We start from the raw sequence: 144,179 nt of genomic DNA on the forward strand, positions 1-144,179 counted from the left end.
GTAGAGTTTTTGGGGTAACTTATGTATACTATCATATCATCTGCAAATAGTGATAATTTGACTTTTTCCTTTCCAATTTGTATCCCCTTTATCTCCTTCACCTGTCTTATTTCTCTAGCAAGGACTTCCAGAACTATGTAGAAGAGATATGGAGAGAGGGGGCAGCCCTATCTTGTCCCTGATTTCAGTGGAATTGCTTTAAGATTCTCTCCTTTCAGTTTGATGTTGGCTATAGACTTGCTGTATATGGCCTTTACTATGTTTAGATAAGTGCCTTGTATCCCTGATCTCTCCAATACTTTAAACATGAATGGATGTTAGATTTTGTCAAATGCTTTTTCTGCATCTAGGGAGATTATCATGTGGAAACTCAAGTGACAACACATGCTGGAGAGTATGTGGAGAAAGGGAAAACCTCCTCCACTGCTGGTGGGGATGTAAACATGTACAACTACTCTGGAAATCAATCTGGCGCTTTCTCAGACAACTAGGAATAGTGCTTCCTATTCAGCCATACCACTCCTAGGCATATATCCAAAAGAGGCTCAAGTACACAAAAAGGACATTTGCTCAACCATGTTTGTACACCTTTATTTGTAATAGCCAGAAGCTGGAAACAGCCCAGATGCCCCTCAACTGAAGAATTTGAGTTTTTTTTTTTTTTTCATCTTGGCCATTCTGATGGTTGTAATGTGAAATCTCAACGTCGTTTTCATTTGCATTTCTCTTATGGCGAATGACACTGAGCATTTCTTTAAGTGTTTCTCTGCCATTCTATATTCCTCTACAGAGAATTATCTGTTTAGCTCTGTTCCCATTTTTTAATTGGATTACTTGGTTTGCTGCTTTTCAGCTTCTTTAGTTTTTTATTTATACTGGATATTAGCCCTCTGTCAGATAAAGGGTTGGTGAAAATCCTTTCCCAGTCTGTAGGCAGTCGTTTTGTTTTGATGACGGTGTCCTTTGTTTTACAGAAGCTTTTCAGTTTCATGAGGTCCCATTTATTGATTGTTGCTCTTAGAGACTGTGCTGTTGGTGTTCTGTTCAGTAAGTTGTCTCCTGTGCCAATGAGTTCAAGCCTCCTCCCCACTTTTTCTTCTAACCGATTTAATGTGTCTGGTTTTAAGTTGAGGTCTTTGATCCACTTCGACTTTAGTTTCGTGTAGGGTGATGAGTATGGTTCTATTTGGATTTTAAAACCCTTTTGTTCTACATTCTGTGTTGTTTTCTAAGTACTTAACAGCCACTTGTTTTTTATGCTTGGTCTAGTGCAAGTCTGTGTTAACTCCCATTTATTATACAAAAATCTTCTCTAAGAGCAACAATGAATAAATTGGACCACATAAAACTGAAAAGCTTCTATGAAGAAAAGGACACTGTCATCAGAATGAAACAAAAGCCTACATACTGGGAAAGGATCTTCACCAGCCCTGTGTCTGACAGAGGCGTGATATCCAGAATATATAAAGAACTCAAGAAGTTAAAAAGCAACAAATCAAGTAACCTAATTAAAAAATGGGATACAGAGCTAAACAGAAAATTCTTCTTAGAGAATATCAAATGGCAGTGAAACACTTAAAGAAATGCTCAATGTCCTTAGTCATCAGGAAAATGCAAATCAAAACAACCCTGAGATTTCTTCACCTTACCATCATCTTAGCCATCAGAGTGGCTAAGATCAATATTTCAAGTGACAATACATGCTGGAGAGGATGTGGAGAAGGGGGAACTTTCCTCCATTGCTGGTGGGAATGTAAACTTGTACAACCACTTTGGAACTTAATCTTGTGCTTTCTCAGATAGTTAGATATAACACTCTCTCAAGATCCAGCTATTAAAAACAAGGAAATCAATTAAATTTGCAGGCAAATGGTGGGAACTAGAAAAGATCATTCTAAGTGAGGTATCTCAGATGCAGAAAGACACACAGGATATATACTCACTCGTAAGTAGATATTAGACATATAATATAGGATAAACATACTAAAATATATACATCTAAAGAAGCTAAGCAACAACAAAGACCCTGAGTAAGAGTCTCAGTCTTCACTCAGAAAGGCAAACAGAACAAACAAAGGGAGAAAACAGGGAACAGGACATGAGCCTACCACAGAGGGCCTCTGAAAGACTCTACCCAGCAAGGTATCAAAGCAGATGCTGAGACTCATAGCTAAACTTTAGGCAGAGTGCAGGGAAACTTATGAAAGAAGTGGGAGATAGAAAGACCTAGAAGGGACAGGATCTCCACAAGGAGAACAACAGAACCAAAAAATCTGGACAAAATGTTCTTTTCTGAGACTGATACTCCAACCAAGGTGCATGCATGCAGATAATCTAGAACCCCTGCACAGATGTAGTCCATGGCAGCTCGTTGTCCAAGTGGGTTACCCTAGTAATGGGAACAGGAGCTGTCTCTGACATGAACTCAGTGGCTGGCTCTTTGATTAGCTCCCCCTGAGAGGGAGCAGACTTACCAGGACACAGAGAAGATAATGCTGCCACTCCTGATAAGACCTGACAGGCTAGGGTCAGAGGGAAGGGGAAGAGGACCTCCCCTATCAGTAGACTTGAGGGGGGGCATAGGAGGAGGGAGGAAGAAATTGGGAAGGGATGTGGGAAGGAGCTACAGCTGGGATACAAAGTGAGTAAACTCTAACCAATAAAAGAAATAGAGAACAAGAACACAAACACACTATCACTTGCGACTTCACAAGGAAAGGAACCAACATTCATTGGTCACTATTATCTATGAACATCAGTGGACTCAACTTTCCAATACCAAGAAACAGACTAACAGAATGGTTGCAGAAACAGGATCCAACATTCTGCTGCATTCAAGAAACACACCTCTGAAACAAACATAGACACTACCTCAGAATTAAGGGCTGGAAAAAAGTTTTCTAAACAAATGGACCCGGGAAACAGACTGTATTAGCCATTTTATCATAAACTATCTAACAATATAGACTTTCAAGCAAATTTTATCAAAAGAGATAAGGAGGGACACTTCATTCTCATCAAAGAAAAAAATCACCATGAGGACATCACAATTCTCAACATCTATGCCCCTAATACAAGGGCACTTGTATTCATAAATGAAAGATCATTAAAGCTTACATCACACATTGATCCCAACACATTAATAGTGGGACACTTCAATACCCTAGTCTCTCTCACCAAGGGACAGATCATTGAGACAGAATCTAAATAAAGAAATAATGTCGGAGGTCTTAAATCATAAATGTACCTACAGAACTTTTCACCAAATACAAAATAATATACCTTCTCAGCACCCCATGGAACTTTTCCAAAAATGACCATATTTCAATTTAATTTTGAGATAGAGTTCACTCATAGTCCAGTTTGGTCTCAAAATCACCACCCTGTAGTTGCTCCCTGAGTGTTGCGGTAACAGATGTGTCACCTTGTACAGCTTTCAAGGGTGTTTTTGTTTATCTTCTAAGCTTAAGTGCTGCTCTATTGAAAGCCTCAGTTGGAGGAGTCTAAGTTCAAAGCTAGTCATGTCACAGGTGCTGATCAAGTGCTTTATTATCCAACCCAATTAGCATTCCAAACAACTTCACTTCACTTGTCACTCCTCAAAACATTGTAATTTTTCTAGATCACTACTCAACAGCTGTCATTTTGCAAAGAGAATTTCAAAGACTCTAAAAAGCCATTGATATTAGCCACTCAAGTTCTGTTCCATTTAGTGATCTCTACCACTGTTTTCAAGTCCACCACAGTTATTTGTATTTCCAATGTAATAACTTTAGCTTCTCTACCTGTTTTCTGTTTTTGTTTTTTCTTTTAAAGACAGCTTCTATTAACTTGCTTCTTTGCCCAGAACATTTTAACAGCTTCCTTCTGCTATACAATATATTTTCTTGCAATGTTAAGCATACATATCCATGAGCTCTTACTGCTTCACACATGTACATGACACATAGAAATGTTTCTGCTATGTATACTTGCTGCTCATACATACAGGTATTACTGTTACATATAGTACACAAACATGACTATGGCACTCACACACAGAGATGTTACTACTCTGAATGCATGCAGAAACTCTCTTGCTTCACATATTTGGAGGGATGCTTGTGCTGCACATGCTTGCAGCAAAGTTACTGGTATGCATATGTAAGTGTGGGGGTAGACTAGTGTAGAACACAGTAGCAGGAAGCCTACTGCTATGATGGTATGCGTACATACAGAAATGCTACTGCTATGCATAGATACAAAAACGCAAATATTTCACACCCATGAAAAAGCATGACTGATGTACGTATATGTGAGGACCTGACTATTCTGAATGTAGTCAGGGATGTGCCTGCATTCATGCATGACCTTTACTGTATACACATGTAGAAGCACTATTGTGAGTAGCTACAAACAATTTTAATTAATCATGGGTTCAAGAATACTCTATTCTTGAGTTCAGGCAGACACTGCAATTCTGTACATAAAGGCAGGAACAGACTACTGTGCACACATGCAGAAACTCCTATGCCAGCCTCAAAATTTGTTTCCACAATGAAGGATATTATTTAACATTGTTTTGATATGTTCAAATGCTTGAAAGCTATCAAGTATAATTTTAGAGACTGTAAGAAATGGTGAGTGGCTGTAGAAATTCATCTCTAAAATACTAGAGTAAACTGAGAAAATTAAAAGGCAATAAACTTTTTCATCTTCTCATTTAGGGAGAATGCTTCTGCACAAGTTAGGTGTGCTCTGCAAGCACTAAGAGTTTTTAGAAAATCAGGAAACTTGCCAAAGCACCAGTACTGTGTAACTGTGGGCCATGTTTCTTTATTAATGCTGTTTTTATTTTGGTCAATTTTCTAGTACAGTTGGCTGGTATGTGTGCATGTCTGTGTGTGTGTAAGTTTAATACATTGTATACATTTCACCTTCATGTTCTGAGAGGAACCCAAAAGCCATACCAGTAGCCAATTCCAATGTATTCCCCTGATTACTAAAATGAAATTTGATATCCCATGCAACCCACTGTTTCTTTGTTTTGTTTTGTTTTACAGGTTTGGAGAGAGCATTGTCATGATATGTGGCATAAAAATATTTAAACTATGTTAGGTGTTTTTGCATATAAACACACACGTATGTAAAATATATCATTTTATACAAATATGATATGATCCCCTAAGGTTTTTTTCCAAACCTTCTTAGTTTTGTTTGTCTCTCCTTCTTACTTCTCCCTCTGTATGTTCCTCTTTCTCACTTCTCAGTTAAAGACACCAGCAAGCCTGCCTCCTTTTTTCTGTAATCCAGACTGACCGCTAACATTGAAAGGTAAAAAAGAGGTCATGACAGGACAGGGAGAACTCTAGAGAGAACAATCTCAAGATACAAGTGCTGTAAAGGTGCAGATAAGATTTTGGAATTGTTTTTCTGGTTCCTCCTTGTGTCGCCTTGGTAACAAATGTAATGTCTCTTCCTTGCCACCCCAGCAATGAGCTCTTCTTTACTTTCCTTAGGATTGTAAACAAATTTACAAATTACATTTAGTTTTCCAGATTTATTATTGACATTTACATTTTTATTTCCAGTTTTTTTTTGTTTTTTTTTTTTTTTTTTTTTTTCAATGCAGTTTATTCAGGAACATTGAACAATCCTCGGACCCCGGGGAAAGCCAGCCCACAGCTTAAATAGCCACTGGGTAGCCAACCCAGGCGTGCCACGTGGGCAATGCAGATAGGTCCACATACATAGAAGCAAGCCAGATCCTCGGCCTCAGCCAAATGTGGAGTTGTTCGTGACAGAGAGCACTCACCATCGGGAAGGTGGAAGGCGGAAACTAGCTCCATCTTTAAGGCATAGCATTCCGCAGCTCTCTACAGTTCCCCCTTTTTGTTTTAGATGCATCAGGCAAGAGTAGAGGTCTGATCTCTGATATTAGAAATAAATTGGGACTTTGTACAGATGTTCATTTAGGTGTCATCCACCCAAAGAGCATCAGACCCGTCCGATACCTTTTTCTCAGAGGCGGGACCTGGGGCATCAACCCGCATGCAATCAGACATGCTCTTCTCTGGGTCCAAAGCGGCTGACCCTGAGTGCAGTGCTTAGCCTCGCATCCTGAGCGTATCATTTTAGCTTTTTATGGTATCCAACCATGCTTGGGGAGAATGTCCTGCTTCAATGGCTGTAAAGGCCTGAATGATCATGGCTGCATCACACTGTTGTGAGACTCTAATCTTGCATATATACCACAGGCAAACCAAGGAGACCAACACCAGAAGGCCTGCTAACACTCCCATGCCCACCCATTCCTTCAGATGATTCATGGCTGCAGCAATCCATGTTGATAATCCTGTGGCTAGTCCTGCGTCCACTCCGGTAGAATTTACTGTGACAATGGCCACTCTCAGCTGCTCCATCGTAGTATCGAATTCTCCAGTCCAATTACCTAAAATATAGCTCAACAATTGTTTAGACAGATTTGCAGCGCAGGAGAAATTCTCATGTTGTATGCTAGTGACACAAAGTCCAGCATACTTTCATTGACAGCCAGGTTGAGCGATTTGCCATAGGGTATCAATTTGCTCCTGCAAGAGGTCAATCCTCTGATTGAACACCATCAAGCTTCCTTTTAGTTGAGCATTAATTCCTTTATGTACAACTAAGGCATGAGCTACATTGGCTAAATGATTATTCAGGGTCTGAGCCGTCTGCCCAGTATGACTCATGGCTAATGCCCTGGTGTTAGCTCCAACAGCCGTCAATGAGATGGTAGTAACAATGGTGGCTGTAGTTTCAAGATCCCTTTTCTGTCTGAAGATAGTCATAGCGTGAGGGGCATCAATGGGCATAGGCACCCAGTGAGGCATGCGAGTAACCAGGGCATACCTAACTTTACTAGCATTCCAGCATTGGGCAAAAAAGCAAGTATCATCACCACAATTACTTGGCTCTATCTGGCTAATAATGAATAAAAATGGGAGATATAGACAAACAGGTGTGGGCTTATAGGAAATATTATGAGAAGCCTTAACCCCTCGTTGGAACATCCTGCGTCAGTTCTAGAACTAGCAGTGGTGGTGTCCGAGGTCTGAGTAGGTTCAGGAGACCATTGCCCCCAGGGGCGAGACGTGCTCCATGCCAATTGACTAACTCCATGTTTTCCTCCAATTTTGAAAGTCATTTAAGGTTCTTAAATTATTTTTTTCCCTTTTTTCTTAAATTTTTCATCAATTACACTTTATTCATTCTGCATCCCCCCATAAGCCCCTCCCTCCTCCCCTCCCAATCCCACCCTCCCTCCTCCCTCTGCTTACATGCCACTCCCCAAGTCCACTAATAGGGGAGGTTCTCCTCTCCTTTCTGATCTTAGTCTGTCAGTTCACATCAAAAGTGGCTGTATTGTCCTCTACTGTGGCCTGGTAAGGCTGCTCCCCCCCCCCAGAGGGAGGTGATCAAAGAGCAGGCCAATCAGAGTATGTCAGAGGCAGTCCCTCTTCACATTACTATGTAACCCAATTGGACTCTGAACTGCCCTGGGCTACATCTGTGCAGGGGTTTTAGGTTATCTCCATGAATAGTCCATGGTTGGAGTATGAGTCTCTGGGAAGTTCCCTATGTTCAAATTTTCTTGTTCTGTTGCTCTCCTTGTGGAGACCCTGTCCTCTCCAGCTCTTACTATTTCCCAGTTCTTACCTAAAATTCCGTTCACTCTGCCCAACAGTTGCCCATCAGGCTCAGCATCTGCTTTGATAGTCTGAAGGGCAGAGGCTTTCAGAGGCCCTCTGTGGTAGGTTCCTAGGTTGTTTCCTGTTTTCTTCTTCTTCTGATGTCCATCCTCTTTGCCTTTCTGGATGGGGATTGGACGTTTTAGTTAGGGTCCTCTCTCTTGCTTAGTTTCTTTAGATGCACAGGTTTTAGTGGGTTTGTCCTATATTGTATGTCTATATGAGTGAGTATATACCATGTGTGTCTTTTTACTTCTGAGACAACTCACTCAGGATGATCCTTTCCAGATCCCACCATTTACCTGCAAATTTCATGATTTCCTTATTTTTCATTGCTGAGTAATATTCCATTGTGTAGATGTACCACAATTTCTGCATCCATTCTTCAATTGAGGGGCATCTGGGTTGTTTCCAGCTTCTGGCTATTACAAATAAAGCTGCTACAAACATGGTTGAGCAAATGTCCTTTTTGTGTACTTGAGCCTCTTTTGGATATATGCCCAGTAGTGGTATGGCTGGATCTTGAGGAAGCGCTATTCCTAGTTGTCTGAGAAAGCGCCAGATTGATTTCCAGAGTGGTTGTACAATTTTACATTCCCACCAGCAGTGGAGAAGGGTTCCCCTTTCTCCACAACCTCTCCAGCATGTATTGTTACTTGAGTTTTTGATCTTGGCCATTCTCATGGGTGTAAGGTGAAATCTCAGGGTTGTTTTGATTTGCATTTCCCTAATGGCTAATGAGGTTGAGCATTTCTTTAAGTGCTTCTCGGCCATTCGGTATTCCTCTACAGAGAATTCTCTGTTTAGCTCTGTTCCCCATTTTTTAAGTGGATTACTTGGTTTGCTGCTTTTCAGCTTCTTTAGTTCTTTATATATACTGGATATGAGTCCTCTGTCAGATAAAGGGTTGGTGAAGATTCTTTCCCAATCTGTAGGTGGTCGCTTTGTTTTGATGACGGTGTCCTTTGCTTTACAGAAGCTTTTCAGTTTCATGAGGTCCCATTTATTGGTTGTTGCTCTTAGAGCCTGTGCTGTTGGTGTCTGTTCAGGAAGTTTCCCCCTGTACCAATGAGTTCTAGGGTATTTCCCACTTTTTTTTCAAGCCGATTTAATGTGTCTGGTTTTATGTTGAGGTCTTTGATCCACTTGGACTTCAGTTTTGTGCAGGGTGACAAGTATGGATCTATTTTCATTTTTCTACATGTAGACATCCAGTTAGACCAGCACCATTTGTTGAAGATGCTATCTTTTTTCCATTGTATGGTTTTGGCGTCTTTGTCAAAGATCAGGTGTCCATAAGTGTGTGGGTTTATTTCTGGGTCCTCTGTTCGGTTCCATTGATCCACCATTCTGTTTCTATGCCAGTACCATGCAGTTTTTAAAACTGTTGCTCTATAGTACAACTTAAGATCAGGGATGGAGATACCTCCAGAAGATCTTTTATTGTAGAGGATTGTTTTAGCAATTCTGGGTTTCTTGTTATTCCATATGAAGTTGAGAATTTTCCTTTCCAGTTCTGTAAAGAATTGTGTTGGTAATTTGATGGGCATTGCATTGAATCTGTAGATTGCTTTTGGTAAGATGGCCATTTTTACTATGTTAATCCTACCAAGCCATGAGCATGGGAGATCTTTCCATCTTCTCATATCTTCTTCTAATTCTTTCTTCAGAGATTTGAAATTTTTTTCATACAAGTCTTTGACTTCCTTGGTTAGGGTTACTCCGAGGTACCTTATGTCATTTGTGGCTATTGTGAAGGGTGTTGTTTCCTTAATTTCTTTCTCAGCCCTTTTGTCTTTTGTATACAGGAGGGCTACTGATTTTTTTGAGTTAATTTTGTATCCTGCCACTTTGCTGAAGGTGTTTATCAGCTGTAGGAGTTCCCTGGTAGAGTTTTTGGGGTCACTCACGTATACTATCATATCATCTGCAAATAGTGATAATTTGACTTCTTCCTTTCCAATTTGTATCCCCTTGATCTCCTTCAACTGTCTTATTGCTCTAGCAAGGACTTCCAACACTATGTTGAAGAGATATGGAGAGAGTGGGCAGCCTTGTCTTGTCCCTGATTTCAGTGGGATTGCTTTAAGTTTCTCTCCATTCAGTTTGATGTTGGCTATAGGCTTGCTGTATATCGTCTTTACTATGTTTAGATATGTGCCTTGTATCCCTGATCTCTCCAATACTTTGAACATGAATGGATGTTGGATTTTGTCAAAGGCTTTTTCAGCATCTAGGGAGATTATCATGTGGTTTTTTTCTTTCAGTTTGTTAATATGGTGGATCACATTTATGGATTTCCGTATATTGAAGCACCCCTGCATACCTGGGATGAAGCCTACTTGGTCATAGTGGATAATATCTTTGATGTGTTCTTGGATTCGGTTTGCAAGTATTTTATTAAGTATTTTTGCATCAATGTTCATAAGGGAGATTGGCCGGAAATTCTCTTTCTTTGTTGAGTCTTTGTGAGGTTTAGGTACCAAGGTGACTGTGGCTTCATAGAATGAATTTGGTAATATTCCTTCTGTTTCTATTTTGTGGAATAGTTTGAAGAGAATTGGTGTTAGCTCTTCTTTGAAGGTCTGGTAGAATTCTGCGCTGAAGCCATCTGGTCCTGGGCTTTTTTTGGATGGGAGACTTTTGATGACCGCTTCTATTTCTTTGGGGGATATAGGTCTATTTAGTTGATTTACCTGGTCCTGGTTCAGCTTTGGTAAGTCAAATCGATCAAGAAAATTGTCCATTTCATTTAGATTTTCAAATTTTGTGGCATATAGACTTTTGAAGTAAGTCCTAATGATTGTTTGGATTTCCTCAGTGTCTGTAGTTATATCCCCCTTTTCATTTCTGATTTTGTTGATTTGGGTGGTGTCTCTCTGCCTTTTAGTTAGCCTGGCTAAGGGTTTGTCGATCTTGTTGGTTTTCTCAAAGAACCAGCTCTTGGTTTCATTGATTCTTTGAATTGTTTTATTTGTTTCCAATTGATTGATTTCAGCCCTGAGTTTGATTATTTCCAGCCGTCTACTCCTTCTTGGTGTGTCTGCTTCTTCTTTTTCTAGGGTTTTTAAGTGAGCCATTAGGGTGCTTGAATGAGCTGTCTCGAATTTCTTCTTGAAGGCACTTAGTGCTATGAACTTTCCTCTTAGCACTGCTTTCATTGTGTCCCACAAGTTCGGGTATGTTGTGTCTTCATTTTCATTGATTTCTAGAAAGACTTTAATTTCTTTCTTTATTTCTTCCCTGACCCAGCTGTCATTTAGTAACAAGTTGTTCAGTTTCCATGTGTGTGTAGGCTTTTTGTTATTTCTGTTATTGTTGAGGTCCAGCTTTATTCCATGGTGATCAGACAAGATACATGGGATTATTTCAATCTTCTTGTATCTGTTGAGGCTCGCTTTGTGACCCACTATGTGGTCTATTTTGGAGAAGGTTCCATGAGGTGCTGAGAAGAAGGTAAATTCTTTTGTGTTTGGGTGTAAAGTTCTGTAAATGTCTGTTAGGTCCATTTGATTCATGACCTCTGTCAGAGACATTGTTTCTTTGTTTAATTTCTGTTTGGTTGACCTGTCCTTTGTTGAGAGTGGGGTGTTGAGGTCTCCCACTATTAATGTGTGTGGATCTATATGTGCTTTAAATTTTATCAATGTTTCTTTCACAAATGTGGGTGTCCTTGTATTTGGTGCATAGATGTTCAGGATTGTGATGTCTTCCTGGTGGAATTTTCCCTTGATGAGTATGAAGTGTCCTTCCCCATCTCTTTTGATTAATTTTGGTTGAAAGTCTATTTTATCAGATATTAGAATGGCTACTCCTGCTTGCTTCTTGGGTCCGTTTGCTTGGAAAGTCGTCTTCCAACCCTTTACCCTCAGGTAATGTCTATCTTTGTGTCTTAGGTGTGTTTCTTGTATGCAACAGATTGCTGGGTTTTGTTTACGTATCCATTCTGTTAATCTGTGTCTTTTTATTGGAGAGTTGAGTCCATTGATGTTGAGAGAGATTAATGACCAGTGGTTGTTAGATCTCTTGATTTTGATGTTGGCTGTGCTCATCAGGTTGTGTGCTTGGTTGCTTTTTGTTTTACTGAAGTGAGGTTATTTATTTCCTGTGTTTTCTTGAATGTAGCTAGCTTTCTTGGGTTGTATTTTCCCTTCCAGTGTCTTCTGTAATGCTGGATTTGTTTGTAGGTATTGTTGAAATTTGTTTTTGTCATTGAATATCTTGTTTTCTCCATCTATGAGGACTGAGAGTTTTGCTGGGTATAGTAGCCTGGGCTGACATCTGTGTTCTCTTAGGGTCTGCATGATATCTGTCCAGGCCCTTCTGGCTTTCATAGTCTCTGTTGAAAAGTCAGGTGTGATTCTAATGGGTTTGCCATTATATGTTACTTGGCCTTTTTCCCTTGCAGCTTTTAGTATTTTTTCTTTGTTCTGTATACTTACTGTTTTGATTATTATGTGGCGGGAGGATTTTCTTTTCTGGTCAAATTTGCTGGGTGTTCTGTAGGCCTCATGTATTCTAATTGGCCTCTCCTTTAGCTTGGGGAAATTTTCTTCAATGATTTTGTTGAAAATATTTTCTGGGCCTTGGAGAAGGGAGTCTTCTTTTTCCTCTATACCTATTATTCTTAGGTTTTGTCTTTTCATATTGTCTTGCATTTCTTGGACGGTCTGTGTCAGGAATTTTTCAGATTTAACATTTTCTTTGACAGATACATCGATTTTTTCCATTGTATCTTCTACACCTGAGATTCTTTCTTCTATCTCTTGCAGTCTGTTGGTTATGCTTACCTCTGTAGTTCCTGTTTTCTTCCCTAGATTCTTCCTTTCCATTATTTCTTCCATTTGTGTTTTCTTTAATTTTTCCAATTCTATCTTCAGGTCTTGAGTTGTTTTGTTTACTTCCTTCACCTGTCTGATTGTACTTTCCTGTTTTTCTTTTAGTTCCTTCAACTCTGTTTCTTTCATTTCATTCAGTGTTTTAAGCATTTCCTTTCTAAAGGCCATAAACTGTTTGGCTGCAGCTTCCTCTATTTCTTTACGGATGGCAATATTCTGTTTGAGTTTATCTTCCTCTATGTCTTTACGAATCTTATTTGTTTCCTCTGTTATCATCTTCATGAGCATACTTGTTAGGTCATCTTCTTGGATTTCAGTTATGGTGGGGTGTCCAGGGCTACTTGCCCCTGGGTAACTGGGTTCTGGAGATGCCATATTGCTCTGTCTTTTGTTGCTTGAGCTTTTACGCTGGCCTCTACCCATTGTGTTATCTTAGGAGTTTGGGGTTATTTTCTGGTGGTTCCTGGGGATCCTGTGGTGGAGAGAATCCCCTTTGCAGAAAGCTGGATTTTCCTGAAGGATGTCTTCTCAGCTTTTTGGGTATAGTCCCTGGATGGCTGGTGTTTTTTCAGGAGTTGCTCACCTCAGGGATATAGACCTGAGTGGTAACTGTGGTCTTTGTTAGTCAAGAGGGTTCTCCTCTCACCCAGGGAAGTCCTGGGGGCAGCTGCCCTGTTTCTGGGTTTCTTGTTGCAAATTTAATGATCAGCTGCTGTGACCCAGTTGGACATCTGGCGCGCCTCAACTGTTTGTGCTTGTGTCTGGAGCACAGCTAAGTGCTGGCGCCTCTGCCCCACTAGACTGCTAGACTTTTTCTAGGGAAGGATTGGGTGATTTAGATCAGTACAGTTTCCTTCCTTCCCCGTGGATTCTCTGGAGACACCGACTCCTAGTGTCTTTTTTTGCCCTGGTGCACACTGCTCAGTGTCCGCCAGCTGGCTGGCCACAGAAATTTGCCTGTGCCTGGAGCACAGCTGTGTGATGGCGGCTCAGTCTCTGCCAGCTGTCTGGTGCGCAGAAACTGCCTGTGTCTGCCTTTGTGGCTTTTGGGAGTCTGAGTGGCTCCCTAAGCTGGGTAATTTTCCGGGGACCTTTTCAGGTTGGGGGTGAGCTGAGTGCTCTGAGATCAGACCCGCCGTTTCTATCTCTGACTGCGAATCAGGAGCGCAGGCAGGCAGGGCTCTGTGCCGGAACCTGGGTCCCCGGCTCTGGCTCCGGGCTGGCTCCTGGGGTGCCCGTGGAACCCGCCCGAGTCTTTTCCAGGGGATGTCTGGGTGACCTAAGGCCGGTCCCAATCGTTTCCTGTACCCTGGGGTTATCTCTCCACTGAAAATTCCAGTCTCTGATAGTGTGGTGCCCAAGGTTCCGTCTGGGACCGTGACCAGAGACACTGGCTTGTGGCTCTGGGCTGGGGCTGGGGCTGGCGGCCAGCAGCCAAGCGTCTGGCGGAACCGGGATCTCTTCCGCGGTTTAGCAGGGTGAGTTAAAAGCTGATTGAATCCCCCACCGTGGGGTATCCTCTCACCTGGGAAACACAATGACTGTGTTTTATGGCCGAGAGTTCTGATTGCTGTTCACTGTGCTGATCCTGCTGTGCTGCTGCTCAGAATGAGAGTCCTCCCGGCGCCGCCATCTTGCCCCTCCTATTTCCAGTTTTAATAATTAAAAATTTTAAGGTTAAAATCTTTACTGTTTCAGAGTATGTAAAAGGTATGTAAAAGGTACACATTTGGGATCTGGCTGAGGACAACAATCTTGATTCCTATAAAGATATGCTTTAAGTTTGCTATACTTCACACATCCTATATGTCTATACATTTTTTTAATCACTGTATTGACAATTATTTTCCCAAAATGTTGAAATCATATTTGCTACCTTGTAACCTACTCATATTAAATTTATTTATACTTTAATTTCATTGTGCATTTATATATTTTCTTCTTTACATCTTCTTTGGTTATTTAATTTTGGGCCAATTTATCTTAAATTGCTTCAATATATTTAAACAAGTGTCTACTTTGGATGTGCATTACATTAACCATGTTTTTAACATACTCATTAATTAAGCAGTTAATTGTGAAGATGTACCATGATGTAGGAGGCACATGCTGAGCAAAAGCAGTGCATAATGTGAATGAAGTTGTTGAGTCTGCAGTCTCATTTACTTGAGCTTGAGATATGAAAACAAGATAAAGAAGCCACTAATAATTATTAGTATGCTTATAAATAATATGAATATTTATAGCATTCTTCATAATTTCAGAAATAATCATAACAAATTATTAGGCTATATACATTTCACTTCATATGCAAATTTTCTGTTCACTTTATTTCAGTTGACTCATTTGTAGGCATCTATGTTTCTTATTTTATACTTGAATCATTTAATGTTATAAAAATATACTTAGCACTAAGCTAATTGTCTAGCACAAGGAGTGTTTTCAGTAGGCTTGGGTTGTTGTTACTAAATAGATTTTGTTCTGCTAATGTTGAAGACCTCTGCCAAATGCTTAAAAACTCTCCTATTTAATTAATGATCCTATGACATAGACATTATTATTTTCATAGTTAATAAAAAAGTGTGAGGACTAGAAAAAATACACCACATGCTGAAGCCATGCTACTCAGCATTCACTGGTACAAGGAAAAGAAAGACTTGTCTTATTTGGGACCTGGAGTCTTAAACACATCATATAGTCACCGACTGTACCTTCATTTTTGCAGAAGTATTGACCATAATTGTGCAAATGGCCAATAGTTTCTAGTAAATCTGGTGACATAAATGACAAAGGAAAAGGAGAAAGTACACTATAAAAAAATTCTCATTACTCATCTCTGTCATTTTCCTTGGCATGCTTTAAAGATTAGATGAATTAAAATTAAAATTAAAGATAAGATGAACTCCCTGGTAACTAAACCCCAAGTATATCTGTTTCTGAAATTTAGAGGAGGTCTAGAGACCTGAAGTATAATTACTCTCATTTATGTATTGAAAACCTTAAATCATATTATGCTTAAAATTTTTGACTTGGGTGTTGTAGGAGTTATGATTTTTACTATTGTTTTATCTTCTTGTAACCCTTGCTGTTAATCCTCAGCAGCTGTATAACCAAATCACCACACAGAGACTGGGTTTTTAGTTAACCTAGAACACAATGCTGGGCAATATTTACTCCCTCCTAAACCTCCATGCCCTCAGTTTCCTAACATTTAGATTTCCCACATTATACTTGCTTTTCGTGAAATCTTAGGTCTCGGTCATGCTCCATGACCTCCAAGATCTCCTCCAGCTCTCTCTCCTCGTGCACTCATCTCCTGGTGCTCTCCTCTCCTTGAGCTCCTCCTCCTTCTCGCCCCTTCCTGTTCTCTAGCTCCTCCCCTCTTTCCTGTTCTCTGGCTCCTCCCATTGCACAACATTGTATCTAGTTGCTTTATTTGTGTCCTGTTTACACAAGAGTTGAGACAGGATGCTTATAGTGAGTATCACAATGTAATATCCAGATTGAAATCAGAGAGTTGGGGGTGGGGAAATCAGCATTTGAATTAACAAGGGTAAGGCATATACATTTTAAAAGAGCATTATACCAACATTTCCCCCTTTAAGTCCAATAAAAGGCTCCTATTCTTTCAATCCAACAATAATTATGAAATTATGAAAACTGTTAGGTAAGATCTACATGTGCAATGTCTAGTCCATGTGTATTTAGCACATGGAGAGGGTATCTTAGGAGAAAGTGTCTGATTATCCTATCTTGGTAAGTTTAACGTTCTATACCTAAATTAACTTTTATCCTTATTGGTATTACTTATATAAAATGATTTCTTAATTTCTAAACAACTTAATCTTAAATGTGATACTGTAACTACTTGGTCTTCAACCCCATCAGAGACTTGAGAAGGAATAAAATTAGTTATGGGAGTAATAGGAAGTGCATGTTAGCAGCTTCCAAAAAATAAAAAAATTGACAGAGACAGTTTGCTGCTGAACAGTTAGTCACCCATAATTCTCTATAACGTTGGAGCATCATCTTTAGCCTTCTGGCTCAGAATATTTTGACAGACAGATACATGAAGCAGGAACTATTTAGGACTTGCTTACCCTGTCTTAGCAGAGTTCGGCAGTCGACTTGTCCTGCGTTTAAGCTTGCCCATTTTAGGCAGAATTTGTCTGTTGTGAAGCGAGGGTATTTTCTTTACCCGAGTGGCTTGTTTGTCACATTTGATACCATCTCCATATGGAGGTTCTTTTATGCTCATTATCTTCTTTCAGGTAGGCAGGGTGCTGCCAGGAAATGACTTGTCTCATTGTCAAAGAATCTTTAAAATAATAAGAACATTTTAAATGCCATATTCTGTAGGTCACTGAAGTTTTTGAAGACTACCTATCTTTATGTAATCGCTTTGTATAAAAAAATCATATCTATCTGTCAAACCTACGAGATATACTCCTGTGATAAATTAGACTAGTGTCTGAAATGACTATGAGTTGAATAAGTAATAATTAACTTGCATACCTAATATCCTAACCACCTTTTAATAATAGTTTAAAAGTATTGGAAGTAACCTTGACTTTCTATCAATATAGTAAAGCTTATACCAATGTATTAAAAAATACGTATTTTTTGCATCAATATGCAAAATCCTATACCAGAGTTAAAATTAACCTTATTTGTGAATAACAAACAAAACCTTAAGTTGAGTAGATTCAATAATCTACCCTTTTTCTATTTCTATAAAATATCCCTGTATATTCCTTGTTTCACTTTGAATGAGACCATTAATAATAAACATCTCCCAATGACAATAAAATTTTGTAGCCATATCAAAACAACCAAAAACATACCCAATCCCCTTTAAAGGAAATTGGACACCTTTCTCATGAAGTTCTTCTAGCTGACATTGTGGACATGTAGAAATCCTATAGGGGGCCCAAATAAAAAGGGTTAATTAAGCAAGTAATAACATTTGTGGTCCAATAACATTTGAATGTTGAGAAATTTCGGGCTTAATAAAAGTCCTTTTTGGAACAGTTCAAATGCTGGACCAGTTAAAATTAGTAGCTTTCTTCAAAGTTCTTTTGGGAGCAGGCTTTGATGTGAAACGGCAGTTGAAGAAGTTGAGGCAGGTACAAGCAGAATGCTGGAACATGCTAGATGCTGGAACAGATGTGTCAATGTCTCAGCATGCTGAAGAATGATTCTGTTAGGTTTGATCCAGCATCTCTGGTGTCCAGTTCTTTTGTTCTGCAAACATATAATTTCTCACAAGCATTATAGAGTTCTAAAATTATAAATATATGAGATGTACAGGATGAAACTAAACTGTAAGCCATTTTTAATCTATATCAATTAAAAGGTTACCATAATGCATTTTGAGGATATTCTAGCCAAGGATTTATTGGCCAAGTATTGTTGAAGTTCTGGCTAGAGACATTTTGTTTTTAATCTCTCAGTCAGTTTCAGAGTTGTTCCCATGTAAAGGGATCAGCAATATAAGATACCATATTATTGAACATACAATCATTATCATGTTGAAATCAAAACAAGGTTGAATAGATCAAAATATCTTTCGGGCTCTTGCGTGCCTGTTGTATTAGGCCAACCTGCTACCTATTTCCCTAGAGAAGCCTCCCAATAGAGAGACAGGCTGGTTGCCTTGAGCAATACAAAACACATGTTTTAAGGAAACTTTATGTAAACTCCTTTTTAATTTAGAATATAAGCATACCGTAGGTATCCTGTACCTGTTTTTAGGTTTAGCCCTAGATTTTTATATATGTTGTAGCTATTTGTCCTATCCTTGTTTATATAGAATGGCAGTTATGCTTTTATAGCCAAACTTTATTTAAACTCCCTCTTACCTTTAGCATATAAGCATACCCTAGGCATCTTGTACCTGGGTTTTACAATGTTTGTGGCTATTTTTTGGCTTGTCCCTTATTTATATAGGATGGGCAGTTATGCCTTCATAGCCAAACTTTATATAAACTCTCTTAGCATTAGCATATAAATTCTCTTACCCTTAGCGTTAAGTATATCCTAGGCATCTTGTACCTGGACTTTACATTGATAGTACCTATTTTTTGGCTTGCCCCTTATTTATACAGACAGGACAGTTATGTCTTTATAGTCGAACTTTATATATAAACTCTCTTAGTATTAGCATATAAACTCTCTTAACCTTAGCATTAAGTATATCCTAGGCATCTTGTACCTGGACTTTACAGTGATAGTGGCTAATCTTTGGCTTGCCCTCTTTTTAATACGGGATGGACAGTTTTGTTTTTTAAACATATGAATATAATTTTTGAGTTTTTAGGACTAAACTAGGTTGGCATGTACTTAAGCCTCTTGTGTCTTTTTTACATTAAGCATGACCAACATTTTTCCTCCGTGAAAATGTTTCACGTTTAAAAGGATAAGGTAGTTTCCAGAGCAGTGTGACATTATCTCTCTTTATATAAACGTAAAAATGATGTGAATCCAATCTTTAGACCAATAAGGATATAACATTATTAAGAAAAAAAGTTTACATGGTAACCTTTAGGAAAATTTTGTCATTTTGAATCTTAGAGTGTCTCTGCAAATGGCTAAACAGCAGGAATTAACACCCTAGCTATTATGTAAATAAGCTTGATCCAGAACTCAGAGATCTGCCTGTTTCTTTTTACTTTGTGTTGGGAAGAAAGGCATGTGCCTTCACCAACTTGTTCAGATATATATAGTTTCAAATCAGTATATTTGTAACTCAACGCCTTTATATGATAATCCAGCAAAGATAAAAGAAAATTTTAAGTTTGGGGTCAGTTGTGCCAATTTATGGTGTAACAAACAAAGCCCAGTTGGTTATTTTAGTTGGTGTTTCAATAAATTGGCGGAACCTTACCAGAAAGAGCTGACAAATACCTTGCAGCCAGAGAGCTTTGAATTTTAGCCGTTATTAACCTAATTATTTGGATTTGTACTATTGTCTGTAACTTAGTACCCCAATCCTTAGCTTTTTCCCCATTTTCTCCTTGAACTTTCTTGGAGAAGGCATGGAGAAGAACCAACACCATTAAACATATTGCAACCAGATCCATGACTATGACAGCCAAAACAAAGCCACAAGGGATTAAAGCACCCTCTGCCATGGCAATTTTTTATTTTATATGCAGTTTAGGCCAAACTCTGTCTAGAGGTCTGTCTGCCTCCAGTTTCTTTCTTTCCTGCCATGGCTGTGGAGCTGAGCCAGCCACAGTAAAAAAGAGGCATGCTTGTTTACCCCTCAGTTAAACTACAGCAGCCAGTTTTGTTAATAACCAGTTTTGTTAATAACCAGTTTTGTTATGGAAGTCTCAGGTCTGCCCACCTTAGGCTGTCTTTTGCTCCTGAGCTGGTTTAAGAGCCTCTCTTAAAGAGACAGTAACTGACCTGGGAGTTTTTATATTTTAAGTTTGGTTTGCATCACTGGGAGCTTATTCCCCCCACAAAATTATGAATTATGATAAAGTAAGATTTAAAAGGTGTGGATTCTTGGATTAGTTGGGCGCCATTTGTTGTAGAAGTTATGATATTTACTATTGTTTTATCTTCTTGTAACCCAACCAAATCACCACACAGAGACTGGGTTTTTAGTTAACCTAGGACACAATGCTGGGCAATATTTACTCCCTCCTAAACCTCCATGCCCTCAGTTTCCTAACATTTATATTTCCCATATTACTTGGGACTGTAAAGCTTTAAGCAGTTAACTTTTCATCACTCTCACAGATATCTTAGTTATGTTAATTTATGAAGAGTAAAGGTTTATTTAATTCATTGTTTCTGAGTAAACGGTTTATGTTTGCTGTCCTCTTAGCTTTGAGCCTGTGATGGATGACACATCCAGTCAAGGTAGACATATGCAGTGGGTTTCATGTCCAGAAAGCAAAATTGGGAGAGGAACAAGTCAGGGTAGCATTATTCCTTTGACAAGATATACTCTGAGACCTAAAGCCCATACATCAGGGCTGCATATATATATATATATATATATATATATATATATATATATATATATATATATTGGACTGAGTCTCAAACCCAGAACTCAGCTGCACTAGACAAGTACTCTACCTCTAAAAACATGGATCTTTCAGGAAGTTTTTAAAATCTAAACTAAAGAACTTACTTTTGCACTGGAAACAAAGCATAACTAAAGAAAACTAAGTTTGGAGAAACAAAGGTTATTTGTAAGATAATTCCAGCATGATTTATCAATTAATAAGAAAAGCCATACCAAAAGGACAGAACTGTCCTATGAAGTTAGTGATGTAATATCAATTCAACGTTCAATACTTAGAGGAGTACTGTTTGCAAAAGGTCTTTAAAATCTTGAGTTTTTTATTATTCTTTAAAAATATCTCCTATTTGAGGTGGATCAGCAGTTAAGAGCACTAGCTCTCTGACAGAGTATCTGTGCTCAGTTCCTAGCATGCACTGGGTATCATACAACACATTGAAACTCCAGTTGCAGGGAACCTAATGCTCTCTTTTTAAATATCTTATGTAGGGTACACCCATACATGTAAAAAACATTCATACACATAAAATAAAAATAATTAAACTATTTTAAAAATACTTCATTCCTTATTTTGGTAGAAATATACATGAATTAAACTGTCATTTCTCTAAGTTCTTAGATAGAAATTTCAATATATATTAAAGCTCTTGGTTTTGCTTGGACTTTTGTCATTTTGTGCCCATTTTAAACAGAATGGATAGTTTGCTATTGTTATTTCTGTTTTCTGGAGGAAGATTCTGAGGTTCAGAACAATGAGTAGTTTCAATATCATCAGGTTATTGCTCCACCCTACTGCTGGTCATTTTGTGAGTATATTTCTTTTTTTCTTTTTCTTTGAAAAGATCAGTTGAACTTCAGAGACTATAAAGCAAATTGTAGTGCGGTTACTACTCTCGTCCCACAGAGACACATAAGAAATGGATGCGGAATGTCCAGTTTGAGTGTCTTTGACTTTAGAACTTATATTGGAGATAAAGACATTTTAGAAGATCAGGTACAGACTTGTTTCCTTTGCTTATCCTGTCATCCTACTATTTTAAAGCCAGGCATAGTGGAAAGAACAACATGGCTCTTATGGTGAGCAGAAATGAAATTTGTTAATTAAACCTGTGTGTGTGTGTGTGTATACAGTTTTGATGATTAAATAATAAAAGGCTTAAATTGAACCATTCACACAAAGACGAATTCAATTGAAATTTAAGTTAGATTCTAGGTTATTTTTCCCCCAGCTCTTTTGTAAAAATTCTTGATGACTTACTATCAAACACACATTTATTCTGTATTAATTTATCTGATTAACATTAAAAACAAAAAAACTTTCTTTTTTTATTAAAATGACTAAAAGTAATCAATTACAAATCCCCAAATGTTTAGAATTCTTTCTAAAACAAATTAAATTTTACTAGATTGTTTTTATTAACTAATTCAATTTACTTCTGAGTCATAGGCACCTCCCTCTTCTCCCAGTCCCACACTCCCTGCTCCTTCCCTAGTCAGACTCCCCAGCTCATCTATTCACATAAAGAATGACTTTGCTATTCTCCACTGTGGCCTGGTAGGGAAGTTCCATCAGGCAGAAGCGATCAAAAAACAGTTCTATTTTTTCCCTCTGTGGACACCCCTTTAACAATAAAATCTTACAGAATTCTGGATTTAAGATGTTGGAACACAGACAAATCTGAGTTTCTGGACCGCAGTGTCTGGTAGGCCCTTAAGTCACAGATCAGCAGCCTTCTGAGGCACCAGATCTTCTCCTGCTGCTACCTGATGTGGATGCCAATCCTTCTTCCAGACCCCACAGCTGCAAACTGAGGCAGTGGATCTCCCCTAATCAAGATACCTGCTCCTTGCTCTGAGGTAACCCTGCCCATGCCCCTGCCTGCCCAGGCACCTGTGTCCATGTGCCCCTGCCTTTCAAGACACCTGCACCCATCCAATGCCTTCTAAAACACACACCCTAGCTCAGTTGTATTCAAAATGCAAGCACCCATTCCTATTCTCCTGGACCTCATCCTGAAGATTATACCATACTCCAAACACCAGAGACACATGAATCCGTATTCTGTGCACCTTCCAGGATAATCATCCAAGGCTATGGACAACAAGATGGCTAAACACCAGTGTAAGAACACAATCAACAAAAACCAGGGCATCTTGATTCCACCAGAAAACCCCTCCAAAATGTATATTCTAATGTAGCTGAAACACACAAAAGTGAGCTTAAATCTGTGCTTATGCCATTATTAGAGGCATATAAAGAGAAAACAAATAAATCTTTCAATGAAATTCAGGAAAATACAACCAAATAAATAAAGGCCATCAGTGACAGACATGAAACCACAATCAAACAGGTGAAGGAAATGAATAAAACTTTCCAAGACCTGAAAACAGGATTAAAATCAAGAAAGAAAAAAACAAACTGAGAAACCCTGGAGATAGAGAACTTAGAGAAGAGATCAGTAACAAAGGGTATGTATCACCAACAGAATATAAGAGATGGAGGAGAGAATTCAAGAGTTGAAGATACAATTGAATAAATCAATTCATCTCTCAAAAAATATTTAAATGGAAAAATTCCTGACACAAAACATCCAAGAAATTATGGACACCATGAAAAGATGAAACCTAAGAATACTAGGAATAGATGAAAAAGAAGATTCCAGGCTCCAAAGTCCAGAAAATGTTTTCAAGAAAATCATAGAAGAAAATTTCCCCAACCTATAGAAAGAGATGGCCTTAAACATATTCGAGGCTTACAGAACACCAAATAGACTAGACCAGAAAAGAAATTCCTCCCACAAAATAATCACAACAATAAATCTACAAAGGAAAATAGAAAAAATGGCAATCCAAAATGCCAAGTAACATATAAAGGTAGACCTATTAGAATCACATCTAACTTCTAAACAGAGACTATGAAAACCAGAATGGCCTGGGCAGATGTCATGCAGACACTAAGAGACTAAAGTTGCCAACCCAGACTAATATACCCAGCAAAACTTTCTATCACCATAAATGGAGAAAACAAGATATTACATAACAAAACCTAAGTTAAAAAAGATCTATGTACCAATCAAGCCCTACAGAGATACTAGAAGGAAAACTTCAACCCAATGAATTCAATTACACCCAAAAAATATAGGATATATGTAAACAGGATATAGATATAGAGGGAGATAATCAAAGAGCAGAAAATAGAGTCCATGTCAGTGACAGCCCCTACACCCCTAACTAGGCAAGCCACATAAAGACTGGGCTGCCTATCTGCGACATCTGAGCAAGTAGTGTAGGGCCTCTTCATGCATGGTTCTCAGGTGGAACATCAGTTTCAACAGGCTCCTGTGGACCCAGAATTGTTGGCTTTGTTGGTTTTCTTATGGAGTTACTGTCTGCTCTAGGTCCTACTATTCCCCTACTCTTTCCAATAGCACCATACTCTCTGCCCCAAAGTATGGCTGTGAGTCATAGCAGCTGCTTCAATCAACTGTTGGGTAGAGGCTTTCTGAGAGCATTAATGGTAGGCTCTCATCCTCTTCCCTCTTTTTAACCAATTCCTGTGTCTATTCTATTTGTCCTTCTGAATGAGAAATAGGTGTCCTCCCTAGGGTCTTCCTTGATATTTAGTCTATTTTGTCTGTGGGTTATAGTGTGGTTATCTCGTATTATATGGCTAATATCTGCTTATAAGTGAGTATATATGATGTGTGTTTTTCTGGTTCTGTGTTACCTTACTCAGGATGATATTTTCTAGTTCTATCCATTTGCCTGCAAATTTAAGAATTTCCTTGTTTTTAATTGCTGAGTAGTATTCCATTGTGTAAATGTACCACAATTTCCATATTCATTCTTCTGTTGAGGGGCATCGAGGCTGTCTCCAGATTCTGGTTATTATAATAAAGCTTCTATGAACATAGTTGAGCAAATGTCCTTGTTGTATTTGTAGAACAACTTTTGGGTATATGCCCAGGAGTAGCATAGCTGGATCTTGAGGTAACACTATTTCCAGTTTTCTGAGAAAGCATCAAACTGATTTCCAAAGAAGCTGTACAAGTTTGCACTCTAAGCAATGCAGGAGTGTTCACATTGTTCTACACCCTGGCCAGAATGTGCTGTCACTTGAGTTTTTATCTTAGCCATTCTGACAGGTATAAATGGAATCTCAGAGTGGTTTTGATTTGCATTTCCCTGATGACTAAAGGTGTTGAACATTTCTTTAAATGTTTCTCCATCATTTGATATTCCTCTGTTGAGAATTCTCTGTTTTTTTTTAACTTCAGACTAATCTCTCTTATGAATATCGACACAAAAAATATGCAATAAAATGCTCACAAATGGAATCCAAGAACACATCAAAGATATCATCTACCATGACCAAGGATACAACAAGGATACAAGGCACATACCTAAACACAATAAAAGCAATAAACGGCAAGCCTATAGCCAACATCAAACTAAATGGAGAGAAACTTAAATGAATTCTGCTGAAATCGGGATGTCTGTCCAGTCTCTCTGCATTGTTTAAATATAATTCTTGAGGTCCTATCCAGAGCAATAACACAACTAAAGGAGATCAAGGGGATACAAATTGAAAAGGAAGAAGTCAAAGTATTACTCTTCTCAGATGATATGATAATATCCATAAATTACCCCAAAAAGTCTACCAGGGAAATCCTACAACTGATAAACATCTTCAGGTAAGTGTCTGGAGAAAAGGTAATTCAAAAGAAAAAAATCAGCATCCCTCCTGTATACAAAAGACAAAGGGCTGAGAAGGAAATCAGGGAAACAAAACCCTTAACAATAGCCACAGCAAACAAACAATCTAACTAACTTAAAGTATCTTGTTGTTACCCTAACCAAGCAAGTGAAAGACTTGTATGAAAACAAAACAAAACAAAAAAAGCTTTCAGGTCTCTGAAGAAAGTAATTGAAGAAGAAATAAGAATATGTAAAGATCACCCATGATCATGGATCAGTAGTAAAAATGACAATCTTACCAAAAGCAATCTACAGATTCAGGGCATCACCATCAACATACCAATACAATTCTTTAGAGACATTGAAAGAACAATTCTAAACTTCATATGGAAAAACAAAACAAAAACAAACAGACAAACAAAAACCTAACAAACTAAAAAATCAGAATAGTTAAAACAATCCCGTCTAATAAAAGATCTTCAGGAGGTATCTCTATCCCTGATCTAAAGCTGTACTACATAGCAACGGTAATAAAAACTGCATGGTACTGGCTTCGAAACAGACTGGTGGATCAATAGAATTGAATCAAAGAACCAGAAATGATCCCATATATCTAGGGTCACTTGTTTTTTTCTGCAAAGGAGCCAAAACCAAACAATGGAAAAAAGATGACACTAAGTCTGTTAGAAAAAAAGTGGGGAAGACCCTTGATCTCAATTACACCTGAGCTAACTTCCTAAACAAACAACTGACAGCTCAGGTTCTAAGATCAACAATTAATGAATGGGACCTCTAGCAGAATAGTGTGTCTGGTTTTATGTTGGGGTCTTTGATCCACTTGAACTTTAGTTTTGTGCAGGGTGATAAATATGGATTTATTTGCATTTTTAACATGTAGACATCCAGGTAGACCAGCACCATATGTTGAAGATGCTATCATTTTTCATTGTATAGTTTTGGCATCTTTGTCAAAAATGAAATATCCATTGGAATTTAAACAACAATAAATCAAGTAATCCAATTTTAGAAAGGGGTATAGAACTAAAGAGAGAATTCTCAACAGCGGAATATCGAATGGCAGAGAAATCCTTAAAGAAATGCTCAACTTCCTTAGTCATCAGGAAAATGCAAATCAAAACAACCCTGAGATTTCACCTTACAATCATCAGAATGGCTAAGATCAAAAACTCAAGTGATAATACATACTGGACAGAATGTGGAGAAAGGAGAACCCTCCTCTATTGCTGGTGGGAATTTAAATTTGCATAACCACTCTGGAAATCAATCTGATGCTTTCTCAGACAATTAGGAATAGTGCTACCTCAAGATCTAGCTATACCACTCCTAGACATATATCAAAAAGGTGCTCAAGTATACAACAAGAACATTTGCTCAACTGTGTTCATACCGGTTTTATTCATAATAGCCAGATGGAACCTGGAAACAACCCAGATGTTTGTCAACTGAGGAATGGATACAGAAATTGTGGTACATTTACACAATGGAATACTACTCAGCAATTAAAAACAAGAAAATTATGAAATTTTCATGCAAAATGGTGGGAACTAGAAAATATTATTCTGAGTGAGGGATCCCAGAAGCAGAAAGACACACATGGTATATACTCACTCATAAAAGGATATTAGACATATAATATAGTATAAACATACTAAATCAGTACACCTAAAGAGGATAAGCAAGAAGGAAGACCCTGGGTCATATGATCAATCTTCATTCAGAAAGAGAAACAGGATGGAAATCAAAAGATGGAGAAAACAGGGAACAGGACATGTGCATACCACAGACTGCCTCTGAAAGACTTTACGTAGTAGGGTATCAAAATAGATGCAGAGACTCATAACCAAATGTATTGCAGAGTACAAGGAATATTATGAAAGAAAAGGGGGGAAGACCTGGGGAGGACAGGAAGGAGAACAACAGAACCAAAATCTCTGGGTACAGTGGTCTTTTCTGATAGTGAAACTCCAACCAAGGACTATTCGTGGATAGAATCTAGAACCCCTGCTCAGATATAGCCCATGGCAACTCAGTATCCAAGTGGGTACCCTAGTAAGGGGAACAGGAGCTGTCTCTGACATGAACTCAATGGCTGGCTCTTTGATCACCTTCCCCTGAAGGGGAGGGGGCAGCCTTGCCTGGCCACAGAGGTGGACAATGCAGCCAGTCCTGATGAGACCTGATAAAATAGGATCAGATGGAAAGGGAGAAGGACCTTCCCTATCAGTGGATTTGGAGAGGGGCATGGGAGGAGATAAAGGAGAAAGGGTGGGATTAGGAGGGAATGAGGGAGGGGGTGAGATACAAAGTGAATAAACTGTAATTAATATAAAAAATGAATATTAAAAAGAATACTTGTACAAGAAATACTTGAAGCAACAGACATGCTATGGAAGAAGGAAATCAATGGGGGCTTCTATATTAGGAACTCCAAGCAACGAAGTGAAGCTGAGAGTGGGTGAGGAAGCACGCTTCACTAAATGATACCCAGTTTTTCTGTGACAGGTCCCAAACTACTTTCTTTTTTTTTTGTTTTTTGTTTTTTTTTGTTGTTGTTGTTTGTTTTTTTGTTTTGTTTTGTTTTCTGTTTGCCCACTCTGCGTGCTTTTATTTTTTTTTATTTTTTTATTTTTTATTTTTATTTTTTTAATTTTATTTTTTTCTTATCAGTTACATTTTATTAACTCTGTATCCCAGCCGTGTCCCAATCCCTCATTCCCTCCCAGTCCCTCCCTCCCTCCCTCATCTCCACCGTACCCCTTTCCAAGTCCACTGATAGGGGGGACCTCCTCCCCATTCATCTGATCCTGTTTTATCAGGTATCTTCAGGACTGTCTGCAAAGCCCTCCTTTGTGGCCTAACAGGACTGCTCCTCCCTTGGGGGGTGGGGAGGCCAAAGAGCCAGTCATTGAGTTCCTGTTAGAAATAGTCCTTGTTCCCCTCACTTTGGGAAACCAATTGGTTACTGAGCTACCACAGGCTACATCTGAGCAGAGGTTCTAGGTTATATCCATACATGGTCCTTGGTTGAATGTCAGTCTCAGAAAAGACTCTGTGCCCAGATATATTTGGTCCTTGTGGAGCTCCTATCCTTTCCGTATCAGACTAACTCCCCTTCTTTCTTATGATTCCCTGTACTCTGCCAAAGGCTTGGTCATGAGTCTTTGCTTTGAAAACACTGCTAGTTAGAGTCTTTCAGATGCGCTCAGTAGACTCCTGTCATACGTTCAATGCACATCCCATCTGTCTTTCTAAACGAGGATTGATCATCTTACCCCATGTCCTCTCTCTTGATTATCTTTTTTAGGTGTATAGATTTCATTATGTTTATAAAATATTATAGGTCTATATAAGTGAGTATATACCATGTTTGTCTTTCTCCTTCTGGGATATTTCACTCAGAATGATCTTTTCTAGATCCCACCATTTGCCTGCAAATTTCATGATTTCCTCCTTTTTGATTGCTGAGTAGTATTCCATTGTGTAAAAATACCACAATTTCTGTACCCATTCCTCCGTTGATGGACATCTGGCTTGTTTCCAGGTTCTGGCTACTACAAATAAAGCTACTATAAACATGGTTGAGCAAGTATCCCTTTTGTGTACTTGAGCAAACTTTGGGTATATACCTAGCAGTGGTATAGCTGGGTCTTGAGGAAGCACTATTCCTAATTGTCTTAGAAAGTGCCAGATAGCTTTCCAGAGTGGTTGTACCAGTTTACATTCCCACCAGCAGTGGAGGAGGGTTCCCCTTTCTCCGCAACCTCTCCAGCATGTGTTATCACTTGAGTTTTTCCTCTTGGCCATTCTGATGGGTGTTAGGTGATATCTCAGGGTCATTTTGATTTGCATTTCTCTGATGGCTAATGAGGATGAGCATTTCTTTAAGTGTTTCTCTGCCATTTGATATTCCTCTGTCGAGAATTCTCTGTTTAGCTCTGTTCCCCATTTTTTAATTGGATTACTTGGTTTGCTGCTTTTCAGCTTCTTTAGTTCTTTGTATATACTGGATATTAGTCCTCTGTCAGATAAAGGGTTAGTGAAGATTCTTTCCCAATCTGTAGGCAGTCGTTTTGTTTTGATGATGGTGTCCTTTGCTTTACAGAAGCTTTTCAGTTTCATGAGGTCCCATTTATTGATTTTTACTCTTAGAGCCTGTGCTGTTGGTGTTCTGTTCAGGAAGTTGTCTCCTGTGCCAATGAGTTCTAGGCTGTTCCCACTTTTTTTTCCAATTGATTTAGAGTCTCTGGTTTTATGTTGAGTTCCTTGATCCACTTTGACTTTAGTTTTGTGCAGGGTGATAAATATGGATCTATTTTCATTTTTCTGCATGTAGACATCCAGTTGGTCTAGCACCATTTGTTGAAGATGCTGTCTTTTTTCCATTGAATGGATTTGGCTTCTTTGTCAAATATCAAGTATTCATAGGTGTGTGGGTTTATTTCTGGGTCTTCTATGCGGTTCCATTGATCCTCCTTTCTGTTTCTATGCCAATACCATGCAGTTTTTATTACTGTTGCCCTGTAGTACAGCTTGAGATCAGGGATGGAGATACCTCCAGATGATCTGTTGTTGTACAGGACCATTTTGGAGATTCTGGGTTTTTTGTTTCTCCATATGAAGCTGAGAATCTTTTTTTCAAGGTCTGTAAAGAATTGAGTTGGTATTTTGATGGGAATTGCATTGAATCTGTAGATTGCTTTTGGCAGTATGGCCATTTTCACAATGATAATCCTACCAATCCATGAGCACAGGAGATCTTTCCATCTTCTGATATCTTCTTTGATTTCTTTCTTCAGAGACTTGAAGTCCTAGCCAGAGCAATAAGACAACTAAAGGAGATCAAGGGTATGTAAATTGGAAAGGAAGTGTTGCTATTTGCAGATGATATGATAGTATACATGAGCGACCCCAAAAATTCATCCAGAGAACTCCTTCAGCTGATAAACACCTTCAGCAAAGTGGCAGGATATAAAATCAACTTAAAAATATCAGAAGCCCTCCTGTATACCAAAGACAAAAAGGCTGAGAAAGAAATTAGGGAAACAACACCCTTCACAATAGCCACTAATAACATAAAGTACCTTGGTGTGTCTCTAACCAAGCAAGTGAAAGACCTGTTTGAGAAAAACCCCAACCTACTTTCTAAACTTGCATTTCACACTTTCTCAGAAGCTTTGTTAAACTACAACGAAGTACAACAGTTTCTTCATAGATATACCTTGCATTTGTCTCACATCTGAAGATTTATTTCTGTTGGAAGCCCCACATCATAAAGCCCATCTCTCAAAAAAAAAAAAAAAAAAACAATCCAAACAACAAACAAACAAAAAACTTTTTCATCTTAAAGATCTGGGTCAAGTTTAAATGCTCAAGTATTGCCTGTACTTTCGCAGAGTATAGAATGAAGGGTTCTTTCTGTCCTCTGGTTTCATAGAATTACTTATCCACTGAGGTAGCACTGTTGACAAAACTACCACAGAAATTTGAATCAAAGTGTTATTTACTTTTTTAGTGAAAATAATTGTTCGATTATAATAATCGTCAGTAATATCTAGTGGTGTTTATTATTTTCTACCTTGATATATATTAATTGTTCAACAGTAATGTTAAGGAAAAGTTGTATTGAGTGCTGCTGCTTAAACCAATGGCAAATGATCACCATGCTTGCTGGTGAAAGTCATGCATTTGTATTTGTTCTTCAGGAAACACCAGGAAATAGACACTGTTATAAGCAAGTGTCTTCAAGGAGCCTATGTTTTTGTACTACACCCCATTGCTGTTTCTCATATTATCAATCAAGAAACTACAACCCATTGCATAAATCTATTCCTTGGCTTGCTTTTTCTGTTGGAATTTATACAGAACCCTAAATACTATCATGTATAGATTAAAAATGGGTGACTTTCCAACAGGGACTATATATTACCTGAAACCACTACAATGCCTTTTATAGAAAACATTTATCTACCTGCCTTAGATTCCTAAGCCAATCTAAGGCACAATTATTATAATTATATAACTAACTAAATTTTAATTATAATTTATAATTTGCTAACTAAATTGTCATGACTAATTTGTAATTCTGTTCTTTAAAAAAGGAAAAATAAAGTATTTTGTTTTATTTTAATTTATATAGGATAAATATCAAGGAAGGAATGTAGCCCGGCAACTTCCATCAGTTAACTTGCCTTTTATCTGACAGAGGCCCACAGATTGAATCTCTTTTTTTTTCTATTTCTAATTGAAGGCACTCTTGTCTATGGTTGTGTTCAAATGGTATTTTATTGGCTCCAGATAAACACATGTATTGGTCTTTTATCTTTAGCTGATGACATTAATTTGGATATAAATATTAACCCAGTATCTTGAAATTAAATATTAGTGGAGTGACATTAACGGTGGCCCTTTGATTCATTTAAAATATTTACTTGAAAGAAGAAACTTATTAAACCTGATTTGTTTAGAGATGAGAGAATAAAGCCTGGCATTTTAGAGACATATTACTCTTGAGAAAAGAAACTTTCTTAAGTGGAACATCACTAATGTTCTTCTAAAAGGTCAACAATTTATCACCTTATAGCAGGTGTATCAGAGCCACTTGATCTGTACTAATCAATTTATTTTTCTTCCAATTTCTTTGTTATTAAAATCACTGCATGGAAACATGGTCATATAGAAATATAGGGAGGTGGCATGTGGGAATGAAAGCATAGAAATTTGTTGTTCTCTCCTCTTGTTGAGAAAGGATTGATGTGTGGATTAAGGGGAGAATAAGCTGAGTAGTTGAGATGGAACAGAATTTGATGTGTTTAGTGCACATTCATCTTTTTTTTTCTGTTGAGTTCTTTTGCTTTGATTAGGATTAACTGAGAATGAAACTTCTTTACATGTGCATGGAAGAGCAGAATTTTGGCAAGGAAGAAGTTAGTCTAGAAAAGTTTTACTATGTATTGTCACATAATCTAAGAAATGTCTATGGGTACATTTGCAATCACTTATATTTAGGGAGCGTTTGAATGACAAAGTAACTAGGGTTGCTTTCCAGAGGTAGAAGGTAAGTTCCTATTATTTAGGACACCATGCATTTCAGAAATAGGACCCAGACTCACCTGAGATTGAGCTGAGCTGAATATTCTTACCCTAAAGATAGATACAATCACTATTTGACCAAACTGTGATACCTATAAATTCCATAAATGGAAAGAATTACACAATTAACACTAACGGTGCATAAATGGTACATGTAACTTAGCAGTAACCAGAAAGTCCTAAACAACTTTATAATTGGACCTAAGACCCTCTCAACAGAGATAAACCATGCATGATAATGGAAACGGAACTACATACTCAGTGTTAGTGAAGTCATAGTTATTGAAGGATAATTTACAACAACTAATTCACTAAAGCTACATAATCCCTAACAACAACCTATAAACAATTGTCCTTATACCCACAAATAAATATAGTCATCAGACCTCATCAAGGAATCTTCTCTTTGCAACAGATGGAGACCACTTTCTAAAACCACAACAATGCAGAGTACTTGAGACTTGTCCCAATGTATATATCTATAAAACTCTCCTAAGGCTCAATCAAAATAAATGAAGAGTATATGCAGAGAATGTAAGAGCCAGAAAAAGAGTTAGCTGGAAGATTATGTCTCCTATTAAAATCAGAAGCTACATACATACAATGTCACGTACGTGAGTGCTCAAATCTGAGCTGAACAGTGTGAGATGAATGAGGACAACATCAGTGTGGATGGGGTAAAGCCCGTGAGTCCTAATCCTACCCAAGGAACTATGGGCAACTGAGGGAAGTTCAGAGCATTAAGTGCCTTCAAAAGGAAATTAGAGAGATTCCATATTAAGAACTTAACAGCTTACCTGAGAGCTCTAGAAAAAAAAAAGATGTAAACACTCTTAAAAGGAATAGAGGCAGGAAATCATCAAACTCAGGTCTGAAATCAATAAATTAGAAACACAGAAAAATACAAAGAATCAACAAAATCATGAGCTGGTTCTTTAAGAAAATCAATAAGACAAACAAACCTTTAGCAAAAATAACTAAAAGGGTGAAAGACACTAAATAACAAAATCAAAAAAGCAAAGGGGGACATAACAATAGAAATTGATGAAATCCAAAGAATCATTAGGAGTTATTTCAAAAGCCTGTACTCTACAAAATTGGGTAATCTAAATGAAATGGACAATTTTCTTGAACAGACTCCACTTACTAAAGTAAAATAATGATCACAGAAGCAAGATAAATAATCATATAACCCCTAAGGAAATAGGAGTAGTCATTAAAAGTCTCTCATCAAAAACAAATGAACAAAAAAAAAAAGGTAGATGGTTTTAGCACAAAATTCTTCCAGACTTTCAAAAAAGAGCTAATACCAATATTCCTTAAACTCTTCCCCAAAACAGAAAGAGAAGGAAGAGAGATTGCAGAAATCATTGTTTGAGGGTACAGTCACCCTGATACCTAAACTACAGGAAGACCCAACAAAGAAAGAATTTCTGACCAATTTCCCTTATGAACATTGATGAAATATACTCAATAAAATACTTGGAAACATAATTCAAGCACATAACAAAAATATTATTCACCATGATCAAGTAGGCCCTATCCCAGCCATGAAGAGTTGGTTCAATATACAAAAATCCATCAATGTAATCCACAATAAGAACAAACTGAAAGGAAAATCCCATATAATTATCTCATTAAATTAAAAAACATTTCACAAAATCCAATACGCTTACATGATAAAAGTCTTAGAAACATCAGATATACAAGGCCCATACTTTAACATAATAAAGTCAATATATAGAAAGCCCATTGTGGATATAAAATTAAATAGAAGGAAACTTAAAGCAGTTCCACTGAAATCAGGAAAAATGCAAGGCTGCCCACTGTCTCCATATCTCTTCAGCATAGTACTTGAACTGCTAGGCAGAGCAATAAGACAACTAAAAGAGTTCAAGCGGATACAAATTGGAAATGAAGAAGTCCAAGTATTGCTATTTGCGGACACTATGATAGTATACCTAAGTGACCCCCAAACTTCTATCAGAGAACCCTTACAGTCTATAAACACCTTCACCAAAGTGCCTGGATATAAAATTAATCCAAAGAAAGCAGTAGCCCTCCTGTATACAAATGACAAATGTGACTGAGAAAAAAATAGGAAAACAATACCCTTCTCAATAGCCAGAAAGTTTCTTTGTATAACTTTAACCAAGCAAGTTAAATACCTGTATGACAAAAACTTCAAGTCTCTGAAGAAAGAAACTGAAGAAGGTATCTGAAGATGGAAAGCTCTCCCATGTTCATATATCAGTAGGACCGACATAGTAAAAAATGGCCATCTCCCCAAAGCAATCAGATTCAAAGCAATTCCATTCAAAATTTCAACCCAATTCTTCATAGACTTTGAAAAAACAATTTTAAACTTCATATGGAAAAGCAAAAAAAAAAACAAAAACAAAAAACAAAAAACAGGATAGTGAAAACAACCCTGTACAACAAAAGAATTTCTGGAGGTATTTCCATCCCTAACTTCAAGCTGTAATACAGATAAACAGTAATAAAGACTGCATGATACTGGCATTGAAATATGATCAATGCAATGAAATCAAAGACCCATAGATGAACCCACACATGTATGAACCTTGATTTTTGACAAAGAACCCAAAGCCATACAATGAAAAAGAGACAACATCTTCAACAAACGGTGCTGGTCCAACTGCATGTCTACATGTAGAAAAATACCAGTAGATCCTTATTTATCACTCCGCACAAAACTCAAGTACAAGTAGATCTAAGACTTCAACATAAAACCAGATCAACTAAATCTATTAGAAGAGAAAGTGAGGAAGAGCCTTGAACTCATTGGCACAGAAGACAACTTCCGGAACAGAATACCAATAGCTCAGATTCTAAAATCAACAATTAATAAATGTGACTTCATGAAATTTGAAAGTTTTTGTAAGACAAAGGACACTGTCAGGAGAATGAAATGGCAGGCTACAGACTGGAAAAAGATCTTTACCAACCCTACAGCTGACAAAGGGCCAATCTCCAAAATAAAGAGCTCAAGAAATTAAATACCAAGAAACCAAATAATCCAATTAAAATTGGGATATAGAGCTAAACAGAATTCTCATCAGAGGATTGTCTAATTGCCAAGAAACACTTAAAGAAATGCTAAAAGTCATTAATCATCATGAAAATGCAAATTAAAACTCTGAGATTTCATTTAGACCCATCAGAATATCTAAGATCAAAAACTCAAGTGACAGCACATGCTGAGGAGAATGTGAGGAAAAAGGGAAACTTCTTCATGGTTGGTGGGAGTGCAAATGTGTACAACCATTTTGAAAATCAGTCTTGCACTTTCTCAGAAAATTTGAAATAGCTTTACCTCAAGACTCAGCTGTGCCATTCCTGGGTATATACCGAAAAGATGTGCTAACGTATAACAAGGACACTTGCTCAGCTATGTTCATAACAGCTTTATTTGTAGCAGCAAGAATCTGGAACCAACCCAGATGTCCTTCAACTGAATAACGAAATTATGGTACATTTACACAGTGAAATACTACACAGCTTTAAAAATAAAGAAATCCTGAAATTTGTGGGTAAATTGATAGACCTAGATAAGACCATCCCGAGTGAAGTATCCCAGGCCCAGAAAGACACTCATAGTTTGTATTCACTTATAAGCAGATTTTAGCTATATATTATAGGATAGATATACTGCAATACATAGACCCATACAAGATAAGTAACAAGGAGAACTCAAAGGAGGTTGCTTCAATTTCACTAGAAGGTGAAATAGAATACGCAAGGGAAGTGGATATAAAGCAGAACAAGATAGGAGAGGGAACATGGAAAGAAATGACGGAGGAGACCAGACCTGTGGTGAGCAGGGTTGAGAGGACAAAGGGCCTCCAGGCAAAAGAGAAACCATGGGCAGGGGCATCTCTATGACAAGCTGGAGACCTAAGACAGGGTAGACTTCTGGGTGGATATGGGAGTGACTCTACCTGAGACACCTAGCAGAGATCAAGGTAATGCCAACCAATGCCTGGCCGAACCTGAGATCTATCCCACAGGACCCAACCCTTGATACTATTAATGATATTATGTTATGCTCACAGATGGGAGCCTAGCACAGCTGTCTTCTGAGAGGCTCCACCTAGCAGGAGACAGAAACAGATGCTGAGACACACAGCCACAACATAAGAGTCCTGTGCCCTAACGAGGCTGATCCTCCCTCAGGGGGAGGGGAAGCTCATGAGTTCATGTCAGAAAGAGTTCCTGTCCCCCTTACTAGGGAACCCACTTGGATACTGAGCTACCATGGGCTATGTCTGAGCAAGGATTGTAGGTTATATCCATGCATGGTCCTTGGTTGGATAAACAGTCTCATAGAAGACCACTGTGCTCAGATATATTTGGACCTTGTGGGGCTCCTTGTCCCCTCTAAGATATACTAATTCCTCCTTCCTTCATATGATTCCCACAGATAAGGACATTGCAACCACCCTGAAGGTACCTAATAGGCTAGGGCCAGACAGAAGGAGAGGAGGACACCCTCTCTCAGTGAACTCAGAAGGGGCCAGGGAGGAGATGAGGGAGGGAGGGGAGGATTGGGAGGGGAAAAGGGAATGGGCTACAGCTCAGATACAAGTGAATGTATAAAATTATTTAAAAATAAAAAATATTAATTTAAAAAATAAATAAACAATTAAAGTACAAGAAAAAAATAGAGTTCTGTGGAAAAGTGGGGGGATGGATAAAAGGACCTAGAGATCATAGTAGCTCCACAAAAACACCTACAGAGCCAACTAACCAGGGCCCAGAGGTGCTTAGGGAGACTGTAGCACCAACCAATTCCATTCATAGACCAGACCTCGGCCCTCTCCACAGATGTAGAAGCTGAGCAGCTGAGGGTTCATGTGGGTTTTCCTAATAAGAGGACCCAGGATTGACTTTGACATGGACTCTGTTGCTTGCTATTTGATCACTCCCTCCGCCACCCCTTTGGCAGGGTTGCCTCACCAGAATTCAGTCCTGATATGACTTGACAAACTGGGGTATGTGGATAGTGGAGGGCTCCAGTTTTCTGAGAAATGAGAGAAAGGAAGATGGGAGAACAGGGCAGGAGGTTGGGATCAGAAGGAGAGGAGGAAAGGGGCTACAAGAAGGATGTAAAGTGAATAAATAAAAAGCAAAAATTTTAAAAAGAATGGATTTGTTAACTAGTCTTAGAAAATGCAAAAAACAATCATCAATATACAGAAAAAATTACATGGTTGGTTTATAATTCATTTTTATATGTTTTCTCAAAATTAAATTAGGAAAAATATATTTACAAAAGGAATCCAGTGTCTAAAAGAAAGCTTTAAAGTCATTAATGATGCAATAAGCATAGTATTCTAAATACACATGCCTTTAGAATGTTGCTGCTGCAGTTATTCAACCCTTATTTAATTAGCTTCTGCCATTTCGTTTATTTATTTTTTAATTAAATTTTTATTTTTTATATTAGTTACAGTTTATTTACTTTGTATCCCAGGTGTAGCCCCCTCCTTCATTCCTTCCAATCCCATAGTCCCTCCCTTATCTCCTCCCTGCCCCTCTATAAGTCCACTGATAGGGAAGGTCCTCCTCCCCTTTCATCTCATCTTAGCTTATCATGTCTCTTCAGGACTGGCTACAATGCCCTCCTCTGTGGCCTAGCAAGGCTGCTCCTACCTTGGGGGGGGGGGTGTCAAACAGCTAGCCACTGAGTTCATATCAGAGACAGTCCCTCTTCCCCTTACTAGGGAAACCCTCTTGGATGCTGAGCTACAATGGGCTACATCCGAGTAGGGGTTCTAGGTTATATCCACGCATGATCCTTGGTTGGAGAAACAGTCTCAGAAAAGACCGCTGTACTCAGATACATTTGGTCCTTGCTGTCCTCTCCAGGTCAAACTAACTCTCTCTTCTTTCATATGATTCCCTGCACTCTTCCCAAGGTTTGGTTATGAGTCTCAGCATCTGCTTTGATTCACTGCTAGGTAGAGTCTTTCAGAGACCCTCGGTCCTGTACTTGTGTTCTCCTACTTCCAACCTCCCTCCCATTTGTCTAAGTGAGAACTGATTATCTTATCCCCAGTTCTCATTCTTGTTTAGCTTCTTTAGGCATACGGATTTTAGTAGGTTTATCCTCTTATAGGGCTGATATCTTATAAGTGAGTATATACCATGTGTGTTTTTCTGTTTCTGGGATACCTCACTCAGGATGATCTTTTCAAGATCCCACGATTTGCCTGCAAATTTCATGATTTCCTTGTTTTTAATTGCTGAGTAGTATTCCATTGTCTAAATGTACCACAATTTCTACATCCATTTCTCAGTTAAGGGACATCTGGGTTATTTCCAGGTTCTGGCTATTACGAATAAAGCTGCTATGAACATGGTTGAACAAAAGTCCTTGTTGTGTACTTGAGCATATTTTGGATATATGCCTAGGAGTGGTATAGTTGGATCTTGAGGAAGCAGTATTCCTAATTGTCTGAGAAAGTGCCAGATTGATTTCCAAAATGGTTGTATAAGTTTGCACTCCCACCAGCAATTAAGGTTTTCCCCTTTTTCCACATCTTCTCCAGCATGTGGAGCCACTTGAGTTTTTAATCTTAGCCATTCTGATGGGTGTAAGGTAAAATCTCAGGGTTGTTTCGATTTGCATTTCCCTGATGACTAAGGACGTTGAGCATTTATTTAAGTGTTTCTCTGCCATTCTATATTCCTCTACAGAGAATTCTTTGTTTAGGTCTGTACCCCATTTTTTAATTGGATTGCTTGCCTTGTTGCTTTTTAACTTCTTGAGTTCTTTATTTATTCTGGATATCAGCCCTCTGTCACATACAGGGTTAGTGAAGATCCTTTCTCTGTGGGCTGTTGTTTTGCTCTGAGGACAGTGTCTTTTGCATTACAGAAGCTTTTCAGTTTCATGAGGTCCCATTTATCGATTGTTGCTCTTAGAGCCTGTGCTGTTGTTTTGTTCAGGAAGTTGTCTCCTGTGACAATGAGTTCTAGGCTTTTCCCCACTTTTTCTTCTAACCGATTTAGTGTGTCTAGTTTTATGTTGAGGTCTTTGATCCACTTGAACTTTAGTTTTGTGCAGGGTGACAAATATGGATCTATTTTCATTTTTCTGCATTTAGACATCCTGTTGGACCAGCACCATTTGTTGGAGATCATTTTATTTATTTTTAAGCTTATCAAATTTGTGTTTATAAGACTGAACTTGAATAAGAGCACTTGTGACCTGATTGTAAGGAATGCCTATATGGTTACCCTAAGTTTATTTTATTTACAGCCAGAAGTTTCTTTTTCTAATTTTCTGAAGATGAATGAAGCAGGTTGTTGGACACACACACACATGCACACACACAGTATTGATTACAGTGTGACTTAAATATACATTATGAGTCCCTACATGAATCTAAAGGGTGGGATGCATTTTATAGACTCCACTATAGTGGCATTTTTTATGTGTCCATGTGGCTAAAGAGATGTTTAACATTTACTGTCTCATGATGTGAGAATGACCTTAAACTCTATAAACAGCTCTATGCCTTGGCAGTATGCATTAGCAAACCAGACCCCAACATGCCCCAATACTTTAAAAGGTGTTATAAGGCTGTGAGCTAGTTCACAGGAAGCATTGCAGCGGTTAGGGTTGTAATTCAACTCTTTCCTTCAGTTTTGCCAGATTACGTGATTTGAAATCATTGATCAGTCCCTGTTCAGTGGCAAATATTAGAAAGCTGTCCTGTGTCACAGGCATTCTAAGTCCTGGTCCTGTCCTTATCCACACAGTTTAGTGTGAGACACATGCTTCTGTGGTGAAGGAGAGACTTTATTGAGCCTTCTTATAGAGCATCCCATAACACTGTTTAGAAATGCTAAACCAGGAGATAGAATTGGGGTAGAAGGACCCTTATGTTCCTGAGCCTTGACAACAGGGGTTTGGTGAAAACACCACATTTAGGACTGGGTTTTACAAAATCTCTCACTGTTTCACAGGAGCAAACAACAAAGAAAAAAAAAAACCTGGAATTTTCAGAAACAGCAAAAGAGATCTAAGCTGTGGAGGATGTACTAACTGGGGAGTTGTCCTGTAAAGATCAATCTCTGTGAAATTTGTGAAAGGAGAGTAGATAGATAATGTTCAATTTATATTTGTGAAGATGTAGGAGAGGACAGTTCTTAAATGAACCACAACCTCAGTGTAAATAAGTTGTTCCTACCCTGTATATTACCTTCAGTTAATATGTAACACAGAAATAACAATAGGAATAAAAAAATAAACAAAAGCACTTTCTAAGAACTTCTACATCTCTTCTCATTGTAGTAATAGCTGTGCTGCATTACATTCTTTCTAACAATGTGCCAGTAGCCTTTCTTTCCCTTATCTTAACCAACGGTTGTTGTCTTTGATCTTTCTGGTAATGGCCATTCTCACTAGAATGATTTCATTGTGGTATTAATTTGCATTTCCCTGATAGTTCCTGATAACTATGTATTTTGTTTCATGTACCTACTGCACATTTGTAAGTTTTTATTTGAAAAAAAAATAGAATAAGTCTATAGCTATGCATTTTAAAATATGATTATTTTGCATTTTTACTGTTGAGTTTTGTGATAACATGATCTGTGTATTAGGCCTTGGTCAGTTATGAGTTTTGCTAGTCATTCTCCTAGCCCACAGTTTCTTGTTTTATTCCCAGTAGGTTTCCTTTGGTGTGTAAATTCTTTTAAGCTGAACCTAATTCAATTTGTCTGTCTTTGCAATGCCTAAGTCCTGTGCCTCTGGGATCTTATCAAAACATCTTTCTCTCACTGTCCTGAAGTACTCCTCCTCATACAGCCATTGTTTCAAATCTTACATTTAAATCTTTAATAAATTTTGCACTGAGTTTTGTAAATAGTGAGAGATAGAGGCTGTCACCATAAGAAAAACAAAACAGGAATAGAAAGACAGTCCTGAGTGACTTCAGTCATATGTGAAAACTAAATCACTCAATTTAGAAATTGAAAGTATGGTGACCAGAGGCAGAGAGATTAGAGGAAAGTGATATGCAAATTACAGTGATATCAGAGCAAGAATTTGTGATGAACTTTACAGTGGGGTGACTATAGGTAACCATAACATACCATACATTCTAAAGGACTACAAGATGAGAGTTTGAATTAAAACAATAACAAATGTTGGCATGATGTTTTAGTTACTTTTCTTCTTGCTTTGACCAATACAAAACAAACAAACAAACAAACAAAAAAACCAAACCATTAAGGATATGAGTTCATACCCCCCCCCCGGCAACCACAATAGTGTCAAGCATGGCCTCACAGGCTTGTTACTCTAGTTTGGGGTGTAAAGAAAGGATAATCAGCCATTAATCAGACATCTTTTTTTTTAATTCTTTATTAATTACACTTTATTTAATCTGTATCCCCCCTGTGGTTCCCTCTCTCCTCTCATTGCAATCCCTCCCTTCCTCCACCCTCTGCATGCATGCCCCTCCCCAAGTCCACTGATAGGGAAGGTCTTCCTTTCCTTCCTTCTGATCCTAGTCAATTAGGTCTCATCAGGAGTGGCTGCATTGTCTTCTTCTGTGGCCTGGTAATGCTACTTCCCCTCAGGGAGAGGTAATTAAAGAGCAGGCCAATCAGTTCATGTCAGAGACAGTCCCTTTTCCTATTACAATGGAACCCACTTGGATACTGAACTGCCATGGGCTACATCTGTGCAGGGGTCTTAGGTTATCTCCATGCATAGTCCTTGGTTGGAGTATCAGTCTCAGGAAAGACCCCTGTGATCAGATTTTTTGGTTCTGTTGCTCTTTTTGTGGAATTATTGTCCTCTCCAGATCTTACTGTTTCCCACTTCTTTCCTGAGATTCCTTGCACTCTGCCCAAAGTTTGCCCATAAGTCTCAGCATCTGCATTGATAGTGTGAAGGGCAGAGCCTTTCAGAGGTCCTCTGTGTCAGGCTCCTGACTTGTTCTCTCTTTTCTCCTTCTTCTGATGTCCATCCTCTTTGACTTTCTGGATAGGAATTGGGCATTTAACAAGAGTCACCCCTCTTCATTAGTTTCTTTAGGTGTACAGATTTTAGTAGGTTTATCCTATATTATATGTCTATATGAGTGAGTATATACCGTGTGCATTTTTCTGTTTCAGGGATCGCTCACTCAGGATGATCTTTTCCAGATCCCACTATTCAATGAAAACTTAAATCATTCCCACTGAAATCAGGGACAAGACAAGGCTGTCTACTCTCTCCATATCTCTTCAACATCTTTCTTGAAGTCCTTGGTAGAGCAATAAGACAATTGAAGCAGACCAAGGAGATACAAATTAGAAAGGAAGAAGTCAAAGTATCACTGTTTGCAGATGATATGATAGTATACCTGAGTGACCCCAAAAATTCTACCAGGGAACTCCTACAGCTGATTAACACCTTAAGTAAAGTGGCTGGATACAAAATTAACTTAAAAAAATCAATAGCCCTCCTGTATACAAAAGACAAAAGGACTGAGAAAGAAATTAGGGAAACAACACCCTTCACAATAGCCACAAAGGACATAAAGTACCTTGGTGTGAACCTAAACAAGCAAGTCAAAGACTTGTATGAAAAAAATTTCACTTCTCTGAAGAAAGAATTAGAAGAAGATATGAGAAGATGGAAAGCTCTCCCATGCTCATGGCTTGGCAGGATTAACATAGTAAAAATGACCATCTTACCAAAAACAATCTACAGATTCAATGCCATTCCCCTCAAATTACCAACAGAATTTTTTACAGACCTGGAAAGAAAAATTGTCACCTTCATATGGAATAACAAGCAACCTAGAATTGCTAAAACAATCCTCTACAGTAAAAGATCTTCAGGAGGTATCTCCATCCCTGATCTCAAGCTGTACTATAAAGCAACAATATTAAAAACTGTATGGTACTGGCATAGAAACAGACTGGTGGATCAAAGGAATTGATCAGACATCTTAGCTGTAGGAATGGTCAGCTCTAAATTCAGTATCAAGGCAGATACTCAGAAGGAACAGAGTGATAGATTTCAACCAATTCTTTCCTCTGGTTATGCATTATGTACCTACAAACATGTATAAAGCAAGCATGGAACACACACACATGAAAGAGAAGTAAAAAGAAAAAAGGAAGAAGGAAAGAAGGAAAGAAGGAAAAAGAATGAAACAAAGAAAAGAAAGCAAGCTCAAAGTAAGAGGATTTTTTATGTGCTCATGTGTTGTGGGATTCAAGCCATCATGGTAGACAAGACATGGCAACAAGGAGTGGCCATTATTGTGGCAGCAGAAATATGAGGTGGCTTGCTCATATCTGTGCAGGTAAGGAAAAAGACGAAGAAAAAAAGCAGGGCTGGCTTAAAATACTTTAGACCCCTCCTCCATGATTCCCTTCTTCCAGTGAGGTACATCCTCCTAAAGGTTTTACAACTTCCCCAAAGAAGGAATTTTGAAACACACAAAGCTGAGGGGGACCCTGCATAAGCTGTAGCAAGAGAATAGATTCAATTAACTTGATTTAAACATTTCATGAGGGAGGGAGGGTGGGATTGGGAGAAAAATGAGTGAGCAGAATACAGCTGGGATACAAAGTTAATAAACTGTAACTAATGTTAAAAACATAAAAAATTTAATTAAAAAATAAAATAAAATGATACACATCTAACAAATGAACAACTAAATAAAGTTGAAAGTTTAAAAAATAAAAATAAACATTTCACATTATATGCATTATTGAAATAGCAAAGCCCTCCACACTATGCACAGTTTTTTTTCAATTGAGGTAGTTTATGTTTTGATAAGAAACCAATAACAAAGTGTAACTCAAGGCAAAGTGCTTTAGGGTGGTTGAAAGACAAAAAAGGATGTTATCTGATCAGTTGTCCACTCTCACCTGGAATGTGTATCTTGCTGCCACTGGGCTTCTCCTAATTTTGAAATATTTCTTCTTTGATAAATCCTGTTAGAAAGTGAAATGTAGAGCTAGAGGTCAGCAAGACCCCCAGAGTACACCTCTAACCACCCACAGTTGGGACTGTGTGAGATATAGAGTCTCATGCACAGTGAAGTGCTCTCAAGAGATTCTCCCAGTTTTTCATAGTATGGCTGTCTCCCACAATGTTTCTACTTTTATAATCTCAGGGACCGAGCCCTTCAATGACGCTGAAGGCCAAGAGGGCAGTAGCCTTTCTTCACAAACAAAGTTTAGTTTGTGGAAGATACATGATGCCCAGCACATTACAACCTGTCTTCTGTTTGGACCAGATGTGAAAAAGTCATGAGTGAACTATATTGCTTATTCTGTCTGTGCCAGAAATGGAAGGACAGATGAAGCTATCTCCTGTCAATCCGGCCTAGATGCTGCCTTGGTATAGTGTGAGAACAGCTGCCACTATCAGTCAGGATGGATAACATGGCTTGTCTTGTAATATTTCCAAAGTGAAATATGAAGAGAACCAAAACAGATGGGTGTTTCCTTTAGCAGAGGCTTGAACTCAGGAAATGTTCTTGGGATCCTTCTAAGGTGCTGAGCCTCAGATGATTCCTTTTTTTCTGAGACAGTTGCCACATTTACATATTTGTTCACCTGTTGAGCAGTACTTAAGACTTTCGCTGTCTTGCTTGATTGTACATACAGGCTACAAAAACATTCATGAACAGGTTTTTTTCATGAATATTTGTTTTTAATTAATCTGAAACAAGTACCCAGGAGCTGTATGATTGTAAGGCAATTCTAGATTTTACAAGAACCTGCACAGTATTCCAAATATAACGCGTAATTTTATGTTTCATCAATAATGGATAGATCTTTAATTGCTGAACATCATTGTGAGTATTTACCATTGTTGGTGTTTTATTTCAAATTCAACCATTTCACTAATGTTCCAGAAATCACATCATGATTTCAATTGCACTTCTCTAACGGCTCATGACATCAAATACTTTAAGGATAACCATGGATTTGTCCTGGAGTCATGTCCCTATCCTGCGTTCCAGGCCAGGGACAGGGCACTGTGACTGACAGGCTCAGCTGAACTGAGATGGACAATTAGATCTAGTAAAGGTATTTCAAAATAGCTGGGCAGAGGAAATTATATTTTGACCATATTATCCTCACGCAGGTTCTGTCTATGATAGACTAGGGAAAGTTCTTGACTAGAAGATGGAGTTTGAAATCCCTACTGATTTATTTCAGTTTTAGACACATAAGGGCTAGTGTAAAAAATATCTGTAATAAAATACCAGCACATTGTCTTGTGTTTCTCAAAAGGTATAATATTTTAACTCCCTGAATTGAAAATGTCTGTATCATTTTAGACATTCACTGAAATATTTTAATGTTACTTTTTATTTTAATCATTTTCTTTTCAAAATAAATAATCATTAGTTTTTTATTATTTATTTGAAAAATTACTCTAAAAGTTTTAAGGTAAAGCATAGTAGAGCTTAATTAAAAGAAAGTACTCATGTTGTCTATGTTTTCTACTTGAATGAATTCTATAAACAATAAACTTGAAGAATACCTCTTAGTATTTATTACACAAAATGATCTTTTTTTAATTTAATTTAATTTTATTAATTACACTTTATTGACTTTATATCCCCCCATAAACCCCTCCCTTCTCTCCACCCAATCCCACCCTCCCTCCCCTGTCTTCACACATGCCCATCCCCAAGTCCACTGATAAGAGAGGTCCTCCTCTCCTTCCCTCTGATCTTAGTCTATCAGATCCCATCAGGAGTAGCTGCACTGTCATCTTCTGTGGCCTGGTAAGGCTGCTCCCCACTCAGAGGTAGCAGATCAAAGAGCAGGCCAATCAGATTATGTCAGAGGCAATCCCTCTTCCCATTAATATTTAACCCACTTGGACACTAAACTGCCATGGACTACATCTGTGCAGGGATTCTAGGTTATCTCCATAAATAGTCCTTGGTTGGAGTATGAGTCTCAGGAAAGACCCCTGTGTTCAAATTTTCTTGTTCTGTTGCTCTCCTTGTGGAGTTCCTGTCCTCTCCAAATCTTACTATTTCCCACTTCTTACATAAGATTCCATGCACTCTGCCCAACAGTGGGCCATAGTCTCAGCATCTGCTTTGATAGTCTGCAGGGCAGAGGCTTTCAGAAAGCATCTGTGGCAGGTTTCTAGATTTTTGTTGTTGTTGTTGTTTTCTTCTTTTTCTGATGTCCATCCTCTTTGCCTTTTGAGATGGGGATTAAGCATTTTAGTCAGGATCTTCTCTCTTAATTAGTTTCTTTAGATGTACAGATTTTAATAGGTTTATCCTATGTTGTATATCTATATGAGTGAGTATATACCGTGTGTGTCTTTCTGCTTCTGGACAGCTTACTCAGGACGATCCTTTCCAGGTCTCACCATGTACCTGCAAATTTCATGATTTCCTTATTTTTCATTGCAGAGTAACACTCCATTGTGTAGATATACCACAATTTCTGCATCCATTCTTCATTTGAGGGGCATCTGGGCTGTTTCCAGCTTCTGGCTGTTACAAATAAAGCTGCTACAAACAAGGTTGAGCAAATGTCCTTATTGTGTACTTGAATCTCTTTTGGATATATGCTTAGAAGGGGTATGGCAGGATCTCGAGGAAACACTATTCCTAGTTGTCTGAGAAAGTGCCATATTGATTTCCAGGGTGGTTGTACGAGTTTGCATTCCCATCAGCAGTGGAGGAAGGTTCCCTTTTCTCCACAAACTCTAGAGCATGTGTTGTCACTTGAGTTTTTCATCTTGGCCATTCTGATGGGTGTAGGTGAAATCTCAGGGTTGTTTTGATTTGCATTTTCTTAATGGCGAATGAGGTTGAGCATTTCTTTTCCTGTTTCTCTGCCATTCCATATTCCTCCACAGAGAGTTCTCTGTTTAGCTCTGTTCTCCATTTTTTTAATTGGATTACTTGGCTTGCTGTTTTTCAGCTTCTTTAGCTCTTTATATATACTGGATATTAGTCCTCTGTCAGATAAAGGGTTGGTGAAGATTCTTTTTTCATCTGTAGGCAGTCGTTTTGTTTTGATGATGGTGTCCTTTGCTTTACAGAGGCTCTTCAGTTTCACGAAGTCTCATTTATTGATTGTTGCTCTTAGAGCCTGTGCTGTTGATGTTCTATTCAGGAAGTTGTGTCCTGTGCCAATGAGTTCAAGGGTATTCCCCACTTTTTTTTTTCTAACCGATTTAATGTGTGTTGTTTTATGTTGAGGTCTTTGATCCACTTGGACTTCAGTTTTGTGTGGGGTGATAAGTATGGATCTATTTTCATTTTTCTACATGTAGACAGCCAGTTAGGCCAACACCATTTGTTGAAGATGCTATCTTTTCTCCATTATATGGTTTGGCATCGTTGTCAAAGATCAGGTGTCCATAAGTTTGTGGGTGTATTTTTGTGTCCTCTGTACGGTTCCATTGATCCACTATTCTGTTTCTATGCCAGTACCATGCAGTTTTTATAACTGTTGCTCTATAGTACAACTTAAAATCAGGGATGGAGATTACTCCAGAAGATCTTTTATTGTAGAGGATTGTTTTAGCAATTCTGGGTTTCTTGTTATTCCATATGAAGTTGAGAATTTTCTTTACAGGTTTGTAAAGAGTTGTGTTGGCAATTTGATGGGAATTGCATTGAATCTGTAGATGGCCATTTTTACTCTGTTAATCCTGCCAAGCCATGAGCATGGGAGATCTTTCCATCTTCTGATATCTTCTCCTAATTCTTTCTTCAGAGACTTGAAATTTTTTTCATACAAGTCTTTGACTTGCTTGGTTAGGGTTACTCCAAGGAACTTTATGTCATTTGTGGCTATTATGAAGGGTGTTGTTTCCCTAATTTCATTCTTGGCCCTTTTGTCCTTTGTATACAGGAGGGCTACTGATTTTTTTGAGTTATTTTGTATCCAGCCACTTTGCTGAAGGTGTTTATCAGCTGTTGGAGTTCTCTGGTAGAGTGTTTGGGTTCACTCATGTATAATATCATATCATCTGCAAATAGTGATAATTTGACTTCTTCCTTTCCAATATGTATCCCCTTGATCTGCTTCAACTGTCTTATTGCTTTTGCCAGGACTTCTAAAACTATTTTGAAGAGATATAGAGAGAGTGGACAGCCTTGTCCCTGATTTCAGTGGGATTGCTTTAAGTTTCTCTCCTTTTAGTTTGATGTTGGCTATGTGGTTGCTGTGTATTGCCTTTACCATCTTTAGATATGTGCCTTTATCCCTGATCTCTCCCATACTTTAAACACGAATAGATGTTGGATTTTGTCAAGTAATTTTTCAGCATCTATGGATATTATCATGTGTTTTTTTTTCTTTCAGTTTGTTAATATGGTGGATAACATTGATGGATTTCTTTATATTTTACCAACCATGCATACCTGGGATGAAGCTTACTTGGTCATAGTAGATGATATCTTTGATGTGTTCTCGTATTTGGTTTGCAAGTATTTTGTTGAGTGTTTTTGCGTCAATGTTCATAAGGGAGATTGGCCTGAAATTCTCTTTCTTTGTTGGGTGTTTGTGTGGTTTAGGTACCAAGGTGACTGTGGCTTCATAGAATGAGTTTGGTTAGATTCCTTCTGTTTCTATTTTGTGGAATAGTTTGAAGAGAGCTGGTGTTAGCTCTTCTTTGAAGGTCTGGTAGAATTCTGCACTGAAACCATCTCGTCCTGGGCTTTTTTTTGGATGGGAGACTTTCAATGACCACTTCTACTTCCTTGGGGGATATAGACTTATTTAATTGATTTACCTGGTCCTGATTCAGCTTTGGCAAGTCAAATCAATCAAGAAAATTGTCCATTTCATTTAGATTTTCAAATTTTGTGGCATACAGTTTTTTGAAGTCAGTCCTAATAATTGTTTGGATTTCCTCAGTGTCTGTAGTTATGTCCCCATTTTCATTCTGATTTTGTTGATTTGGATGGTGTCTCTCTGCCTTTTAGTTAGCTTGGCTAAGGGTTTGTCTATCTTATTGATTTTTCTCAAAGAATCAGCTCTTGGATTCATTGATTCTTTGAATTGTTTTATTTGTTTCTAATTGATTCATTTCAGCCCTGAGTTTGATTATTTTCAGCCTATTATACTCCTTTTTGTTGTGTCTGCTTTTTCATTTTCTAGGGTTTTTCAGGTGAGCCATTAAGTTGCTTGAATGAGCTCTGTTGAATTTCTTCTTGAAGGCACTTAGTGCTATCAACTTTCTTCTTAGCACTGCTTTCATGTGTCCCACAATTTTGTGTATGCTGTGTCTTTATTTTCATTGAGTTCTAGGAATACTTCAATTTTTTTCTTTAATTCTTCCCTGACCCAGCTGTCATTTAGTAGCAAGTTGTTCAGTTTTTATAAGTGTGTAGGCTCTTTGTCATTTCTGTTGTTGTTGAGGGTCAGCTTTATTCCATGGTGATCAGACAGGATACAATGGATTATTTCAATCTTCTTGTATCTGTTGAGGCTAGCTTTGTTACCAACTATATGGTCTATTTTGAAGAAGGTTCTTTGAGGTGCTGAGGAGAAAGTAAATTCTTTTGTGTTTGGGTTTAAAGTTTTGTAAATGTCTGTTAGGTCCATTTCATTCATGACCTCTGTCAGAGACATTGTTTCTTTGTTTAATTTCTGTTTTGTTGACCTGTCCTTTGTTGAGAGTGGGGTGTTGAGGTCTCCCACTATTAATGTGTGGGAATCTATGTGTGGTTTAAATTTTATCAATGTTTCTTTAACAAATGTGGGTGCCCTTGTATTTGGGGCATAGATGTTCAGGATTGTGTTGTCTTCCTGGTGGAATTTTCCCTTGATGAGTATGCAGTGTCCTTCCCCATCTCTTTTTAATAATTTTGGTTGACAGTCTATTTTATCAGATATTAGAATGGCTATACCTTCTTGCTTCTTGGGTCCATTTGCTTAGAAAGCAGACTTCCAACCCTTTTCCCTCAGGTAATATCTATCTTTGTGACTTAGGTGTGTTTCTTGTATGCAACAGATTGCTGGGTCTTGTTTATGCATCCATTTTGTTAGTCTGTGTCTTTTTATTTGGGAATTGAGTCCATTGATGTTGAGAGAGATTAATGTCCAGTGGCTGTTAGATCCTTTGATTTTGATGTTGGCTTTGGTCATAAGGTTGTGTGCTTGGTTGCTTTTTGTTTTACTGTAGTGAGGTTATTTCCTGTGTTTCCTTGAAAGTAGCTAGGTTTTTGGGTTGTATTTTCCCTTTTAGTGTCTTCTGTAACACTTGATTTGTGTGTAGGTATTGTTGAAATTTGTTTTTGTCATTGAATATCTTGTTTTCTCCATCTATGAGGACTGAGATTTTTGCTGGGTATAGTAGCTTGGGCTCCCGTCTGTGTTCTCTTAGGGTCTACATGATATTTGACCAGGCCCTTCTGGCTTTCATAGTCTGTGTTGAAAACAGGTTTGATTCTAATGGGTTTGCCATTATACGTTCCTTGGACTTTTTCCCTTGCAGATTTTTTTATTTTTTTTCTTTGGCCTGTATACTTACTGTTTTAATTCTTATGTGGTAGGAGAATTTTCTTTTCTGGTCTAATTTACTGGGTTCTCTGTAGGTCTCTTGTATTCTTATTGGCCTCTCCTTTAAGTTGGGGAAATTTTCTTCAATGATTTTGTTGAAAATATTTTCTGGGTCTTGGGGTAGGGAATCTTCTTTTTCCTCTATTCCTATTATTCTTAGGTTTTGTCTTTTTATGTTGTCTTGAATTTCTTGGACAGTCTGAGTCAGAAATTTTTTAGATTTAATATTTTCTTTGACAGATACATCTATTTCTTCCATTGTATCTTCCACACCTGAGATTCTTTCTTCCATCTCTTGTAGTCTATTGGTTATGCTAACCTTTGTAGTTCCTGTTTTCTTCCCTAAGTTCTTTCTCCACAATTTCCTCCATATTTGTTTTCTTTAATTTTTTCAATTCTATTTTCAGATCTTGAGCCATTTTGTTGATTTCCTTCACCTGTCTGACTGTAGTTTCCTGTTTTTCCATCAATTCTTTTAGCTGTTTGTTTGAACAATCCTGTTTCTTTTATTTCTTTCAGTGATTTAAGCATTTCCTCTCCAAAGACCACAAACAGTTTGGCTATTCCTCTATTTCTTTAAGGATGTCCATAATCTGTTTGAGTTTATCTTCCTCTAGGTCTTTACAGATTTTATTTGTTTCCTCTGTTATCCTCTTCAAGAGCATAGATGTTAGGTCATCTTCTTGAATTTCAATTATGCTGGGGTGTCCAGGGCTACTTGCCCCTGGATAACTGGGTTCTGGAGATGCCATATTGCTCTGTCTTTTGTTGGTTGAGCTTTTATGCTGGCTTCTACCCATTGCGCTATCTTAGGTGTTTGTAGTTAGTTTCTGGTGGTTCCTGGAATCCTGTGGTGGAAAGAATCCCCTTGGCAGGAAGATGACTTTTCTTGAAGGAAGTTTTCTCAGCTTTTTGGGTATAGTCACTGGATCACCGGTGTTTTTAAGGAGTTGCTGCTGCTCACCTCAGGGATAGAGACCTGAGTGTTAACTGTAGTCCTTGTTAGTTGAGAGGGCTCTCCTCTTACCTGGAGAAGTCCTGAAGACAGCTGCCCTGCTTTTGGGTTTCTTGCTGTGAATTTAGTGAGCTGTTGCTGTAAACTGTGTGTCCTGTGGTTTGGTCAGTTTTGTTAGGGGTAACTGGTTGCCCCTTGGAGCAGTATCTGGGGGTCGATTTCAGGGATTCCAAGCTTCTGTAGGTCTGAGGTTGGGGTTCTGTGCCCCAGTATCCAAGCGTTAATCTGTGGTGGGTGGGTACTGCTCTCCTGGTAACAGCAGGTTATCTGGCGCACAGCCCATCCCTGCATTGGGCAGGTCTGCGGGTCCTTTTCCAGGGATATACTGGGTGGCCTAAGTCAGTCCTCTTTGCTTTGTTCCTTGTGAGGAATTCTCCTGATAATGACTCCCAGTCTCTGGTGTCCTGGGGTGCACAGCTCTGCCTGTGCCTAAGAGCTGGGCACACAGCAACTGTCTGTGCTATCAGCTGGAGCCCAGTTCAGTGATTGTGGCTCATACCTGCTGGTCTGCGAGACTTTTTCCCGGGAAAGACAAGGTGACCCAAGTCAATATGGTTTCCTTCCTTCCCTGTGTGGTTTTCTCCTAACAGCGACTCCCAGTCTCTCTTGCCCTGGGACACACAGCTCTTTCTGTGTGGAAGAGCTGGGTGCACAGCAACTGTCTGTGCCTGCGGCTAGAGCCCAGTTCAGTGATGGCGGCTCATACCCGCTGGTCTGTGAGACATTTTCCAGGGAAAGACTGGGTGACCGAAGTCAGTACCGTTTCCTTCCTTCCTTGTGGGGTTTTCTTGCTACTGAGACTCCCAGTCTCTGGCGGTTTTTGTGCCCAATGATCACCCTGGGAAGACATGCAGGCATGTGGCTCTGGTCTGGCGACCTAGTGCCTGTACAACCTGGGATCTCTTCCGGGTTGTGGCTGGGTAACCTGAGTGTGGACCCGACTGATTCCCACATGCACAGCGTGAGGGTTTCCTCTCACCTGGGAAAAACGATCGCTCTTGTTTTAGGGCCCAGAGTTCAGTCTCTTGGTTGCAATACGGGAAATGTTGTCCTGCTCCTCAGATGCAGTGTTCTCCTGATGCTGACTTCTTGTCTCGACCCACAAAATGGTCTTAACATGTCAGCAATAACCCTACATGTATGCAATTAATTATACCAATACTAATTAAATAACCTAAAAAATAATGTCTCAAGGAACTCATTGTGTAAAAAATTGTAATACTGCATTGAACATAACTCACTGTTAAATCAACAAGTAAAATAATTACTGTCAATTTCTTTAAGGTCAGATATATCTCATTGTCTTAGGGTGATACTACTTTGAAGAGACACCATGAACACCACAATTCTTGTAAAAAATATTTAATTGAGGGAAACTTGCAGGTTCAAAGGTTTAGTCCATTATCATGGCAGGAAGCATGGTGGCACACAGGCAGACTTGGTGCTGGATAAGGAGCTGAGAGATCTACATCTGAATCAGCAGGCAGCAGGAAGAGTCTCTGGGCTTTTGAAATCTGGGCACAGGAGTCTTTTCTGAGACTGACTCTCCACGAAGAACCATGTATGGACATAACCCAGAACCTTTGCTCAGATGTAGCCTGTGGTAGCTCAGTAACCAATTAGTTTCCCATAGTAAGGGGAACAGGGACTATTTCTGACAGGAACCCAATGGCAGGCTCTTTGACCTCCCCATCCCCCAAGGGAGGAGGAGTCCTGCTAGGCTACAGAGGAGGACTTTGCAGCCAATCCTGAAGATACCTGATTAAACAGGGTCAGATGAAAGGGGAGGAGGTCCTCCCCAATCAGTGGACTTGGAAAGGCTCAGGGAGGAGATGAGGGAGGGAGGGAGGGACTGGGAGGGAATGAGGGAGTGGGATACAGCTGGGATACAGAGTTAATAAAATGTAACTAATAATAAAAAAATTAAAAAAAAGAAATGTAGAAGTAGACTATGAACTTTATAAACATTTGACATTAAGCTAAAAAGAAACATGACCAGTATAAAATAACCATGAAATAAATACTAAATGATGATGAAAAAAAAAAAAAAAAGAAATCTCAAAGCTCAAGGCCAGTGACACACTTTCTCCAAGAAGGCCACATCTACAGCACAAAGCTATATCCTCAATAATGCCACTCCCTGTGAGTCTATGGGGACCGTTCTTACTCAAACCATAAATGGACAGTATGGAAGATTAAATCTAAGGAAGGAAAGTTTATATTTTGAGGAAGATTTCAAAATTTTAAAAATTCACAAGCCCTTCTTTATGAATTGCCACCATGAAGGTTTTTATTCTCTTTCTCTCTCTCTCTGTGAGTATGTGTGTTTGAGTGTATGTGCGCACACATGCATCTGTGTATTTATGTGCATCTGTGAGACTCTTGTTCTCAGAAAGTGAGTTGCCTACATGTCACAGACATTTATGAGCTGCTAAGATGAGTAATCTAGGACAGAATAACAAATTTATGTGGAAAGCATCTTAATTTATAAACTAACTTGTAAGACTATAAAGCCATCTAGAACAGAATAACAAAAGTTGATGTGGAATATTCTGTTTAAAGGCTTGTATTTTTATGGAGAAATACTAGAGAAGTACAAGATGATCCACAGAGGTTAGTTTTGCTCAATATCTACTTTTACTTCAGTACTATATTATTTCAGAAGATTCTAGAGAATTTGTCATATATCACTTAAAATAGGATTTTTGTAATAATCCTGCAATTAGGACTTATGATCTTACTAATTGCTTTATACACATGTGGCTCCTCACCATATGGTGAGTGGCCTCGGCAAATCCCTTTACACAATGTATTTCCAAAAACTACTTCTAGCTAACCTATAAAGAATTTCTAGCTCCCCTAATCAAATTAAGTTTACTAACATATTAATTTAAAAGAAATGAAGAAAAGAATTATTCAAAAACATGTTTATAACAGCTTTTAAATAGAGCCATCATCAGGGTTCAAATCATAAGCAATAAAAATACACTAGCACATACATACCCAGTCATGGTACCTGTGCCTAGAGAGAATATCAATTTTCACCCCAGACTTCCATTTTTTATAGGTTTTGTTTTCAACTTTGACTGCCTTTGAATATTATTAATATATTTGCCCATAAGTAATTGTTTTAGAAATTGCTTCTCAGCAGCAATTTAGAATCTCAAACTGTGATGGCAACACTTAGAAAGAATATTGCTTTTATTGCTTCATTACACCCACTGGGCCACTTTTATTGTTGAATTTAATTGGTAAGTGTTCATTTTTCAAATAATGCAAATATATCTGGGCAAATTTGTGTTACTATTAGTGAAAAATAACAGATGGCAGAAGAGAGTGGGCATGAACGTAGCTCTGTATGCAGACTACAGACTCTAAATATCTCTTAGAAGGCAGTACCTGTACTTGATTTAAAAAAAAAAGACACTTGATATTGGATCTAAGGCAGACAAAAATATCTCTTTGGCCTTGTATTTGTTTCTGGTAACTGCTTGTGTAGATTGTCAAGCAGAATAGCATTGATCTGGCTCTTTTAAAATGAGCTAAAGAGACCTATACAAAACAAGTTGCCAGATGTAAGACTTCTGATGATAACCAAGAGCAGAAACCCCTGTATTATTACATTATGCTTCCCTAGAAAAGGAGTCAGTCACTGAACTTTTCACTGTTGTCACCATTATAGATTATTTTTGGGTTCTACAAATTTGCAAAATAATATAACTTTCCCTAATATATTTTAACTCTCTTTCTTTCCCTTCCTAATTTTAGTTCCCCTATTTTTTTTTGTTAAAATGATATATCCATTATCATTTTTACCACCAGAAAGAAGTTCCAACACAGTTCTCTGAATTAGAATAGATTTTAAATTAGTGATTTTATAAGATCTCAGATATTGATGGAGTAAAAGCTGCCCCAAGGCCTTTCCAGTTGGGCTGGAGTATGAGTATGGTCTTGTCTTAGATTATTTTTTCTGGGCATTTTCATCTGAATCAGAGGTTTAAGAATGGTTCTAGTGGCAGTAGGTTTAGCTACCCCAACTCTGGTTCACACCCAGATACCATTTTGAATGTATGAGGTAGGTCAACTCACTATATATTGTTTCTACCCATAGGATATTAGAAGTCTGACAGATCCTCTTTCCAAATCCCATATTGTCTTAATTATGGATTATATTGCTTTAATAAAAACAGAATGAATAAAGCAACATGGGGAGTAAAGTTTTCATTTCAGATTGCAACTCTCTGGTCACACTCTGTTTCTGAGAGAAGTCAAGAAAAGAACGGAAGCAGGGCTGGAAACTGGACAAAAAATAAGGCAGAGGCCATCAAGAGTGCTGCTTACTGTCTTGCTCCTGATGGCTCATTTGATTTGCTGGGGTATGGGCTCCAGTGATACTTAATCTACATATAACAAAACAGCCCTATCATAAAAGGGAAAAGCAGTACTTAATTATCCTATGGGTGGAGGAGAATCTCAAGGTACAATTAAAGAGCATTGATTGAAAGCCAAATAACCAAGACATCATGCTAGCATTGAGTATCTTTAAGAATTCCCAGGTGCAAACTAATCAAGAAGGAGGACTCTGGCTAAAGTGCTCAATCTCCATTCAGAAAGGCAAAGAGGATGGACATCAGAAGAAGGAGAAAACAGGGAACAAGTCAGGAGCCTTCCACAGAGGGCGTCTGAAAGGCTCTACCCTGCAGGGTATCAGAGCAGATTCTGAGGCTCATAGCCAAACTTTAGGCAGAGTTCAGGGAAATTTATGAAAGAAGTGGGAGAAAGAAAGATCTGGAGAGGACAAGAACAACACAAGGAGATCAACAAAACCAAAATATCTGGGCAAAGGAGTCTTTTCTGAGACTGATACTCCAACCAAGGACCATTCATGGAGATAACCTAGAACCCCTGCACAGATGTAGCCTATGGCAGTTCAGTGTCCAAGTAGGTTCCATGGTAATGGGAACACGGACTGTCTCTAACATGAACTAGTTGGCCTGCTCTTTGATCACCTCCCCCTGAGGGGGGAGCAGCCTTACCAGGCCACAGAGGAAGACAATGCAGCCACTCCTGATGCAGCCACTCCTGATGAGACCTGATAGACTAGGATCAGAAGGAAGGAGAGGAAGACCTCCTATATCAGTGGACTTGGGGAGGAGCATGCATGGAGAAGGAAGAGAGAGAGTGGGGTTGGGAGGGGAGAGAGGGTGGGGTTGGGAGAAAAGGAGGGAAGGGGCTATGGGGAGATACAAAGTGAATAAAGTGTAATTAATAAAAATTAAAATAAAAAATATAAAAACAATAAAAAAAATCCCCAAGTGCTTGCTAAATAGGTTTCTTATCAGGAAAGGGTCAGGCCTGTAATCTTTCTTTAGGGCTATCTGACTCCACTTAGGGGACCTGGGGTTCCCCAGATCATGAAAAGAGGGAACCCTGCTGAGAAAGGGAGTTTGTCACCTGTACTGAGCTCAAAGGCCCTCCAGAAATGCCAGATTTTGTTAAAGCAGAGTCTCTTGTCCTCCATGACTAGGAGTCTCAACTAGGGTCATCCTCAGATTCCTGGGAGTTTCCCTTGCCCTAGGTTTCTAGCTCTTCCTGAGATTCCCCAGATTCAAGTTGTCTGTTCTAGTATTCACCCCCCTGTATCTTCCCCCAACCTGATTCCTCCTTTTTCCATCTCCACCCACTCCAAGTCTACCCATGATATCTCTTGTATTTCCTCTCTGCAGGGAAATTTATATGTCCCCCCACCCTTGATTCCTTCTTTTTCTTTAGCCTCTCTGGTTGTAGAATGATTATCTTTACTTTATAGCTAATATCCATTTATAAATGAGTACATACCATGTTCGTCTTTCTGGGTCTGGGTTACTTAACTCCGCATGATTATTTTTTTCTAGTTCTGTCCATTTGCCTGGGAATTTCATAATGTTAGGTTTCTAACAGCTGGTTAATATCCATTGTGTAAATATATCATGTTTTCTTTATCCATTTTTTTTTTTTGGTTGAAGGACATCGAGGTTGTTTTAACTATCTAGAAATTAAGAATAGACTTGCTATGAATATAGTTGAGCAAGTGTCCTCGTGGTAAAATAGAGCATTCTTTGGGTATATTCCCAGGAGTGATGCAGCTGGGTCTTAGCATAGGTTGATTTCCAGTTTTCAGAAAACCATCATATTGATTTCCAAAGGGGCTGTACAAGTTTGTCCTCCCACCAGCATTGGAGGAGTATTCCCCTTGATCTATATAATTCCAGTATGAGCTTTCATATGTATTATAGTTTTCAGCCATTTTAACAGGTATAAAATGAAATCTCAGTGCCATTTTGACTTGCATTTAAATGAGAGCTAAAAATGATGAACATTTCTTTACACGCTTGGCCATTTGAGATTTCTCTCTTGAGAATTCTCTGTGTAGCTCTGTACCCAATTTTTTTTTTCAATGCAGTTTATTCAGAAACCTTGAACAATCCTCAGACCCTGGGGAAAGCCAGCCCACAGCTTAAATAGCCTCTGGGTAGCCAACCCAGGCGTGCCACGTGGGCAATGCAGATAGGTCAACATACATGGAAGCAAGCCAGATCCTCAGCCTTAGCCAAATGTGGAATTGTTTGTGACAGAGAGCACTCACCATCGGGAAGGTGGAAGGCAGAAACCAGCTCCATCTTTAAGGCATAGCATTCTGCAGCTCTCTACAGTTCCCCCTTTTTGTTTTAGACGCATCAGGCAAGAGTAGAGGTCTGATCTCTGATATTAGAAATAAATTGGGACTTTGTACCGATGTTCATTTAGGTGTCATCCACCCAAAGAGCATCAGACCCGTCCAATACCTTTTACTCAGAGGCGGGACCTGGGGCATCAACCCGCATGCAACCAGACATGCTCTTCTCTGGGTCCAAAGCGGCTGACCCTGAGTGCAGTGCTTAGCCTTGCATCCTGAGCGTAACATTTTAGCTTTTTATGGTATCCAACCATGCTTGGGGAGAATGTCCTGTAAAGGCCTGAATGATCAAGGCTGCATCACACTGTTGTGAGACTCTAATCTTGCACATATACCACAGGCAAACCAAGGAGACCAACACCAGAAGGCCTGCTAACACTCCCATGCCCGCCCATTCCTTCAGATGATTCATGGCTGCAGCAATCCATGAGGATAATCCTGTGGCTAGTCCTGCGTCCACTCTGGTAGAATTTACTGTGACAATGGCCACTCTCAGCTGCTCCATCGTAGTATCGAATTCTCCAGTCCAATTACCTAAAATATAGCTAGACAATTGTTTAGACAGATTTGCAGCACAGGAAAATTCTCATGTTATATGCTAGTGACTCAAAGTCCAGCATATTTTCATTGACAGCCAAGTTGAGCGATTTGCCATAGGGTATCAATTTGCTCCTGCACGAGGTCAATCCTCTGATTGAACACCATCAAGCTTCCTTTTAGTTGAGCATTAATTCCTTTATGTACAACTAAGGCATGAGCTACATTGGCTAAATGATTATTCAGGGTCTGAGCAGTCTGCCCAGTATGACTCATGGCTAGTGCCCCGGTGGTAGCTCCAACAGCCGCCAATGAGATGGTAGTAACAATGGCAGCTGTAGTTCCAAGATCCCTTTTCTGTCTGAAGAGAGTCATAGCGTGAGGGGCATCAACGGGCACAGACACTCAGTGAGGCATTCGAGTAACCAGGACATACCTAAATTTACTAGCATTCCACCATTGGGCAAAAAAGCAAGTATCATCACCACAATTACTTGGCTCTATCTGGCTAATAATGAATAAAAATGGGGGATATAGACAAACAGGTGTGGGCTTATAGGAAATATTATGAGAAGCCTTAACCCCCTCGTTGGAACATCCTGCATCAGTTCTAGAACTAGCAGTGGTGGTGTCCGAGGTCTGAGTAGGTTCAGGAGACCATTGCCCCCAGGGGCGAGACGTACTCCATGCCAATTGACTAACTCCATGTTTTCCTCCACTTTTGAAAGTCATTTAAGGTTCTTAAATTATTTTTTCCCTTTTTTTAAAATTTTTCATCAATTACACTTTATTCATTCTGCATCCCCCCATAAGCCCCTCCCTCCTCCCCTCCCAATCCCACCCTCCCTCCTACTTCTGCTTGCATGCCACTCCCCAAGTCCACTAATAGGGGAGGTTCTCCTCTCCTTTCTGATCTTAGTCTGTCAGTTCACATCAAAAGTGGCTGCATTGTCCTCTACTATGGCCTGGTAAGGCTGCTCCCCCCCAGAGGGAGGTGATCAAAGAGCAGGCCAATCAGATTATGTCAGAGGCAGTCCCTCTTCACATTACTATGTAACCCAATTGGACTCTGAACTGCCCTGGGCTACATCTGTGCAGGGGTTCTGGGTTATCTCCATGAATAGTCCTAGGTTAGAGTATGAGTCTCTGGGAAGTTCCCTGTGTTCAAATTTTCCTGTTCTGTTGCTCTCCTTGTGGAGACTCTGTCCTCTCCAGCTCTTACTATTTCCCAGTTCTTACCTAAAATTCCATTCACTCTGCCCAACACTTGCCCATCAGGCTCAGCATCTGCTTTGATAGTCTGAAGGGCAGAGGATTTCAGAGGCCCTCTGTGGTAGGTTCCTAGGTTGTTTCCTGTTTTCTTCTTCTTCTGATGTCCATCCTCTTTGCCTTTCCGGATGGGGATTGGACATTTTAGTTAGGGTCCTCTCTCTTGCTTAGTTTCTTTAGATGCACAGGTTTTAGTGGGTTTGTCCTATGTTGTATGTCTATATGAGTGAGTATATACCATGTGTGTCTTTTTGCTTCTGGGACAACTCACTCAGGATGATCCTTTCCAGATCCCACCATTGACCTGCGAATTTCATGATTTCCTTATTTTTCATTGCTGAGTAATATTCCATTGTGTAGATGTACCACAATTTCTGCATCCATTCTTCAGTTGAGGGGCATCTGGGTTGTTTCCAGCTTCTGGCTATTACAAATAAAGCTGCTACAAACATGGTTGAGCAAATGTCCTTTTTGTGTACTTGAGCCTGTTTTGGATATATGCCCAGTAGTGGTATGGCTGGATCTTGAGGAAGCGCTATTCCTAGTTGTCTGAGAAAGCGCCAGATTGATTTCCAGAGAGATTGTACAAGTTTACATTCCCACCAGCAGTGGAGAAGGGTTCACCTTTCACCACAACCTCTTCACAACCTCTCCAGCATGTGTTTGCTGCTTTTCAGCTTCTTTAGTTCTTTATATATACTGGATATGAGTCCTCTGTCAGATAAAGGGTTGGTGAAGATTCTTTCCCAATCTGTAGGTGGTCGCTTTGTTTTGATGACGGTGTCCTTTGCTTTGCAGAAGCTTTTCAGTTTCATGAGGTCCCATTTATTGACTGTTGCTCTTAGAGCCTGTGCTGTTGGTGTTCTGTTCAGGAAGTTTTCCCCTGTACCAATGAGTTCTAGGGTATTTCCCACTTTTTTTTCAAGCCGATTTAATGTGTCTGGTTTTATGTTGAGGTCTTTGATCCACTTGGACTTCAGTTTTGTGCAGGGTGATAAGTATGGATCTGTTTGCATTTTTCTACATGTAGACATCCAGTTAGACCAGCACCATTTGTTGAAGATGCTATCTTTTTTCCATTGTATGGTTTTGGCGTCTTTGTCAAAGATCAGGTGTCCATAAGTGTGTGGGTTTATTTCTGGGTCCTCTGTTCGGTTCCATTGATCCACCATTCTGTTTCTATGCCAGTACCATGCAGTTTTTATAACTGTTGCTCTATAGTATAACTTAAGATCAGGGATGGAGATACCTCCGGAGGATCTTTTATTGTAGAGGATTGTTTTAGCAATTCTGGGTTTCTTGTTATTCCAGATGAAGGTGACAATTTTTCTTTCCAGGTCTGTAAAGAATTGTGTTGGTAATTTGATGGGCATTGCATTGAATCTGTAGATTGCTTTTGGTAAGATGGCCATTTTTACTATGTTAATCTTGCCAAGCCATGAGCATGGGAGATCTTTCCATCTTCTCATATCTTCTTCTAATTCTTTCTTCAGAGATTTGAAATTTTTTTCATACAAGTCTTTGACTTCCTTGGTTAGGGTTACTCTGAGGTACCTTATGTCATTTGTGGCTATTGTGAAGGGTGTTGTTTCCCTAATTTCTTTCTCAGCCCTTTTGTCTTTTGTATACACGAGGGCTACTGATTTTTTTTGAGTTAATTTTGTATCCGGCCACTTTACTGAAGGTGTTTATCAGCTGTAGGAGTTCCCTGGTAGAGTTTTTGGGGTCACTCACGTATACTATCATATCATCTGCAAAAAGTGATAATTTGACTTCTTCCTTCTCCAAGGCCCAGAAAATATTTTCAACAAAATCATTGAAGAAAATTTCCCCAAGCTAAAGGAGAGCCCAATTAGAATACATGAGGCCTACAGAACACCCAACAAATTTGACCAGAAAAGAAAATCCTCCCGCCACATAATAATCAAAACAGTAAGTATACAGAACAAAGAAAAAATACTAAAAGCTGCAAGGGAAAAAGGCCAAGTAACATATAATGGCAAACCCATTAGAATCACACCTGACTTTTCAACAGAGACTATGAAAGCCAGAAGGGCCTGGACGGATATCATGCAGACCCTAAGAGAACACAGATGTCAGCCAAGGCTACTATACCCCGCAAAACTCTCAGTCCTCATAGATGGAGAAAACAAGATATTCAATGACAAAAACAAATTTCAACAATACCTACATACAAATCCAGCATTACAGAAGACACTGGAAGGGAAAATACAACCCAAGAAAGCTAGCTACATTCAAGAAAACACAGGAAATAAATAACCTCACTTCAGTAAAACAAAAAGCAACCAAGCACACAACCTGATGACCACAGCCAACATCAAAATCAAGAGATCTAACAGCCACTGGTCATTAATCTCTCTCAACATCAATGGACTCAACTCTCCAATAAAAAGACACAGATTAACAGAATGGATACGTAAACTAAACCCAGCAATCTGTTGCATACAAGAAACACACCTAAGACACAAAGATAGACATTACCTGAGGGTAAAGGGTTGGAAGACAACTTTCCAAGCAAACGGACCCAAGAAGCAAGCTGGAGTAGCCATTCTAATATCTGATAAAATAGACTTTCAACCAAAATTAATCAAAAGAGATGGGGAAGGACACTTCATACTCATCAAGGGAAAATTCCACCAGGAAGACATCACAATCCTGAACATCTATGCCCCAAATACAAGGGCACCCACATTTGTGAAAGAAACATTGATAAAATTTAAAGCACATATAGATCCCCACACATTGATAGTGGGAGACTTCAACACCCAACTCTCAACAAAGGACAGGTCAACCAAACAGAAATTAAACAAAGAAACAATGTCTCTGACAGAGGTCATGAATCAAATGGACCTAACAGACATTTACAGAACTTTACACCCAAACACAAAAGAATTTACCTTCTTCTCAGCACCTCAAGGAACCTTCTCCAAAATAGACCATATAGTGGGTCACAAAGCAAGCCTCAACAGATACAAGAAGATTGAAATAATCCCATGTATCTTGTCTGATCACCATGGAATAAAGCTGGACCTCAACAATAACAGAAATAACAAAAAGCCTACACACACATGGAAACTGAACAACTTGTTACTAAATGACAGCTGGGTCAGGGAAGAAATAAAGAAAGAAATTAAAGTCTTTCTAGAAATCAATGAAAATGAAGACACAACATACCCGAACTTGTGGGACACAATGAAAGCAGTGCTAAGAGGAAAGTTCATAGCACTAAGTGCCTTCAAGAAGAAATTCGAGACAGCTCATTCAAGCACCCTAATGGCTCACTTAAAAACCCTAGAAAAAGAAGAAGCAGACACACCAAGAAGGAGTAGACGGCTGGAAATAATCAAACTCAGGGCTGAAATCAATCAATTGGAAACAAATAAAACAATTCAAAGAATCAATGAAACCAAGAGCTGGTTCTTTGAGAAAATCAACAAGATCAACAAACCCTTAACCAGGCTAACTAAAAGGCAGAGAGACACCACCCAAATCAACAAAATCAGAAATGAAAAGGGGGATATCACTACAGACACTGAGGAAATCCAAACAATCATTAGGACTTACTTCAAAAGTCTATACGCAACAAAATTTGAAAATCTAAATGAAATGGAAAATTTTCTTGATTGATTGACTTACCAAAGCTGAATCAGGACCAGGTAAATCAACTAAATAGTCCTATATCCCCCAAAGAAATAGAAGCGGTCATCAAAAGTCTCCTATCCAAAAAAAGCCCAGGACCAGATGACTTCAGCGCAGAATTCTACCAGACCTTCAAAGAAGAGCTAACACCAATTCTCTTCAAACTATTCCACAAAATAGAAACAGAAGGAATACTACCAAATTCATTCTATGAAGCCACAGTCACCTTGGTACCTAAACCTCACAAAGACTCAACAAAGAAAGAGAATTTCCGGCCAATCTCCCTTATGAACATTGATGCAAAAATACTTAATAAAATACTTGCAAACCGAATACAAGAACACATCAAAGATCTTATCCACTATGACCAAGTAGGCTTCATCCCAGGTATGCAGGGGTGGTTCAATATACGGAAATTCATCAATGTGATCCACCATATTAACAAACTGAAAGAAAAAAACCACATGATAATCTCCCTAGATGCTGAAAAAGCCTTTGACAAAATCCAACATTCATTCATGCTCAAAGTATTGGAGAGATCAGGGATACAAGGCACATATCTAAACATAGTAAAGGCGATATACAGCAAGCCTATAGCCAACATCAAACTGAACGGAGAAAAACTTAAAGCAATCCCACTGAAATCAGGGACAAGACAAGGATGCCCACTCTCTCCATATCTCTTCAACATAGTACTGGAAGTCCTTGGTAGAGCAATAAGACAGTTGAAGGAGATCAAGGGGATACAAATTGTACCCAATTTTTTTAATTGGATTATTTGGTTTGTTGACAACTAGTTTTTTGAGTTCTTTACATATTGTGGAAAATGAGCCCTATGTCAAATGTGGAGTTGGTGAAAATCTTTTTCCATTCTGTAGGCAGTACAATTTATAGTGTCTTTTGCCTTAAAGAAATATTTTAATTTCATGAGATCCTATTTATTATTTGTCAATCTTAGTGACCACACTAAGGAAGTTTTCTTTTGTCCCTATGCACTCAATACTATTACCCACATTTTCTTCCTACAGGTTCAGTGTATCTGATTTTATATTGAAGTGTTTAGCTCATTTATACTTGAGTTTGGGCAGGGTGGTATATATGGTTATATTTACATTCTTCCTCATTCATAAATTTAAGTAGACCAGCACTCTTTGTTGAAGTTGCTGTCCTTTTTCCACTGTGTACTTCTGATTTCTTTGTCAAAAACCAGGTGTTCATAGGTGTGTGGGTCTTCAACTTAATTCCATTGATTAATCTCTCTGTTTTTATTCCAATACTCTGTGGTTTTTATTAGTGTAACCATGGTATATATTGAAATCAGGGATGGTTATGCTTCCAGAAGTTCTTTTATTATACAGGATTGCTTTAGCTATCTTTGGCTTTATGTTTTTCTATATGAAGATGAATATTGTTCTTTCATAATCTGTAAACAGTTGTGTTGGAATTGTGATGGGTATTTCATTGAATCTATAGATTACTTTTACTTAGGTGGTCATTTTTACTATGATAATCCTATTGATTCATCACCATGGAAGATATGTCCATCTTCCGATATCCTTCAATTTCTTTCTTCTAAGACTTGAAGCTCTTGTTATAAAGGTCTGTTACATGCTTGGTTAGAGTTACAGCAGGATATTTTACATTACTTTTGGCTATTGCGAAGGTTGTTGTTTCCCTGATTTATTTTACTGCCCATGTACTTTTTGTATATAGGAAGGCTACTAATTTTTTTGAGTTAATCTTGTATCTAGCCATTTAACTGAAGGTGGTTATCATCTGTCGGAGTTCCCCAGTAGAATTTGGGGGTCACTTATGTATACTATAATATATCTGGAAATAAAGATACTTTGCTTTCTTCCTTTCTAGTTTGTATTCTCTTCATATCCTTCAGTTGTCTTATTGCTCTAGATATAAGTTTGAATGCTGTATTTAATAGATATAGATAATAGGCATCCTTGTCTTGTTGCTGATTTTAGTGGAATTGCTTTGAGTTTCTCTCTATGTAATGTGATACTAGCTATAGGCTTGATGTAAATTGTCTTTATTATGTTTAAATATGTTCCTTGTGTCCTTAATTTCTCTGAGACTTTTATCATAAAGAGATGTTGTATTTTGTCAAAGGCTATTTCAGCACCTAATGAGATAATTATGTTTTTTTTCAGTTTGTTTATATGGTAAACTCTATTGACATATATTCATATGTTGACACTCTCAGGATCTCTGGGATGAAAACTACTTGATCATGGTGTATAATCTTTCTGAGGTGGTCTTGGATTTGGTTAGCATGTATCTTATTGCATACTTTTGCTTCAATATGTATGAGAAAAATTAGCCTGTAATTCTTTTCCTTTGTGGAGTCTTTGTGTAGCTTGGGTATTGGGGTGACTGTGGCCTCATAAAAAAATTTGACAACAAGGTCAAATTTGTTCATAACAGCTTTACTTTACTTTGCTTGACTTTGTTCATAATAACTTTACTCACAATAGCCAGAATCTGGAAACAACCTAGATGTCCATCAATGAACTGTGGCACATTTAAGCAATGGAATACTACTTAGCAATTAAAAGCAAGGAAATAATGAAATTTTCATGCAAATGGTGGGACCTAGAAAGGAACATCCTGAGTGAAGCAACACAGACTTAGAATGATACACACAGTATTTATTCACTTATAAGTGGATTTTAGCCATATAGTGCAGGATAAGCATATTATGAGACACAGAGCCAAAGAAGATAAGTAACATGCAGGATCCAAGGTAGGATGTATTGTTTTCCATCAGAATGGGCAATAGAATAGACAGAGGTAGAGACTGAAGAAAAGGAACAAAGTAGGAGAGGGGATACAGAGAGTTAAGAGGATGGAGAACAGACCTGAGGAGAGAAAGGAAGAGAGAACATAAGTGCTGCAGAGAAATGAGAAACTGAGGTTGGGGTTATATCTGGGACAAGCTGGAGAACTAAGTCAGGATAGACTCCTGGGAGGATATGAGGGGTACTCATGAAGAGACTCCTAATAACAGAGGCTGTAGAGACTGAAGAGGACACCCTCTAACTAGACTAGTCTCTTAGCAAAGGGTGACTAACACGAACATACCCACAAAAACTTTTACCCAAAATTTACCCTGCCTACAAGATATGCAGGGGAAAAGAGCAGATAGGGCAGAGACTGAGGAATGCTCAACCAGTGCCTGGCTGGACCAAAGACCCACATTATTGGAGAGTGATACTATGAATGATGCTCTGCTAAGCTTGCAGACAGGAGTCAGACCGAGTTGTCCTCTGAGAGGTGCTACCCAGCAGTACCTCAAAATAGATACTGAGACTCATATAAAGACAAATATTTTATCATTTACATCTCAAAAGATAACAATGGATACAAAAGTATTTGTGATTGTTTTCTGGGAGTGGAAATTTTAAATTATGTTCATGTACATAAAATTCAGTAGAATATATTTAACCCAGTTTAGTAGTAAGCTGTTTTGTTTGTTTGGTTGGTTGGTTTTTTTGTTTGTTTGTTTGTTTGGTTTGGTTTGGTTTTTGGCATTTCCTTTTCTAGCTTGGCAATACAAGGCATTGATTTTAAACTCAGCACATCACCTATCCAATGGCAGCAATTCTCATCAGTCTGTTATTGCTATTGATCCTAAAAGCTTCTATCAGTATAACAAGACTGCCTATATGTTCCACATTAAGTTGTGTGAAGGCAACAGTGGTTTACATATCTCCATATAGACCAGTGACTGAAGCCTGGCCTTTCCCTTGATAATGCAATAGGGAACACCCATCTTGTGATACAGGACATGTATCTGTGATTTTTTTAGATGCCATGAGAAAAGCTTAAAAGAGAGATGAAAGACCTGTGAGAGAAATAGTTTTTAAAATATTTAGAAACCTTTCTCATTTAAAAGTTATTGGTAAAACATCACTTTCTAATTCCAATATACATTAAGGCAACTTACTTAAGCCATCAGAATGAGAACCCACATTGAATTGAGACATTTTAGATTGTGAATGCTGAGAAGAGTCCTAGTCATCCTCACTCAATTTGAACACCTAATAAAAATTGTTAATAGATATGTTAAAATCGACCTGCATGATTTTCCTACAATTCTGTTCTTTGATGTCACTATATGCTTTTATTTTGTATTTATGAAAATAAGAGAATTATCAGGTAAACACATAATTAAATTGAGAAAATAATCATCATCAAGTTCTCTTTCTCCAAGACAATATAGGATAAATTATAAATAGCTGTATCCTGCAAGAGTGATTCTTTCATACAGGATAAGAAAAAAAGAACAATTATCACTGGGCTATTGTTTACATGAACTCATAGTTGCTGTAGCTGCCTGCATTCTTAAGATCTGAACTAGACCAAACCAGTCAAAATATCCAAATTCATAGAGGAAGGGCTAAGGAAATCCTACCCCTAGCTGAGGAGCTACTGGAAATTGTTCACTGTTCCAGAAGAACAAACATTTTTCTGGAATGTATTTTCTGGTAGTTTGCCCATGACCCACTGAGTGGGTCTGTACCTATGCATATATAGGTAACACTTTGACTGAGTGGGTTAGAAAACAAGTTTCTATATTTGGGAAGGAAATATGGAGGAATGCTACTAGTAGGAACTAGAGAGTAGGGAATGAGGAATTGGTTGATCAAAATATATTATATAAATAAATAAAGAAAAAATATATTTAGAAGAACACATATTGGTATATTCACAGCATGTGCTTTGTTTTAAACAAAACTGTGTTTGGTTTAAAAAACACATTGATATGCCCATAATTTCTGTACATGGAAATAGATAAATAATGGATACAGAAACACGTGTTCATGAACAGCATCATTTTCTCAAATAGGATCTGGGCTTTGAATCTGAACTTTTTGTTGCTTCTGTCTTCTTTAGCTCAGATGTTCTCTTCTTTGCCATTTCTGTCATAGATGATTGTGGGCCTATAAATTGTTTCCTGAACAGTTCATGGACTTCCCATTTTCAGCAGTAGCATTTGGGAACAGATAAAGTAGAGAGAGCACAGATGTGGTAGGTTGATGACAGATGATGTGACAAATATTCAGTATTTATTAGGTTCCCTGTTGATTTCATCATTTCTGAAATATTTCTTAAAGAATGTGCATTTTTTAAACATGCTTCAACTCTAATATTAAATCATAATGGACAAAAAGATGATTTGATGCAATATTTTTATTTTGCTATTTCATAGATTATATTTTGATTATATTCCTTCTAATTCCCATGTCCAAAGTATCCTATATTCTTCCAGATGTCTTTCTCCCCATTTCATTTCTTTTTTTCATCTCCCTCTCCTCCTTCTACTTCTCCCTCTCTGTTTTTGTCTCCCTCTCTGTCTCTCTCTTAAATAACACACTGACTCTAATAAATGCTACCAGTATATTCAATAGATGTGCAGCCATCCACTGGAGCATGATGGACCAACCAGGTATCATATTCTTAAAAAAAAAAGAAGAAGAAGACTCTTCCAAAATCTGCCAACTGTGCTCCACCATACGTATTTAAATTTTGGATATAGGAAACAACAAATCTGTAAAACTTAGATATTAAGTATTTCCCCTCATTCGATGTTCAGACAGACCTATACTATCAAGTCATTGTTCAAGTAATTTCTTTCTGAGGTGTCTGTCAAACACAACCTTATCTTCAGTATCCAAAGTCTGCAGTTGCCAAAGTCTTGAAATCCACTGTGATTGAGGGAAATTTAAATGAAAAGGGTGTTGAAAAAATATATATGAACCTAAAATTAAAAAATAATAATCAGATTTATATACTACTGTAAAGATAAACCCTATCTTTCACTGAGGCCAATAAAGAACTGAAGCTGATCGTATTCAGAGGAAGCTACTGTTAGCCATCCTGGTTTTAAACATGGAGGAACAAAATGGGGATGAAGGTTTTGCTAGAGACCTCACAGTTATTTAAATATGTTAAGATCAACACTTTGAAGAGACTTGCTTCTATAAATTATAATCATGGTGAATTCATGATCATAACTGCTTAAACTGATCTTCTAATTTAGTAGAACATCAGACCTGATAAAAAGCCCACATACTGGCAGGATATGTCTAAATGTGCAAAATTGAGCTTAAAAATAAAATAATTTTTTTAGATTGTTAAAGTATTAAGAAAAACATAAAAATATTTAGTGTTGAAAATCAAAATATCAAGCTGAAAAAAAGATGAAAATGTAGTAAAGTTTCTAAGGCTTACTATTTGCTAAATTCATTTCAATTAATACACAACATTCACAGAGAGTTATACAGTTTTGCTTATTAAATCTACATTGAATTTTTCTTTATTCGGTATTCATTATTAGACACTCAATAAACATATTCTATACACAAAATTATGGACTTTTTTCATTCCTGAGTTTAATATTTAAATTTTTGAGTTGTGAAACATATAATACAGTAATACATATAGGATCATAAATATAGTCATTTGATATTAAAGAAACAAAATAATTATCTTTGTGTTCTCATGTTTTCATTTTTCTTAACATTTATTCATTTTATTATGTCCATGAGTAACCATACAATATCATTATTGCTTTGGTTTTGGTTTTATTCTTAATATTAAATATATGTTTCATGCAACTGTGCTTACAGTAATTGGAATTTCTGAATTTAATGTACAGCTTTAGCAGTGGGATTTATAACTTCCCATGTTTTCTTCTTTCTTATTGATGTCCTATTTTTTAGTTTGAAGAACCTACTTTATCATCTCTTGTAAAACTGATCTGGTGAAGTTTATATCTTCAGTTGTGTTTTCCTGAAAAATTGTTGTTTTCTTCTCTAAAGCATAGCTTTTTTGATGGATGCAGTATGCTTTATCTCTACTTCAGTTCCTTTAGTCCCATGCAAGTCTCTATTGGCCTATGACTTTTCTTCTGAGAAGAATGCAATGGGAAAACTGGGACCCATGTGCTTTCTTAGTTATTTTCCTCTTGTATTGGAATATGCCCTTTACTCTGAAAATCTTTTTTATGTCTAAGGATGTCTGGTGTCTAGAGGCCAGAACATGCCACCAGTTCCCCTGGACCTATAGCTCTGGGTGGTTGTAAGGCAATATCTAGGTTCTGTGAATCAAACTAGCACCCTCTGCAAGAGCAGCAAGTGCTCTTGACAACTGAGCTATCTCTCTAACACAAGAATCTTCTCTTACCATTAACCTGTGAGGGCTTAACTGCAAGGTGGGTTCCACTTGAACTGTATGAATTTTTTTGAAGACCTTTGATCTAAATATTTGGCTCCATACTTGGGAATCCTTGTATAATAATTTGAGTAAGTTTCAGCCCCTTTGAGCTTCTCAAGCCATCATTGAATTCCTGTTACTTTATTATCATTTCTATGTTTTATGAGCTTCCTTCATTCCATTATATTTTTTCTCTTACTATTTTGAGCTTTAAAACAGGCTTTCTTAGTGCTCACTGATTCTTTCTTCTGTTTTATCTGTCCTGTTGCTCTAGTTTCCTTCTGCTGTTTTGACAAACTCCAAGAATGAAAGTAACTTAGAGAAAGAAAGAATTATTCCGCTATGTTTCCAGGTCCAGATCCATGAGGCGAAGTCAGGAAAGGAAATCAAAGCAAAACCATGGAGGAATGTTGGTGGCTGGCTCACTCCCCTGCCCTCTCACTGGTCATGTTTAGCTTTTTTATGTAGGCCAGTAGTACCAGCATAGGAATGGTGCTGCTCATAGTAGCATCATTAATTATTTATTATTTATAATAATTAATAATTAATTACCAACTGTATTGATTAATAATCCAGATGATCCACATAAATTTAGCCGCAGGCTAGTCTGATCTAGGTAATTTCTCTAGGCAGTTCTTCTAGATAATTCTAGGCTTCCCTGTCATGTGGCTCTAGGCTGTCAAGGTGACAATTAAAGCTAACTAGAACATAAGGGTGCTTTTATGTCATTCAAACTCTATGTAATTTTCTTTCTCCTTTTCTCTCTCTTCCTCTGTAAAGGGTTCTAATTGGACACTTCATCCAGGATTCCAAGAGGCTTATTCTCTCCCTTCTCCTCTCTCTCTCTCTCTCTCTCTCTCTCTCTCTCTCTCTCTCTCTCTCTCTCATACAGGGTTTCAGCAGAGAGAGAAAGAAAGTGTTCAGGTGCAGGTACCTAGGTAGGCAGGAAACCTGAACCTCAGGAATTCAGGATCTGAGCTTATCCCCCTTCTTAGAGACACCAAGTTTAATCTCCATGGATCTCATTCCACAGTGTGGTAATTGAGGATTCTTTATCTCTCATCCCAGATGTTGGGCCACTTCTCAGAGGATCTGCAGGGCCATAAAGATACAGAAGTACTGGGCCAGGATGTGAGCCCTGGAGTGGATGCAGGTATTCAGCTTACCCAGATAAGTCACAGTGTATACCACATGGCCAGTGAGGGTGGTGCAGAAATGTATTCAAGAAAACAAAGTCCCAGAGATGAGTAGACAAAGCCCAGGAAGAAGAATGGGTTGATAGTTATATTTTCCATGTCCTTATAGTGGGATCTGAGGCAATAATCCACATCTGGATCACTGCTGAGACTTCTGTGTCCTTAGGGTTGGCAAAAGCCCTTCCTCTGCAGCCTAGTGCAGCTTGTGATGACAGCCACTGCATATACCTGGAATACTAATTTTAAGCTATGGAATCTGCCTGGCAGATTTGGCCTTTTTTCCTTCTACCCTGCATAGGTATGTCCATCATCCAGCCTGAGCTCAAAGGCAGAGTTACCATGGGTGCAACATCTCTTAGCTCCTATGTCATAGCTATGACCACAAAAGTCATGACATTATGTCACAAACTGAACCTATTTCTAAAGTTGGGTCAGTGCTCAAGACTCCCAGACACAGGGAAGCTAGTTGAAGCAGAATTCTAATGAATCAGAACTATCAGTCTCCCTTGTCACTAGAGCTGTCTTAAGATTCCACTTGCAGGTAGGATGAGGGTTGTTACATTTGCCTAATAGTAAGTTTTATCAGCCTAGTTCAAAGCTCCATGGTAGTCTTATTCTTACTATCTCATCTTAAACTCAGCAAATGAGGGCTCACATACAGGCTATACCATACAAGTTTGAAGTCTATTGATGAAGGATGACTTCTGCCCATCGGGTTGACATTAACCTGGCTCATGCCTTGATGACTGAAACACAAGTTGGTTCTGGGACATATATTCCAGATTGATTATCTGTCTTCCCAAATTTGTTAGCTCATCTGTTCGTGCACAACTTCAACTCAGTGTGTATATGAGGAGAAATCAGGGCAGAATCTTACTCAACTTGCGTTTTGCACCATTCCTCACTCTGTATACTTTGGGACTGATATGGGTGATCAGGAGCTTCCTTTCTCACCAAGACAGTACTTTAATTGATTTTCTGGGAGTTTTATATAATGCATCCAATCACACTTTATTCTCATTCCTCTCAAGTCCACCCTCGCACCTTGTGCTTCCCACTTCCACTTGTGCTTGAATGCACCAAGTTCAATTTGTGTCGCTGATATACTCTTCAGAGCACTTTCAAGCTTCCAAGGCTGGTCCCTTAAAGGTAACCGAGTCCATCCCCACCCCATCACAACCAAAAGACATCAACTGTAAAACAGTACATTTTATCATCTTTACCATAATTTATAAGGACTCTCTTCAATGTCTTCAGGTCTAGACAATTTTTATTTACTTGGGGTGGGAGAGTTGTCACTGAAGCCTTCAATAGCTCTATTTCTCAATTATGAGTTTCCAGTCATCAACATCACTGCAAATGAAATTTTCCTGGGCCTGGATAGTTGGCTCAGAGGTTAAGAGCACTGGCTGCTCTTCTAGAGGTCCTGAGTTCAATTCCCAGCAAAGACATGATGGGTTATAATTATATATCATGAGATCTGCTGTCCGCTCTGGCCTGCAAGCATACATGCAGACAGACCACAGTATACATAATAAATAAATAAATCTGAAAGAAAGAAACAAACAAACAAAGTAACAAACAAACAAAGAAACAAACTTTCCTGCCTGTAACATCCAGTGGCAGCATGCATCATGGATTTCTAATGGTTTCTGGTAGCAACACAGACCACAGACACCCATATGGTATCTAGCAGCAACACAGAACATGGACTTCTACATGTGTCCCGGTGGCAAAATAGATCACAGATATCAACATGTCCTCTGGCTGCAGCACAGACCTTTGACATCAACAGCAGCACAGACCTTGGACATCAGCATGGCCTCAGGGGACAGCCCAGGCTATAGACATCCATATGTCCTCTGGTAGTAACATGGATCAGATCACAGATATCAACATGGTCTCAAGCAGCAGCACAGACCACAGATATCAGCATGGCATCTGGCAGCAACACGTACCACATATATCTACATGTCCTCTGGTGGCAAGCATGGATCATGGATACCAAACTTGGCCTTTGGTTGGGACACAGACCACAGGCATCCATAAGGTCTCTGGCAACAAGGACCATGGGCCTCAAAATGGCTTCCTGTGGCAGCACGAAACATGGAGGTCTTTCAGTGGGGCTTAATCCAAAATATGAACCATTGTTCATTTCAGACATCTTTGTTTTGCTCAATGCAGGGACAGTACATTAGGGGACAGACCCTGTGTGACAGAATAGTACCTTGTTGACCCCACTCTGAATTGGCATGCTGTCCTGTCCACTGTAACTGTGTTCCATACCTGCTGCCCCTGCTGCTTAATTCTCTGATTCCACCACCATCAGCCACCCTTTTCCCACCTCTCTATTGCACATTCATTCATCAAAGTAGCATTATAAACTGTTGTGTGTCATACAGCATTTTTTTACCCAAACAGCTTTACATGCAAAGTACTTATTACAATGAGGCAATGGTCTGTTTCAAGATTTTTGGTTTCTGAGCACCATGAATACTGGGCTATCACTGAGACCTGTATTTTATTGTTGCCTAGAGTCAGGGTGAACCTGCAGCTGGTGACTGGTTTCTAAGATACCCAGGCTATTGCACACCTTCCTGCTCTTGGTGCCAGAATCTTCACCAGATCACTAGGCATGACTTTCATGCTGATAGGCAGTGGGCAGTGCCATGGCCTGCACTATTTCCCCTTCCCTCAGCAGGATGAGGAGCTCAAGCTGCAGCAAGGGCTGTTCCATGCTGCATGTGGGGCCTCTGGCCCAAGCCTCCCAAAGGGCTGAACACATGCCCCACTGAGAAACAAATTCTTTCCCTGTGCACTCTGGTCACATCTGAGCAATCCTTGAATCTCATCATACATGATATCTTGAGCAGGTAAAGCCAAACCCAGCATCTGAAGGAAAGGTTGTCATGTTTGATTAGTAATGCCTGCCTAGATCTTGGTTGAATAAAGATTCTGAAGAAAAATGACTCATTTTGCATCCTGTTTTATTCAAAGTCAGTGAGAGAGACTCTGCTGGAGTGTTTAAACCACACAGCTTAAGAAAAACTTTTTGTGGTTTGTAATTTTTTTTGTTAAGAACATTTTCTTGAGAATTTCAGTTCAATTCAATCTTTCTAAAAAAACAGTTATGTAAAGCAGTTAGTTGGGTCAGTTGTTATTATGGCTTAAGAATGTGATGGTGATTGTCCACCACTTTGAGGATCCAGAACTCATATGTCTTGTAGCTGGGTCTTCTTTACTGTAACTTCACCTGGCTTTAGAAAGGGACACACTTTCACTCTTGTGGCTGCTTCTACCTTTCAGTTACTTATTATGGCCTCATATGTGCCTGACTGGAAGTTGACTGTATACACTTTGCCTCATGGTCCTCTCTATGGGAAATCTTAGAACTTAGCAGCTTCTTTCTTCAAAGCTAGCAGAATACAGTGTCCTCACACAAAATGAGCATTGCAGTCTATTTGACACAGTCTCACTTGTACTGTCACAGATGGTGCTCCATCACCTTCCTGGTTCTCTGACAGAAACAGCTTTTTACTTTGTGCTTATATTCCAGGAGAGTGGAGCGTAGAGTGTAGGCTTCCCACACAATCAGATTCACAGAAGCTATGCTAGAAGATGCTCAGCACGGTGAGAATTAAACTTCTCAGGAAAGGCATATTTGGTATGGTGTACATTACACCTCAAACACTGTGAAGATTTTATGAATCATGAATAGAGCCTGGTCACTCTTCTAAGGTTAAGGCAAGAAAAATAGAACAGGAGACATCCAACTAAGAACACTTAATTTCATTTATTAAACTTGCTATGGAGTAAAGGTGCAGGCAGTGTCCCGAGAAAGTCTATATCAAAGAAAATACTCACAAAAGCTGGAATCATCAAAGCAGGAATATACAATTTCAAAGAGTAGAATCAATGGACCGAAGAACATTACAGATTTTCAGTCCAGTGTATGGAGATGAGAAAGCAGAACCATCAATTACAGTAAATGGAAAGCAATCATACAGTGCTAAGTGTCCTAGCCAAGGGCTGAGTCACAGTAAACACAATGACTTTTTTCTTTTCTTTTCTTTTCTTTTCTTTTCTTTTCTTTTCTTTTCTTTTCTTTTCTTTTCTTTTCTTTTCTTTTCTTTCTTCTTTCTTTCTTTCTTTCCTTCCTTCCTTCTTTCTTTCTCTTTCTTTTTGTTTTTTGCATTTTATTTCTTTTTTCTTTTATTTTTAATTACAGTTTATTCACTTTGTATCCCTCCTTTGGCTCCCTCCCTTCTTTCCTCCCAATTCCACCCTCCCTCCCCCTTCTCCACTCATGCCCCTCCCCAAGTCCACTGATAGGGGTGGTGTTCTTCTCCTTCCTTCTGATCCTAGTCTATCAGGTCTCATCAGGAGTGGCTGCATTTTCTTCCTCTGTGACCTGGTAAGGCTGCTCTTCCCTCAGAGAGAGGTGATCAAAGAGCAGGCCAATAAATTCATGTCAGAGACAGTCCCTGTTCCCATTACTATGGAACCCACTTGGACACTGAACTGAATGGCTCTTTCTTAACACACAGGTTTTGAAAGTCATCAATCACAAAACAATATAATCTCTATGGCTAATCTTTTCTCAAATTCCTGGTACGACAGGACTTATGTGCTAATATCCCAACTGGTTAAAGTAATATAGGAGTGAATGCTTGAATTAAAATAAATTAACTAGTTGGTTTGCTGTAGTCTGCCATCCCTTTTCCCCCTGTGGTAGTTAAAATGTAGTTGGCTCTCATTAGGCCCATAGGGAGTGGCACTATTAGGAGGTGTGACCTTGTTACTGTAGGTGTGGCCTTGCTTGAGGAAGTATGTCACTGTCAGGATGATGCACACAGTACCTTTCTGCAGCCTTTTGATCAAGATGTAGAACTCTCAACTCTTTCTCCAGGAACATGCCTGCATGCACAACACCATATTGTTATCTGCATGTGCTGAGGCAGATGGTGGAGTTTCCTGATTTCTGAAGAGAATAGGGAAAGAAGGAAGAGGGTGGGAGGGTAAGGCAGGGATTAAAGGAGAGAGGGCTCTTTGATCGGATGTAAAGTGAATAAATAAATAAATTAAAAAAGAAAGAGTTGCTGTGGTCATGGTGTCTCTTCACAGCAATAATCCTATTTCTTTCCTTCCTTCTTTCTTTCTCTTTCTTTTTGTTTTTTTGCATTTTATTTCTTTTGTCTTTTATTTTTAATTACAGTTTATTCACTTTGTATCCCTCCTTATGTTTATATACAAACATAAATATCTATGTTTAGAGGTCATTTATACATCTATACATCCTAATATAAAGAGGAACTTAATCAACATAAGGACAAGACAACCACTTAGAAGTCACCTTTACTATCCCTTTTACCACACAGAGTTCTATCTACTTAGTCTACAGAAAGTTTTGGGAACAGGTCTTTCTTGAGTTTTATGTAAGCTCTTTTAAATATAAACAGGGGGAGATATGGCTGAAAGCACAGAGATAGAGCTTGTGGTTTCAGCAGAAAAGGTTTTACTACTTTTAAGGGGCTTTTGAAAATGTGTGGCCTGAGTCTCAAAAAGAAGTCTTACAATGTGGCCTTTCTGTTGTGTGTGGCACAGGCAGGGCTCTTGCTTTCCCAAAGGAGCCTTGAGAGTGTAAGTGGTTCCAGAAGAGGACTGCACTGGGACAGAATATGGGAGGAATTGTACATTGCTCAAAAAATTTTATAGCTTTATAGTACTTTAAACTTCATAGTATATCACTAATTATGTTGCAATTTAAGATTTGACCTCAGCTGTTCTTGAATATAGATTCTAGTTGAGAGTTTCCCCTCCTTTTAAAAAATTAACGAGTGTCATTTTGTTGGTGAGTTCTTGAATATTCAGTGAGAGTTTCCTCACCCAGTGAAGTCTGAGACCTGTGATGACATACGGAAGTTTTTGCTTCATTGGATGGAATGAGATGTAATCTATAAGTGAAATATAACTTATTTCCCTTGATTTACTTTATGTAATCTCTGATAATGTTTCTCATCATGAAAGTAAGATATATCTCATTGAAATGTTTTACTCCTGAAGTTTCAAAGGGCTATGATTGTAAAGAAAATATTAAAAACAATAGCTGCTACATAATAAGAATGTTATATTGATTCTTGAGGAATGACACCAATCATCTGCTGTTCTGTGGCTTTCTCTTTATGCCTGATTTTTTCAAGCTGTATTCTGATGAGCTTATATATCATTAGGCATGCCCTGTGTATATATGAATATATCTATACCAGTGGCAGTGAATGACATTTCATACGTATGTTATTTATTAGTTATTAATAAACCTAGAGTAATGCTAACTGCAGGCCTTGTGTTTGGGAATTTCTGAATACTGTAGTTTTAATTTTTAATGTGCAGTGCACTCTAGTGGGGACTGAGCTGAGAACAAGGCCTGATCTGCGCTGGTGTGTTACAGCATTGTGGCAAGTTTACTATTGTAGTAGGAAGACATGAACACTAGTGGGATATTGTAATAACAACAAAAATAAAATGCCACAAATGGGATGTACATGTTATGCATCTCAGATAAAGTATGATTTTTAAAAAATTATTCTAAAATTTGGGAATTCACTAGTAAAGTTGTTTGTTTTTTTGCTGTGCATTTAGTGCATAGACAAACATAAATATCTATGTTTAGAGGTCACTTATACATCTGTACATCCTAATATAAAGAGGAACTTAATCAACATTAATTTCTAATTTTGTTCACCAGGAGGAGCATAAGGACAAGACTTTAAAACATTTGTTTGCATCATTTCAGTTTTGTGAGATTTGACTGGATCTGACTTGTCTGCTTTGAGGATTCTCTGCCATCCCTCCAGCTGGTTTTCAGCCATTGAGAGGCTCTTCAGTCTTTTCTGAGTTGTTGCAAAGAGAGGCTTGATACTGCAGTGGTGAGGCTGATGCCACTGGAAGTTTCACTATTGATATGCAAAGGCCTACCTTCATAGCATCAATGAAGTTTTCTTGATAGATGCTCACTTTCCTTGATGGATACCCCTTTATGATTTATACACAATTTTACTAATGTTAAAGCCATCTTAAATGGTTTTTTCAAAAATAAAAACTATTGCAGTTGTAGAATTGGGTCTTCAAAAATACTTATCACTATTTTTTTTAATATTCATTCACATTGAATCTATCAAGGGAAATATTTTAAAAGGGCAAGCCCTCTCAGATTGCTGACATTGCTGTCCCTTCCTCACAAGATTTTTCTCCCCAGAATAAAGCAAGTAACAAAACTTCTGATTATATAGTGTAGGACTGCAGAAGTGAGTCACTATGCCCTGGTCCCATTCTCTTTTCAATAGATTTTTAATAATATCAATTTGTGATTTATTTAGTCATTTTTATTAGTTAATAATATTTAAGACAACAAAGCTGAAATTTTTAAATCAATGAAAAATAACTTTTTATGTGTTCTACATATAAAATGGATAAATATCTAAATTATTTATAAAAGAAAAGCTAATGTTTGTATTGAGGTTTTCACTAAAATAATGCCATAATTAATGCTTTTTTATGTGACCCTTTCAATTACATCATAAATATTGTTTAATGTGATTCTCTAAGTAAAAAGTAAACAATGTATCCTTTTTAATAAGGGAATGATCATGTGAAGCCAAATCCTAGACAAAGAACTACAGAAACTAAGAAATGCTTACAGAGGGAGAAACAGTCTTCTTTGAAAAGGTGGATCCCACCCAAAAATGGTTATGCAATACCAAAAGGTCATCCCCCAAATAATACACACACACACACACACACACACACACACACACAACATTATGTGAACAGATCAGGTGATATTTATATGTTTCAAAATATATAGATCACAGAATTAGGAAAATGTATTTGAGAAAGAGAATAAGGTGGATAAATGGGAGGAGTTCGAGGAAGAAAAGGGAAATGTTATTATATTTTTATTTCAAAAAATAATTTAAAATTACATAGTTAACACACCTTAATAAGTATAGAATGAAAGCTGGAGTGCAGAATGCCTACATATCCCAGTCATTGCTGCCCTAAAAATTGTAGAAAATGGAAGCAGGCTAAATCTTTGTTGAATCATGCATAGATAATGAAGATATGGTACCTACAGAAAATGGAAAATTGAGTAGAGTGTTTCAGAGGTCCTTTGTGGATGGCTTCTGTCCTGTTCCTTGTCTAGTTAATCCTCTTTCAGCAGGGCAAACAGGATAGACATCGGAAGTAGGAGAAGACAAGGAACAAGACAGAAGCCTTCCACAGGAGTCCTCTGAAAGACTTAATCCACCAGAGTATCAAAGAAAATACTGAGACTCATAGCTAAACATTGGGTTGAGTGCTGGAATCCTTATGGAAGAAGGGGGAAACAGAAAGACCTGGAGGAATCAGGATCACGACAAGGAGAATGACAGAGTCAAAATATCAGGGTCCAGGGGGGCCTTCAGAGACTGATACTCCAACTAAGGATGGTACATGGAGAGGACGTAGACCCCTGTTCAAAGGATGCCCATTGAGCGCTCAGTTTCTAAGTGGGTTCCCTAGTAAGACATACATAGTTGTTTTGTTTCGTTTTGTTTTATTTTGTTTTGTTTTGTTTTCTGACATGAATTCAGTGGCTGGCTCTTTGATCACCTCCCCCAGGGGGCAGTGCATCCTTCTCAGGCCACAGGGGAAGATGATGCAGCCAGCCTTGATGGAGATTTGACACTGTAGGGTCAGACAGAATGGAAAGAGGTCCTCCCCTATAAGGGGACTAGGGAAAGAGCATAGGGGTAGAAGAGGGATGATGAGTATGACTGGGAGAAGACAATGGAAGGGGCTACAATGGGATAAAAGTGAATAAATTGCAATAAATAAATATATAAAAAATTAAATAACAAAGAAAACGGAATTATTATTTTTTTGGTTTAAGGAAAAATAAACTGAAATTGTAAGGGATATGGATGGAACTGAGAAATATTACTGTGATTGGGGTAACACAACCACTAAAATGCAAACACTACAGGTTCTCTCTCATATGATGATCCTAGTTTTGACTCTAGTATTGCATATCTAACATGGAGTAACTGTGCAAGCTAGTAAGCAAGGAAGGGAACATCAGACAGTATTACATTTTAAAAGTAGGGATAGTACAAATAGAAAGAAAGAGAGTAAAGGGACAGTGTTGATGTAAATATTTAGGTGATGATGGGTGCTGAGAATATGGGGGAGGTCAGGGTAGTGAGAGGAGTAATTGGTATAAAGAAATTATAAAGAAACCAACTTGTAAAGCAGGATATGGTGGCTTGACTGCTCTGGAATAATTGACTGCTTTCTGAATGGATTCAAAACTGACCCCATGCTAGGTGGGGGGAACCAGTGCCTGTGATTATCCACTTGAGGTATAGGGCAGAAGGAGGTTGATTCATGGAACAATATAGGTATAGGTTGAAATTCTTCTCTAAATACCTTCACTATAACAAAAGACAAAAGCATCTCCCAGCCTTAATCAGGGGAGCCAACCCTTAAAATTAACTGTAGTGAATGTAGATACATGATTGTCTATGATGCACTCATTTATACCACCTCCTCTAAGGCTCAGAAAACAGTGTGGAAGAGGAAGGTATGTAAAAGTTGGAAGATAGGGACATAAACTATAAAACGCCATTAGCTAGGCTTCATACAAATATTGTAATCATCATCTCATATTAACTCTAATTACCTGTTCTAGGTCCATAAAGGCCATTCCTATTAACTTATCATCCCAGGAAAAGGAAGAGTTCACAGGCTCATAATGTTTACCTTGGAATTTTGACTAGATTGTGGTGGAGGGGAAACTCGAGTCCTTAGTTGTACCCTCTGATAGTCTTGCCAGGCTCCAATGGATAACTTCAAATGCACAATTACAATGGTTAATATTGATGGGTTACAAAACAAAACAAGGACATAAACATGTCAGAGTGATTGATAAGGACAATCAATGGCTGCTGTCACTACCAGTATTTTTAAGACCATAACTGGACTCATTGAAAAATATGAACAAATAACATGTAAAGACATAGATAGATGAGGATTGTTCTGCTGAGGTCTTTGTAACAAGAACACAGAAAAACTTCAAATGACTTGGAAATGAAGAGTAAATATAAGGTGCTGTGGTCAGCATTATACTGTGGTTATAAAGTTATGAGCCTGATTCCATTTTGGATGTTTAGTGCATCTTTTTGTACTTCAGTGCTAGTATATAGAATGCTGAGTGCCAATACAGCTTTAACAAATTTGTGTGCACAGGATGTGTTCATTTAGTTGTAAGTTGCTTTCATTTAATGGTAATGAATTTGAAAACCTAAAGATTGAAAAGAAAGTTGGAACTAGAGGTAGGGATTTAATTCTAGGCATCAAGAACATCAAGCAGATCTGCCACTGAATGTCTCCAGCCTTTTTTTAACTTTCTGAGAGACAGAGAGAGAGAGAGAGAGGGAGAGAGAGAGAGAGAGAGAGACTCTTAATAGGTTGTCCGGTTGACCTTGAACTTCCTATCCTTTGTCTTAGTCTACTCAGTGGTTGAGAACTTATGCATCAGGCCTGGATGAAATGAAGAAACTTTTATTTCACTTAATTCAAAGAAAAGTACCTAATACATTTGTGCATACTAAAGAATATAATGAAAAGACTGGCTAATAAAATGCTTGCTTATACATAAAATACATGCTTATTCTGACTGTGTCTCACTAATTATTTGTATGATGTTAAGCAAGTTATTTAACCACCATTTAGCTTTCTCAGCTATAGGATTGGAAAACTGAAAATATCTCTTCCATTGTCAGGGTGATCAAATGCTTTCTACCTTGACACAACAAAAATCAAATAATTGCTGTATGTATTCTACTAGGATCACAACCTTTTCCACCACTTGGGAATTAGAAATACAACCTACTAATATGGGGAAATTAATTCTCAAGTTACTAGAGCCTTCTTTATTTGATACCTAGTTCAACAAACATTAGGGATCTAGAAATCTTCATCTTCTTGCCTAACCCTTTCTCCAGATTTCACAAGTGCACAAGATGGGGAGAGTGAAGCTGAATTATTATTGCCTGATGAGCTTGGGGAGAAACCAGGACGGGAAAAGAGGCAATCGAACTTCACCTTGTGCAGTGTGTGTAACATTCAGCTGAACTCAGCTGCGCAAGCACAAATTCACTACCATGGCAAATCTCACCAGAAGAGACTGAAACAGCTCACCAGTGGAACACTGCAGAACAACAGTGGTAAGCTTCATTCAAGTATATGCTCAGTTTTACACGGTAAGTTTCAGGTGTGTGCCTGCAGATATGAAGATGGAGAAAAGACGAGTCTCTTCTTTAAAACTAGAGACAATTATTTAGAATCTTGATTAGCAGTTCCTTAAGCTGAACTATTTATCCTTGTAAGAGAAGAAATGCTGCATATTGTGTCTATAATATACTGTGACTACCAGGACATTTTTAGAATTTGAAAAATGTTAATAGGAGTTTCTTGATGTTTACTTGATGTTTTCTAGATAGATTTACAAATAGATCTTCTTTCCTGGTGTATATAACAATGGAGTTTTTGATATTTGTTTTTGATATAGATACAAACAGACATTCTTTCAGGGTGCATGTGAAAATGGGATTTTGAGTGTTTGGGATGGCAGGTGCGTAGTATCATGCTTGTTGGTATGACTGTAAATGACTTGGGTTTGTATATTTCTTCTCAGAGGGGTATTTATTTCAACAATCGGCTGTTGGAGTTCGTAGTAAAATGAATAATTTGTTGATCATTTGGCACTGTTGTTTTAAAGTAGGTGTTGGTTGTATGAAAACACAGTTCTAAAAAATTAATGCTTTGGAAAAACAGATGTGAGGCAATTAGCAAATAAGGAGAAGTAGGAGAAATAGGTGGACATTTGCTGAGAAGGTACTTTGATCAACTCACTTTCCCCTAAATTACAGATTCAAGGTGGTCTTAAGTATTACTTGAGGGGATGGCATGGGCTGCAGTGATTTATGTCTCCTCCTTTACAATTAGATTTCTTTAGGGGAAATAGCAGATGATACAGTAGAAATAACAAAAGTAGCAGCATGCCTCCTTTAGACATGAACTAAATCTTGCCACAGTGGCCATAGATATTCAAACTACAAACTCATGAATACATTTCCTCATTTTCGATATTTTAAAATAATCATACCAGTGCCCTTACATGGATTAGTTTGAGCTAAAGGCTTTATGTGTGTGATTTTGTTTCTCCTTTCCTCCCACCTAGCTCGCATGATAACAAGTACTTTTCTTTTGTAGATGCAAAGATTAGTGATTGTGTTGATTGACTCATGTGCTGGGCGACAGACATTTGTTACTGATTCAAACGAGTAACAAAAGCATCTCATTTTCACATAAATATCTGCACTTTTTGGGTCTACTGTCTCCCAAAATATCATATTGACAAGTATTATGCTTTTCTCAGTTGAAATGGAGAAATTACTTCTAGGAGAATGGAGAAAAATTGAAACTCTATTATAATCATCCAAATAGCTTAATCAATATACTGTTCAGCAAAGTATCAGTGGGCTTTCTGTTAAGGCAATTGCTGTTGAAGGCATTTTAGGTTACTGTGCAGGTCACTGAAAACAACCATGATTCATTGGATCCCTCAGAGAGATAATTTACCCTCATTTGGTCTGAAATTACACTTCAAAGTAAAGTGAACATGACTATGAGAGCAGCAAGAATCATATCCAAGTCTTGGGGATTTGAAGAACATTTCAAGGCTGCAGTGTGTGCACCATTCTATATTAAAATGTGGCAAAAATGGCCTTAATTTGGGCTGGGTCTATTTTTGGGGAAATTGGAAGTGGATGTATATTGTAAATACAAGAATTAACAGAGTGGTGTAATGATGTAGGACAAAAAACACTAAAATACTTTTTGTTATTAATTTTAAATTGGTAGGGACTCTGGCCCATAAAACATGTTTGTTCTGAAGGAGTAGGTTATAAGAAGCTTTCAGTATGTTTTAGATTTCAGTGACTGGGATGTCCTCATAATAAAAGAAAGAAAATACAGTGTCTGCTGGACTCCATGATGCAAATCATAATCAAGATTTAGCTTACTTTGCAGAGGTTTTGAAGAACAACTCTGTTTGCATGCAGGAGATGTAGGGAAGAAAAATTGATTCAATTAAAACCCTAATTTCATAGAATAGAGATACCTTAGGTTCTTCCAAGTGCTCTCAGTCAGAAAACAAAACAAAACAAAAAAACAATTACCTAGACCTCTCTGCTATGTTTTTGTTTCACCTTACTTTCCCCTGGCCTCTTGTCCCAATTTTGCTGATCAGTTCCTAAACTGTTTCTTATATAGCAAACTGATACTTCTCCATAGATGTCTGACAAAGGCTTGACACAACAAGCTCTCCTAGGTTTTCTTTCAAATATATTATTTAGAGACTGAGGAGATGGCTCATCCAGTAAAGTTTTCATTGTATAAACATGAAAAACTTAGCTTGAAATCCCCAGGACCTACTTAAAAATCTGGACATGGTGACAGGTGTCTGCAGCTCCAGAGTTTGGATGCAAAGAGAACTATATCCCTGCAGTTTGCTGGCCAGCCAGTCTAGCCCAATGAAAGTTCCCTGTTAAGAAAAGGATCCTCTCTCCAATGTGAGGATAGTAGGTGAACACCAGCCTCTGGCTTCCACATCCATGTGAACACACACACAGATACTTGGACACACTCAGCCTTACTCCACCTCTGCATATATACTTTTAAAAGTAGATTTTGTTACATGGCAAAATTGCACAGAAAATGGAGCATTCTGATCTGTTCTCTTCCCTCCTGTTCCAGTGACTCAGTCTTCACTCAGATCCACACTCTGCATTAGATTTGCTTCTGTTGTTGCATGGTCTGTGGATGTTCACAATTACACCATGACCTGTACTCACCATACTTCCAGTCAGAATACTTTCACTTTCCTAGTCTCCCATGCTTGAGAACAAGTCCTCTTTGTTAAGTCATAAACACTGATTTCACTGTACCATGGTTTCTTTATGTCAGAATACCATTCGGTCAGAATCACGTGATACCCATTGCCTCCATGGTGGCCTCTTTCCCTCAAAAAGATTCTTCTCATCTTAGTAGATGTTTTCATGGTCCAATAGTTTATATGTATTTAAATGAAAACTATGATGATCCTGTGTTTTCCCACAACACTTCCACATTGGATGCTAGGTTGTACCAGACAACCATAAAACTTTCTCTAAGGAAAGAGAGCCCAAGTCTTTTATACAAACTTCACAGATGAGTTATTGTTGTACATTAATGTTGAAACATATTTTATATATACTCCCATATCTCCAACTATAAAAATCTGACTTTCAGGCTTGCTGGGAATAAGAAAAGGGCATGCTATAACACTTACATATCTGTTAAGGGTTACTTGTTTGCTATAGAGACGCCATCCTAAAAATAAGGATTCATGTGTATCCTTGACTACTACACCTACTTTTTAAAACTACTTATTTTAACATTATCACATGGTGTGTGTGTGTGTGTGTGTGTGTGTGTGTGTGTGTGTATGTGTTGAGTGCCCACAGATAGGTAAAAAGAGTGTTGAGTCCCCTAGAACTGCAGTTACAAGTGTTTAGAGGTGCTCTCTGTAGGCCCTGGGAACTGAGTTCTGGTCATATGTAAGCACTTTCTTAGCTGCAGAGCCATGTCTGAAGCCCCAGTCTTGTACATTTTTTTACAACTTTTTATTGTTTTTTTGTGAATTTCACATTATGCATCCAAATCCCACTCATCTCCCCATACACTTGTACCTGCCTTCCACCCTTGCAATGACCCCCCCAAAAAGAAAAAAAATCCCATTGTGGAAGCTATAGTGTGCCACAATATGTCCCACCGTAAACACTTTTGTCCACACATCTTTGCTTGCAAATGTTCTTTGCAATGAGTCATCGGTCTGTTTGAGGCCTCTGGCTTCTGCTATTCTACCAAAACTGGAACTTACTGTGACTCCTCTCTAATATCCTGTTGTTGCCCTATACCATGGAGACCCTGTAGTTTTACATATGTAGGACCAGCTCCTTCATACACTCTAGCCATTCATCAATGTAGTAGATACTGGGATGGGCCCACTCAAAGCTCTGGATATGGGCTTAGGTGTTATCTGAGCTGGTCAGCTTGCCAATCTCCCACACAGAAACCTCCAGGTATTTTCTCCAATGCTGCCTCAGCTAGCTCATCCAATGCTGCAGCCCACAAGATGCCAGCTCTCCTATTCTCATTCCCTTAGGGAATACAATACCTAAGGGTATTGTATTCATACAATACCCACAATACCCACACAATACCCACAGCTCACACAATACCCATAGCTGCAGGGCCAGCTCTACTGTGCTGCCCAGGTGAGGAACAAGGCCTGCTCTCCTGTGTGGTATAGCAGGTGAAGGTGTGGGCCAGCTCTCTCACTCACATAGCCTCTGGCTGGCTCACCTCCAAACCCACAACAAGGGCCACCTCCACTGTTCTGCCTAGGCAATGTGTAGCGTCTAATCTCTAGAGGGTTGCAGCTGGTGACAAGGCCAGGTATCCCACTGTCATGACCCCAAGGCCAACTCTCTCGCCTACCATAGGTGGTAAGGGACAAGGGTAAAGAAGGGCATCTCTCTTTTACCCACAGCACCACACTGCAGACAAGTAGGTGGACAAGCTCTCACATGCACACGCCTTCAGTGCCAGCTTACCCATGGTCCTGCCACCAAGGTCAGTTCTACTGTGCTTCCCAGGTTAGGTGCAGGACCTGTTCTGAGTGCTGCAGCTGATGAGAGGCAGGGCCAGCTCTCTTTCTCTCATGAACCCAGGTCCAGATCTTCCATGTACCCCTTGTTGCAAGGGTTGAGGGGGCAGGGAGTCTTCCTTATCCATGACACTGTACCCCAAAGAGTGGCAGGGCCAGCTCTCCCATGCTCACACACTCAGGTCTAGCTCACTGGCAACTCCTGTAACCAAGGACAGTTCTAGTATGCTTCCTAAGTGACATGTGGTGCCGCTGTCCTGAGTACTGCAGCCAGAAAAAGGGCAGAGTCAGCTCCCCTTCTCTCATGCCATCTGGGGCATCTCTTCCTCAATACAGATGCCCAGGCATGTAGTAGGACTAGTTCTTAAGAGCCTTTGGGCATACAGATGGCACCAGATACCAGCCCAGTATGGGGACATCCATCTGGTCTTTGGTGCTAACAGAACCTCCCTGCTTCAGGGACATAGACACACATGACCCTCAGTGGAAGCACAGGCCAGGACCTTACAATGGCTTTTGGTGGCATTACCAACTATTCACATTCCTCACTTCCTCAAGTGTCTGGTTCTGCCTCTCTTAATTGTGCCCACATATTTCTGCTTATTTTTCTCTTCCATTTCTCCATCATTTTATCTCTTTGTAGCGTCTAGGTAGGGTCTTTGAGTGTCTAGGGGTGTCTAAAGAGTGATATGTCCTGCCCATGTAGTGTGGCACAATGCACTAAGATCATCTCAGGTGTTGTTTGCCCATGTGCATGGACAGCACCAGACTTGTGGTCATCTCAGGCTTGCCTCCTTATTGGGTTGTGTGGCGCCAGGCAGGGGATTGTCCCATCTTGGCAGTCTTGTACAGTTTTTAGTAACAGAACATCATATTAGATTTTCTAGAGGAATATAAGAGCATTCATTCCTTCATGCTTCAATTGTTACTGTTGCAAATATCTTCTAACTTTAGATAAGTTTCAGTTCTTATTTCAAAAAGAATATTAAATATACTTTGCTAAAAAAAGAATGTGACAATAGAGATATTACTTAAATTCATCCATGTATACATATATCCATATTATATAGATATATGACAGATAGATAAAGAGATCAATAGGTAATTTGAATGTATATTTTATTTTATTTTTACTCCTGTTGGCTCTTGGTTTAATTCATTATTTAGCTATTTTTTTTCTAGATTACCTCTTGTCTAATTATTTATTTATTTATTTTTATTACAATTTATTCACTTTGTATCCTAGCTGTGACCCCTTTCTTGTCTCCTCCCTGTCCCACTCACACTCCTTTTTCTCTCCCCTAATCCATTGATAAGGGAGGATCCCCTATCTGACCCTAGCTTATCAGCATTCATCATGGCTGGCTGCATCATCTTCCTCTGTGGCCTGAAAAGGCTGTATGCCCTAGGTAAAGGTGATCAAAGAGCTGGCCACTGAGTGCATGTCAGAGACAGTCCCTGATTGCCTTACTAGGGAACCCACTTGGAAACTGAGTAGCCTATGGGCTTCATCTGAGCAGTGGAACTATGTTCTCTCCATGCATGGTCTTTGGTTGGAATGTGAGTCCCTGCAGGACCCCTAAGTCCAGATTTTTTGGCTCTGTTGGTCTCCTTGTGGAGAACCTGTGTACTCCAAACCTTTCTATCTCCTCCTTCTTCCATAAGGTTCCCTGGACTCTGCCCAAAGTTTGGCTATGAGTCTGAGCATCCTCTTCAATACCCTGATTGATAGAGTCTTTCACAGGTGCCATGTAGAAGGCTCCTGTCCTTTACTTTGTCTTCTCCTACATCTAATGTCTATACTTTTTGCCTTTCTGAATGAGGTGTAAGACTGGGAAAAAGATCTTTACCAATTCTGCATTTGACAGAGGGCTAATATCCAGAATTTAAAAACAACTCAAGAAGTTAAACACCAACAAACCAATTAATCTAATCTAAAAATGGGATACAAAGCTAGACAGAGAATTTTCAGCAGAGGAATATAAAATGGCAGAGAAATATTTAAAGAAATGTTTAAAGTCCTTAGTCATCAGGGAAATGCAAATCAAAAGACACTGAGATTCCACCACAAACCCATCAAAATTGCTAAGATCAAAAACTCAAGGAGAGGTTGTAGAGAAAGCGGAACCTTCCTCCATTGCTGGCGGAAATGTAAACTTGTACAACCACTCTGGAAATCTATCTGGCACTTTCTCAGAAAATTAGGAATTGTGCTACCTCAAGATCCAGCTATACCACTCTCAGTCATATATCTAAAAAATGCTCAAGTACTAAACAAGGACATTTGCTCCACCATGTTTGTAGCAGCTTTATTTATAATAGCGACAATCTGGAAACAAACTAGATGTCCCTCAACTGAGGCATGGATACAGAAATTGTGGTATATTTACACAATGGAGTTAAGATCAAGGAAATCATAAAATTTGCAGGCAAATGGATGGAACTAGAAAAGACCATCCTGAGTGAGGTAACCGAGAAGCAGAAAGACACATATTGTATATACTCATTTACAAGTGGATATTAGCCACATAATATAGGATAATCACAGTAGAACCTATAGTCCTGAAAAGGCTAAGTAAGAAGGAGGACTCTAGGGAAAAGGCTGAAACCTCATTCAGAATGTTTATTTTATTTGGACTATGCCTAAATAAAATAATAGACATTCAAGTTATGATTGGCATTCTGTTAGGATTTTCTAAGTGAAAGTGTCATTCAGTATAGAATGATTATAAAATATCATGTGATTATGGGAATATGCTCTCTAAAGCAGAAGAACAATTTCTAGAGTACACCTGATCTAAAATGTGTATTTTGTGTGTTTCTGAACAAGGGATGGCACTTCATATTCCATATCATTAAATAAATAAAATCATCAAACATCATAGTGAAAAAGTAGCTAACGTGCAGGAGTCAAATGAGTGAGCTATACCACAGTGACTATTTTCAAATGAGTGAGGCTATACTATAGTGTCTGATATTGTTGATTTTTGAGCAAAACCCAAGTAAACAGGAGCTTACTATAGAGGGTTCTATGAAGGGCTCCACCCAACAGGGAATTGAAGCAGATGCCGAGACTCACAGACAAACTTTGGGCTGAGTGTAAGCAGTTTTAGGGAAGAAGGGGAGGGGGCAGATAGAAGGACACAGAGGGGACTGGAATCCCACAAGGAGACCAACAAAGTTAAAAAATCTGAATCCAGGGGTCCTGCAGAGACTGATGCACCAACCAAGGACTATGCATGGAGAGGACTAGATGCCATACTCAGATGTACTTAGATGTCTACTTAGTCTCCGTGTGGGTTCCTGACTAAGGGGAGCAGGATCTGTCTCTGTCATGAACTCGGTTACCTGCTCTTTGATCACTTGTCCATGGAGATGCTGCCTTGACAGGCCACAGAGAAAGAGGATCCAGACAGTCCTGATGAGACTTGCTAAGCTATGGGCAGATGGCAGAGGAGGAGAACTCACCCTTTCAGTGGACTAGGTGAAGGAGAGGGAGGGAGAGTTGGGCTGGGAAGAATTGAGGAAGGAGATTTTAATTGGTATATATAATTAATAAACTGTAAATAATAATAATATGTTATTGACAAAAAATAAAAATAATAATAATAAAATGTTAAAAAGAAAAAGTAAAACTGATCATGTGTTCCTCACAGATTGTTTAGTGTGCTCAGCCTCCTGGGACCGTTCTGCTCAGTTAGGAGTGTTGCAGGCTTTTCTTGAGAATTGTCCACATGAGATGGCAGCTTTATCTTCTGAGATTCCTTATCCTGTGGAGTAGCTTATACCAATACGTGGCCAGGGCTGCGTACCAAGTTGTAGCCTCTGACTTCAGCACCAGAAGGCCATCTCTGAAAGGCCTTTCACCAGAGTGGCTACTGTCTCTCCTGGAATTAAGTCACAGTTAGACCTTACCCTTTTGTTGATCTCTGCCTTATTCCTGCCTTCTAGCACTCCTTCTCCCCTGGAAAATCTTTATGGTTAGGTTTCACCTAAGAAAGCAGTAATGCATCTCTGCTTCAACACTATGCACCAAACTGAATATAGTTTAATAGTTTCACTACATTTGCTTTCTGTTTGATGTCTCCAACATCAAAAGTGCAAAGGAATGAAAATAGAATCACAGTCAATTTCTCTGGGTACTTTGTATATAGATCATCAACTAAGTTAAAGTCAATAAGTGTCCAAATAAAAGTAATTACATCTATTTCACAAATTACCTATCCAGGATCAAAGGGAGTGAGATTTGCCAGTGTCTTCATTCATCTTCATAATTGCTGGTATCTGTATGTTAATCTTAAGGTAAACACATACCATTATCACTAGAATTAGACTGTATATTTGGGTATTTCTATAAGCTCTCGAGTTTATGTCATTTCTGAAATAATTTATATTGTAAAAAGCTAATGATTCCTTGAAATTTTCATCAGCAATTCAACTACTAATAGATCTCAAGCAGAACATAGTCATATAAAAATAAACTTTACTAATTTTCAGTACACATCCTCTGTTACTTCAGAAATATGTCTTTTTATCACAAACTATTCAAAATGAGGTAATATTTTTTAATTTATTTATTTACTTACTTATTTTATGTAAATGAGTACTGTCTTCATGTACACCTGCATACCAGAAGAGGGGACCAGATCTCATTGTAGATGGTTGTGAGGCACCATGTGGTTGCTGGCAATTGAACTCAGGACCTCTGGAAGAGCAGGCAGTCCTATTAACCACTGAGCCATCTCTTCAGGCCCATTGTAAGATTTTTTTTAAGTGGCCATGGGGATTTCTAGAATTAAAAGTGAACTGATTTGTATACATTGTCTTTTTTCAGGGCTCCCATGGGTCACAGTTCATAAAATTTATAGATCTCAGAAAGTACAATATAAATAGCTCTTTAGAAATGGTTTTTATTTTATAATTTTGATACGTAAATTTTTCAAATAATGATTATTGCTCTGATGATGAAAAAATTACGCAGTCAATTATGCTGTTTCAAATGAACAGAATAAATTAAACTTAACCAGAAATCCTAAACTTTTAAAAGCAATTCACCAAGTACACAAATAAATATGAATGAATAATATGCATAATTTCATAGCCAAATTCTCTACTAATACTTGCATAGCACAGCTTTTCATATTATATTTTTTAGAATTATAAGTTGTCCAATGACTCATCACATAAAAATACTCACTTCCAAGACTGATGATCTGAATTTGATTCATCAGACTTGATTGGTGGAAAGAGAACTTACGCTCAAAAGCTATATCATAACTGCCATGCATGCTTTGTTCTACACAAAAGCACGGAACCCAAATTCAACTATACAAATGTAAAAAATATCAAAAATACCATAAGAAGTTAAGAGTTGAGAATTCTGAATAAATGTAGATATTTTATTCACATATAAATGTAGATGTTTTACTCACATTTGTCCTTTTCTTTGTCTTGTGATATACTACATAATGAAAATGAATTTTTTGTATTTTTTTTATTAATTACACTTTGTTCATTTTGTATCTCCCCATAAACCCCTCCCTCCTCCCCTCCCGATCCCACCCTTCCTCCCCTTTCTGCATGCATGCTCCTCCCCAAGTCTACTGATAGGGGAGGTCCTCCTCTCCTTCCTTCTGATCTTAGTCTATCAGATCACATCAGGAATGGCTGCATTGTCTTCATCTGTGGCCTGGTAAGGCTGCTCCCTGCTCAGGGGGAGGTGATCAAAGAGCAGGCCAGTCAGTTTATGTCAGAGGCAGTCCCTATGTAACCCACTTGGACACTAAACTTCCATGGGCTACATCTGTGCAGGGGTTCTAGGTTATCTCCATGGATAGTCCTTGGTTGGAGTATGAGTCTCTGGGAAGTTCCCTGTATTCAAATTTTCTTGTTCTGTTGCTCGACTTGTGGAGTTCCTGTCCTCTCCAGCTCTTGCTATTTCCCACTTCTTACATAAAATTCCATTTACTCTGTCTCTCAATTGGCCATCAGGCTCAGCATCTGCTTTGATAGTCTGCAGGGCAGAGGCTTTCAGAGGCCCTCTGTGGCATGTTCCTAGGTTGTTTCCTGTTTTCTTCTTCTGGCTTTCAGAGGCCCTCAGTAGCAGGTTCCTAGGTTGTTTCCTGTTTTCTTCTTCTTCTGATGTCCATCTCTATGGGAATTGAGCGTTTTAGTTAGGGTCCTCTCTTTTGCTTAGTTTGTTTAGATGTACCGATTTTAGTGGGTTTATCCTATGTTGTATGTTTATATGAGTGAGTATATACCCTGTGTGTCTTTTGCTTCTGGGACAACTCACTCAGGATGATCCTTTCCAGGTCCCACCATTTACCTGCAAATTTCATGATTTCCTTATTTTTCATTGCTGAGTAATATTCCATTGTATAGATGTACCACGATTTCTGCATCCATTCTTCAGTTGAGGGGCATCTGGGCTGTTTCCAGCTTCTGGCTATTACAAATAAAGCTGCTACAAACATGGTTGAGCAAATGTCCTTTTTGTGTACTTGAGTCTCTTTTGGATATATGCCTAGGAGTGGTATGGCTGGATCTTGAGGAAGCACTATTCCTAGTTGTCTGAGAAAGTGCCAGATTGATTTCCAGAGTGGTTGTACAAGTTTACTTTCCCACCAGCAGTGGAGAAGGGTTCCCCTTTCTCCACAACCACTCCAGCATGTGTTGTCACTTGAGTTTTTGATCTTGGCCATTCTGATGGGTGAAAGGTGAAATCTCAGGGTTGTTTTGATTTGCATTTCCCTAATGGCTAATGATGTTGAGCATTTCTTTAAATGCTTCTCTCCCATTCTATATTCCTCTACAGAGAGTTCTCTGTTTAGCTCTGTTCTCCATTTTTAAGGGGATTACTTGGTTTGTTGCTTTTCAGCTTCTTTAGTTCTTTATATATACTAGATATGAGTCCTCTGTCAGATAAAGGGTTGGTGAAGATTCTTTCCCAATCTGTAGGCAGTCGCTTTGTTTTGATGACAGTATTCTTTGCTTTACAGAAGCTTTTCAGTTTCAGGAGGTCCCATTTATAGATTGTTGCTCTTAGAGCCTGTGCTGTTGGTGTTCTGTTCAGGAAGTTTTCTCCTATACCAGTGAGTTCTAGGGTATTCCCCACTTTTTTTTTCTAGCCAACTTAATGTGTCTGGTTTTATGTTGAGGTCTTTGATCCACTTGGACTTCAGTTTTGTGCAGGGTGATAAGTATGGATCTATTTTCATTTTTCTACATGTAGACACCCAGTTAGACCAGCACCATTTGTTGAAGATGCTTTCTTTTTTCCATTGTATGGTTTTGGCATCTTTGTCAAAAATCAGGTGTCCATAAGTGTGTGGATTTCAGGCACAAGACAAGGCTGCCCACTCTCTCCATATCTCTTCAACATAGTTCTGGAAGTCCTTGCTAGAGCAATAAGACATTTGAAGGAGATCAAGGGGGTACAGATTGGAAAGGAAGAAGTCAAATTATCACTATTTGCAGATGATATGATAGTATATGTGAGTAACCCCAAAAACTCTACCAGGGAATTCCTACAGCTGATAAACATCTTCAGCAAGGTGTCCGGATACAAAATTAACTCAAAAAAAAAATCAGTAGCACTCCTGTATACAAAAGACAAAAGGGCTGAGGAAAAAATTAGAGAAACAACACCCTTCACAATAGCCACAAATGACATAAAGTACCTTGGTGTAACCCTAACCAAGCAAGTCAAAGACTTATATGAAAAAAATTTCAAGTCTCTGAAGAAAGAATTAGAAGAAGATTTGAGAAAATGGAAAGATCTCCCATGTTCATGGCTTGGCAGGATTAACATAGTAAAAATGGCCATCTTACCAAAGGCAATCTACAAATTTAATGCAATTCCCATCAAATTGCCAACACAATTCTTAACAGACCTGGAAAGAAAAATTCTCAACTTTGTATGGAATAACAAGAAACCCAGAATTTTGTACATCTAAAGCATGAGCTACATTGGCTGAAAGATTATTTAGGGTCTGAGCAGTCTGCATAGTATGACTCATGGCTAATGCCGTGGTGGTAGCTCCAACAGCCGCCAAAGAGATGGCAGTAACAATGGCAGCTGTAATTCCAAGATCCCTTTTCTGTCTGAAGAGAGTCATAGAGTGAGGGGCATCAACGGGCACAGGCACCCAGCGAGGCATGCGAGTAACCAGGGCATACCTAAATTCACAAGCATTCAGGCATTGGGCAAAAAAGCAAATATCATTACCACAATTACTTGGCTCTATCTGGCTAACAATGAATAAAAATGGGGGTTATAAACAAACAGATGTGGACTTATAGGAAATATTATGAGAAGCCTTAACCCCCTCGTTGGAACATCCTGCATCAGTTCTAGAACTAGCAGTGGTGGTGTCCGAGGTCTGAATAGGTTCAGGAGACCATTGCCCCCAGGGGCGAGACGTGCTCCAAGTAAATTGACTAACTCCATGTTTTCCTCCACTTTTGAAAGTCATTTAAGGTTCTTAAATTATCTTTTCTTTTTTTTTCTTTTTTTTAATTTTTCATCAATTACACTTTATTCATTCTGCATCCCCCCCATAAGCCCCTTCCACCTCCCCTCCCGATCTCACCCTTCCTCTCCTTTCTGCATGCATGCCACTCCCCAAGTCCACTGATAGGGGAGGTTCTCCTCTCCTTTCTGATCTTAGTCCATCAGTTCACATCAAAAATGGCTGCATTGTCCTCTACTATGGCCTGGTAAGGCTGCTACCCCAAAGGAATTAATGCTCAACTAAAAGGAGGCTTGATGGTGTTCAATCAGAGGATTGACCTCGTTCAGGAGCAAATTGATACCCTATGGCAAATCGCTCAACTTGGCTGTCAATGAAAGTATGCTGGACATTGAGCCACTAGCATGCAACATGAGAATTTTTCCTGTGCTGCAAATCTGTCAAAACAATTGTCTAGCTATATTTTAGGTAATTGGATTGGAGAATTCAATACTACGATGGAGCAGCTGAGAGTGGCCATTGTCACAGTAAATTCTACCAGAGTGGACGCAGGACTAGCCACAGGATTATCATCATGGATTGCTGCAGCCATGAATCATCTGAAGGAATGGGCGGGCATGGGATCGTTAACAGGCCTTCTGGTGTTGGTCTCCTTGGTTTGCCTGTGGTTTATATGCAAGATTAGAGTCTCACAACAGCGTAATGCAGCCATGATCATTCAGGCCTTTACAGCCATTGAAGCAGGACAGTCTCCCCAAGCATGGGTGGCTACCATAAAAAGCTAAAATGTTACGCTCAGGATGTGAGGCCTGATTGCATGCGGGTTGATGCCCCAGGTCCCACCTCTGAGAAAAAGGTATTGGACGGGTCTGATGCTCTTTGGGTGGATGACACCTAAATGAATATTGGTACAAAGTCCCAATTTATTTCTAATATCAGAGATCAAACCTCTACTCTTGCCTGATGTGTCTAAAACAAAAAGGGGGAACTGTAAAGAGCTGTGTAATGCCGCGCCTTAAAGATGGAGCTGGTTTCTGCCTTCCACCTTCCTGATGGTGAGTGCTCTCTGTCACAAACAACTCCATATTTGGCTAAGGCTGAGGATCTGGCTTGCTTCTGTGTATGTGGACCTATCTGCATTGCCCATTAGGCATGCTGGGGTTGGCTACCCAGGGGCTATTTTAAGCTGTGGGCTGGCTTTCCCCAGGGTCAGAAGATTGTTCAAGGTTCCTGAATAAACTGCATTGAGAAGAACAAAAAAAAAAAAAAAAGATCAAAAAGAAGGAGAGGAGGACCTCCCCTATCAGTGGACTTGGGGAGAGGCATGCATGCAGAAAGCGGGGGAGGGTGGGACTGGGAGGGGAGGATGGAGGGGCTTATGGGGGGATGCAAAAGGAATAAAGTGTAATTAATAAAAGTTAAAAAAAATTAAAAAAAGAAACCCAGAATTGCTAAAACAATCCTCTACAATAAAAGATCTTCTGGAGATATCTCCATCCCTGATCTCAAGCAGTTATAAACACTACATGGTACTGACATAGAAATAGAATGGTGGGTCAATGGAACCGAACAAAAGACCCAAAAAAATGTCTTTTTAATGGATTACAACAATTTATCTAGAACAAAATTGAAGATAAAAGTAAAATAGCTTTCATTTGTGAAGACATTTTGAAGTACATATGACAAAAGTCATAACTTTTAAGATGCTTAAAACTCATGTGACCAATTAATTTCATTCAGCTGTCTGTGTTCATCTTGGGTAAGCTGGTTGTCAATACCAGCTGAATTAGAGATCAAAATGTTAACCTGTAACTCTGATTCTACCACACTTACAGATGGCTTGTGTTATTAAGCCTGATTTTCTTTCTTTCTTTCTTTCTTTCTTTCTTTCTTTCTTTCTTTCTTTCTTTCTTTCTTTTGGCTGCAAGTGCAATCAAATAATTCAATTTTATCTACAGTATCATTCAGTCTCTTGCTGCTCATTGTTTCTTTCCATAAAAATCTAGGATATTCCCACCTTTACATATCCTATTATTTAAACCTCTTTCACTTAGCAGAAAATCTACATGCATTTTTCTTTCTATTATCATTCATATATTACTTTTCCTTTTCATTGATTACCCCAGATGGTGTTAAAATGTCAGGAAAATTCAAAGCTTTGCTTTTCTTGCAATGCTGGTTGTTAATGAAAAAAAAAAACAACAAAAAAACAAGACAAACAAACAAAAAACAGTCTTAGAATTATCTTGTGCCTCCAGTCCTGGATTTCTAGTACAAACCTATCATTTATACATAAACTTGTTCTAACTTTTGATCTTCAAGAAATATTTTTGCTTTTGTAGACTAGCAATAGGTCAATAGAACTTGCCAGTACTGTTTGACTTCTCATAGTCTCTTCTGTAGTTTTATTTACTTTAGTGTCTTTCTCAAAGGCGTTAACCCACATCAGTGTGTGACACACTACGGAGCTATAATAAGCTGCACCATCCACCTCAGAGCTCCAATGAGGATTGGGACCCACATCAGTGACACATTGAAGAGCCATAGTGAGGAGCATAATCCAAAACAGTGTGTGACATGCCAAATGATCACTAAGAGGAATACACCCCACATTAGTTTGTATCACACTGCAGAGATCCAGGAAGTAGTGTCACTGGTATAAGTGTGATACATGGCAAGTCCTCAGTAAGGAGTATAACTCACTATAGTGTGTAACGTGTTGGAGAGCCCCAGTGAGCATCATTACCAACATCATGTGTGACACACTGCAGTGCTCTAGTGAGTATCATCACTCATATCAGTGTATAACATACTGTACAGTTAATGCGAAGAGTATGCCTGTGTTCATACTTCCCTCCATAGCCATAATGAAAAATGCTAAATTTAAATTAACCCAAAGTATACAATAATGCACTTTGTTTACACTGTAGTTCACTAATTTCTTTTTCATCTTTGAAGCAGAGAAAATGTGATCTTATAGTGATTAAAATTTGAGTATATATTGGACTAAAGTTTCAAATTTTCTGTTTGTGAAGAGAAAATATAATTGTTTAAAAATGTATATGATCCAGTTGATGGCTACTTGGTTTACTTGTCCTGATATGTATTGTTTATTTTCAGCAACCCTGAGATGGTGCTTTCAATGCTAGCTTTGTAACCACACTCTCAGGAGAAAGGGACTAGCCCGTGCTTCTCTTGGCCACCACAAATATTACCCAGAGGCAATCTTCCACAGAATGTTGTGTACTTAGCAACTTCAAAAGGTGGATTAAGACAGCCATCTGTGACTGTGTGGGATCATTACATTTCCTCCCTTGAGTTGAAACCTATGACCATTTTATGTCTGAGGTGATTTAATACTGTTCTAACAGAGTGAGGAGAGCAGATAACAGAGCCTAAACCTACATATTCATTCTGCACTAATGACAGGAATTCACTAGGAGACACACAGAGTTGATGGAGTCTGCAAATGTTGAAACAGATCAGTCAGACACACCATACTTAATGATTGCTGTGTAGAGGGGCCATGCTTCTTTATGCAACAATCTTGTCTGGTTTAATTTACAAAAGCAAGTATTCTTCTTAAGCTAAACTTTCTTCTAATCATTTAAACACACACACATACACACATACACACTCACAAACACAGCCATACTCACAAGGATTCTTAATGTTTAGCTACATGAATGACACCAGCTGAAATTTTGAAGTATTTATACAATGTTTAAATAGTAGTCAGTCTAAGCTTTGGATGTTTCATTAGTTATCTAAGAAATTGTTGAAAATTATATTCTGTACTTTAACAGGGGAATCTAGGGGGTCTTAGTAGGTGGTTTGATTCTTTAAGCAACAGGGGCTAGGTTTGAAATTGCAATACCTTAGGTAGAAAGAACAGATCATGCATGAGAAGAATCAACTGAATTAAACACTTTCCTAGATGCATTAAAGACTTTCTCTGTTCTCTTATAAATTTGAATTTGACCATTTTAGTGTACATGATAAATGGCACATTTATAAAGTACAAAATACAAATCAGTTGAATGAAATTGTTACATACTAAAGATAGTATGCAAGTTCCATGCATTTGGAATTGTATTCATTAAGATATTGTCTAAAGTTGCTTTGAACACATTAGGAATATACCATAATCAACTTTGGTTTTCAGAAATTAGTCAATACATAAATGAAATGAATCCCATACTTGTTCCCAAGTCCCTATCCTTCAGCTCTCCTGCCATTTCTGGCAAAACTGCCATATACAGTATCAGCTTCCCAAAACCAAAGCTCAGCAGAAGATATACATAAAAAAGATATCTCTTATCTCTGGGTTGGTACCCATGGGGAAAGGGGCTCCACTTCTCTGAGGGTAAAGGACTGGGGAAAGTTGGAAGGATCTGTGAGGGTAGGACTGGGAGGAGGGGGGGGAGGGGACCTACCATCAGACTGTAAAGTGAATTAAAAATAATAGGAAGAAAGAAAGAGAGAGAGAAACAGAAAGGAAGAAGAGAAAGAAAGAAAGAGAAAGAAAGAAAGAAAGAAAGAAAGAAAGAAAGAAAGAAAGAAAGAAAGAAAGAAGGAAAGGTTTCCCTTATCACGGAAGAGTCTGACTGTGCAGGGCGTGATGGACATGGAATACAAGGTTCTGAAGTGTACCTGAGACTTCCTCACAATCGCTTTTCTCTCTGTTTTAGAAATATTTGCCAAGCTCAGATGTCTGAAATTGAATCTTGAAAACCCTTAGGAGTAGTTAGAGAAATATGAAGGATAATAAGAATTAATCAAAGTCTCATGTGCAAATGGGTGAGGTTTTCATTGACAAAAGAAACATCACACATTGTCTGACACTGTGAAGTGACTAAACTTTGGCTTACAGCACATTGTAGTCATTTACGCATGTATGTGCAAATGTGCACTGTGCACACAGACGTAAACGTCCCACATATCTGTGGGCGTCAGGGGATAGCCTTTAGATTTTGGTCATCTCCACCTACCTCCCCAGTATCAAATTCAGGTCCCCAGGTGTGCTGGCAAGTGATTTTTCCATCTCATTGACACACACAGGAGATTTTGAAATACAAGCCATAATCACAGACTAAAATGCTTCATGAGTAAGATGACATTTTGTTTACAATTTATATAATGTAAGCTTTTACTAGAGAAAAATTAATTTTAGTAACTTAGAAATATTATATTGCTTGTCATCACTTTGTAGGTATACATTTTAAAATATAGCAGTCAGCACTAAGGATTTTTTCCCTCCTCGTTGCTTTTAAAATTATTTACAAGAATTCTACTAATAAAGGATACTGTTGGATTTTCATTCCATATTATGTTCTATGATCTTAAAGATATCTCAGTTCCTTCAAATGTTCTGTCTGAGATTCATATTCAGAGTACTTGAGCTGATGCATTTGCTATTACTTTTTTATCTATTAATCTGCTTTCTGCTGTGTTCTTCATTGTCATATTTCTAAGCTTCCCTTTAGAATAAAACAGAAAAAAAACTTTCTAAATGTAAATTTTACAGTATAGACTGCTTTGCTGTAAGATGGAAATCTAAAGACTGGACAAAGGAACCCAAAAAGACAAAAATATCAAAGGACATAAAATACCAAGAATGAATACTAGAGACTCGAAGAATAATGTTATTTTTCTATCTACCTAAAATCATCTACAAATCGTTAAATATGTGTGTGTGTGTGTGTGTGTGTGTGTGTGTGTGAATATATATAATATATATACTGGTCAGGCAGTACTCTCCATAAAGGACATAGACTATCTAACAAAATCCACAATACCAAACATGAAAACCTTAGGTTAAGTGACTCCCAAACCACATTGGCTATTGCAGTTATTCTTGCTTCCCTGTTAGAGGCAGAAGGTAAGTTCCTACTGATGAAGACACCATACTGCAGACTTGGATGATTTGAGCTATATGTAACCCAAAATCCTTCTTCCTGTAAACTAGTTCCTACAGTGCCAGAAAGTACACTGCAAGCTGCCAATGGAGGGAAGCAATCAATAGTCCTAATTAGCTGTGATGGCTATAAACTATAACAATGACCAGCATGAAAAACATCCCAAAAGGTGAAGCATGGCCATAATAAACAGCTGTCTAATTGATGGAAAGCCCTCTCGTGTCTCATAGAAGAGAAATTACTGCTGCCACTTTAGCAGATCAGCACAACTTCTAACTGCATTCTAAAACATATCCCTTTACCCACGGATAAGTGTAGGTCTTATTCCCCATTAAAAAAAATAAACAGCTTCTCTTTGTAAATGTGTGCATAGTGTTCACTTCCATAAAGTCAAATGCCATCTCAAAAAAAAAAAAAGCTTCTCTTTACAAAAAACATAGGCCATTACAGAAAACCACAACTGGTCAAATTGCAGGGGTCAATAGATCGTGTGGAGTCCCAATGAATCCATCTGCAATAGAAGTCCTGCTTGGGGGACATCACAGAAGAGGAAGTAGAAAAACTGTGGCATACAGAGAATAAAGGAAGATGCTGTGAGATTGTGTCTCCTAAAAATTACAGCCCACCAACATCTTTGGTATGGATTGTGAACAATACTGAGTCCTAAACAAAACCTAAAAATGATAATATCAGTAGACATGTTAATACAGAAGGGAAACACCTTATGTGGTCACTACCACATGAGAGAACTACAGATAACTAATGACTACTGAGAATGGGGAAATGACCCCTCTCAAGAAGCTTTTTAACTGGTTATCAAATAAAAAGTGATCAGTCCTGAAACCATATACACACACAAGCAAAAGTAGCAAACTCAGCAGTTAGTGTTTCTATATTTACACATATATGTGTGCAACAATAATAAAAGAAAAAGAATCCATTAAATTTAGAGAGAATGAGAGGGGGATATTGGAGGAGCTGGAGGAAGAAAAGAAAAGGGGGAAATGATAAAATTATATTTTAATTAAAATAAAGTGTTTTAAATAATAGTTATTGGATTTTAAAAAGAAACAAGAAAACAGGGATTACAGGTGGAATAATATTCTCCAAGAAAGAAATATTTTAAAGGTATATATTCTTTCATTATTTTTATTGTTGTTGCTGGTTGATAGAGTTATTGCTATGTATTCCAAGATTCCTGAAGGCTCCAAATTTGTATTCTTCTTGTCTGAGCCTTCAAAGTGCTTAGATTACCCATTATAAAAATACTTTAATTTAATCACAGAACACAGAGATATATTCCTATCTATCTCATATTCATATCATATCTACAGTATTTGTTATTTTTGCTCATTTGAATATTAGTGTTTGTCTTCTATAACTGTGGTGCTGTATGAGAACTTTTAATTGCACTTATATATAAAAAAGTTCCAACCGACTTCTAAAGGAATGTACTAGTTCATTTAATGAAAATTGGTACTGAATCAATAGTGTAGACAGTTGTTGAATGGTATGACCTCTATGGACTGACATCCATGGCTCTGCTGTTTGATAGTCTATGATAATCCATGGATAATTGAGGTTTTGGGGGGTCGCACTTTTCTAGGTGTATGATTTATATGATGGTGCTAACTCTTCAGTGTTGTAAAACCGTAGTATTCTATGCATACACTAAGAACCCACACAATAGTAAAGATGCTTTCCACATGCCAGTTTAGTCTTCTTTCTTCCTTTGGCTTTTTCTCTGTGTTGACACCTTCTTCATCAACAGCTATGTTTTGCCAACACAAATATCAACAAGAGTGAATATCTCGTTTATAATTATGACAGCAAAATTGATGGGTCATTGTGAACTCCATAATCAGAAAAAACAAACAAACAAACAAACAAACAAAAGCCTGCACTGCTCAGAGAGCCAAATATAATGCACAGTGACCCTCCTATAATGGCATGAATCTTACAAAAGCTTGAGATCTCAGAGGATGGGATTCCTGGGCTAATTGATGTCCTCTTACCTGCAGTGGGGAAGGGTGAGCTAGGAAGATAAGAACAATGGTGTAGATTTTAGTTAAGGTCTGAATTTGACATTTTTATTAAGAATAAAGGGGGTAACTTACAAACTAATATTTTGTACAACACATTGTTATAATCTTTCAGTTCATAATAGTAATCAGTTTTCCTAGGGAGTATTATGGAATGCTTACAACTTTAACATGCTTAATTAATAGGAAATGAAGCCATTGTGACTGGGTTTTTCAATGAACAAATATTACTCTATCCATATTTAAAGAAATAATGTAACAATGTTAGGTCAAATACTATAAATAAAAATAAGACTTTCTTTACTATTTAGTCTACCCAATAATGCTCTTTGATTCGTTCATCTTTCCATAGGTGGTCACACCACTCCTTATATGTTCTACTTTTATTTATTTTCAGTGCAGTCCTCACTACATCTTACACACAAGAGTCTCTGACTCCTTTGCTTGCTCTTGGGAGCCTTTTTTTCTCCCAATGGGTTGCTTCATGCAGCCTTGAAATGAAGGTTTGTGGCTAGTCTTATTGTAAATTTGTATGCCATGATTGGTTGATATCTCTGGGATGTCTGCATTTTTCTGAAGAGAACAGAGGAAGAGTGGATAGCGTGGATACGGGGGAGAGAGGAGGTAGTTAGAGGAAGCTGGGAAGTGGAGGGAGGAGAAATTGTGGTCAGGATGTAATATATGAGAGAAGGGTAAAATAAAAGACACATGTCTGTGTCACAGTCATCAATCCAACTGGTTATTATTTTATCATACTGTTGCTGACTAGTCAGAGTATTTGGGCACTGGTTTTTATTACCAAATTTTTTTTGCTCACAGTGCTGAGGGAAAGAAATCATGATCTTGTGCTTTACACAAGAATAAGTTTCTCTATTCTTATTCCCAACTTCCAACTTCCATTCTGACCACTATAGCCAGGGTGAGCTGTGGCTATAACACAAACACAAACATTTGTGTATGCTAGCTGTTTCTAAGTATTTCTCTAAAGTTGAATTCTCTGCTGTAAACCAGAATTCTTGAATCCTTATCCTTCAACTTTCCACTGGTTTTCCACTTTACACCCATTCTAGTTGAAGCTAGTTTTGAATTTCAAAACCCACCCAGAAATTTTTTGTTTATTATTCTTTGGTTTGAATGGTATAATTTTCTTTAGAAAGACTGGGGAGTATACATTAGATTAGGGGTTTCTGCACAGAAAAGTAGTCTAGCATAAAACTGTAAAAGAGGAGTTCTACACTTTGATGTCAGGCTTGGCTAACTGAGACTCTATATCAAAAACAGAATGGAACAAACATAAAAACTTCTAGTATCCAACTGGTATGTATGATCAGTTTTTATGCTGAGACTGAGTTGCCTTTAAAAGTGCTCATTTTAATCAGGGTCCTCCTTGCTTAGCTTCTTTAGCTGTATAGATTTTTGTAGGATTATCATATATTATATGTCTACTATCTGCAAATAAATGAGAATATACTGTGTGTGTCTTCTGTTTCTAGGATAACTCACTCAGGATGATCTTCTCTAGTTCCCACCATTTGCCTGCAAATTTCACGATTTTCTTGTTTTTAATTGCTGAGTAGTAGTCCATTCTGTAAGTGTACCATAATTTCTGTACCCATTCCTCAACTGAGGGGCATCTGGGTTGTTTCCAGGTTTTGGCTATTACTAATAAAGCTTCTAAGAACATGGTTGAACAAATGTCCTTGTGCTTGTGTACTTGTTGTACTTGTGTACTTGAGCATATTTTGGATATATGCCTAGGAGTAGAAAAGGTGGATCAAAAGGAAGCGCTATTCCTAATTGTCTGAGCAAGTACCAGATTGATTTCCAGAGTGGCTGTACAAGTTTACATTCCCACCAGCAATGGAGGAGGATTCCCCTTTATCCAAAGACCCTGGGTAAGATGATCAATGCTCACTCATAAAGACAAACACGATGGACACTGGAAGAAAGAATAAATGGCAAACAGGACAGGAGCCTACCACAGAGGGTCTCTGAAAGACTCTACCTAGCATTGTATCAAAGCAGATGCTGAGACTCATAACCAAACTTTGGGCAGAGTGCAGGGAATCTTATGAAGGAAGTGGTAATTAGTAAGACCTGGAGAGGACAGGAGCTCCACAAGAAGAGGAACAGAACCAAAATATCTGAACACAGTGGTCTTTTCTGAGACTACTACTCCAACCAAAAACCATTCATGGATATGACCTAGAATACTTGCACAGATGTAGCCCATGGCAGCTCAGTATCCATTTGGGTTCCCTATTAAGGGGAAGAGGGACTGTCTTTGACAGGAACTCAGTGGCTGGTTAATTGACCACCCTCCCCCCATGAGGGGGGAGTAGCCTTGCCAGGGCACAGAGGAGGAGAATGCAGCCAGTCCTGATGAGACCTGATAAGCTAGGGTCAGATGAAAGGGGAGGAGAACCTCCCCAATCAGTGAACTTGGAGAGGGGCATGGGTGGATATGAGGGAGGGAGGATGGGATTTGGAGAGAATGAGGGAGGGGTCTACAGCTGGAACACAAATTGAATAAACTGTAGTTAATACAAAAGAATTTAATTAAATGAAAAAAGAAAAGTGCTCACTGAAGAAAGAGCATGAGATTATCCACAGAGCAGACAGTTTGTCTGCTTAGAGTCTGATAAAAGGAAGTCTACATGTTCCTCTCCTCTTCAACTTTATATTCAAAAAGGTATAACTGTGTTCCATGGTGATAATGAATAAACAAAATAGCTTTTTGAAGAACATAAAATATAATTTTCACTCAATAAAATAAATGTTGTAGTTGCTTTTATTTAAAGAATTCATTGCTAATAACTTGGTTTTCATACATACATATATTTCTTAGGAGCACTTGTAGAATCAGCTCATGCTTGATTGATCATGGCCATTTAGTAAATAACATTTTTGCTTGCAGATGGTTTTGTTGCTGTTCTATTAAGGATTGGGAAAAAAAAAAACATGTTTATGCTAGGAAAGTTATTGTTTCATTTATTGTAACCATCGTCTATTTAGAAGTCTGTGTTTGTGTGTGTGTGTGCTTGTGTGTGTGTGTGTGTGTGTGTGTGTGTGTGTGTGTGTGTGTTTAGGGCAGACCTTTTAGGATCAGATAACATATTAGATGGCTCTTCTCTGGATATGTATAATTTATTTTTCTCAGTAGTCACTGATTGCCAATAACTCTTCAACTTTGAGTGGATCCTGAGATTCTCCCTATCTACATTAGCATGTCAACTGGTGTTGTAATTGTAAGGTTTTGCTTAAGCTATTGTATTGTTTGTTGAACCTCCATGGGTGCAACTTGACTGTCATATTTAGAAGACACTATTCCTACTGAGCTGTAAGGCCTGTTAACCACAACAGTGACCAGAATGACTAACAAGGAATTCCCAAAGGTGAAATACTGGCAAAGATATTGGGGGTAACCAACAGCCACATAATTGGATTTGCAGCCACTTAAATAGAAAGAAATTGATTCCTTGTACAATAAACCTGACAAAACTTTCCATGACTGATGAGGCCATGAAGCCTAAAATGAACCTACCTGATACTTCATCTTTACAAAACCAGTGTAATTATGATTGCATTCTAAATGCTTATCCCTAAGCACACGGATGAGCATATTTTCCATTCCTCATCAAAGAAGCTTTTTAATGGAACAGTTGGAGACTAATGCAGAAACTTATGGGTAGATACTTTATTTTTTATTTGTGTTTTTTATTCTTCGGATTCTTTATTTTTATTTGATTGATTACAGTTTATTTACTTTGTATCTCACCTGTAGGTCACTCCCTCTTCCCGTCCAAATTCCCCCTCCTTCCCTCATCTCCACCCATGCCCCTCCCCCAGTTCACTGATAGGGGAGGTCCTCCTCCCCTTTGATCTGATCCTAGTCTATCAGGTCTCATCAGGAGTGGCTGCATTGTTTTTCCTCTGAGACCTGGTAAGGCTCCTTCTGAGGCAAGGGTGATCAAAGAGCAGGCCAATCAGTTTATGCCAGAGACAGTCCCTGTTTCCATTACTAGGAAACCCAGTTGGAAACTGAGCTGCCATGGGCTACATCTCTACAGAGATTATAGATTATCTCCATGCATGGTCCTTGATTGGAGTATCAGTCTCAGAAAAGACCCCTGTGTCCAGATTTTTTGGTTCTGTTGCTCTCCTTGTGGAGCTCCTGTCCCCTCCAGGTCTTTCTATCACCTCTTTCTTACAGAAGATTCCCTGCACTCTACCCAAAGTTTGGCTCTAAGTCTCAGCATTTACTTTGATTCTCTGCAGGGTAGAGTCTTTCAGAAGCCCTCTGGGGTAAGGTCCTGTCCTCTTCTCTTTTGTCCCCCTCTCCTGATAGCCATCCTCTTTGCTTTTCTGAATGAGGATTGAGCATCTTACCCAGAGTGTTCCTCCTTGTTTAGCTTCTTTAGGTGTACAGATTTTAGTAGGTTTATCCTAAATTATATGTCTACTATCCACTTATGAGTGAGTTTATACCACGTGTGTTTTTCTGCTTCTGGGATACCTCACTCAGGATGATCTTTTCTAGTCACAAACATTTACCTGCAAATTTCATGATTTCCTTGAATTTTTAATTGCTGAGTAGTATTCCATTGTGTAAAAGTACAACAATTTTTGTATCTATTCTTCAATTGAGGGACATCTGTGTTGTTTCCAGGTTCTGGCTATTACAAATAAAGCTGCTAAGAACATGGTTGAAGAAATGACCTTGTTGTATACTTGAGCATCTTTTGGATATATGCCTAGGAGTGGTATAGCTGGATCTTAAGGAATCAGTATTCCTGATTGCCTGAGAAACCACCCGATTGATTTCCAAAGTGTTTGTATAAATTTATATTCCAACCAGCAATGGAGAAGGGTTCCCCTTTATCCACATTCTCTACACCATGTGTTGTCACTTGAGTTCTTGATCTTAGCCATTGTGATGGATGGATGTAAGGTGAAATTTCAGGGTCGTTTTGATTTGCATCTCCCTGATAGCTAAGGACATTGAACATTTCTTTAAGAGTTTCTCTGCCATTCGATACTCCTCCATTGAGAATTCTATGTTTAGCACTGTACCCCATTTTTAATTGGATTACTTGATTTGTTGCTGTTTAATTTCTTGAGCTCTTTATATATTCTTGATATTAGCCCTCTGTCAGATATAGGGTTGGTGAAGATCCTTTTTCAATCGATAGGCAGTCATTTTGTTCTGAGGACAGTGCTCTTTGCTTGATGGAAGCTTTTCAGTTTTATGAGGTCCCATTTATTGATTGTTGATCTTAGAGCCTGTGCTGTTGGTGTTCTGTTCAGGAAGTTGCCTCCTGTGCCAATACATTCAAGGTTCTTTTCCACTTTTTCATCTAAGAGATTTAGTGTGTCTGGTTTTTATATTGAGGTCTTTGATCCACTTGGACTCTAATTTTGTGCAGGGTGATAAGTATGGATCTATTTGCATTTTTCTGCACATAGATATTCAGTTAGACCAGCACCATTTGTTAAAGATGCTACCTTTGTAGCACCATTTGTTAAAGATTTCGCATCTTTGTCAAAATTATGTGTTCATAAGTATATGGGTTAATTTCAGGGTTGTTTATTAGATTCCATTGATTCACCATTGTTTTTATGCCAGTACCATGCAGTTTTTAGTATTGCTGCTCTATAGTACAGCTTGAGATGAGGGATAAAGGTATCTTCAGAAGATCTTTTATTGCAGAGGACTGCACTAGCAAATTCTGGGTTTCTTGTTATTCCATATGAATTTGAGAATTTTTCCTTCAAGGTCTGTAAAGAATTGTGTTGGTAATTTGATGGGAATTGCATTGAATCTGTAGATTGCTTTTGGCAAGATGACCATTTTTACAATGTTAATCCTGCCAAGCCATGAGCATGGAAGATCTTTACATCTTCTGATATTTTCTTCTAAGTCTTTCTTCAGAGACTGGAAGTTTTTTTCATACTAGTCTTTGACTTGCTTGGTGAGAGTCACAGCAAAGCATTTTATGTCCTTTGTGGCTATTGTGAAGGGTGTTGTTTCCCTAATTTCTTTCTCAGCTCTTTTGTTTTTTTATATACAGAAGGGCTACTGACTGTTTTTTGAGTTAATTTTGTATCCGGCCACTTTGCTGAAGGTGTTTATCAGCTGTAGGAGTTCCCTGTTAAAATTTTGGGGTTCACTCATGCATACAATCATATCATCTGCAAATAGTGATACACTGACTTCTTCCTTTCCAATTTGTATCCCTTTGATCTCCTTTGTCTTATTGTTCTAGCAAGGAATTCAAGAACTATGTTGAAGAGATATGGAGTGGGCAGCCCTGCCTTGTCCCTGATTTCAGTGGGATTGATTTAAGTTTCTCTCTGTTTAGTTTGATGTTGCCTATAGGTTTGCTGTATTTTGCCTTTATTATATTTAGGTAGGTGCTTTGTATCCTTGATCTCTCAAACACTTAAACCTGAATGGGTGTTCTATTTTATCAAATGCTTTTTCATTATCTAAGGAGATTATCATGTATTTTTTTCTTTCATTTTGTTTATGTGGTTGATCACATTGATGGTTTTCCATACATTGAGCCATCCCTGCATACCTGGAATGAAGCCTACTTGATCATAGTAGATGATATCTTTGATGTGTTCTTGTATTTGGTTTGCAAGTATTTTGTTAAGTATTTTTGCATCAATGTTCATGAAGAAGAATGGCCTGAAATTTTCTGTCTTTGTTGGGTCTTTGTGAGGTTTAGGTGCCAAGGTGACTGTATCTTCATTTTGTATAAAACTGTGGGGCTGAGAAGCTGTGTAACCAGGGGAGTAGATAGAGTGAGGTTGAGGGGTAAACAATCCCTGAAAATCTCATCTGTGACCAGCAGGAGTAGGACCATTCCCTCTGTGCCCTGGGCCTGCATGTCCTAGCGCAGTAGCTTTATGGTCTCTACCTTTGCCTCCCTTGAGGTGGTCACTGGCTAGGTACAGGATAAACTTTCCCTTTTCTCATAAGGTCATGTCTACCAAGCACATGGAATTTCTCTTCATACAAATTACACATTCCCAGTATCTTGGCCTCAACCAATGATGTACACTCACCCTAAAAGCCTATAATTCTACCCCCAAATGTTTAAAAAGCATATGTTGCCCCTCATTAAATGAGTTCTCGCACTGAGGACTGCCTCACTGTAAGTTTCCTTTTTTTTTTTAGATTTTTTAAAATTCTTTATTAATTATACTTTATTCACTTTGTTTCCCCCCTGTGGTTCCCTCCCTCCTCCCGTCCCAATTCCTCCCTTCCTCCACCCTGTGCATGCATGCCCCTCCTCAAGTCCACTGATAGGGGAGGTCTTCTTTTCCTTCCTTCTGATCCTAGTCAATTAGGTCTCATCAGGAGTGGCTGTAAGTTTCCTTCTTGTGCTCATTTGCCTGAGGTCTCCTCAGTCCCATTCCTGCCTCATTCTTCCTCCCTTCAGCCTTCATCAGCTCCAGTTGGAAGACCACTGCACCAGAAAGGGTAGGGAGGCAGAGCCCAAAATGCATAAAGCACATGCATAATGTAACAAAATGTATAGTAAGTGAACCTGAGTATCTCTAAATTTATTTTATTGTGAGTTCATCATTAATGGTCATGAGGTAAAATAATATCATGGCATCCTTAATTATATGTTAATTATATGTTATGAAGGTTCATTATCACTCTTCTTGAGACTATAAAAGGAAAGTAAGGAATAATTCCTCTAGAAAGATGGTTTCCAGAGAAATTGCAATCTAGACTATGTGTCCTGCAGTGAAGGAACTTAAACACTTCAAGTCACTGACCTCGTTCATCTGTTCTGTTCCCATTGGAATTCTTCATTAATTGATGGCTACTAAAAGTAGAGCGTAAATAGACTCCATTGTTCTCAAAGATAGGTCCATCATGGGTGGCGTGTAGAAAAGAGCTCTACCCTTTACTATAAAATGCCTGCACAGACCAGCCATTCCTACTTACATATACTTTTATTCACAGCTTCATAGTGCCTACTCTGCTTTGAGTTTTACTTAGGTGTTCCACATCAGATGTTCATAGATAGACCAGGTAAAATCCGACCCTTTTTCAGAATATAAGGAAGATAGATTTCTTTTTTTATTATTTAAAATTATTCTTCTTTCATATAATATATCCCAACCACAGTTTCCCCTCCCAGCTCCCTTATCCCCCAGATCCATCTCCCTCCATTTATCTTCAGAAAAAGAGCAGACCTCCAAAAAACAAGAACCAAACAAAACAAAATATGCAATTTCTAAGCAATAAAATCATACCAAAAACTAAAATGACAACTGTTGAGTTGGAAGTGAAACTAGAAGTGTCACAGGTGTTTTACACAATACATTTCTATTAATAACTAGGCCTGAAACATATGCTTTGCTTTTTAAATTATATATATTTACATATATATTTTAATATATATATATCTTCACTTACATCTTGATAGTAACCCCTTCCTTCTCTCCTCCCCATCCCTTCCTCCCACTGTCTTTACCCTATCCTCCCTCTTCTTCCTTTCAGAAAACAGGAGCCTCCCACAACCAACCCACCCCAACACATCATGTCTCAGCAGGGCTGAGCAAATTTTCATCCAGTGAAGCCAGACAAAGCAGCACCATTAACAGGAAGTGGTTGAAAGAATGTGACAAAGTCCATGTCATAAACAGCACCCGCTCAACTAGGAGACCCACATGGAGATCAAACTGCCCATCAATTACATATGTGTATGGGCCTAGGTCCAGCCCATGTGTGCTCTTTGGTTGGTTCTTCCAATGGTCTCTGTAAGCCCCCATCGGTCTAGGTTAGTTGAATCTGTTGTTCTTCTTGTTGCTTTATTGTTCCTCTGCATGCTTCTATCCTTCCCTCACTACTCTTCCACAGGACTCCTACAGCTCCACCTAATGCTTGACTGTGAATTTCAGTAAATTCATATACTCTTGTTTTTAGAAAAAGTACTCCTTAAGAAAAGACTAAACACAGTCACAGCCACACACACCTGTAATCCCAGCATTCACAGAGGTAGAGGCAGGCAGATTTCTGTGGGTTTGAAACCAGCCTAGGCTACAAAATGAGTCCAGGACAGCTAAGACTACACAAAGAAACCATGTTTTGAAAAACAAAACAAAAACCAAACACAAAGGAAGAAAGGAAAAGAAAGAAAGAAAGAAAGAAAGAAAGAAAGAAAGAAAGAAAAAGACTTTAGTCTTTGTTAATCACAATAAAATTAAGAAAATATAACTTCAACAAAACCCCATAATAATATCAAAAACAAAGTTTCTTGTAGGAAATAGAGGTAGGTGTCAGTTAGATAAGCTGAGGTGTTCTACAAGTTTCCTTCTGGTGCTAAGTAGCTTTGTGTCTGAGAAACATGAACTCACATCTCACTCTGAGTAGTTTTCACCCAAGGGTGCTAACTGTGTGTGTAAAGTTGGCCATCATTTTCCCACAATCAGTATTGATTAACAAAACAATCTAAGTTTCAATGTCTTCCTGTGTCTACATACTTAAGAAACAACAAACACCAAATCAAGGTGGACCCAGACGATAGGATCAAGAGGAGTGAACCTGACTTTGCTAGTCTTACAATATTGGCCAAGCACTTTACTATCTCTGTGCTGACTAGGGTGCTTTGTTTGTTTATTTTTTCAACTTGACAAAATCTAAATTCATCTGGGGAGAGAGAACTTCAACTGAGAAAATCCACAGAGCAGATTGGCCCATAGACAAGAATGTGGGGACATTTTTCTTGATTAATGGTTGATATAAGAAGGACCACTCTCTAGGCAAGTAGTCCAGAGTTTTATATAAAAGCATAATGAACAGGCCATAGAGAGAAAGCAAATAAATGGTGTTTTCTCTAGGAACTTTCCATCATTTCCTGCTTGCATGTTCCTGCCATTAGCTCCTGCCCAGACTTCTCTTCATGAAGGACTGTAAAGTTAAGTAAACATTTTCTTCCCCAAGTTACTTTTTGTCATGCTGTTATGACAGCAACAGAAATCAAACTAAAATAATCTCAAAGGTTTATTTTCCTCAGCTGTAGTACTGAGAGAAGATAAGTTCCATGGTATATTATTAGCACACAGTTTTTACACCCATTATTAGTTGGAGAATGAATGTTTCTCTTCTCTTGGGACGCTCTTCAGCCCTTCTCCTCCAAGGCCCTATTTTATCACTTAGCTTTTTACTCCTCTTCCTTAAAAGAAGAGTAAGGAGGTAGTTTGTTTCATTGTCACCACAAAGGCAATGATGTCTATACAATTTCTCTGGTGATGCCCTCCTCTATTTGGGCAAATAATTGAGAACTCATCTACTAAGTCTCAGAATCCTCAGTGACTTGTCACTTGGATTCAAGATGGAACCAAAGGAAAAAATTGTTTTTAAGATGTCTGCAGATCTTCACCTCTGTTTCTGCTTCTCCAAAAACCAATTCAGAAATCTTAACTCCAGGTCTGCAGCAGAACACCTGCTGTGATCTGTCTCCCTTCCTTCTCTGACTTCATCTCCCAAGAGATCACAAACATCTCCTCCAAACTTATTTCCCCCAATTCATTCCATTATCCCAGCCTCCAATACCAGCAGTCATTCCCTGGGAACATATCAGAGGAGTGGGCTAGGAAAACAGATAAGCTAACTGAAGACCTTTAGCACTCCCTTCCCTCCTCCAAATCCAATATCCTAGTTCTGTTGCCTAGCTCTGCAACAGAACACCTGCTGCAGACTTCCTTCCCTGTTCTTACTTTTCCTGTAAACCTCATAGACCTTCACATCCTAATCTCACTTCCCCCTGACATTGCTTCATCCCAGCCCCAACTTTGGCTAACACATAGGCCACTCCTTCTAGGGAAGCAGGTAGACTGACTGCAATTTTTCAGCTCTCCCTCTGTTTCTACAAATCTAATACCCAGACCCATCTCAGCTATGCAGTACCACACCACCCCATCCCATCTCGGGTGGATAACACAGATATTCCATCTTAACATCCCTCCTTCCGCTGGTTGTGCATTTCCTGCTAACTCTTAGGCTGCTTTTCCCAAGGAAAGAGGTAGAATCCAACCTGCCAGTCTCATCCTCAACTCAATAACAGAACTTCTGAGGTGACTTCTCCCCATTCACTGCCCTCTTTACAAGAAAACAGAATAAGCAGATTCTGGTGGAACATTTTGTTTTCCTCCTTCCTGTAAACACTAACAGGGTCTCTAGCCTATCCCTAATCCTAATAGTTTCCAATTCCCAGAAACACATTGTATCTGAAACACCCAAAGGTCATGTCTATTGGGTCCACAAAAAAAAAAAAAAAATCCCTGCCCGGAAACATAGTCACCACACTCTCTTAAAACAGAGATAGAAAACCAAGAAACAAAAACCCACACAACAAAGAAAAAGGAATTGTAATAATTATTGCAACCCCAGATATCAAGATGCCAGTGTATAAACACAATCAATAATAGTCAGAACAATATATCTCAACCAGAGCCCAGCAACCCTACAGAAGCAAGCCCTGGGTATTTCAAAATAGCTGAAGAAAAAGGAAAACAACCTTAAAACACACTGTATGAATATAATAAAGGTCCTTAAAGAGGAAATGAATAAATTCCCTAAAGAAATCCATAAACACCCTATCAGTGGAGGAAAATGAATAAAACTATTTACGTCCTGAACATAGACATAGAATCAATAAAGAAACCCCAAAATAAGGAATTCCGGAAGTGAAAATTTTGGAATTCATTCAAGAATTACAGAGACAAGCCTCACCAACAGAATAAAAGAAATAGAATAAAGAGTCTCAGGCACTGAAGATACAAGAGAATAAATGAATACCCAGTCAAATAAAATGTTAAATTTAAACTCTGACATAAAACATCCAGAAAAGAGCTAGACATGATAGCACACACTTGTAATTTGAGCACTGAGGAAGGCAGAGGAAAGCAATAAATTCAAGGCCAGCCTGGTCTACAAAGTAAGTCCAGGATAGCCAAGGCTACACAGAGAAACACTGTCTTGAAAAACAAACAAACAAAAGACAAAAACAAAACAAAAGAAAAAAAAACAATGAAACAAAACAAGCAACAACAATAACATAATCCAGAAAATATGGACATTATGAAAAGACTAACTCTAAGAATAATAGGAATAAAGAAAGGGAAAAATAAAAACCTAAGCTCAAAAGCAAAGAAAATATTTTAAACACTATCATAGATGCAAATTTTTCTAAGCTACAGAAATAGATACTTATATATTTACAAGAAGAAGACAGAGTGCCAAAATCTCTCTACAAATCCAGTTGTACAGAGTTGCTAGAAGAAAACCCCAACCTAAAGAGATTAATTACATCCATGAAAACAAAGATAAAAAAAAAATCTCTGACCAGAAAAATCAGAAGAGAAAACACACACACAAACACACACACACCACTACCACCACTGCCACCAACACCACCAACAACAAAATAACAAGAATCAACAATCATTAGTCATTGACATCTTTCAACCTCAATGGTCTCAATTCCTCATTTAAAAGGCACTGACTAATAGTGAATGTAAATACAGATCAATGCTTCCATTGCATCCAAGGAATACACTTCAGCTTTGAGGATAGACATTATCTCAGAGTGAAAGGTTAGATAAAGGTATTTCAAGAAAATGGATCTAAGAAACAATCTGGTGTCTCCATTTTCATATCTAACAAGATAGACTTGAAAATTAATCAGAAAAAATAGGGAAGAACAAAAGAAAATCCACAAGGAGGATATTTCTATTCTTAACATCTGTGCTCCAAACACAAGGGAACCAATGTCTGTAAAAGAAACACTACTACATCTTACATCACATATTGTCCCTCACACAGATAGTGGGAAACTTCAGTGCCCTTCCTTCCAATAGACAGGTCCACCAGACAAAACCTAAACTAAGAAATGCTAGAGCTAACATGACATAAACCACAGAAACCTAACAGATACTCACAAAATATTTCATCCAAGGACAAAAGAATGTGCATTCTTATCTGCACTGCATGGAGTTTTCTCCAAAATTAAACACATACTCAGACACAAAGCAAGTCTGATACAATAAAATTGAAATAACACTATACATCTTATTATACCACAATAGTTTAAAGCTGGATACAAAAAGCAAACACAACATAAAGCTTCAAAACTCATGAAAGTAAACAGCTCTAATGGATATCAAAATGGACCATGACAGAAATTATTTTAAAAAGTAGACTCTCTACAATTGAATGAAAATGAATACACAACATACTCAACTTGTGGGACAAAATGAAAATATTTCTAAGAGAGGCAAGTTTACAGGGCTAAGTGCCTATATTAAACAACAACAACATTAACCTTGGAGAGGTTTCATGCTAGCAAATGAAGAGCACAACTGAAAGCTATAAAGAAGAAGAAGAAGAAGAAGAAGAAGAAGAAGAAGAAGAGATGACAAGAAATACTCATACTCATCTGAAATCAATAAAATAGAAACAGAGAGACAATACACAGAATCAGTGAAACAAAAAGTTGGTTATTTTAGAAAATCAACAAGATTGATAAACTATTTTCCAAATTTACTAAAAGGTAGAGAAGAAATATATAAATTAGCAAAGTTAGAAATAAAAAGGGGACATAACATCGGACACCTTGGAAATCCAGAGAATCAGAAGGACATGCTTTAAACACTTGTACACTAAATTGGAAAATATAAAAGAAATAGGTAATTTCTTGGTATGTCCCACTTACTGATATTGAATCAAGATCAGATGAGGAATGAAACAGACCTGTAATCAAAAGTGAAATTAAAAACAGTCTTTAAAAGTTTTCTACCCAAAGAAAAGCACAGTGCCATATTTTTTTTAGTTCTATGAGAATTCTACTAGACTTTCAAAGGCATTAATACTAATACTTCTCAAATTATTCCACAAAATGAAAAGAGAAGGAACATTTTATTCATTTTAGGAGTACAAATTAGTTACAATAAAATTTCTACCAGGAAATTCCATGGATGACAAATATTTTCTGATTCATATGGAAACACAAATACACATACAGATACAGATACATACACACTTACATATATACATTCATAAATACACACAAAAAACAGGATAGATAATACTATACAATAAAAGAACTTCTGGAGTAGCTAAAATTCCTATTTCAAAGATGTACTACAAAGCTATCACAATATAGATGGAACAGTATTGGTATAAAAACAGATATGTTGATCAATGTGATTGAGTCATAAATCAAGACAAAATATACAGACAGAGAGACACCTGGCTTTAAAAAAATAGTCAAAAATACTCACTGGAAAAAAGACAGTTCAACAAATTGTGCTGGTCAAACTGGATTGCTGTGTACAAAACAGTCCAAATAAGTCTATATTTGCACCCTGCACAAAACTCAATTCTAAATGATCACAGGCTAAATATAAAACCATATACACTCAACCTGAGAGAAGAGTAAGTGGGGAATAGGTTTGAACTTACTAACATAGAAAACTTCCTGAACAGAACACCATTAACACAGGTACTAAGATCAATTAATAGATAGGATCCCATGAAACTGAAGAGCCTCTGTAAGTCCAGAACGAATAGCATTCTGATGAAGTGGCAACTTAGACACTTAGATGAAAGGAAAATATTTTTAGCAGCCCCACATCCAAAATATAGAAAAAAACTCAAAAAACTAGGTATCAAAACTCCAAATAATTCAACTTAAAATGGATTCCAGAGTTAAATAGAAATTTTCATTGTCATTTTTCATTTATTTTATATCTTAAGAGTTCTTAAGAGTTCCTTAACTCCTCAAAGTCCCCACCTTCCCTCTTTCCCCTTTCCCCTCTGTCTTCACCCCAGGAAAGGAGAGCCTCCTCCTCCTCCCATATCAACCCTCCACAGAGCATTAAGTCACATCAGGACTGAGCATATCTTCATCCCCTGAGGGCAGGCCAGGGAGCCCTGCCAGGGGGAAGTTATCCAAAAGTAGGCAATAAAGTCCATGTTAGAAACAGCTTCCTAGCAGGACTACTCCTCCCTTGAGGGGTAGGGAGGTCAAAGAGCCTGCCATTGAGTTCCTGTCAGAAATAGTCCCTGTTCTCCTTACTATAGGAAACCAATTGGTTACTGAGCTACCACGAGCTTCGTCCAAGCGAAGGTTCTAGGTTATATCCATACATGCTCCTTGGTTGGATAAACAGTTTCAGAAAAAACACCTGTGCCCAGATATATTTGGTCCTTGTGGAGCTCCTATCCTTTCCCAATCTGTGGACTTGGAAAGGGGCAGGGAGGAGATGAGGGAGGAAGGGTGGAATTGGGAGGGAATAAGAGAGCGGAATACAGCTGGGATACAGAGTTAATAAAATGTAAATAATAATAATAATAATAATAATAATAATAATACAATGAAAAAAAAAGAAACAGCTTCCTCCCACACTCTACTTGCCAGGCCCTCCATATGAAGACCAAACAGCCCATGAGCGACATGTGTGTGTATGGGGCCTAGACTCATGGGTTGGATCTCTCGTTGGACCAATTATTGGTAGGTCTTTCCCTCATCTTCGTTTCTTCATTTACCCTGCTCTTCTTGTAGGCAGGGTAATTTTTGGATAACAGGTTTGGTAGTTTGGTTGTTATTAACTTCCTTCCACTAGTCCTACCTGGCTAGGAGGTGGTCACTTTATTCTTCGTGGACTCCTACCTCCATTAGGAGTCTCAGCTAGAGACTCTTAGGATGTCTTCCCAGGAGCCTATCCAGATGCAGGCCTCTAACTTGACATAGAGATGTCTCCCCTGAATTTCCCTTCTTGCTCTGAGCCTTCTCACCTTACCCCCTTCACCCCACATCTGATTCTCACTCTTTTCTGGGTTGGTTGTATATCCCCATAGGATCTCTTTGTCTAACAACTTGTTGGATGTAACCTGATCCTGGAACTCGAAGCTTCACTAAGTTTCAAAAGATGATAACTTGGGACTCTTTTCTGATTATTTGAAGACTTTGGATTACCTTCTTATATTTTATGAAGTTTTCATACGAACCTCAAATGCCCCTCAATTATAGATGTTTTCTCTGCATTTTCTTCTACCTCCTGTTCCAGTTTCTTTTACCTCAAGTCAAACCCCAAAATCTATTTTATTTCCCCACTCCCAGTGATATCCTTGTGTTCCTTCTAGTCCCTTCCTCTACATTTAACCTACAGACTGTAGTTTGGTTATTGTTTACTTAACAAGTAATCTCTACATATAAACAAATACATACCATGTTTGCCTTTCTTGGTCCAGATTACCTCCCTAAGAATGATTTTTTTGTGTTCCATTTATTTTCCTGCAAATTTTATAATGTCATTTTTCTAATGACCGACTAATATACCTTTGTGTAAATTGACCACATTTTCTCTATCCATTCATTTTTTTTTGAGGGACATCTAGGCTATTTTCAATTTCTGCATGTTGTTAATAGGGCAGACATGAACATGGCTGAACAAACATTATTGTATGGGCATTCTTTGGGTATGTGTCAATAGAGGTATAGCTATATATTGAGGTAGACTGATTCCCATCTTTCTGAGGAAGTGTCACACTAATTTCCAAAGCAGTTGTACAAATTTCCAATCCCATCAATAATGGGTGCTTGTTCCCTGCACAAAACTAAAGTCAAAGTGGATCAAGGTCCTCAACATAAAACCAGATACCCTAAATCAATTGGAAAAAAAGTGGGGAACAGCCTAGAACTCATTGGCACAGGAGACAACTTCCTGAACAGAACACCAACAGCACAGGCTCTAAGAGCAACAATCAATAAATGGGACCTCATGAAACTTAAAAGTTTCTGTAAAGCAAAGGATACCGTCATCAAAACAAAACGACTGCCTACAGATTGGGAAAGAATCTTCACTAACCCTTTATCTGACAGAGGACTAATATCCAGTATATACAAAGAACTAAAGAAGCTGAAAAGCAGCAAACCAGGTAATCCAATTAAAAAATGGGGAACAGAGCTAAACAGAGATTCTCGACAGAGGAATATCGAATGGCAGAGAAACACTTAAAGAAATGCTCAACCTCATTAGCCATCAGGGAAATGCAAATCAAAACGACCCTGAGATATCACCTTTCACCCATCAGAATGGCCAAGATGAAAAACTCAAGTGATAACACATGCTGGAGAGGTTGTGGAGAAAGGGGAACCCTCCTCCACTGCTGGTGGGAATGTAAACTGGTACAACCACTCTGGAAAGCTATCTGGCACTTTCTAAGACAATTAGGAATAGTGCTTCCTCAAGACCCAGCTATACCACTGCTAGGTATATACCCAAAGTTCGTTCAAGTACACAAAAGGGATACTTGCTCAACCATGTTTATAGCAGCTTTATTTGTAATAGCCAGAACCTGGAAACAACCCAGATGTCCATCAACGGAGGAATGGGTACAGAAATTGTGGTATTTTTACACAATGGAATACTACTCAGCAATCAAAAAGGAGGAAATCATGAAATTTGCAGGCAAATGGTGGGATCTAGAAAAGATCATTCTGAGTGAAATATCCCAGAAGGAGAAAGACAAACATGGGATATACTCACTTATATAGACCTAGAAGATATGATAAACATAATGAAATCTATACACCTAAAAAAGATAATCAGTTGAGCGAACATGGGGTAAGATGATCAATCCTCATTTAGAAAGACAGATGGGATGTGCATTGAACGTATGACAGGAGTCTACTGAGCACATCTGAAAGACTCTAACTAGCAGTGTTTTCAAAGCAAAGACTCATGACCAAACCTTTGGCAGAGTACAGGGAATCATAAGAAAGAAGGGGAGTTAGTCTGATGGGGAAAGGATAGGAGCTCCACAAGGACCAAATATATCTGGGCACAGGGTCTTTTCTGAGACTGACATTCAACCAAGGACCATGTATGGATATAACCTAGAATCTCCACTCAGATGTAGCCTTTGGTAGCTCAGTAAGCAATTGGTTTCCCAAAGTGAGGGAAACAAGGACTATTTCTAACAGGAACTCAATGACTGGCTCTTTGGTCTCCCCACCCCCGAAGGGAGGAGCTTTGCAGCCAGTCCTGAAGATACCTGATAAAACAGGATCAGATGAATGGGGAGGAGGTACCCCCCTATCAGTGGACTTGGAAAGGGGCACAGTGGAGATGAGGGAGGGAGGGAGGGACTGGGAGGGAATGAGGGATCGGGACAAGGCTGGGATACAGAATTAATAAAATGTAATTGATAAAAAAAATAATAATGGGTGCTTGTTCCTTTTTTTCTCCATCCTTGCCAGCATGAGCTGTCACTTGTTTTACTGATCTTATTTGCTCTTAAAGCTTTTCTGTTTTGGAGATTGTTCTGAGGCTCCTCAGAGAGACTGGCCCCCATTGCTCTTGTGATCTCTCTCTTCTGTCTCTCTCTCTTTCTCTCTTCTTTATTCTCTCCCTCTCATCTCTCTCCCTCTTTGCCTTCCCTACCTCCTCCCTATACCCCTCTTCCTCTCCTCTCTTTTCCTCTTTTCTCCTCTTCCCCCTCCTTCTGCCTATTTCTAATTCTTACATTTGATGAAGCTCCTCTCCATTGTGTTTAAATTCTTCATGTAATGTATTGCTACTGTCTAATACTTTTCCTCCTTCCTCAAGGCCTGATCTTGGCTTTGAGTTTCTCACATTCCAATAAACCTCATTAAACATAACTATGTGTCAGCTCCTTCTACAGACCAACTACTATGGCTTTTCTTCTTTTATTTCTTCATAACAGCATTTACATATGCTTTGCCTATCAATTTATATCTAGTTAATTGATATAATTTTCAGTACATACTGTGTTAATTTATCTGTTTCTTATTTATCATCATTTTAAGCACTCTGGATAAGTTATACTTCCTTAAGTTTAAAAAGTAAGAAAGCACAATTAATCATAAACATACTTTTAGTTTTTTCAAGTTACTCTTAAAAGATTATATGGGTAAATAATTTAATTTCTAATGTATTCATAGTGCTTAGACTATGAATCTAGTAATCAGTAGGTAGTAGGTTTTCTGACATGTTATAAATTAACTACATGAATTAAGTTAAATACTTTGAATTAATATTTCTACATGTCACTTGTAAGATATTTTCATAAAATGTACTCACAGGAGGAGGATAGTACATACACTGTGCAGCCTTACTATGGCTTTAATCCATTGGGTTGACACAACTGTCTATCCATTGAAACACACACTCACCATATCTTTGGTATGGAGTTATACAGCTTAACTGGTATGTTTTATCATTTTTTTTCTTAATACACCTGGTCTGCTATGACAAAATGACCATTGTGAGTGCATTATAAGAAAAAATATATTTCTTACAGTCCTGAAGACTGAGATTCCCATGATAAAAGCACTGGGAGGTCCATTTCTCAGGAGGCCATTTTTTAGTTCCATATTAAAGTGCCCCATTTCTATATGATCACTGATGTGAGGGACCAGGAGTCCCTGGACCTTCATTTACAAGAAAACTAATCTATTTCTGGATGTTTCATGTTCATGGCTTAGCTCTGTAAACTCTCAGTTCCAAACTCCTACTGAGATCATATTGGCTCAGCGCCTAGTTGTTAATACTTTGAGAGAATTTGATTGTAATGAGACAGCAAGATCCTCTGGAATCTAGAATGATAACAAAGATAACATTTCAGAGTAAAATTTGAATCATTTGTAAGATTGAGGATTGTAGTTCACAAGGCAGTATTTATTATAAAACAAAATTGTTACACTATTCAACAACTTTCCCTGGTCTATAAGCCTTGGCAGGAGGATATTGAGATACAGATCTGTGTTTGAACATGTAGGCTCTCATTTGTTCATACCATTAATTTTCTCAGGCTGGCTCCCCAACTCACACATTAGCCTTTCATATCTCAATAGGATATCATTTTATTAAGACTCTTTAATCAATGCTTTTCCCCACTTGTACCATATTAAGAGAAACTTAAAAGTTTAATCAAATATTTCTGCAATTGTTGCTAATCATGCATACTAAATTAAAACTGGGGAATATAAACTGTCAATTTGGGATTATCCAAAATAGGGAATAAAGGGAAGCCAACCTTCTCTCTAGACCACAGCTGGTTGGAGGGATATTGATCTCATTGTCTCTGAGCTACAGCACTTGGTTTGTTAATTATTCATAGATGACCAGGATTGTGAGGATTCAGGAGCAGGAGAAATTGTGGTACTTTTACACAATGGAATACTACTCAGCAATTAAAAACAAGGAAATCATGAATTTTGCAGGCAAATGGTGGGATCTAGAATAAAATCATCCTGAGTGAAGTATCTCAAAAGCAGAAAGACACACATGGTATACACTCACTTATATAGACCTATAAGATAGGATAAACATACTAAAATATGTACATCTAAAGAAGATAAACAAGAAAAAGGTCCAGGCTTAAGATGATCAATCCTCATCTAGAAAGACAATGGGGATGGATATTAGAAATAGGAGAAAACAAGTAGTAGGACAGTAGCCTGCCACAGAAGGCACCTGAAAGACTCTACCTAGCAGTGTATAAAAGCAGAGGCTGAGACCCATAACCAAGCCTTCAGCAGAGTGTAGGGAATCATATGAAGGAAGGGGGAATTAGTGTATCCTAGAGGAGACAGAGAACCCCACAAGGTCCAAATATATCAGAGCACAGGGGTCTTCTATGAGACTGTTTATCCAACCAAGGACCATGCATGGATATAACCTACAACCCCTGCTCAGGTATAGCCCATGGTAGCTCAGTATTCAAACAGGTTCCCTAGTAAGGGGGACAGGAATTGTTTCTGACATGAACTCATGAGCTTCCCCTCCTCCCTGAGGGAGTAGCAGCCTTGCTAGGCCACAGATAAGGACATTGCAACCATCCTGAAGATACCTGATAAGCTAGGGCCAGATGGAAGGAGAGGAGGACACCCCCTCTCAGTGGACTAGGAAGGGGGCAGGGAGGAGATGAAGGAGGGAAGGGAGGATTGGGAGGGAAAGAGGGAGAGGACTACAGCTGGGATACAAGGGAATGTATAAAATTATTTAAAAATAAAAAAATATTTAAAAAAGCAGGGTAAAAATGAGGTTGAAATTACTGTTTTTAGATTTTTGTTTCAATGGTGAAGTAGATAAAAGGCATTGTTTTGAGGAAAAGTAGTTGTCACTAGAAGCATCATCTGAATAGCTTAATTAGTTTTTAAGTAAATGTAATTCTGATAGAGAGTAGCCATGCATTCTGTGATCTTTCAGGAGTTAAATATAATAGCTACTGAAAAAGAAAAGCATGTTGTCGCTTTATTTTGTTAATGGGTACAAAGAAAATCACAAAGCTTTTTAGTAATCATCATTTTTAGTGTTTTACTAACTAAATAATTTTAAAGATGAATTTGTTTTAGTTATTATGCAATATTTGGGGGATTTAAGAAGTAAATGAAAAAATTATCTTATATTCGTGGTTTCTTTTTTAAATAAATAAAAACTATACCAGGAAAAAATGAGTATTAAATGACATGGACAATAGTGTTGTGAGCATGGTTATATTATTATTATACATAAAATGTAGAAGATGAAGTTAAATCAACATAGTTTTTCTTTAAGGGATTTGTACACACAGCCAGTTAGGGGAAAAGAAGGCTGAACTCAAAGCAGGAAAATATAAGAGAAGTGTGGTTCAATATATTATATGTTGAAATTAGTCTTCCTTAAGACTATTGGCTGACACCACCTTCCCCAATGTGTCTGTTTTGTAGATAGGACCTATAAAGCTCAGCTTAGATTAGATACTGTCATCTAATAGCACCCTGCTTCACTGATATGAGAGAAAAGAATATCAACAATGGGACAGATAGAGATGAGTTCATGGGAGGACACAGAAAGTACAATGGCATCTATAATCCAAGGGCAGAAGTCATAGAAAAAAATCATACCTCCAGCAGCTTAATCTTGGATGACCAGCCTCCAAAGGTATTTGGAAAAGAATTCTACTGTTTAAGTCACTGGGGTCTTGGTATTTTGTTATCATAGTCCTACTAAACTTAGACTCTCTACTTTCAAAAGTGTAGTAAGTCATCTCTGTATCATCACATGGAATAAATATTAACTAATCATATATCTTTCTGAGGAGTTAGACACAAAGCCACTGGAGAAGATATTCAGTGTGTCCTGTCACACCCACTGCCCTGAGCTGAAGGATCCACCCTGTGTAGTGGTCCATGTAGAAGGATATATAACTGCCTATAGCTCTACTTTCAGGAGATCTGATGCCTTCTTCTGGCTTTTGCAGTCACCCAGACACACATACATATACACATAAATAAAATATATCTTCAAAAATATTCATGCAATGCATTTCAATTCAAATGTTGGAGAAATGGAGATCTGTTAAAATTGTGTGTAAAGATGTGCCTATTTTTGCTACTATTTCTATTCACTGAGTTGCAATAAAGATGTTTACTCTTGTACCCATGAACCATTTGAGTACTAGGTATTGTCAACTTTTGACCATCTATGCAGATTTGTGTCTGTGAGACCGGGAATCTGAGGACCTGAAAGAATTGGGCAGATCACAGTCTAATGCTGTAGACAAGCTTACCTTAATTTCAGTGTAATTGTATTCATGAATGTAACAAAGAAAGCAATAACCCAAAGAAGGTTGTCTAAGTTCAGAAAATATGATCCAAAAAGTGTAAATAAGTGCCAGTAAGGACATACCAAATATTGGCAGAGCTGCCCTTTCCCAGAACTTTCTCAGGACAGACAAATTTAAACACAATTGCCTGTATGTATTACCAAGGAAAACAAAGTAGAAGGCTAGACCCAGATTCAGGGTACACTGACAAGATTGGTTTCTCTAGTTTTGTCTGACATCCAACAAGAATAAACACGTCTCATATATAGAAAGTAAATGTTTGTCACAGGAGGCATGAAATCATTCCCGAGAGCAAGCCAGAGAACAAAATGTACCTGAGATCAAAGTCCCTCAGCTTTTTTTTTCCCCAGAGGCATCTCTCGCAGTTCCCAGGGCATTGTTCATCATGTGTCATTCCTTTGAAGGTGTTCCCACAGGTATTTACATCACAATAAGTTCCAAGAAATTTCTTTTACAGAGCTACTGGTAAAGTTCAGTTGACAGGAGTGTTTTTGGAGTGCACACTGGGGCTCTTGGAAGCATTCTCTACCTTCTCTAGCACAGCTAATACACACATGGTTCCTTGGAGTAACTGAATATTCATTTGTTTTAGAAGGAAATAATTTCTGAAGAACAATGCGCAGCATGTGGTAGTTTCTGACAAATGAAAAATATTTTAACCTAGCTGATCATGCTGGGAAACTTGCAAGTCTTTTTAAAAGCTTTACTCTAGAACACACAATAGAAGATGCATGAGTAATGTTTATCTATGTATGTTTGAAATAAACGAAGCATATTTTTTCCATCTTGTTCTGAGGCTGCTGAAAATTTAAACCTGGGACTCTGCTAAGTAAAGACTCCCTAAGACAAGGTAGCATGCTTCACGGGCACAATTCCAACCCGACGCCTATTTAAATTCACGGTACACAAAGCAATGTGATTTCACCAACATGCCTATGCTGTTTCTCAGTCCTCTGGGGATAACTTTTTTTCTTCTTTTTAGGAAAAAAAAAATGTTTTGTCGCTTATGTCACACTGCTACAAGCCACAGTGTTATAATTTACATATATAGTTTTAAAATATCTCATGAACAATTCACCCTTCTGAGGTGCACTGTCTATAACCCAACCATACAACTGGAGACAATAAGCTGGTCTTAACACCCTCTTTCCCTGCATGAGCATCATATTGGGAAACATGTTTGGGTCTCGATTTACATTTACATAGCCCTGGGTTCTTTTCCTTCTTGTTATATGAAAAGATTCACTTATTATGGCAAAATATCTTATCTTTTGAAAAACTGATGAAGCTAAACTACTTGACTATCTATCATCTATGTGAGACTGCCAAACTTCAGGAGATGAGGCCACCACAGGGTTTTAGAAGTTAAAAAAAAAAGATATTTTCAATTTTGTTTCTCCACAATAATTAAAGGACTCTCATGGCACTTAACATGAAGAAACAGCATATTTTTTTTTGGAGGGGCTGTAACTCATCATATGATTTATTTTAATAAAACTCTTTTTGTTGACCCTTCTTTTTTTTTTTTTTCAATGCAGTTTATTCAGGAACCTTGAAAATCATCTGACCCTGGGGAAAGCCAGCCCACAGCTTAAATAGCCTCTGGGTAGCCAACCCCAGCATGCCACGTGGGCAATGCAGATAGGTCCACATACATGGAAGCAAGCCAGATCCTCAGCCTTAGCTAAATGTGGAATTGTTCTTAACAGAGAGCACTCACCATCGGGAAGGTGGAAGGCGGAAGGCGGAAACCAGCTCCATCTTTAAGGCATAGCATTCCGCAGCTCTCTACAGTTCCCCCTTTTTGTTTTAGACGCATCAGGCAAGAGTAGAGGTCTGATCTCTGATATTAGAAATAAATTGGGACTTTGTACTGATGTTCATTTAGGTGTCATCCACCCAAAGAGCATCAGACCCGACCGATACCTTTTTCTCAGAGGCGTGACCTGGGGCATCAACCCGCATACAATCAGACATGCTCTTCTCTGGGTCCAAAGCGGCTGACCCTGAGTGCAGTGCTTAGCCTCGCATCCTGAGCGTAACATTTTAGCTTTTTTTTAACCATGCTTGGGGAGACTGTCCTTCTTAAACCAAGGTTTACTGTCATTACTACTTGTATCATATCCATGAGGGGGCAGTAGAGTGCTTGGTTCAGATGGTAACAATTTTACCATATGAAATGCCGAGAGAGGACCCTAACTAAAATGTCCAATCCCCATCAGGAAAGGCAAAGAGGATGGACATCAGAAGAAGGAGAAAACAGGAAACAACCTAGGAACCTATCACAGAGGGCCTCTGAAAGCCTCTGCCCTTCAGACTATCAAAGCAGATGCTGAGCCTGATGGGCAACTGTTGGGCAGAGTGAATGGAATTTTAGGTAAGAACTGGGAAATAGTAAGAGCTGGAGAGGACAGGGTCTCCACAAGGAGAGCAACAGAACAAGAAAATTTGAACACAGGGAACTTCCCAGAGACTCATACTCCAACCAAGGACTATTCATGGAGATAACCCAGAACCCCTGTACAGATGTAGCCCAGGGCAGTTCAGAGTCCAATTGGGTTACATAGTAATGTGAAGAGGGACTGCCTCTGACATAATCTGATTGGCCTGCTCTTTGATCACCTCCCTCTGGGGGGTAGCAGGCTTACCAGGCCATAGTAGAGGACAATGCAGCCACTTTTGATGTGAACTGAGAGACTAAGATCAGAAAGGAGAGGAGAACCTCCCCTATCAGTGGACTTGGGGAGTGGCATGCAAGCAGAGGGAGAAGGGAGGGGCTTATGGGGGGATGCAGAATGAATAAAGTGTAATTGAAAAAAAAATCATAACCTTTGAGCAATAATGACCATATTTGATTGAACAGATTGCTACTCTTGTTACCTAAATGCTGTATATTGAAAAGTAAGTATTTGTTCTCAGTTTCTTCTTTAGTAGTCATAATGGATATTTCATGCAAATTATTTTAATAATCAATGATAATATTATCAGTTACAAGTTTATGTGTTATAATTCTTTAAATATGAGCATCTGAAATATGCAAGCTGGATCTTTTTTTTTGTTTGTTTGTTTTTTAACTTAAGAGCACATAAAATTTATTGTTGAAAGATCCAGTGTAGTAAATTACTGAAACATCAGAATTTTTTTTTATGGAAACCATAACTTAAACATTTCTTCCCAGTTTATTGGGTAAGATACTATGCCTCATTTATTTTTCCAGAATTTAAATACTTAAGCATTTTCTCCATTTCAAAAGCATTGCATTTGAAGCATACTCCATACCTGACTGATTCATGGCTAACATTCCAGTGTAACATGTTTGTTCATTCAATGCAATAAGCCCATTCTGAGGCCAGCTACTCTTGGAAGAATCACTAAGCAGTTATATAGATCACAACACAGTTGATGAACAGTTTCCTGAATCTCTGTTTAATACCCTTGAGAGCACAAACGCCTTAATGTTGAAAGCACACATACTTGAAATAATTTAGATATTTCCATAACTCCACCGTGTGGAAAATTTTTATGTACATTACATCCTTTTTAGAGATTGTGCTATGTGACCATCCCAGAGGAGAATCTTATAAGCTGCTTTTCAGAGCTGGAGTTTGGATCAGTTTGATTCCGGAGAGGTCCTCTGATGAGGAAGCGAGCTTAACAATCTTCTTGACCTTCTTGAGCCATTTCCTGTATCTACTGAAAAGTAAATATTTCCTGTTACACAGAGTGGCTATCACAGTTGAAGGCTCTAAATACGTAGTAATGTGCAGTTACTAGCACATGGCAATGACCTCAAACATGTTATTGATGTGAATGTTATAGGTAACTTCTGTAGACTGTTCTGCATGGCAAGACTTATGAAATGTATTATCATTTTTATAGGAACTATGTTCTGTGGAACATTGTTGATATATTCCTAGGTTCTGTGGAAGGCCTTTTCTAATTTTATTGCTATTAGGAATCAGATTATATATGCAGTTTATTTGGCTTTATCTAGTGATGCTCTTGATTCATTTATGTGTCATGTTTTTTTTTTCTATTTATTATTAGAAAAGTCACATTCAAAGTTATGGCTGTTTTTAAGGAACTTTATGTAATATAGCATCTCATATTTATGTTCTCACCATTATTTTCCCTTTTATCTGATTTTATCACTAACTTGTATGACATTTTATTGCTTATACTTTTACAAGATGCCTTAAATTCCTTCTTGGTAATGAAATATAAGCATCCATGAAAACAAATGAACAAAAAGGAACATTTGTTCTTTAGGCCTATTTGTTCAGTAGGCCTTCAACATTTGGGGGCCTTATTCTCCGAATTCTCCCTCTGAACAGCACTTTATTCTTAATACTTACTTTCGTAGGGAGTAGCTTAATGCCCTGACAGGTTCAAATCCTATTTGTGAGTGTTGGATATTAGCTCCCTATGTTTGAAAGGTTCATGTGGATGCAGAAAAAGCAGTAATCATTCCTGCTTCTACAACTGCTTCTCTTTTGACTTCTTGCTGTCACTCAGGCTAGCAAGTCGATTCCTTCACTGGAATTAGAGCCTACTTCGTTAGGATTTTGGCATATGCTGAAGACCCTCTGAGACATCAAACTTCATGGACTGAACAACTACCGGATTTTTGGACATTCCATTCATTGGTAGCCATTGTTAGATTAACTGAACCACAACCTTTAAGTCTTCCATATTTGTATCTTCTCTACTTCTATCTCTCTCTATATCTACCTATTTATCTCTATGTCTATATAGATATACAGGTAGATATAAATTATTATGATTAACAAAAGGAAGAGTATAGACATCTATATTTTGTTCCTGATTATAGAGGAAACACTTCAAGGGTTTTCTCTTTTTATGATAAGGTTGGCTGTGGAATCCTGCATATTGTCATTACTAATGTTGAGACATGTGTCTTGCATCACTATTTTCTTCAGGAATTTGATTGTAAATGGATGTTAGATTTAGCAAAAGATCTTTTCTGCATCTAATGAGATGATCATGTTGTTTTTATTCTTGAGTCTATTTATGTGGCCTCTGAGCAGTTCTTGACTGTAAATGGATAGAGAAAGACACTATCCATTGTGCACAGTATCATTCCCTAGAGAGGACAGCCTGAGCCCTACAAGATAATAGGAAGCTAGATGAGAGGAAGAAAAAGGTCAGAGTGTTCGCATTCTCTCTTCTAGTGACTGTAGATGTGCTGTAACTAGCTGTTTGAGCTTTCTTCCTCTACATCCTGAAATGACGGATATTTGTAAGCCAAATAAACTATTCCTTCTATATTTGCTTTTTTGTCAGAATATTTTATCACAGAATTGAAACTAGGTTTCAATTGAACAGATAGGTTTGGATAAATCTTCCCTTTATTTAGCTTACCAAATACACTTTTAAAAATTTTATATAGTGACTGTATTAATTACTTTACTATTTTTGTAGTGAATGGTTTTTTAATTAATTATATTTTATTCATTTTGTATCCTCCCGGTAGCTCCCTCCCTTCTATCTTCCCAATCCCTCCCTCCCTCCTCCTTCTCCATGCATACCCTCCCCAAGTCCACTGATAGGAGAGATCTTCCTTTCCTTCCTTCTGATCCTAGTCTATTAAGTCTCATCAGGAGTCGCTGCATTGTCTTCCTCTGTGGCCTGGTAAGGTGGCTCCCCCCTCAGGGGTAGGTGATCAAAGAGCAGGCCTATCAGTTCATGTCAGAGACAGTCCCTTTTCCCATTACTATGGAACCCACTTTAACACTGAACTTCCATAAACTAAATCTGTGTAAGGATTCTAGGTTATCTCCATGCATGGTCCTTGGTTGGAGTATCAATCTCAGAAAAGACCCCTGTGCCCATATCTTTTGGTTCTGTTGCTTTTGTGGAGCTCCTGTCCTCTCCAAGTCTTACTATTTCTCACTTCTTTCATAAGATTCCCTACCCTCTGCCCAAACCTTGGCCATAAGTCTTAGCATCTGCTCTGATATCCTGCAGAGTAGAGCCTTTCAGAGGCCCTCTGTGGAAGGCTCCTGACTTGTTCCCTCTTTTCTCCTTCTGATGTCTATCCTCTTTGTCTTCTGAATGGGGATTGAACATTCAAGCCAGAGTCCTCCTTCTTAATTAGTTTCTTTAGCTGTACAGATTTTAGTAGGTTTATCCTAAATTATATGTCTAATATCCACTAATGAGTGAGTATATACCCTGAGTGTCTTTCTGCTTCTGGGATAGCTCACTCAGGATGATCTTTTCCAGTTCCCACCATTTATCTGCAAATTTCATGATTTCCTTGTATTTTTATTGTTGAGTAATATTCCATTGTGTAGATGTACCACAATTTCTTATTCATTCCTCAATTGAGGGGCAGCTGGGTTGTTTCCAGCTTCTGGCTATTACAAATAAAGCTGCTAAGAACATGGTTGAGCAAATGTTCTTCTTGTGTACATGAGCATCTTTTGGATATATGCCTAGGAGTAGTATAGCTCAATCTTGAGAAAGCGCTATTCCTAATTGGCCCAGAAAGCACCAGATTGATTTCCCAAGTGGTTGTACAAGTTTACATTTCCACCAGCAGTGGAGGAGGGTTCCTCTTTCTCTACAACCTCTCCAGAAGAAAATCAAAGACTTGTATGAAAAAAATTTCAAGTATCTGAAGAAAGAATTAGAAGAAAATATCAGAAAATGGAAAGATCTCCCGTGCTCATGGCTTGGCAGGATTAACTAGTAAAAATGGCCATCATACCAAAAGGAATCTACAGATTCAATGCAATTTCCATCAAAATTCCAACACAATTCTTTACAGACCTTGACAGAAAAAAAAATCTCAACTTTATATGGAATAACAAGAAACCCAGAACTGGCAAAACAATCCTGTACAATAAAAGATCTTCTGGAGGTATCTCCATCCCTGGCCTCAAGCTGTACTATAGAGCAGTAATTACTTTATTATTATTGTGATAAAATTCCACAGTAAAAAGGTGTTTGGAGAAGAAATGGCTTATTTGGCTTAAGGGTTACAATCTATCATAAGGGGAAGCAAAGGCAGAAATTTGAGACAAGAATTTATAAGCAGAAAGTGAAGTAGAATCTATAGAGGAGTTCTCCTTACTAGCATGCTCCCCATGGCTTGCTCAGCCTGCCTTTTTTTTTCTTTTTTAAAAATAAATTTATTCATTTTACATGATGACTACATACCCCTCCCTTCCCTCCTCCTGGCCCTACCTTCCCACTGTCTTCTTCCCTTCTCCCCCTTCTACTCAGAAAAGAGGAGCCCCCCGCCCTTACAAACCCACCCTTGCCCATCAAGTCACATAAGGACTTAGTACATATCCTTCTATTGAGGCCAGGCAAGGCAGCCCAGCTAAAGGAAAGTGATCCAAAACCAGGCATGTCAGATATGATTAACACTCCCCTGGTTGTTCAGGGACCCACATGAAGACCAAGCTGCCCATCAGTTACATATGTGTCATGGGCCTAGGTCCAGTCCATGCATGCTCTTTGGTTGGTATTTTAGTCTCTGTGAGCCTCTGGGCCTAGGTTAGTTGACACTGCTGTTCTTCTTGAGTGGTTCTTGTACCCTCTGGGACCTTCTACAGGAAACATTTCTATGTAAGCATTTCAGGCTAATTGTCTAGAGATATAGGGAGGATGTGGTATAAATTTTAAAATCTGTAACAAGTAATTTTTTTAGTCTTGCATTTAATTTTGAAATTATAATTTCTACTATTTTATTAAAGAGAATTTCCCAGAACCCAGAGAATATTTCAGAACACTGAGATCTGGATCCATGCCTGTATCTCTCTCTGGGGATATGGATATACCGTTGATATGAAAAAGGATTCCATTTTCTGGGCAGGGCCCTCTTTTGTCTTTTGAAAAATGCCATACATCTCACTATTATTTCCTCATTATATCATTGCTTCAGGCAGAAAACAGGCAATGAAACTGCTGTTCTTTAGCTTTTATCAGTCTACCTAAATGCTAGCCAGGAGGTGCACACTTGTCAGGAATAAAGTAACATAAAATGTGTTTCCATGTTTTTTTTTTAAATTTTTCATCAATTACACTTTATTCATTCTGCATCCCCCCATAAGCCCCTCCCTCCTCCCCTCCCAATCCCACCCTCCCTCCTCCCTCTGCTTACATGCCACTCCCCAAGTCCACTAATAGGTGAGGTTCTCCTCTCCTTTCTGATCTTAGTCTGTCAGTTCACATCAAAAGTGGCTGTATTGTCCTCTACTATGGCCTGGTAAGCCTGCTCCCCCCCAGAGGGAGGTGATCAAAGAGCAGGCCAATCAGATTATGTCAGAGGCAGTCCCTCTTCACATTACTATGTAACCCAATTGGACTCTGATCTGCCCTGGGCTACATCTGTGCAGGGGTTCTGGGTTATCTCCATGAATAGTCCTTGGTTGGAGTATGAGTCTCTGGGAAGTTCCATGTGTTCAAATTTTCTTGTTCTGTTGTTCTCCTTGTGGAGACCCTGTCCTCTCCAGCTCTTACTATTTCCCAGTTCTTACCTAAAATTCCGTTCACCTGCCCAACAGTTGCCCATCCGGCTCAGCATCTGCTTTGATAGTCTGAAGGGCAGAGGCTTTCAGAGGCCCTCTGTGGTAGGTTCCTAGGTTGTTTCCTGTTTTCTTCTTCTTCTGATGTCCATCCTCTTTGCCTTTCCGGATGGGGATTGGACATTTTAGTTAGGGTCCTCTCTCTTGCTTAGTTTCTTTAGATGCACAGGTTTTAGTGGGTTTGTCCTATGTTGTATGTCTATATGAGTGAGTATATACCATGTGTGTCTTTTTGCTTCTGGGACAACTCACTCAGGATGATCCTTTCCAGATCCCACCATTTACCTGCAAATTTCATGATTTCCTTATTTTTCATTGCTGAGTAATATTCCATTGTGTAGATGTACCACAATTTCTGCATCCATTCTTCAGTTGAGGGGCATCTGGGTTGTTTCCAGCTTCTGGCTATTACAAATAAAGCTGCTACAGACATGGTTGAACAAATGTCCTTTTTGTGTACTTGAGCCTCTTTTGGATATATGCCCAGTAGTGGTATGGCTGGATCTTGAGGAAGCGCTATTCCTAGTTGTCTGAGAAAGCGCCAGATTGATTTCCAGAGTGGTTGTACAAGTTTACATTCCCACCAGCAGTGGAGGAGGGTTCCCCTTTCTCCACAACCTCTCCAGCATGTGTTGTCACTTGAGTTTTTGATCTTGGCCATTCTCATGGGTGTAGGGTAAAATCTCAGGGTTGTTTTGATTTGCATTTCCCTAATGGCTAGTGAGGTTGAGCATTTCTTTAAGTGCTTCTCTGCCATTTGGTATTCCTCTACAGAGAATTCTCTGTTTAGCTCTGTTCCCCATTTTTTAAGTGGATTACTTGGTTTTCTGCTTTTCAGCTTCTTTAGTTCTTTATATATACTGGATATGAGTCCTCTGTCAGATAAAGGGTTGGTGAAGATTCTTTCCCAATCTGTAGGTGGTCGCTTTGTTTTGATGACGGTGTCCTTTGCTTTACAGAAGCTTTTCAGTTTCATGAGGTCCCATTTATTGGTTGTTGCTCTTACCTGTGCTGTTGGTGTTCTGTTCAGGAAGATTTCCCCTGTACCAATGAGTTCTAGGGTATTTCCCACTTTTTTTTCAAGCCGATTTAATGTGTCTGGTTTTATGTTGAGGTCTTTGATCCACTTGGACTTCAGTTTTGTGCAGGGTGACAAGTATGGATCTATTTTCATTTTTCTACATGTAGACATCCAGTTGGAACAGCACCATTTGTTGAAGATGCTATCTTTTTTCCATTGTATGGTTTTGGCGTCTTTGTCAAAGATCAGGTGTCCATAAGTGTGTGGCTTTATTTCTGGGTCCTCGGTTCGGTTCCATTGATCCACCATTCTGTTTCTATGTCAGTACCATGCAGTTTTTAAAACTGTTGCTCTATATTACAACTAAAGATCAGGGATGGAGATACCTCCGGAAGATCTTTTATTGTAGAGGATTGTTTTAGCAATTCTGGGTTTCTTGTTATTCCATATGAAGTTGAGAATTTTTCTTTCCAGGTCTGTAAAGAATTGTGTTGGTAATTTGATGGGCATTGCATTGAATCTGTAGATTGCTTTTGGTAAGATGGCCATTTTTACTATGTTAATCCTACCAAGCCATGAGCATGGGAGATCTTTCCATATTCTCATATCTTCTTCTAATTCTTTCTTCAGAGATTTGAAATTTTTTTCATACAAGTCTTTGACTTCCTTGGTTAGGGTTACTTCGAGGTACCTTATGTCATTTGTGGCTATTGTGAAGGGTGTTGTTTCCTTAATTTCTTTCTCAGCCCTTTTTTTTTTGTATACAGGAGGGCTACTGATTTTTTTGAGTTAATTTTGTATCCGGCCACTTTGCTGAAGGTGTTTATCAGCTGTAGGAGTTCCCTGGTAGAGTTTTTGGGGTCACTCACGTATACTATCATATCATCTGCAAATAGTGATAATTTGACTTCTTCCTTTCCAATTTGTATCCCCTTGATCTCCTTCAACTGTCTTATTGCTCTAGCAAGGACTTCCAGCACTATGTTGAAGAGATATGGAGAGTGGGCAGCCTTGTCTTGTCCCTGATTTCAGTGGGATTGCTTTAAGTTTCTCTGCGTTCAGTTTGATGTTGGCTATAGGCTTACTGTATATCGCCTTTACTATGTTTAGATATGTGCCTTGTATCCCTGATCTCTCCAAGACTTTGAACATGAATGGATGTTGGATTTTGTCAAAGGCTTTTTCAGCATCTAGGGAGATTATCATGTGGTTTTTTTCTTTCAGTTTGTTAATATGGTAGATCACATTGATGGATTTCCGTATATTGAACCACCTCTGCATACCTGGGATGAAGCCTACTTGGTCATAGTGGATAATATCTTTGATGTGTTCTTGGATTCGGTTTGCAAGTATTTTATTAAGTATTTTTCATCAATGTTCATAAGGGAGATTGGCCGGAAATTCTCTTTCTTTGTTGAGTCTTTGTGAGGTTTAGGTACCAAGGTGACTGTGGCTTCATAGAATTAATTTGGTAATATTCCTTCTGTTTCTATTTTGTGGAATATTTTGAAGAGAATTGGTGTTAGCTCTTCTTTGAAGGTCTGGTAGAATTCTGCGCTGAAGCCATCTGGTCCTGGGCTTTTTTTGGATGGGAGACTTTTGATGACCGCTTCTATTTCTTTGGGGGATATAGGACTATTTAGTTGATTTACCTGGTCCTGATTCAGCTTTGGTAAGTCAAATCGATCAAGAAAATTGTCCATTTCATTTAGATTTTCAAATTTTGTGGCATATAGACTTTTGAAGTAAGTCCTAATGATTGTTTGGATTTCCACAGTGTCTGTAGTTATATTCCCCTTTTCATTTCTGATTTTGTTGATTTGGGTGGTGTCTCTCTGCCTTTTAGTTAGCCTGGCTAAGGGTTTGTCGATCTTGTTGATTTTCTCAAAGAACCAGCTCTTGGTTTCATTGATTCTTTGAATTGTTTTATTTGTTTCCAATTGATTGATTTTAGCCCTGAGTTTGATTATTTCCAGCCGTCTACTCCTTCTTGGTGTGTCTGCTTCTTCTTTTTCTAGGGTTTTTAAGTGAGCCATTAAGTTGCTTGAATGAGCTGTCTCGAATTTCTTCTTGAAGGCACTTAGTGCTATGAACTTTCCTCTTAGCACTGCTTTCATTGTGTCCCACAAGTTCGGGTATGTTGTGTCTTCATTTTCATTGATTTCTAGAAAGACTTTAATTTCTTTCTTTATTTCTTCCCTGACCCAGCTGTCATTTAGTAACAAGTTGTTCAGTTTCCATGTGTGTGTAGGCTTTTTGTTATTTCTGTTATTGTTAAGGTCCAGCTTTATTCCATGGTGATCAGACAAGATACATGGGATTATTTCAATCTTCTTGTATCTGTTGAGGCTTGCTTTGTGACCCACTATGTGGTCTATTTTGGAGAAGGTTCCATGAGGTGCTGAGAAGAAGGTAAATTCTTTTCTGTTTGGGTTTAAAGTTCTGTAAATGTCTGTTAGGTCCATTTGATTCATGACCTCTGTCAGAGACATTGTTTCTTTGTTTAATTTCTGTTTGGTTGACCTGTTCTTTGTTGAGAGTGGGGTGTTGAAGTCTCCCACTATTAATGTGTGTGGATCTATATGTGCTTTAAATTTTATCAATGTTTCTTTCACAAATGTGGGTGCCCTTTTATTTGGGGCATAGATGTTCAGGATTGTGATGTCTTCCTGGTGGAATTTTCCCTTGATGAGTATGAAGTGTCCTTCCCCATCTCTTTTGATTAATTTTGGTTGAAAGTCTATTTTATCAGATATTAGAATGGCTACTCCTGCTTGCTTCTTGGGTCCGTTTGCTTGGAAAGTCGTCTTCCAACCCTTTACCCTCAGGTAATGTCTATCTTTGTGTCTTAGGTGTGTTTCTTGTATGCAACAGATTGCTGGGTTTTGTTTGCGTATCCATTCTGTTAATCTGTGTCTTTTTATTGGAGAGTTGAGTCCATTGATGTTGAGAGAGATTAATGACCAGTGGCTGTTAGATCTCTTGAATTTGATGTTGGCTGTAGTCATCAGGTCGTGTGCTTGGTTGCTTTTTGTTTTACTGAAGTGAGGTTATTTATTTCCTGTGTTTTCTTGAATGTAGCTAGCTTTCTTGGGTTGTATTTTCCCTTCCAGTGTCTTCTGTAATGCTGGATTTGTTTGTAGGTATTGTTGAAATTTGTTTTTGTCATTGAATATCTTGTTTTCTCCATCTATGAGGACTGAGAGTTTTGCTGGGTATAGTAGCCTGGGCTGACATCTGTGTTCTCTTAGGGTCTGCATGATATCCATCCAGGCCCTTCTGGCTTTCATAGTCTCTGTTGAAAAGTCAGGTGTGATTCTAATGGGTTTGCCATTATATGTTACTTGGCCTTTTTCCCTTGCAGCTTTTAGTATTTTTTCTTTGTTCTGTATACTTACTGTTTTGATTATTATGTGGCGGGAGGATTTTCTTTTCTGGTCAAATTTGTTGGGTGTTCTGTAGGCCTCATGTATTCTAATTGGCCTCTCTTTTTGCTTGGGGAAATTTTCTTCAATGATTTTGTTGAAAATATTTTCTGGGCCTTGGAGAAGGGAATCTTCTTTTTCCTCTATACCTATTATTCTTAGGTTTTGTCTTTTCATATTGTCTTGCATTTCTTGGACAGCCTGTGTCAGGAATTTTTCGGATTTAACATTTTCTTTGACAGATACATCGATTTCTTCCATTGTATCTTCCACACCTGAGATTCTTTCTTCCATCTCTTGTAGTCTGTTGGTTATGCTTACCTCTGTATTTCCTGTTTTCTTCCCTAGATTCTTCCTTTCCATTATTTCTTCCATTTGTGTTTTCTTTAATTTTTCCAATTCTATCTTCAGGTCTTGAGTTGTTTTGTTTACTTCCTTCACCTGTCTGATTGTACTTTCCTGTTTTTCTTTTAGTTCCTTCAACTCTGTTTCTAACATTTCATTCAGTGTTTTAAGCATTTCCTTTCTAAAGGCCATAAACTGTTTGGCTGCAGCTTCCTCTATTTCTTTACGGATGGCAATATTCTGTTTGAGTTTATCTTCCTCCATGTCTTTACGAATCTTATTTGTTTCCTCTGTTATCATCTTTATGAGCATACTTGTTAGGTCATCTTTTTGGATTTCAGTTATGGTGGGGTGTCCAGGGCTACTTGCCCCTGGGTAACTGGGTTCTGGAGATGCCATATTGCTCTGTCTTTTGTTGCTTGAGCTTTTACACTGGCCTCTACCCATTGTGTTATCTTAGGTGTTTGGGGTTATTTTCTGGTGGTTCCTGGGGATCCTGTGGTGGAGAGAATCCCCTTTGCAGAAAGCTGGTTTTTCCTGAAGGATGTCTTCTCAGCTTTTTGGGTATAGTCCCTGGATGGCTGGTGTTTTTTCAGGAGTTGCTCACCTCAGGGATATAGACCTGAGTGGTAACTGTGGTCTTTGTTAGTCGAGAGGGTTCTCCTCTCACCCAGGGAAGTCCTGAGGGCAGCTGCCCTGCTTCTGGGTTTCTTGTTGCAAATTTAATGATCAGCTGCTGTGACCCAGTTGGACATCAGGCGCGCCTCAACTGTTTGTGCTTGTGTCTGGAGCACAGTTGAGTGCTGGCGCCTCGGCCCCACTAGACTGCTAGACTTTTTCTAGGGAAGGATTGGGTGATTTAGATCAGTACAGTTTCCTTCCTTCCCCGTGGATTCTCTGGAGACACGGACTCCCAGTCTCTTTTTTTGCCCTGGTACACACTGCTCAGTGTCGGCCAGCTGGCTGGCAGCAGAAATTGCCTGTGCCTGGAGCACAGCTGTGTGATGGTGGCTCAGTCTCTGCCAGCTGTCTGGTGCGCAGAAACTGCCTGTGTCTGCCTTTGCGGCTTTTGGGAGCCTGAGTGGCTCCCTAAGCTGGGTAATTTTCCGGGGACCTTTTCAGGTTGGGGGTGAGCTGAGTGCTCTGAGATCAGACCCGCCGTTTCTATCTCAGGCGGCGAATCAGGTGCGCAGGCAGGCAGGGCTCTGTGCCGGAACCTGGATCCCAGGCTCTGGCTCTAGGCTGGCTCCTGGGGTGCCCATGGAACCCGCCCGAGTCTTTTCCAGGGGATGTCTGTGTGACCTAAGGCCGGTCCCAATCGTTTCCTGTACCCTGGGGTTATCTCTCCACTGAAAATTCCAGTCTCTGCTAGTGTGGTGCCCACGGTTCAGTCTGGGACCTTGACCAGAGACACTGGCTTGTGGCTCTGGGCTGGGGCTGGGGCTGGCGGCCGGCAGCCAAGCATCTGGCGGAACCGGGATCTCTTCCACGGTTTAGCCAGGTGAGTTAAAAGCTGATTGAATCCCCCACCGTGGGGTATCCTCTCACCTGGGAAACACAATGACTGTGTTTTATGGCCGAGAGTTCTGATTGCTGGTCACTGTGCTGATCCTGCTGTGCTGCTGCTCAGAATGAGAGTTCCCCCGGCTCCGCCATCTTGCCCCTCCTCTCCTGCTTTTTTACTCTATCCAGGATTACCTGACTGGGAGTGGCACATCTCCTAGTGAACTGGGTCCTCCTATATTAATCATTAATCATAAATATGCCCCACGAACTCACCCACAGGCTAATCTTACAAAGGCATTTTCTCACTTAAAAGCTCCTCTTCCCAGATATGACTAGTTTTGTGTTGCATTGAATAAATAATAAATAATTATAAATTAGCTAACTGGCTGGTCCAAATATTTTAGCTTATTTTGTTCAAAGTTATTTATTAACTAATATAATTAAAATAGAAGATAACTTGGTAGCTATATAAGATATCATTTTCTATGAACAAGCAAAAGATAATATACCTTTCTGACAGATAACAGAAATAGCAATGTAGCTACTTTGCTAAGTCAGTTATGAACAAACCACATGCATTTTCAGTTGAATTTAGTTGGTGTCAAAGTACAGTCTGTCAAAGGTCTTGTCACTTTAAGCTACGATAATAATAAAAACAGCACAGTAGCTATTGTGGGAGAGTAATAAAAAAAAGTTCCCTCAGTTACTCCAATGCACACCGAGTTTACATTTAAAAAAATGTTGCTTGTAGCTTTCGAAAGCTTCCTTATTAGAAGGAATACAGCATGATTTTTCAGTTTACAGTCACCTCTTTATATCTAAGGCTCACACAAACACTGATGTTATTGAATCAGTTGCCTTAACATTTCTAAAGATTCTAAAGTTTCTATTTACTCTGAATAAAAATGAAAATAAGAATTACACATAGGTGAAAATTGAGCACTATACAAACTAATATATGTGAACTCTCTTCACATTACATTTTCTGTGTGTTAAATGTATATGTGCATATATGTGTGTGAGGTACATGTCCATCGGTAAATGTGTGGAGTCCAGAGGTCAGTGCTGGGTGTGCTTTTCCATAGCTCCCTATCCTGTTTTTGTGACAGGTTTTCTCAATTAATATCTAGGTTGTTTTGTGCAGACTCATCTGCTTCCAAAAATACATCACAAAGATCACCCACCATGAACATGGTGGTTTCATCCTAGAGATGCAGGGATGGTCCAATAAAAAGAAAAAAATTCAGACATTGTAATCCACCATATGAACAAACCGAGGTACAAAATGCACATGCTTATCTCATTAGATGATGAACAAGTCTTTGACAAATCCAACACCCCTTCATGATGAAAGTCTTTGAGATTTTAGGGATACAAAGGACCTACCTAACATAACAAAGGCATTTTACAGCAAGCCTATAGCCACTATCAAATTACATGGAGAGAAACTCAAAGCAATTCCACTAAATCAGTAACAAGACAAGGCTGTCTGCTCTCTCCATATCTATTCAATAGAATTAGAGCAATAAGACAACTGAAGGAGATCATCAGAATACAAATTGGGTAGGAAAAAGTCAAATTATCATTATTTGTAGTTGATGTTATAGTATACATGAGCAACTTCAAGAATTCTAACAGGGATAAACAACCTACCCTGCCTGCATGAAGCACGGGTTAAAAACACCAGGAGATCACAGCCCACAGAGCTCAGAGGAGCTCATAGAACTGACACAGTGACCAAGAAGACTGTGAGGGTCTGTACTAGCATCTTCTTACATGCTTTGGTTCCTTAGCTTGGGGTTTTTGATGGAAACCCACAACAGGAGTGGGGGTGTCTCTGATT

General features: G+C 38.6%; 1 protein-coding gene across 1 annotated transcript; it reads left to right on the plus strand.

Annotated features, from left to right (window-relative positions):
• Window positions 1-42,560: 42,560 nt before the first annotated feature.
• LOC132656584 (zinc finger protein 385B-like) lies at window positions 42,561-114,268 on the plus strand. Its single transcript, XM_060391716.1, has 3 exons — window positions 42,561-43,738; window positions 83,613-83,834; window positions 113,343-114,268. The coding sequence occupies exons 1-3, from the start codon at window positions 43,672-43,674 to the stop codon at window positions 113,417-113,419; spliced, it is 366 nt and encodes a 121-aa protein (XP_060247699.1). The 5' UTR covers window positions 42,561-43,671; the 3' UTR covers window positions 113,420-114,268.
• Window positions 114,269-144,179: the final 29,911 nt, after the last annotated feature.

The sequence above is a fragment of the Meriones unguiculatus genome, chromosome 9 (genome assembly GCF_030254825.1).
Source record: "Meriones unguiculatus strain TT.TT164.6M chromosome 9, Bangor_MerUng_6.1, whole genome shotgun sequence".
NCBI lineage: Eukaryota > Metazoa > Chordata > Mammalia > Rodentia > Muridae > Meriones > Meriones unguiculatus.

Excerpts from the sequence above, each read along its gene's own strand:
- LOC132656584 (XM_060391716.1), top strand. The coding sequence starts at position 43,672 with ATGGCAACAAGGAGTGGCCATTATTGTGGCAGCAGAAATATGAGGTGG. Across the intron at positions 43,739-83,612 it reads GCTTGCTCATATCTGTGCAG|ATTTCACAAGTGCACAAGAT; the intron begins GTAAGGAAAAAG and ends CCCTTTCTCCAG. Across the intron at positions 83,835-113,342 it reads AACACTGCAGAACAACAGTG|AAAACAGGAGCCTCCCACAA; the intron begins GTAAGCTTCATT and ends TCTTCCTTTCAG.